The following is a 124969-nucleotide window of genomic DNA, read 5'->3' as shown; positions in this document are numbered from 1 at the left end:
CTCTTTGATTTGAAAATTATCCATAAATGAGCTCTCACCCACACACTTTATATATATATATATATATATATATATATATGTGTGTGTGTGTGTGTGTGTGTGTGTGTGTGTGTGTGTGTGTGTGTGTGTGTGCTTTTTTCTGTGAAATGCTGAATTTTTATGTATATACTAATTTTGTATTATATTTTCTGTGAAATGTTGAATTAGTATCATATTTGTTTATGTGAATTCATGTTTTTTTATTATATTGATACATTATAAGTAATTAAATATATATGTATATACAGTTATATATATGTAATTATCTATATTCTACAATATAATCTGAATTTTTATTTTTCTGTGAAAGCATGCATAGTTAATTTTGTTGATTTTCTTTGTCCTTTAGAGCCCGAAAGCATGTTAATTTTGTTGATTAATTTTGTTAATATTTGCATACTAATTAGTTTTTGAATTTTTATTTGTTTATCTAAATTTTTCTATAAAAGCCCCAAAAGTGTTTTTCCAAAAATGTTCTTCAACTCTTTCAATTCTCTTATATCTTCCAACATTAGATTTATACACTGTGAAACACAAGGAATCCAAAATAAATGTTTTTTTTATCCATCAATAATTTACCCGCTTTGGAGGCATTATCAGTAACAACCTGAACCACATTCTTCTCTCCAACTTCTTCAACAATATCATTCAATAATGCAAAAAACAAATTTGCATCTTTTACTTCATCAGATACATCAACCGATTTCAAAAACATTGTAGATAAAGGGCAATTAACCAAAAAATTAATGAGTATGCCCTTTTGTATATGTTCAACCATCTGACATTATGCTACATCCATATTTGGACCAATGTGCTTTGTATTGGACCAAGAACTCCTTCATTTTCTCCATTTATTTCCTCAAAAGTGGTTCTCACAACTCATGATATGACGAAGGCTTCACCCCTGATTCAAATTGGCCTATAGCTTCTATCATACTATCAAATGAAGACAACTTTGTTGTATTAAAAGGTATTTCAGCATCATAAAACCACCTAATAATGTACTCACACATTGTTTCCTTTTCTTCTTTTTTAAAGCGATTCTCTAACATAGTTTGTTTGTTTGTTTGCTTGCTTTCTTTTCTTTGGATCACTTCGAAAGTACTGATCCATATGCCCTTTTGCCTGTAGTGGTATCAAGCCGAATGTACTACTCGACTGCCCCTCCATCTGCGAAACTGTAACAGGTCCACCAGAATCAGAAGTTGAGAATATGTATTAAGATCTTTCATATATATTAATTGTCTCTTTCTTATTTCTTCCATCTTTCTTCTTCTTTGATTCATCCATGTACTTAGAAAGTACTTCGATTTCTGCATTTGTTTTATCACAAGCCTTCATATTGCTTTCAATCCCAAGTAGATGTTGTTTTATTCTGTATATGCCTCCTTTACAAGTTGATCCACATTTACCGCACATCACAGAATTCAAATCTTTTTTATCTTGATAGTAGGCCCAATTCAATGTTGGATCTTTAGATTTTCGCTTCAATTATCCTTCTAATTCTCAAAATGTCGTACTTGGAGTGAACCCGCTAGCACTTGCAAAAGAAGCTTCTTCCATTATTGTTCTAAATAATCTAAAAACAAACATATAAAATTGTTAAATTAAAAAGAGTAAGCAACAAATAACATAAGCTCATATTTTAATAATATATGATGAAATACAATAATAGTATAATATATATATATATATATATATATGTTGCAGTACATAATACACTGAAATACATATATATTCAATTACCCAAAATGTATCAGTATAATCAACAAAATATGAATTCAGCCTTTCACAGAAACACACAGTGACACATATATATAAATATATAATATATTACATAATAAGTAATGTCCGATTAGACCCAGATCCGGATCCAATATCAACACCTCAAAGCCAGATCCAGAATTGGCCGAGTCTGAACCAGATCTGACTCATTGACACTCCTAATATTAATGTCAACCAAGGTTGTCAAACTAGGAAGCGGAAGCGAGAAATGATATGGGAAGCGAAAGCAAGAAGCGAGGCATTTTAAAATTTATAGGAAGCGGGAAGCAAAGTATCAATTTGAAAGTGAAATATAAATAAAAAATGAAGCAATATGGTAACTGAATAGGAATCGAACAAGAAGCAAATAAAACCTAAAATAAAATTGATTATTCTTATATTTCATGATTTTTCAGTAAAAGAGTTAAATTTTTGTTAAAATCTAACAATGATGGTTACCAATTTAGAGAAAGTACATGGGAAGTGAGTGAAAGCGTGAGAGGAAATACATGAAAAACATGAAAAGAAACATGATAAAAGCATATAGGAAACATATACCATGTGTGTTGGAAGCATAGAAGAAGCGTGGGGGAATCGAGATTCCCATGAAGTTTTGGAAGCAAGTATCGTGCTTTCAAAGCGAGTTTTTGGGAAGCACACTTCCCACCTACCTAAGAAGCTTCCGGTAACTCTGATGACAACAGTGTTCAATTGGTTGAAATGGTGAAAGCAAAGTCATTTTTTAAAATATGCAATTACTTTTATAGGTGGCTTGGGTCTTTCATTTGGCGACAAAAGAAAAGTTCCACAAATTTTCAAAAAGTAACAAAGGGTATTTGATCATTTTATTTTAATGTATGAAAGCGACTATTTTGGCCTTATAAGGTAACTTCACATTTTTGAACTTTGTCACCGCATCTGAGTGTGCTTTACTCATTTTAATCAGTTGAACACTGCCAAATTATGTATATATATATACCCCTCAAACCCATCTTTTTGGAAATTATGGTGTCATATACTTCATATTCATGTCAGACCTATACACCATACCCATACCTGCATGACATAGGCTAGAAGCAGCTTTACAAACTGATAGATCCAACCATTTTTTAAACTATAGGCTAAGAAAATAATTGATCATCCAAAGCATGATAAATTTTGAAGTGAGTAGATTTAAGCTTGAATTAGTCTTATGTATAGATGACAAGAATTGCCTTCTCCAGAAATTATATATTTAATTAATAGCCATGTAGCGGGAGTGTACACTTAGCATACTTGTTTTGAGGAGGAATCTGATTTTGTGTCAAAAACACAATGTGTATCAGCAACCGCATCCTCAATGTAAACAAATGCCTTGGAAGATGCAGCGGGGAACAGTGACAATAACTTCTTATCATTTAGCATACGATCATATTTTGCGTCATCATGGTCATCTTGCCAGTTGGAAAACGATGGTGTGATTGGTTGTACATCCTCAAGTGGAGAAAAAACTTCCATGCCATCCTTAAAATTATAATCAGCATGTGCCAAATGTAGCCCTCCACCTGCCCAAAGATGATTCCGAACTGGAGTCTCTTCCACTGTTGAAGGAATTGATGCTGTGAGATCACTGATAACAGATATCTACATTCCAGAAAATATTGATACAGAAAGATAAAGCCCATCTCCCTAGTAAACTACAACCACTCACTAAATAGTATGAATTCATAGGCCAATATTCAGGGAAAAAAATTAAGCTTATTGCATATTGAATATTCTTAACAAGCCATAAAGTGACAACAATACTAAGAACATTAACTAGAGACAAACATTCGTCCAGAAAGATAAGGGATAAAGCATCTCCTGAGGTAGAAGTGCATTTTCCTTTTTGTTTCCTTCAATAGAAAGACCATAAAACACAAGATGACAAACCTTTTAACTATTGCATAGCGTAAATAGACTGAGGTAGAAGTGCATTTTCACATGTCCAAAGAAAGCAAAATACAAAATGAAACCAATAGACTATAAAAAAGATGAGGCTGACTTAAACCACTTCTCTAGTCATCCAAGTTGGACCAAATTTTTTACTTCTAGGAGTTGCACACTTGCAACCAACAACCTGAGAAAATCAACAGCACAAGTTGGTTTTGCAAGCCTTTAAACATTCCAAGGGTTACACCATCAAGGGATATTTTCAGATAAAGGATAGGCCGGGAGAAATGATACAAGTGGTGAACTTATCATGCAACAGGCTGAGGTCACCATCTGTCATATACTCATTATGCAGGAACATACCTTTGGAAACCACATGGATAAACCATAAAAAGCAGCTTCCTCAGTGCAGGGCAAAAGTGATGTAAGATACAACATTCATCGGGAAACCATTACTACAACAACATACCTGCATAGGAATGAATTATCATCTTGCAGCATGATGGCGAGATATAGAAAACGCTAGCAGGAGATTTGATACCGCATGAGGTATGGATATGCATGTCCATGGACAACTTTAACATGGCCATGAAAACTTTAAATATCATATCAATATGGAATGGGATGTTTCAGTGCATCATTTGGATTTACATGAAACTCAGTTGCTTATATTATCTTGTGAAATAATATTTATGCGTGTGTGTGCTTTTATAAATCTCTATATTTAATATGTAAGTATGTGATCTGTTTTTTTGAGTGTATGTGTTCCTGACACTTAGATGCTTTATTCGACCACTTTGTGGTTATAAATGCCAAATCATGTCTTTATGTATGACTTCATTTTCATGTTCTTTCATTTTGAGGGTTGCATACTATTAAATTATCTTTTGTGTAAAGCTCTTTGTAGTCTCATTTGATAATATATATTATTATAAGAGTTTTTCCATGTGTGAGCACCTTAGAAGATTTTGATATGCTCTCGTTATACATGACATATTCATGTTCTTACCTTGGTTAGATTTGTAATATTGTATCTTGCCACACATTAAATCTATAGGATCATATTACTCTTTGGATATTATAATGTTTGTTTGTTATGCTTGTTTTGTTCCCTTAGCCCGTTAGTGGCTCTTGTGGTTGTGCCCTTTTGTGGCTTGTATTGCTTCTTAGGAGAATTTTTATTGCACTTGAATGGCTTGTGCCTTATGATTGTGATAATTCTTGGACTCATGGCTCCTTAGTGAACGTTATCGTACGTATTTTTACATCGTGTTACCTCACATGAGATTTTAGTATTATGCTTTTTTGCATACTTGGTATTAATAAAATTTGTGATTTTTGAGAGCCTTCCTTGTGTATGCCCTTTGTCGGTTCACTTTTGTACTTGTCCATTTTGTATCTATTGGTGGACATTCATGTTGAAGACTCTCATTGATGGACATTTTATCTTGTCATATGATTGCATTTATTGCATGTTTTTACTAAACTTATTTGAGGATTCAAACTCTTGTTATTTCACTTTATTTGAATTTTTTTTGTCAAATTAGTTCTTGTTCCTTGGAATGTGTCTTTCAAGGATTTCTTATTTGCCTCTTTATTTGGCTTAGTCCATCACTCTTCTATTCAATACATTCATTATTATTTGTTTGGCCTTTTCGAGGTAAGTTAGGTGTGCACCTCGGTGTTGTGAAGGCAAAGTTAGTTGTTGGGTGAGTTATGTGTGCACCTCTATTTTTTGTCAGTGTATATTGTCAAGTTTGAGTGTCGTATTGGCACTTGTTTTGGTTCTAACTGACAGTTGATTGACTTCTGGTTCTATGAGTGAGTTTCATCACTCAATTGCTTTTTTATGCACCTCGGTGTTGTGGAGCCAAAGTTAGTTGTTGAGGTGAGTTATATGTAGACCTCTATCTTTTTGTCGGTATAGAATCTATAGATTGCCAAATTTATGAATGTTGTATTGGCACTTGTTTTGGATCTGACTGACAGATGATTGGCCTATGGTTCTATTAGTGAGTTGTATCACTCAATTGCTTATTTGGCCTTTGTTGTTTATTGGATGCTCGTATTGATCTTTGTTAGTGATGGCTCAATTGTTATTTGCTTGTGAACATATTTGTCCTTATGAATTAAATCTCATATTATTGTAAAATGTATTGCTTTTATTTAAATATTGTTTTCAAATCTTCTTGCTTTTTAACATCAATTTGTCTTCATTACAATATTTTTGCCTATCTTGCTTTCTCCACACTTCTCTCTTATTTGGGTGATTTTTTTGTTGGATAAGACATTTTCGTTTATCGGTTTTACAACCATGGTTGTGGGGAGTTATATACACCCGTTGTAACTGATGTTATTGATTGCAGTTTTACAATCATTTGTGAGGTGAGGGATGTGCACCTCTTGTGGTTGTAGCTGGTATTTATTGTTAGTTTAGATAGCTAGTATTGTTGATGCATGGTCACTGGTATGGTTATTGTTGACATCTGTGTTTGATCTCTTGTCCTATGCGTTGATAGACTTGAACTTTGAGGATATTGAGTTGGAGGTGAAAGAGGTGGTTGCTTGTGGTGAGCAAATTGGTGTTGAGATTCAAAAATATCATTCATTTTGTTATGACTTTGTATGTGGGATTTTTAAAATCTCTTTATGAACTTTCTAATCTTTTTTGTTGTCCGTTTTTTCCTGTGTGGAAAATGTTTATTCATTGAAAATTTTTCATGCATTATTATGTGCACTAAATATGCTTTAATTGCATATTGGATATATATGTTGAGGATATTTAGATTTGCTCCATGTTGGTTGTCTTGCATGTTTTATTTGAATTCCTTGTTTATTGTGAACTCCTTTAAGTTCTTACATTTGATATACATGTTGTGTTTTGCTTAGTATAATTAATGAGTGGTATCTTATTTGAAATGTTTACCCAAGCCTTCGAAACATTATTGCAAAATTGTTTATATCTTATTGATATTTTATGTCTAATATGTGCTTTTTTAAGCATTTTGTTAATGAAAACATTTTATATTTTTTGCTTGTGACTCTTAGTGACTTGTGTATCTTCATTGTGAAAGTGTTCTTGGTCCATAAGTGACCACTTTGTTTTGTATCTCATTATAGCCTTTAAGGCACTCTCTTGAGTTTTTAATATGTGCTTGTTTTTTGAATTTAAATGATCAAAATTCTATTATGTTCAGAATTTATAAAAAATATGATGTTTTTATGGTTATGATTGTCTAAACAAGAAATTCTTAAAAATTGACTATTAATGAAGGTACAAAACTAATGAGTAGAAATCAGTTTTTTCTTCAAAAAATTCCATTTTTTTGTAGATCAAATGTTACAGATGTGATCTACATGGTTTGTTTAGTAGGAAACTTGTTTTGAATCATGTCATTATGACAAGCAATTAGGTTTTTAAAGGAGTCCAAAAATCTATGGCCTACAATGTGCAAAAATTTCATAACTCAAAAGATTACATTTTTACATCAAAAAAGCATGATCCAAGGCTTGATCCTTAGCAAACAAACCATGTTGAACACATCTATGTGATTAGATTGAGTCGATACAACTTGCACCTATGATTTATAGCTCATTAGTTCCATACCTTCATTAGTAGTCAATATTTACCTTATATATATAATTTATTTATTTGTGTATATTTTTGTCTTACGTATATAACTATATATTTACATCTATATGTATATATAATAATAATATACTTTTTTGGTCTTGTAATAAGTAATGCCCTCTAGGGGTACTTTGGTTTTTTCATCTTGTAATAGGTTTTGTTCTTTAGGAACAGATTTTTGTTATCTATTTTATTTTTTATTGTTTTGGCCCTTTCACTAAAGACCAAGGGCACTATGGACTTTTGTTCATAGAGTCGTTGTAAGCTCACAACGACTCTATGGGAGCTCTCTTGGCCTCATTTGTTGTATGTAAGTGACTTCTTGTCCCCTCCTTTTGTTAATGCTTTTCCTAAGCATTCTACATCAACAAAAGATTAATATTTTATGTTTTTTGTGTTCTTTTGCATGTGTTCACTAGTGTCTCTTGTAATCTTATGTATTTTTCATTCATTGGATTGTGTGTTGTCACTTTGAGGACTTGTGTTTGTACATATTTAGGTTCTTTGTAGTCATTGTATGCACTTTGCTCTTGTATTGTGCCTTAGTACTTTTGTATTATCCCTTAGCGGATTTATATTTGTGTTTGTGGACATTGTACTTTTGTTTTCCACTTATTTAATTACAGTCTGCGGGGCTAATGGGCAACTTTTAGGTCCTTCAGCCGATTGTGGTCAAGATAAAAAGCAATAAATGTGCAGTCTAACCACCGTTTACGAGAACTGACATCCATGGAAAATAACATGGTTGAAACTTCAAACCCTTCCTATGTTGAACTTTTTAGAAAGTTTCATTCTAGCCCATCATATCAATCTAAAACACTGGTGGAGTTAACTAATGGCTTTAGATGACTAACAGTTTATGAAAAGATATCCAACCAATCACACCAACATGCAATAGGAATATCAACTATTATAAGAACTATAATCCCTACTTCAATATCAACCCATTCGTACATTCATGATTTACATACTTCCATGAAAATAGATTTTCACTGAACACACTTTCATAAACCTGCAGTTGGTTGGTTGTCCCTATATCACTACTAACAAGTAATGTGGCATTTGCTATTTCTAGGCTTCAAATCTAAGAGGTTCCATTTAGATGTGTCATTTGCTGCATGATAGACGTGAGATTTTATTGCTATACAAGAAGGATAAATTTTGTGCTCAACTTCAATGCAAGGTCTTAGGATTCTTCGAGTTCCATCAGTTATCTTGGAGTTTCTTATTGGCATCACCAGCCCCAAAGAAATGTTCCTTTGACACTTGACCAAGTTCAGCATAACTTTTTCCAATACATTCTCTATCCACATGTCTTCCTTATGCATTCATATTTCCAAGCGGACCAAATTAATAGATTCAAGGGTGTCACATGGTGGCAAATAAATCATTTCTTTCTTCGGTAATTTCCTTTTTGTTTCATTTTGTACTTGCTGCCCATGTCATAGCAATATTCCACTCAATTTGCATGCAACATTCTGCATGTTCCCTTGCGACTTACAGTGTACAGTTGCGCTTAGAGTCTATTTTGCTTTTGTTGAGTCTGATGTAAGCTGCCCAGTTCAGGTGAATCAATACCCCGAAGGAGCAGCCCGTATACTTGAACTGTAATAGCATGCGGGCAAAATTGTAAATGAAGTAAATGCGTTGAACTTTCTTTTGTTCACCCTCATTGTGATTGCAATTTCTCTCCCTCTCTTGCACTCTGATTATAAGCTTCCGTGATCGGTAAGCGAGCTGATTAGTAGGCTTACGGTGGTGAGGAAGGACCGTCGCGCCGCGCTGGCCTATTGAAGAAAATAGGTCCGTGACACCGCATATGCTGTTGTTAATGAAAAGATATGATTTTAATAGCTGCATGTTGTTTCCTATGGCCCTAACCATGCAACCTAGCCTAACACTTATGGCATTATCGATTTGTTATAGAAGTTGCTAAGTCATGGTTATTTCATTCCTGGTCTACAACTACCAACATCTAAAATGATCAAGTAGGGACAGATAACAAATGCCAATTGCATTCTTGCTCCTCCTTATATCAATTGGATTGGAATCCATTTATTTTCAGGATATGAACCTAAATACATTGAATTGGGGCAGTGAACTGGCATTCTACACATATATAAATTGCTGATTCTCTTTTTTCTTCGTACAGTTTTGACTCATCTTCTGGTTATGTCGTGTTAAAACAATGATAAAATCAATCCCACCAAAACATGAAATACGAACTTGTTTTTAACATAGTGAACTTATAGCAAGGACAAACTCAGACAATTCATTTCCTCATCATCGTCTTCCAAGAAAATACGTCACTCAATCCACGAAGAACAACCCAAAAAGGTTCACATACATTCAGCACCACAAATCTCCCTTTGAAGAAAATGGTGCACGGAGTCAACCTTCTTTCCTTCACTCCTAATACCAGAAGGCAATCAAACATCCATTCACAAATCTCAACCAGCACTTCAACAATCCAAAAATCTCCGCAAGTTACCAATGCCGCAATCGATCATTCAGCATATAACCTGAACTTTTAGCGAACAAATTAATCGACAGTGTCGTCTCATCCATCCATCCATCTCCTCCTCGCAAAAAAATCAGATCATCCAAACCGGAATTCCAACCTAAACAACAAGACCGCTTACCGCGACACGAGGACAGTATTCCATCCTGCGAATCCAGCTCGATTTTCATAATCATTTCAATGTAGATAAAACTCATCGAGTTCTACACAATCAATAACCAAGATAATCAAATAAAGAAACCACATAAAACAACATGGAAATCGATCGACTAAAGTTCATCCGGAATTCGAAAACAAACAAGAGGATCGCAACCAAATCGCCGTGCTGCGACGCAGAAACACTATATCGGGAAATTCCGGCACCGAAGTACCGAAGAAAACACACACGTACTGGTGCGGCTCCACTTGACAGGGTCGAAGCTCTTCACAGTATCGCCCGCGGATGCGTCCCCTAGGGTTTGCCCTCCCGCCACCAAAGCGCCTCCTCGCCCTATTTCAAAAAATGGTTCCCCTCCTTTCCCTTTTTTTTACCTGAAAAGCCACCATCTTTTACTTTATTTACCTGAGAGGGATTGGGAGGGTAGGAGGTAAATAATGAGGTGTATGGTTGCCCTCGGAAATGAGTTCGAGCGGGTGGAGCGTGCACATCGGTGATGTGTTTGAGCACCCCCTGCGCGCTTGGGCTTGGGCGTGGGCGGGCAGATCGTCGTCCAGCACGACTGTAACCTGCTAGAACCAGGACTGTGTAAATCGTAGCTTGCCGATGGACGGTAAGGAACACTGGGGAACCGGACGACTCTGCAGGCTTGGGGGCCCAAATAACGGCTACTCTCACAGTGAAAAAACGAGCCTTCCTTTTGCCAATGTGGTTGTTGTTGTCTACCCAAGGGTGCAGATCAGGTCATGCTGAACATGAGTGTTTTTTCTCGTGCTGACATCGTGGCCATCTGTTTGCATTTTGGATGAATGCCACGTGGTTTTGTTGACTTTTGAACTTTTTAAAATGCAAATCGGATGGCCACGATGTCAGCATCAGAAAAAACGCTCACGTTCAGCATGACCTGATCCGCTTCCCTACCCAATGGGTTTGAACTATTTGGATAAGATGGGGGCCTAGACAGTTTGACGGGCAGTTTAGGTTCAAATCTCATGGGTGTCACTATCGCATGAGCCAAAGCTTGGTGACTTACTGAGGTGAGAGGTAAGCCCACGGTAGGGATGGCAGTGGACTTGGGAGAAATGGGGCCCTGCCCCACCTAGTCTCGTTTGAATCGGGGGTGGAGGTTAAAATCAAAACCCATGTGGGGATGGAGGCGAGGATGAACTTAAGCTTTTTCCTACCCCACTCCGTCCCTATTCCGATCCCTGCCTTACCCAACACCGCCCTGTCCCGTTCTCAATCCTTCTTTAGGGATGGCAATGAACTGAGGAAAAACGGGGCACCGCCTCACCCCATCTGGACGGGGAATGGAGGACATGAAACATGAATGAAGGTTAAAATCAAAACCTGTGCGAGAATAGAGGCAAGGATGGAAGGCAGGATTTTATGATGGTGGGTAAAGCCTTAGTCCCCTGCCCCCACCCAAGTCCACTGTCATCCCTAACACACCTAGATTTATGGCGACATGGACATCGATAGTAAGTACGGCAGGCTGAGTCTATGCAGCTAAGTCTCTAAGTCTCTGCACCTGAGGCGATTTATCCCAGTAAAAAAAAAAAATTGGTGGTGTTGTCTTTTTACCAAAAAAAAATTGTGAATAAGATTTCTAAGAAAAACCCAACAATTTTTTACCATCAAATGACACATGCCATTAAACAATGAAATGCATTTAAAAAATAATAATCAATTGTTTTAATCCCTCTCTTTTTTATAAGATAACCTAGGGGGGTTTCCCCGAATTCTAATGATCAATAAATAATAAAATTACAATCGATCACCCTATAACGTCTAGCCAATCCAACGGCTTATCTTTTCAGCACAAAGAATCAGATTTATGACGCATGAAAAGCCTATACCCCAAGTTCAGACAGGGCACCTTACAGCATATCTCCTCTATCTCAAAAGAAGAAACCCAAAACTTTGAAGAAAGAGAACATTTACATCCTTAGTAGCTCTAATCGAATGACACCATTTTCTGTTATTGGAAACAATCAAGACTCTTTTTATCATCTCTGTTGCATCAACAATCTTCTTTAATAAGCCTTGCATCATCTTTTCTTTTAAATCCTCCAATAAACAAACTTCTCTATTATAAGCTGCAAAGGAAACCAGACCAAAAGATCTTAAAGAATGAGATGCAAATCCAAATACAACCTGGTTTTGGTTACCATGAAAAGAGGTTCGTGATCATCCATCAGGTGTTTTCTGCTAGTGATCATCTCCTCCCTGTCTGTTTCCATGACTTCATCAAGTTCAACTTCAGCTATTCAAAACCTTCAAGTAATCCAATGGAACACATTTGCCAGTCTTGTTTCTATCAAACTTGATAGAAACACTTTACTATGGAGATCACAGATAGAATTTGTGATGCTAAGCCAAGATCTCCTAAAATTTGTCGATGGGTCCAGTCCTCTCACAGTTAAGTTCATTGAAGGGTCATCCATCATCTATACTCAGTTTTTGTCATGGCGACGTTCTGATCAGCTTGCCTTAAGCTCGATCAAGGCAACCATTACGGAATCTGTCCTTGGACAGATCATAAGTGTTCAGTCTGCAAGAAAGAAATGGACCACTTCAGAAAAATCTTTTGCCTCTCAATCTTCGTTGTGTATTATTCAACTGAATGACCAACTTCGGGACGTTAAGAAAGGAGGCGATGATATGTCCACCTACCTAACCAAAGTCAATTTCCTCGCTGATTCTCTGGCCGCTGTGAATGCACCCATTTCTGATGAAGATTTAGTTTAATACGCCATCAATGGACTCTCATCTGAGTATGATAATTCTATCACCACCGTCATTGTTCAAAGAAATTTGCCTACCTTCTTCGACCTATATGACATGTTGTTAACCCAAGAAAGGCGTCTTTAGTTAATTTGATCCAAGTCCTCCAATAATAAATCAAATCCAGTTGCCTTAACGTAGAGGAAGAGGTTACTACAATGATAAAAAAAATGCTCGGGGGTCAAACAAGTTGGGGATAAAGCGGAAACAAACTGACGAATCGAGTCTTCCCCACAAATGTGAATCGATGGAAACAATGCGACGATGACAGTGAAAGAAATAAAAAACCAACCAACAACGAAAACAAAATAGCACACAACGATTTACGTGGTTCCCTCTCGACTGAGGTACGTCCACGGCGACCGATAGGTCAGCACCTTCCACTATCTTCTTACAAAGATTACAAGGTGGCCAAAAGGCATAAGCCTTACAAACACACAAGGTGTAACAAACAAACTATACCTCACTGAAAAACAAGGAACAAATGATCTGAAGAACCAACTTGACGAAACTGTCCTGAAAAAAGTGTAGCAGCACTTCTTACCCTTGCTCTCTTCACACCCTTTTGGTGCCCTCAAAGTGTTTCTTGCACTCTCTCTCTAATGTTCTGCGTGCACCAGACGACGCTCTATTTTTTCGCTCATCCATCCCTTAAGTAGAGGATGAGACCCGCAATAAATGCGAAAAGTCTAAACGTCTTGCACAACTTACGAAGCGTCAGGAGCACCAATTGTTATTCCAGCAATACTCGCAAATCACCATGCTGTGATGCCACAAATCGCTATCCAACGATGACCACAAATCGCTGTCCAGTGATACTCCAAATCGATGTCCTGCTGACAGCACAAATCGCTATCCCGCGATAAACAAATCACTATCTAGTGATACCACAAATCGCTATCTCCAGCGACAACCACAAATCGCTATTCCAGCGATAACCACAAATCGCTATCTCCAGCGATAACCACAAATCGTTATTTCAGCGATAACCACAAATCACTATCTCCAGCAATAACCACAAATCGCTATTCCAGCAAATACGAAGTCGACTTACGCAACTCCAAACCCAAACCACAAATCGCTTATCCACAAACTCTAAACAGCTGAATCGTCATTCAGTTGAGAAGGACTTCTAAAAATCGCTGTCCAGCGAATACGAAATTGTCCTCAACAAGATTGGGCAATGTGCTTGAAAGAGACTGCAGCGAATAGGGGTTGGAGTGCGGCGAAGCTAAATAAGGAGAGAAACCCAACAAAACAATCAAGAAAGCAATCAAAATCACTAGAAAAATCGAATGTCTGGAGGTAGTGTAACCTGTCAATATTGTGGTTGGCACAATCACACTGCGCGACAATTCTTTGATATTGCTAAAGCCTTATCAGCAATGTTTTATCCCAAGCTGATCAAACTTGGTACCCTGATTCAGGTGCAACACATCATGTTACTGCTGATGATCAGGACATAATTTAAAGTTTTGATTACACTGGACCTCATTTGGTGGTGGTGGAGAATGGAGCTCAACTACCTATACCAAACATCAGTACACATCTCTAACCTTCCTCAAATCATAAATTTGTTCTTCGTGATGTTTTGCACATTCTAAGCATTGCAGACAATCTTACATCAGTTGGTTGATTTACAAAGGATAACAATTGCTCCTTTACCTTTACTAAATCAGGTTTTGTGGTTAAGGATCTTCAGACAAAAAATTTCATCATTGGCCGAGTCTTATCGGGTTGTACTCTTTCTCTATAAATTGTTGCAATAAGGAGCCAAACTCAACACTCGAGGTTGATTTAAACAAGTCGCCAATAGCTTTCTCAACCAAGTTTATTTCAATAAATGATTGGCAGAAAAGGTTGGGGCATCCTCATCAAAAAGTGCTGAGTTACTTACATAAAAATAAATTTATTAAGGTGTCTGTATAGAAAGATCTATCCTTGTGTTCTAGTTGTTTATTGGGAAAAACTCATAGACTGACTTTTAATAAGTGATCATTTGAAACTTTTGCACTGCTTGATATAGTTCATGCATATTTATGGGGACCATCCCTAGTTTCCTCTCAAGATGGTTATCAATATTATTTATTACTCGTTGATGATTTCTTGAGATTTTCATGGATATTTTTTCTATGTCAAAAATTTGATGCATTGGATGTAATACCTTGGATTTCCAAAACGATACTAAGTAAAAAATTCATGGATTTTTTTTCTTTGAAACAAAACTTAAAAATGTTTTTAGCAGTAGAAATGAACGATGATAAGTCATCGATTTTAGAAAACGTTGGGCAAGTCATAGGTATGTGGTCAAGTATTCATTAACCACCAAAGTGTTTCATTTATAAAAATGAGTTGTTTACTACAAACACCACTGCTTTAGAAAAACAGTATTTCATGAAACCAGATTTTGTAAAGGAAGCAGTACAACACTATCAGGCGAAACCCTTGAACTCGATGCCACCTTACTCAACATATCGCATCACAAGTTCAATACATATATTCTTCATTAAACGGGGTCAGAACCATTGCTGGGTTGGTAAGAAAACATTCAAATCAAATAAAGTATAAACTCATGAAAATACATAGACCACTTAAGGTCACAATTTGCAAAAATGATGCTCAAGTCTCCACGCTTTGTGTATATTGCGAAAGCCTCATCAATGCCACAATTTGAACATTTCGCTCAAGTCTCAAAGACTTGGCATATATCATGTGAGCACCTTAAAGGTCTCAATTAGAACATCGAACTCAAGTCTCTATGGCTTGGCACATTCATAGCCCATGAATTCAAGCGAGAGCTCCTCGAACTTAGCATAGTCATGCAGATATAATATGGGTCTTTGCTCTATCGGTCCAGTAATATATTGATCTCAACATCTTTTAAAAGATTATGCAAGACTTTGTCAAAACAACGCGCATTCATTTATACATTCATACATCGTTGGACCTAGAACTAATGTATTGTTTCGATATTAGCCATTCACCCTTGGTACACGAGAGAAGCTTGAACTTCGACATTAATACGACATTTTGAGGGTTTATTAATTTATGTATTTTATATACACCAAAGACCGGATGACCCTGTCCATGATAGGGTGGTAGAACTCATACCGGGATAATCCTAACAGGTTGTTTCGGATGCATCCTCTACTGCAGTAGTGGGGTTCAATCATCATATCTTAAGGATAACCCGACCTCCAAACCTCTTGATTGACAGAAGGTCCCTTGAACTCTATCAGTTCATGATAAATACATGTCACTTGTGATTGTATCATCATTGTCTGCCATGGTGAGCAATAGTCATGAAGGAGTTCGGCGGCATAATCGTTCTTTATAGGACATTCGAACGTCACTCAGGCAACCAGTGCATTATGCAATAAAGGAACATGTACCCCAACCTCATTCAGTATTCTGAAGCATGATCTAATTGTGTGGTCCAGGGACTATCATTATATTTTATTCATATGCATGCATGACTCTGCTCTCAGCATCTATGGCCTTCACGAGTACTTCACCTCTTTCGGGTGGACAACGAAGTCCAGCACTCTGACCCTTATGAGTCTAGTTGTACAATAGTATTTCACATGAGTATGCATGTACTACAATCACATCAGATCGACTGCTCGATGTATGTAACTGCAACGAGCACTTAAGTCTAGTCAAGGCACAACAACTACTATAGTGCACCAACCCTTACGAGTAAAGTACCACTACAAGAAAATACGTTGTTAGCGACAGACGTTAGCGACGGATTGGCGAGCGACAAATATTCATCGCTATAATTACTGAATCTTATGAAAATAGCGACGGAAGATAGTCTGTCACCTAGTCCGTCGCTAATTAGCGACGGATGTTGCGACAGACTGTTTTGTCAGTACGATCGCACCATTTACCGACGACGTTAGCGACGGAACCTAGTCCGTCGCTAAATAGCGACGGATGTGGCGACAGAATATAATCCGTCGCTATTTTCGCGAATTTGATTTTACGTTGGCTTAGCGACGGAATGAATCCGTCGCTAACTTTCGAATAACCCTAATCCCAGGCAGCTTTTCCTTTTCTTCTTTCGCTGCTCCTACCGTTCGCCGCTCCCGCCGTTCGTCGTTCGTCGGTCCCGCTCCCGCCGTTTGCCGCCCGGAGAAAGGTAACGCCCTCCCGTTTCCGGCAGGGGGTTAACCCCGTTTTCACGTAGGGGGTTAACCCCCTGCCGTTTCCGGCAGGGGGTTAACCCCCGTTTTCACGCAGGGGGTTAACCCCCTGTCGTTTCCGGCAGGGGGTTAACCCCCTCCCGGTTCATGCAGGGGGTTAACCCCTTGCCAGAAAACGCAAGGGATTAACCCCCTGCGTCCCCTGCCGTTTCCGGCAGGGGGTTAACCCCCTTCCGGAAAACAGAGGGGGTTAACCCCCGCGTTTTCCGGCAGAGGGTTAACCCCCGCGTTTTTCGGAAGGGGGTTAACCCCCTGCGTTTCTTGCAGAGGGCTAACCCCCTGCGTTTTTCGGCAGGGGACCCTTGCCCCTTGCCTTTCCGGTAGGGGGTCAACCCTGGCAGGGGGTCGACCCCGGCAGGGGGTTAACCACCTACCATAACAGGCTGGGGGTCGACCTGCTGCCCGAACAGGGGGTCAGTTAACTCCCTACGTTCCGTAAGGGGGTTAACCCCCTATGTTTCGTAAGGGGGTCGACCCCCTGTCGGAACAGCAGGGGAGTCGACCCCTTGCCAGAACAATTTTTTTTCTGTGGTGACTTCATTTTAAAACAGTGTTTTTTTGTGCAGATTTTTCAACGGAACTCGCTTGTGCCCCGCCACCCGTGGTAAGTAAGTGACAAAAACAATGCAAATCGGGTAAATACCCGTGGTGAATAAGTGATGCAAGCGCATCACATGTTATTTAATTTATTGAATGTAACACTTTATTGTTCACACACTCACTTAGTTGTTGATATCTAGGACTGCTTTGTTGGAGTTCGGAGATCATGCTGAGCATGATTTTAATGTATGAATATGGAAGTGTTCTTATTTTTGGAGTACGGAGTCCATGCTAGGCATGGTAGTAGTTAGTGGGATATTGAAGTGTGTTTGCTGCAGGTACATGTTTGAGATTTGTTTGATATGAATTATTTCAATGTATTGCAATGTTTGAGATTTGTCTGCCTTAGAGCACATATGAGCATGATAGAATCACATATAAAGTTTTTTTGACTGCATTAGAACACATATGAGCATGCTTGAATCACATATTCAGTTTTTTGCCTGCCTAAGAACACATATGAGCATGTTATAATCACATATTCAGTTTTTTGACTGCCTTAGAGCACATATGAGTATGTTATAATAACATATAGAGTTTTTTTATTGCATTAGAGCACATATGAGCATGTTATAATCACATATAAAGTTTTTTTGCCTGCCTAAGAACACATATGAGCATGATAGAATCACATATAAAGTTTTTTTGACTGCATTAGAACACATATGAGCATGCTATAATCACATATTCAGTTTTTTGACTGCCTAAGAACACATATGAGCATATTATAATCACATATTCAGTTTTTTGACTGCCTTAGCCCACATATGAGCATGCTATAATAACATATAGAGTTTTTTTACTGCCTTAGAACACATATGAACATGCTATATATCATTTATGATAGAATCACATATAAAATTTTTTGCTTTGCCTGCCTTAGAGCACATATGAGCATGCTATATTCACATATTCAATTTTTTTACTGCCTTAGCACACATACGAGCATGATCGAATCACATATATAGTTTTTTGCCTGCCTTAAAGCACATCTGAGCATGGTAGAATCACATATAGAGTTTTTCTAGATGCCTTAGAACACATATGAACATGCTATAATCACATATTCAATTTTTTGACTGCCTTAGCACACATATGAGCATGATAGAATCATATATATATATATATATATATATATATATATATATATATATATATATAAAACTTTTTGTCTGTCTTAGAGCACATATGAGCATGATAGAATCACATATAGAGTTTTTTTATTGCCTTAGATCACACATGAGCACATGATAGAATCACATATAGTGTGTAATTTATTTCATTATATTTTGTTTATCAATACTGACTGTTCTTTTCTTGTGTAGGTTGCTAGCGATAATCAGCGTAGTGGAGCTGAAGGGACAGATAAAGACAATGAACAAGAAGACGCACAAAATCTTGGCGATGATTAGAGGACTGTGTTGAAGAAGTTCTATTTTTTTTATTTTTCCTAATTGTAATTGTTGAATTGTAAATAATTAAACTTCTTAATTTTAAGGTGGAACGATTAATTGTTGTAGATTCTTGTTATATAAATTTTTTTGTGTGGTTTGTTTTTTATTTACAGGAAATATAAATTGTACAGGAAATAAAAATTGTACAGTTCTCGGTATTTAATTTTCAAATAAATTTTTTTTATTTTTTTTCGTGTTTGCGACGGATTAGCGACGAAACCATCCGTCGCTATTCATATTAATCTAGCGACGGCATAGCGACGGAAGTAAATCCGTCGCCAAGCCGTGGTCGCCGTTTAGTACCGGCAGATTGGCGATGGAATATAGCGCTCGTTATTCCGTCGCAATTAGCGACGGACCTGGCGACGGAATAATTCCGTCGCCAGTTAGCGTCGAAATATTCGCGACGTAAGCATACTGTCGCCTCGTTGTCACTAATTCGTCGCTAACCATGTTAGCGACGGAATGTGGTCGTCGCTAATCTACTGCTTTGTTGTAGTGTACCCTTACAGGTGAAGAAGGTGAAACTAGCCATTTTGGCAGTGTTCCGACAACAGGTGCATTATCGTGCCATTCAAATAAGTTTAGACAAGTATTTTGTCAAATATTTCGGCAACACTTCTTCTGCTTAACTGAGGAAGCGTGATGACTTTTTCTACTTATAGAAAGTACTTGTCAGAAATGGGGCAACACCTCTTCTCTTTAACAGAGTACGTGTAACGCTCTTTGTAAGCTTGGTTGAGCTTCTTTCAAAAATTTTGGCAGTACTTCCTCACTTTTACGGAGAAAGTGTGCGTTCTTTTAAGCTCAGTGAGCATTTTTTTATAAATTTTGGCAGCACTTCCTCTCTTTGATGGAGAAAATGCTACGCTTAACTCGGGGATACATGTGCACCATTGTGTATACTTTGCATCTATTATGGTTCGTTGGAACCTTAGGCCTTAGATAGGCCATGCTCAAGTGACTTAGATTTTTAAGAAAAAATAGTTTTGTGCAAGAGCAAAGCCTTTATAATAGGGACTTCTTTCATCAATCAGAATCTTGATCGAGAAGCGGCATATAGAATCACATTGACGATATGAGTTGATCTTCATTTGAACTCTCATTTATGCGCAGGTATATGTAATATAAGCATGAGCTTGTGCGATATAGTGTGGCAGCGTAAATGAAAATATATGTAATATTCAGTGTGAAAAACTAAACTAAATAACTTGCAGAAAGAAAATACATATATATTTGCAGAAAGCAGAAACCTTAGTATTGTTCGTTGTGACGACAATCTTAAAAGTATAAGCAAATATATATATATATATATATATATATATATATATATATATATATATATATATGCAAAAAGCAAGAGCCTTGGCATCGTTCAACACAACGACAATCTTAAAAGCATAATTAAATACATATATACATGAAAAGCAAGAGCATTTATCGAAAAATATCCAATGATAGTCGTAAGAGAATGCACATGAACACCGAAGTGTCCTAGAGGGCGTAAACCAAGGACTAGGGTCAGATACTATTTTTAGAAATATATACAATCTATATCACACCACAACAATTAGCAATCATTTGATAGAGAGAGAGATTGGCGAACAAACTTACTCTTCAATAGGTGAAAATGACTTCAGTTGTGCTTTAGCCCACTTTAAACCTAGTTATGGTTAAACTGGGTTTGAACCTTTTTTAGATAGGCTAAAATAGGTCAGATGAGTTTGACCTAGTTGAGAAAAAGGAAGAGCATGTCAAGCTGCTAAGACCAAGTGGTATTGACCCAACTACGTTTGGTCCAAGTCAACTGGGTCAGGCAGGTCTGAACTTAACTTAAGTAGGCTAGGTTTAGGTTAGGTGGGTCAGACCTAGGCTAGGACCAAAGGAGGTTGTCTTGATCAAACTTAACTAGACCCAGTTGAACTCAAGCTTGGTCAGACAGACTTAGGTTAGGTTAGAACCAGGTCAAGTGGGCTCAAGTAGGCTAGTCTAGGTAGGAGAGGTTCTAGAGAAAGAAAGAGGTAGAAAGAGAAAAGGGGGGTCAAATTTTCTAAAAGGAGAGCAAGACTTTTCTTTATAGGCAAAGGGTGGAGGTTTTTTAAGGATAAGTCTTATCTTTTTAAGGATAAGTCTTATCCTTTTAAGGATAAGTCTTATCCTTTTAAGGATAAGGCTTGTCCTTTTTACCCTTTTACTCATCTCTTTCAGGGTAAGGACAAGTGGTTCCTTTTGTGTGGGGCCCACTCGGATATTTTTATGAGATATTTTTTGAGTTTCACAAGATATTTTTTGAGATATTTTTATGTATGGCCTGCCAACATTTTTTGTGAGACCCACAACTTTTTCGGGATTTCGTCATTTTTTTCTCGAAAATTTCTGAGTATGACATTTTCTTCGTCTATACGAAATTAAGAAAGTTGACTCGTTGAAATCTTTTAATTTTACTCAAGAAGGAAGTTATGACTCCCTGACTGATTGAGCATATATTTGCGTTGATACAAATGTCATAAATATAATCAATTCATTGAAATCTATTCGTTTCGTATTTCGGTATCATATGCTATTTTTACATAAAATACCTCATGAATTTATTCAAAAATTTTGTTAAAAAATTATGGGTTTTACATTGGATGTTTTCAAAAGTTTTAGACCCTTATAGAAAAACAATTGAGATTTTTCATAAAAACTTTTCAAAGTGATGGTGGAGGTGAATTTGTTGGCAGCCAATTTTCCAATCTTTTGAAGTAATAGGAAATTTTTCATAGATTGCCATGCCTGCATACACCCCAAAAAATAGGCTTGTAGAGCGGATGCATAGAGAAGTAATTGAAACAAGTGTGACTATGGTGATATTAGCTTCAATGTCATCGATTTTCTGGGTTGATGCCTTTAGAGTCGCAGTTCACTTAATAAATAGAATGTTGTCTATTGTGCTAAAATTCAAATCTCCTTATGACATACTTTTTCACAAAATTCCAGATAATTCTCAACTTCACACTTTTGGTTGCACCTGTTATCCCTTTTTTGTTCATTATCGAGATCACAAACTTCAACTAAAAGCTAACACTTGTGTTTTCTTTGGATATGGATTACAACACAAAGGGTTTCTTTGTTATGATCTACTTTGCAAGAAATTTTTTATTTCTCATCATGTCTCATTTGACAAGAACTCCTTCTTGTTAAAAGGAAAAGGAGTTCCTATGGCAACTGAAGATGTTTCCTTATGGATACAACAAATTCAACCAAGTTTGAACTCTACACGAGAAGATGAACATAAAAAAGGAAATAGTTATCGTAACCATGTTCACAATATCTTACTTCCCTCACACCCAGCTAAATTTGGACCATCTCAGGACCCTATTATAGCACATTAACCTCAACCCTTCCCTCCTCCAACCTATGTCAATCCTACCCAAACTGAAAATGCTCAACCCCTTCCAGATCCATTGAGAACTCATCATATGATCACTCGATCCATGGATGGAACCTTGAAACCCATATTATTTCTTTCCAAATATAGTTTTCTTGTAGCCTTGATTCACAAATTAGTTATAGAGAGTGAATCATCTACATTCAATCAAGCTAAGAAAAATCCAAAGTGGTGCTCTGCTATGGAAGTTGAATTTCGGGTACTTCTCAAAAATAAAACTTGGGTTTTGGTCCCACCATCTAATAATCAAAATATAGTTGGGTGTAAATGGGTTTATAGGATAAAAAAACAATTGATAAATCTAAGAAACTTCATCTCTCTGCCTACTCTATTGCAGACTAGACTGGTTGCCCTAATGACAGACAATCTATCGGGGGTTATGTAATTTTTCTTAGAAATAATTTAGTTTCATGGATCTCGCAAATGCAACGTATTGTGGCTTGCTCATGTATTGAGTCCGAATATAAGGCCTTAGCTGGCGCAACATCAGAAATTATTTGGCTCATGTCATTACTTCAAGAACTTGGCTTGTCAAATCTGTCTTCACCTACTATGTGGTGTGACAACATGAGAGGAACCTATTTGGTTGTTAATCCTATATTTCATGCTCGCATGAAACACATTGAAATCGACTTTCCTTTCGTGCATGAATTTGTTCATCAAAAAATCCTAGTCATCCAATTTATATCCACAAGTGATCAGGTGCACGATATTTTCACAAAACCTTTGAGCTCAAACATATTCAGTCAACTCAGATCCAAGCTTCAAGTTTAGGATGGAACACTCAGCTTGCAAGGAGATCTTAAGTAAATGGATCTACTCCATGTGTCCAAGATCCAGTCAACCTAAATCAAATGGTCTTAGATAATCATCAACAAGATAAGTGTAAATTGTTATAACAATGACAGTTACCCTCATACGAGGGATAAAGATAAACCTCAAATGTAACCAATGATAATCATGTATTTATGGTGCTCAATGAAGAATGGTCAGCTATGATACATTATTATGTGATTGACCTTACCACAATGGATGTAGGTTTGAGTAAAACTGAACCACGTAAATATATTGGCCTTCTGTGTATTGTTTCTTTTCTTCCATTCTGATATCTTTTGGATAGTTCCCTAAAGGCTTATTTGATGCACTGTCCCCCACCCAAAATTGGACGGCATGGCTTGTTGGGATGGTGTATGAAACAATCATTGCACGTGGCAGAAGCATGAAACACGTGTCCACCGCGTCCATGGAACGACATTTCATTGTTCTACCCCCACCTCACCTCCCTCCTTGTCATGAAAAGAATAGGGACAGGAGGAACAAAATGTTAAAAAAAATTGTGTAATTCACTCTCCGTCGTTTCTCTTTGGCTGCCACTCTCCCCTAACCTTGAATCTCCCCTCTTGCTCTCGCTGCCTCTCGACCCCAGAACTCCACCTTTGTCAAGCGATGACCACCATCCCTCTGGCAAGTGGTGACTATTGTCCCTCTAGAGAGCCTCAACCACCATGCCTCTAGCGTCCTTTCAGGTGAACAAGCAAGCCCTCTCTGAACCTTGACCACCATCCCTCCGACATATTTGGTTGTGTATTTGTTTGTACACATTTTATATTGTTTTGGTATTTAGACCCAATTTGAAATCCATATTCAGAGTAGAATCATGATTTTTTATAAACATTCATAATTGGATACAATATGATATCAATTATAACATTGGGATAGCAAAAAAATGGTTGTGTATTTGTTTTTATATAAGATTTATATTGTTTTGGTATTTGGATCCAATTAAAGATCTATATTCAAGGCAAAAATCCATGATTTTCGAAAAACATTCATAATTGGATTCAATATGATACCAATTATAACAATGGGATATCAAAAAAATGGTATTCATGCAAGTTTTATTATGTTTCTACATGTTTTATATTGTTGTGAAATTTGGATCCAATACAAGATCGATATCGGAGGTTAAAATCCATAATAAATATGTTGAAATATGAATATTGGTGGGTGAATCGGGTTGTACATCCAAAATAAAGTTATTCAATCTATTATCAATGTGTGTTCAAGTTGTCCACAGAGTATGAATCAAACAACAAACATAAGTACATAACCTCATTAGACACTAAACAAACGTTGGACTTCATATAGTTGTTACATAAGATATAATGTGTGTTATGTCCATTTTTATTCGTTCATTTTGTCCAATCCTGGACAAGGCATCAAACAAGCCCTAATGACTAGGGTGTCTCCTCCTGCCAAACATATGACATATATGTTTCTACACACTTTGAAATACATGGCAAGAGAAAAACAAATGGTTGTGGCCTCTTTGCAACAAAGAAGACGTCTATTAGGAAAGGAGATCCCAAAAGACTGTAATTTGTTCTGCACTAAAAGTCCTTCATAGCATGCTAAATAGACCACCCAACATGATCTAGGAAGCACTCCTTTAGCCTAAACCAGCTTAAACCAAGGTTGTTGAGCTGCATCATAATCTATTAGATTGGTATGAGTCCATATCCAAATCTGACTTAAGATTTTACCCATCAAGTCCAACATGATTAATATTAAAATCCAAATGGATCCACACTTCACATCCGCCATTATACTTATTTGGATTTATCCATGTCAAACTGAGACCTATACAAAATATATTATTAGGTCCAAATATATGTCCTGATATTATCTAGATTCAACATAAATTGTGGATCAAATCTGGATCTATATCCTATATTCGGGAAATTTACTTATCTAAATCCATCATAAAACCTAAACCAAACCTAGATCCATATCCCATATTCGAGAATTTTACTTATTAAGATCCAACATTAGATTCATTCAATAAGAGAACCCAATAATGAATTATTCAAATATTTATACGCATCAACCATAATTGAGCTCATATCATATTATGATATTTGAGTAAAAAACTATTCCAAACCGGATACCAATACTTGATCCAAGTTGAGTTATTTTCTCAACATCCAAATAACCTCAAAATATTCACAGAGTGACTCATTCAGTTATAATAATAGTTCAAGCAGGTTCAATGATGTTTCCTGGATCTAAATCTTATTAACTGGATGTTTCCTGGATCCAAAACTTATAACTAAATATATTTTGATCCATTCAAGTTCAATAAGATTCAATAGCATTGTCTGGATCCAAACTAATACAAGTGGATCCAAACTAATACAATTGGATCTAAACTCATTCTACTGAATCTATCCATGTTCATACAAGTTGAATTAAATCCAAAATATTTTACTGGATCAAACCAAGGTTTATGTAACCTTACTAGATCCAAACATTTGATCTAATATTTATCAAGTCCAATCTTGATCCAAACATTAGATTTAATAGATCCTAGTCCAATTAAACTTAATCCATTATAAAAAATTGATCAATACTAAGTCATACCAGATTCATATCCATATATAATAGGATCCAAATATGAAAAAAAATATAGCATATAAAAAATACTATGCAATTACATACAATATTTCAAGATCCAAAAAATACATGCATGCTAAAAAATTCATCTCTTATATCAGGGTAGCGATCCAAAGCAAATCATAACTGGGTCTAAAAATAATTTACTAGATTCAACCAAGTTTATAGAAAACTACTTGTATCAACTTAATCAAATCAAAACCCAAACTTGTTTGGATAAAACTCTGGAAGGTACTCCTCAAACCAGAAACACTTTTCTGCAAAATCAGAAAACTCAAAAAGTAGTTCAGAGCAAAAAATAATAATTCTAAACTCCAAAATATAATTTTCAAAACTTTATGAGTTCAAAACTTTATGGCTCGATTGAGCATGTGTATAAGGTCTACAACAAGTCGTTAAGCTGGAGAAGCGCCCTCGAAGGCCACATAAGAGTTCATGGTGGCACCGCCTCTGAGTGGTTTGCCACTAGTAGTTCCCTTGAAACCACCAACGGTAGAATCATCAACCCCACCACATCAACTAGGACAACACGACCACCGATGATTTAGCTGATGCAGATTCAAAGCTCAAGAAGAAGGCCACCACTGCTTGTGTTCTCTACAAGAAGTAGTTCCCATCCATGAAATCAATGTTTGGTTACATGAGGTGCCACCCTGATTGGGACTCAAGGGAAATTCAGCCACCCGAGAAGCTCCAGAGCTCCCATGTATTGTAGAAAATTCGAGCTAGGATCGCCTTGTGGCTGAGTCAAAGTCTCCAGCCCGGTTCTCGGGATGATAATCTTTACTTTTTTAATGCAATTGTAGAGCTTTGGCAGCTCCGCCAATCTCAGCCAGCTCTTACTTCGACAACGATCAAGACAGAGAAAGGGGTTCTGCTCTGCCCTTTTCTTTTGTTGTTTTTGTTTTCTTTCTGCCGCCTCACACCTACAACGTGAACCATCAGACACGATCGTTCGATGGACAAGCTCTTTCGATGCTGGGCTCCCTTCGACAGTCTCTTTTCGACTGTCACGTCATTACGCTGCAGCCGATTCTCTCATGCAGCACCATCAACCAAGCACGAGGGTTCCTGGGTTTTCTAGTGAGGGAAGCTCACATCCGTCGGGCACCATCGCTTAAACGAGAACCGAGCTCTGATACCATTGTTGGAATTCAGATCGGCCCGTGTGCAGTGAGGGTGAGTATTAGTTCAATAGTGGAGAAAGGGAGTGTATATTTGATTAAAGACCTGCTTAGGGGGGTCCTTCTACGTCCATGTTTGCAGTGCGCAGGAGCTAAGAATTTATAATCCTGTCCTAGGTAGCCATTATTCCAACCTTGAATGGGGTTTTTAAACTCATTCATAGAGTTTTAACTCACACATTATGTGAATAATGAGCCCACCATCATGCAGCTCATCAGATTCCGGTGTGAGACCCTATGGCCACACTGGATCTATTATCATATAGTATCTAAGTAGGGGTGGCAAAACCCGACACGACCCGCCAACCCGCCTCTTAGGCGGGTTCGGGTTGGGCTTAAGCCAACCCGTTTAATAAACGGGTTGACCCACGTAACTCGTTTATTAAACGGGTCGGGTTCGGGTTGGGGGTATGCCAACCCGCCAACCTGGCTGACCCGTTTAATAAACGGGTTAGGCGGGTGGGTCAACCCGCCAACCCGTCTGCCAACTTGCCAACCCGACCTGCCAACCCGTCCTGTCAACCCGCCAACCCGACCCGCGAACCTGAGAACCAGTTTACCCGACCCAACACATTTATTAAATGGGTTGGCGGGTCATCTCGGGTTACCCGTTTATTAAACGGGTCGGGTTCGTGTTTGCCACAGCCGACCCATTTAATAAACGGGTCGGGTTCGTGTTGAGGTATGCTGATCCGCCAACCCGTCGGGTCGACCCGCCAACCCGTCAGGTCGACCCAACACGATTGCCACCCCTATATCTAAGTGTTTATATATATATATATATATATATATATATATATATATATATATATATATATATATATATATATATATATATATATTTAAACTAAGGGTTGTTATGTGTTGGATCTCACTTTGCACGTATTGAGGAGCAAGATAGGTTCATCCGCCTAATGCTCCACATATGAGCAACCAAGCCTATCACTTGTGATTTGTGTGGCAAGATTTCTTACTCGGGCCTTAGTGAGACTAAAATATTTTATAGTTCATCGTGAATCATGCATATATTCATATGATGATTGAATGACTGGAGATTAAGAGCAAATCAGGTGATCTGTCAAGTCACTTTAAGAAAGTGATTTGGCATCTTCACCATCCATTGCTTCATCCGGCGAGGACCACATGGTCATGTGTACATTGTGGACGGTGAGGATGCCAAATCACATTTTATAAAAGTGATTTAGAAGTGATCTGCTCTACCGAGATTCTGCATCATCTAGCGTCATTTGTCTACATTCAAATTTTATAAATAAAAATGCAGCTCTATAAGTAGATGCAGTAGTTGGAGATGAGGATAGGTGAACCATCACAAATGTGGCCTGAAGAGAAAGTGCTGACCCCTTCATCTCAGGTTAACTCCCTGACCCCACCTGGGGTTTACTTCACATGGGGGCAGGCCTTAAGTGACCCAGTTCTCAACCACGCTTCGTTATATATATATATATATATATATATATATGTGTGTGTTAAATGGGTTTTTCTGCTCTTTCAGTGTTTTTCCTGCCGTTCCATTGGGAAGGGTGATTTAGGAGGAATCCACAACTAGATCATGCATTTTTTATGAAAAAATTTGATATTTAGAGCTTCAAAATTTTACAAAGATTTTGGACCGTTGATTTTTGAACGTTATAAAATCAAGTACATAGATCACATGTATGGTCAGAATTTAAAAATAAAACTAAAAATTGAAGAGTCATCACAAATCATATTGCACCTGATATTTTCACAACCACGGTGGTTTCTCTACTCTTAAAATTTTAGAGGCGGCCCACAAAGGCAAGGTGGTAGTGGGGCCCACCCAGGGTTTTCCTCCCTTCGGCTAGAGTTCCTCATCATAAAAAAAAGGCATGGTTAATTTTAGTTAAATTTATCCACAATTTGCTGTATTTGAACATGTATCACCAAATGTTTGCTTATAAGGTCTCACAATTGACAACCATGAGGCACTAAAAGGTGAGCCCATAATTCATAATTAATGAAAATTAATAGAGAATATAAAATAATGAATAAGTGGAAAGGCTATAACTTTCTTGAGCTTAATGCTATGTAAGATTATACTAATAATGGTTTCATGGAAAACTCATGCAGTGAATGTTTAATAATTCTAATTGATGTATTCACATACTTGTCCAGTGCTTTTTTTTTAATAGGCAAGTTCGGGTTAGGCAGACCCATAACAAATGGGGTTTGAACTCACAACGTCCCACCACAATGAGACGTGCACTGAGAGCTCCTACCAACCACACGGAGCCCCTTTGGTGTCTAGTGCCTTTTTGTCCCCCGCATAGGGATGGCAGTGGGGCGGGGGACAAGGTCTCCACCCCCGCCCCGCCTCAAGATTTTATCCTCCACCCTCACCTCCATCCCCGGCAGGGATGGATTTTATCCTCCACCCCCGCCTTCATCCTCGTTTCATGTCCTCCATCCCCGGTACAAACGGGGATGAGGCGGGGCGGGGAAAAGTGGTCGGGGCGGGGATGAGGATGAGGCGGGGTGGGGAAAAGTGCACGTCCATCCCCGGACAGGGATGGATTTTAACCTTCATCCTCGCCTGCATCCCCGTTTCATACCCTTCATCCCCGGTCCAAACGGGGCGAGGCGGGGCCCCGCTTTCCCCCGGTCCACTGCCATCCCTACCCTCGCATATCACACCGACAATGAAGACATTTTTTATGCAGCCGCTGCTGATGGCCACCCATCTCAATATTTGTTGGGATGAAAACCACACGCACGAAAATGCCAAGATGAAAGGCTGACAATGCAGCACCGCTGCATATGATGTGAACAGTATATGTATTCACAAAGTTTTGTTTGTTTTGTTTTAAGGGCCTGTTTGAAATTTAGGAACTGGGATAGGAGTTAATGCATTTGGCAAAAAGTTGGTCAAACTACCACTTGGTAGCTGTTTGAATACTGGTAGATGGTTAGGGTGGGGTTTGGTTAGGACCAAGGTAAAACCAAACTTTGAACCAAAATTTTGGATATGGTATTGAGTCCGAACCCAAGTCTAATCGGGTTTATTATAAAAAAAAAAATATACCCAAACCCGATAAGAATTACATGAACCAAACCCGGATTATACTCAATGAAATGATATTTTTTTATTCCTTTTTACATTGAAAAATTATGGGTCTTAATCAGAACTCGGGTCGGGTACAAGTCTGGTATAAAATTTCACAAACTATACTCAGGTCCATGTATTATAATTTGAACCTTCAAGTTTGAACCCAGGTTTTAATCGGGTATTCTTATTTATCACCCTACCTGGGGCCTATAAGATTTGGTTCGGGTGGGTCCAATAAACCAGGCCCATTGGCACCTAACTGGGATGGAAGTTAATGCATTTGAGATTGAAAGTGGCATTGTATTTACAATAAAGCATAGAGTTGACAGCTACCACCTCTAGCAGGTGGCAAATCCAGGATTTGGCACCTGCAATGCCACTTCCCATAGTTTCCAAACAGGTCCAAGTACTTCTCAATGCCAGCCATTTAATTAAGCTTGCCCATCAAACCAAATAAAAAAAAAAAAAAACAATCTTTTAATTGGCAAGTGGCGTGGCAAAATCACAACCATTGAATTTTGTATGGGGGTGATATACTGTGGGCGTTCCGTACGGAAAAGATATTAAAAAAAAATTCTTGTGAAACATGAACTTCACAATTTTTTATATTAGTTTTTTTGGAAATGATAAGAGGGACCATAACCTACCTATGCTTGGAGAGTGCCCACTGGCCATAGTAACAAATACCGCGAGATTTCTGAAAATCTCGTAATAATATCGCGAGAAATTTCCTGAAAGTTTAAAACCGCAATTTCTCGTGAGATTTTCAAAATATCCAAGAATTATGAAAAAACATAAATATTGTGATTTAAAGGTAATATTTACATTTTAAACAGTTATTTATCATGAAAAAATCATGTATTTTTTATTTTTAAAGAATTTTTATTAACATTTTTCTTATAAAAAATAATTTTTATGTTTTTTAATTTATTTTTTTATTGCAGAGATTTTGCCAAAAATTGCAGAGATTTTTGAAAAATTTTCAATCAAGTTTTTCAAAAACTAGATTTTAAAGAAAAAAACGTTTGTTACTATGCCACTGGCTCACGCCCAAGCCCTTAGTTTGGCAATCCCATTGCTTATAAAAACGTTTTTTTATAAGCAAGCTTTGGGTTAGGCAGACCCCTACCTACTGGGTTTTGAACTTGCAACGTCCCACCACAAGGAGACGTGCACTGACAGCTCCTACCAAAGACGCTGAGCCCCCTTTGGTGTATAGTGCCTTTTCGTCCGCCACAAATCCCACCGACGAATGCACGAAGACATTTTTTTATGCAGCCGCTGCTGATGGCCGTCCATCTCAACATTTATTGAGATGAAAACCACACTCACGAAAATGCCAAGATGAAAGGCTGACAATGGGTGCTGCATCATGCAGCACCGCTGCATATAATGTGAACAGTATATGTACTCACAAAGTCTTTTTTCTTTCTTTTAAGAGCCTGTTTGAAATTTAGGAACTGGGATAGGAGTTAATGCATTTGGCAAAAACCTGTGGCTGTTTGAATACTGGTAGATGGGTTAGGGTGGGGTTTGGTTTGGACCCAGGTAAAACCAGTCTTGGACCAGAATTTTGGGTATGGTATAGAGTCCAAAACCCGATAAGAATTACATGAACCATACTTGATAAAACCACATTTTTTTAATCATTTTTACATTGAAAATTTGTGGGTCTTAATCGGAACTAGGGTCGGATATGGGTTTAGTATAAAATTTCATAAACTATACCCAGATCCTTGTATTAATCAGACTTTTGAGTACAAATTCGGGTCTTAATCAGGTAGGATATTCTTATTTATCACTAGGGCTAGGGGTGGCTATCGTGTCGGGTTGGCGAGTCGACCCGACGGGTTGGCGGGTCAGCATACCTCAACCCGAACCCGACCCGTTTATTAAACAGGTCGGTTGTGGCAAACACGAACCCGACTCGTTTAATAAACGGGTAACTCGACACGACCCGCCAACCCATTTAATAAATGGGTTGGGTCGGGTAAACGGGTTCTTAGGTTCGCGGGTCAGGTTGGCAGGTGGTCGGGTTGGGTTGGCGGGTCGGGTTGGCAGATGGGTTGGCGGGTTGACCCAGCTGCCTAACCCGTTTATTAAATGGGTCAGCCGGGTTGGCGGGTTGGCATACCCCCAACCCGAACCCGACCTGTTTAATAAACGGGTTACGCGGGTCGACCCGTTTATTACACGGGTTGGCTTAAGCCCAACCCGAACCCGCCTAAGAGTCGGGTTGGCGGGTCGTGTCAGGTTTTGCCACCCCTAACTAGGGCCTATAGAATTTGGTTCGGGTCAAGTCCAGATAAACCAAGCCCGTTGACACCCTAACTGGGATGGAAGTTAATGCATTTGAGATGGGAAGTGGCATTGTATTTACAATAAAGCATAAAATAAACAGTTGCCACACCTAGCAGGTGGCAAATCCAGGATTTGCCAGCTGCCACTTCCCATAGTTTCCAAACAGGTGCTAAAGTTCAGCCGGGCTTGTCCATCAAACCAAATAAAAACAAAACAAAAAAAAAACTCTTTTAGTTGACAAGTGCTACCATTCAATTTTGTATGGGGTGATATACTGTGGGCGTTCTATAGGGAAAAGATATTAAAAATAAAAAGATCTTGTGGAACATGAACTTCACAATTTTTTATATTAGTTTTTTGTTTGTAATTCTCAAATTTCCCTGTTGTTGTTGAAAGGAACAAGAACTTAAATGATATTTATTGTATATTTTTTTCCAATGGGAGCAACTGAAGTGTGGTTGGCGCCCACATAAAATTTTAGAATTAAGCATAGCACATGCCAATAGATCTTTACTTAAAAAAGAAAATTAGCCATAAACCTAATTACTCTTCAACCCCAAGTAGCGGTAAGAATGGCAGTGAACGAGGTGGAGGTGGAGGTGGAGGTGGAGGTGGGGGACAAAGACTCCACCCGCGCCCTGTCTCAAAATTCTGCCCTCCATCCTTGCACAAGTTTTAATTTTAACCTCCATCCCCGCTTTCATTCTTGTTTCATGTCTTCCATCTTCGGTCCAAACAGAGCGAGACGGGTAGGGACCCCATTTCTCCCTTGTCCACAGTCATTCCTAAAGGTATTTTTGTTATTTTACTAATGGAGATAGAGGGTGAGACGGGTCGGGGCGAAGAAAAACATAAGTCCATCCTCGTCTCCATTCCTGCACAGGTTTGGATTTTAACCTTTATCCCTGCGTCCATTCTCGGTGTAAAAGGGCAAGGCGGAGCGGGGCCCGTTTTTTCCCTAGTCCACTGCATGCCATCTCTAATTAGTGGTGTCAATGAGTTGGGTTTAGTTCAGACCCAGGTGAAACCAGACCTGGCACTGATTTTAGAGAATGGTATTGGGTCCAAACCCGGGTCTAATCGAACCTATCATAAGAGAAACCATGGTGACCATATTTGAATATATAGAAAGGTGACATTTTCATTTGATATGACTTTTGTCTAAATCATGAAAGAAGAGAGTTCCATTGGGACCAAGTTGAACCTAGTGGTGCATCCCATATCCAATTTGATAATGAATACGGGCATATGACACATTCAAAATTTAGGGGGCCTTTATTTCATCCTAAAAGGCTAGAAGAGGTCCCTTTTTTTCACATGCAAGAGGTATATATTTTTTTGTGAAAATGGGACTCCCATACGGGTTGAAAAGATTGCTCTTTGGAGAAATATGTTTTTTTTATGACAAAGAAAGCTGGGATTTGGCAGACCCTTACCAGTTATATAACCATACCATTTGGGGTTCGAACTTGCAACCTCCCAACACAAGGAGACGTGCACTAACTGCTCTTTGGAGAAATGTTGATGCCTGATAGGGCCAACATATTGAAAGTGAAAGGCCCCACTTATTCCCCATCCCCCCGCCCGCGGCGATGCACTTTTCCACATAGAGCGTGTTTTACACCAAACCCTCTCTTGCATCTGTGCACCCAGCACACACATCGTTAAAGGGTCAAGAGTAAGGGTGTCAACAGGCCTGGTTCCCTATGGGGTTGTTTGATGGCTTGTCCAAGATTGGGCGAAATGAACAAACAGAACCAAACACAACATTGGCTATGTTGGTTCGGTTCTTTTTGCTCCAAGTTCAACAAATGTCGGTTGTTTGATGGGGAAAGAATGAAGAAGAAGAAGAAACCCCAATCAAGAAGAAAAAACCTTAATCAATAAGAGAACTCTAATCAATAAAATCAAACAAAAACCTAATATATGAAAATCAAACAAAAACCTCTTGATGCAATGCTACGGTGGACTCGGTACACACCGATCCACAATCCAAGATCCAAACATATTCAAACACACGCGGAAGCTGAAATGATGCAGAGTCCAAACAGAATTCTGAAAAACTGATTTTCGGGATTTGTGAACTCTGTTTTGACAGAGGAGATCCAAATGAAAGTTGTGTGCGATTCGCACAACTTTCCAACGAATCCAAAAATATCAGATTCAGAGCTGGAATGACCGCTCCACAGACTCGACACCAGGACTGTTAAACAAGTCTAACACAGATTATCAAAATTCAGGGGATAGACTGTTTGAAAGGAATTTTGACCCTTCAAACATTAGAGTTTGGATAAACTCACAACTGACAAAATGAATGTCAGATCAAGACCTTTCCAGAACACTAAAGATCGCAATTTTTGGAATTTTCTATAATCTTATACGAATTTTTGAATTTTAGAATGGTATGAGTTATTGTTTCAGAAAATAAAATTCAAAGATTCGACAGTAACAACAAAGATCAATATTTTTGAAGCAACTAAGCAACGATTCAATCAAAACAAAAAACATGAAAGTTGTAGGTCTAGATTATAAATTTCCACAGAATAAAAAAAATCAAAATTTCATTCAGGAAATCTCCAGATAATCAGAAAATACTGAACACTATTAAGTTGGTTCTGAACCAAACTGGTGACAGTGGATGACTACCAGTCTGAGACTTTGACAGACAGATTCAGGGGTTTAAATGAAAGAATCTCAGAAACCTTTCAACTATAAAGTTGTAGGAAATTGTTTTAGATTTCCAGGAAGCTAAAGAACACGAAAATCCGCTAAGTATTGAGTATGATACGGATGTTTTATCAGAGACTTCTCTGTTATCTCGTAACAACGTTTTGGTCTTTTTGGTAGGGACCGAGTTCATTCACACACAACAATAATCTGAAAGAACTTAATACCAAAGAAGACAAATTTTAACATAAAACTCCTCTAAGCATGTATTTGCAACTCTTTAATGATTCAATACAACTTAGCAACGATAAAACATGAACAATCGCAAGCAAAAGTGAATCAAAGTAGTAAAGGACAAGAAAGAAGAACCAATGTTGATATCTGAGCTGAAATCGATAATGGCCGTCGTTGGGAAGCAACTGACGTCATAAGATGAACCACGGACAGTAGAGATGGATTATCAACCACCAGAAACAAGTTTGGTACAACCACAACGATTGTAACCTCTCACAAGGTGATACACGATTTCACCTTCTCCAAGCAACCTTCCACCAAACATCCACACTCAAAAGCTTTTCTCAAGCACCAACAATACCAAAAACTTGATTTTTATCACTCTAGAACTAGCCACACTACCAATTTCGAAATTGAACAAGACCCCTCACACCTTGGTCTACCTCCCTAGTTAAGGGCTTAGGTTGCTTGGGAGGAGCCACAATAAAGAGACCTTTGCCTTCCCAAGCTTTGCACAAAAAATGAGTGTGCAAACCTAGATTTTGTCAAATGCTAATAACTCCACCAGCAGTCCATTTTTTACTTTGGGCTGGTCAACATGAATTTAAATGAGGTTCAAGATGGACCATACTAAAGTGGTGCCACGTAGGACCCCCCTCATGAAGACGGATCAAGATCCGGATCCAAATAGGCTGCGAATTGGATCATGCACCAACACCAAGAGAGAAGCGAATTTGTGAAAAAATAAAAACTACCCTTGGACCCCATACACCCTCTAGTACCACAAAAAGATCCTACAGGGTACCAGAACTATCCGGATTCGTAGAATCTGGCTCCTAAAAGAAATAAAAAAAAAATTCCATAAATTAACTATTGCTGACACAAAGTCCAAAATATGATTCCTCAACAGAATCGAGACAATAAAAGGAGCACGACAAACATCGGCTAATTGAGAGATCCATAAGGACCAGAGAGGCTCTGCAAGCATGTGGATCGCCTTGGGTAGCGATGTCTGGAATGGGTCTGGATATTTGGATTTGGATCCAAATATGCTTCTGTCTCTGGATGCTCTGCATCAGCTCTAATCTAAGAAAACCCTTACATATGGAAACCAAAAAATGCCTTAAAAAATTGATTCAAACCGAAATAAAGGAAGAAGAAAGAAGAAGAAGAAGAAAGAAGAAAGAAGAAAAGAGGAAAAAAAAAAGAAGAACCTCGCCGGCACCTCATCTCCGATGACCTCTCGTCGCCTTGATGACGGCCTCGCATTGCCTCAACGATGGCCTTGCATTGCCTCGATGGCTGCCTCATCCCCATTGTCAATGACCCTGACATTGATGCCCCCCTCACTGCATAGGAGAGAGAGAGAGAGAGAGAGTTGGGGGACCCCTACCCTAACTTTTTTCTTTTTAATATGTTCTCTGTGTCATGTTCTTTTTGCAACAGAGGGAGGGGTGTTACAAAAACAACACCTTTTTATGGATGTGGTAGATGTTATTTTTACTGTCTACCGCATCCAACGTTTGTTAAAATCATCGTCCCTCACATTCATTTCGTCCTATTTCGGGCATGGAACAGTGATTCAAATATACCCTATAGGATATGGGTATGATGATAAATAAGAAGACCCAATTAAGACCCAAGTTCAGTCCCGAAGGTCTAAATAATACATGGACCCATGTATAGTTTGTGAAATTTTATATCAGACCCGGACTCGACCCAACCCTTGTTCTAATTATGACCCACAAATTTTCAATAAAAAAATGATAAAAAAAATGATTTTACCGGGTATGGTCCGAGTTTGTTTCATGTAGTTCTTATTGGGTATAGTTTTTCTTATAGTGAACTTGATTAGACCCCGGTCTAGACCCAATACCATACCCAAAAATCTAGTTCAGGTCTGGTTCAACCTAGGTTAGAACCAAACCTGACCAACTAGGGGTGTCAATGGGCCTGTGTACCCGGATCAAACCCTATAGGGTCCGAGTATTGTGACAAATAAGAAAACACAATTATGATTCGAGTTCGAACCCGAAGGTCCGATTAATACATGAACCCGAATGATAAAAAAATATTATTTTACTAGTTATGGATCATGATGTTCTCATTGGGTTCGGGTATGATTTTTCTTACTTTAGACCTGATTAAATCAAAGTCAGGATACCATACTCGAAAATCTGGTCCCCAAACTAAACCTAACCCATTGACACTCTTGTCAAAGGGTGAGTTGTTTTCCCTTTCGTCAAAGTCTATATATCACAAAGACACAACAAAGAAGACATGGTTGGATATGTGGTCTTCATAAGAATTTTCATTAGCAATAGTGTATAAGAGGACAAGACACGAGAGTGACTGACGTATCCCTGTGACATAGCTCAAAGTACATCGAAACTATTTATAGTATATTTCTAAACTAGCACGGTTCCAAAAAAAGCACTAATCAATAACCAAGTAATTAAGCCTCGCACGGGGCAGGCTCATTAAGTGACCCAGTTCTCAACGAGGGTTCCTCATTGTTTAAGAAATAATAATTAAGTAAGCCCCTTGTTTCACTCTCGTGATAAAAAAATGTGTATTTCATGAGAAAGGGCACACATTTTTAACAAGTCATTTCTTTTGTTCATTCTGAAATTTGTTTGTTGCAATTTCTCTTTTTCTATAATTTTTTTTTGTTCTTAAAAAAATCCAAAAAGAAGATGGGGATCTATGCTTGATTGATTTCAATTCAATTAGAGCATCAAATCAATCCATCTAATAGATTAGATTTTAATTTTTGCAATTTTTGCAATTTAATTCTTGTTTCTTTGTGGTTTTTCTAGAATTAGATTAGTTAAATAGATAGATCTGATTCCTCGAATTTAGAATTGATCATTCTTTGATCTAATGCAATAGACCAAAGTGTAAAATTCTAGAATTCTTGAATTTCATTTTTTCTCAGTTTTTGTTTTTAGTATATCTAGAGATTTTGGAATTCAAATCATGATCCATAAATTGAATCTAATTCGTGCTTGATTCTAGTTTCTCTCTATAAAAAATTCAGCATGATCGAAGTCCTATTGATGGGCTATTATGAGCTTTTTCTGGCTATATATTCTAGCATCTCTGTTTTTTGCAAGTTTCATTTCTTGTAAATTTTTTAGTTTTTGTTTTTAAGTTATTTGGAGCTTGTAGAATCCAAATCCATTTCCGTAAAATGGATTGTACTCATGAATGAATTTAATTTTTGCTGTGAAATTTTCATTCATTTTCATTCTGTTTTGCTAGATTAAATGAGTTAAACTCTAGAAGCTTTCAGAACTTTTGACAACAATTTCTAGAGTTTGGAAGTTGTTGTTCATTTGTTAATAAATCAAGTTCTACTTTGAAAAGTTCTTTCATATGAAAGTAGGGATGGTAGTGGACCGGGCCCGGAGCGGGGGACAAGGTTTCCACCCCTGCTCCGTCTCAAAATCCTACCCTCCAACTCTGCATGGGTTTTGATTTTAACCTTCATCCCCGCCTTCATCCTCATTTCATGTCCTCTATCCCCGGTGCGAATGGGGTTTGTCGCGACAGGGATCAAGTACAAGAATGGGGATGGGGATGGGGCAGAGTGGGAGAAAGCGTAAGTTCATCCCTGCCTTCATCTATGTTTCATGTTTTTCATCCCTGGTTCAAATAGAGCGAGGCAGGGTGGGGCCCCATTTCCCCACCATCCACTGCTATCCGTATATGAAAGGACACATGAATAGATTTGCATATGAAAAGAGTTTCGCTAGTGGAAAATTTTGAGGCTCACTTGTGCAAGCATGGCACCATTATAGTATGATTTTGGACAATGTTGTTGGTACCGATGCCTATCGGCCGATATGTATTAGAAGAAAATCAATATGCATCACCCTTGAATCAGATAATTTTTAATAAATGTAAAAAATACTGAAATTATTATTTTTAATTTTTTTAAATATTACTTTAATGATTTTACATGTGTCATGTTCTGATTGACATATAATGTTCTTTATTATTTTTTGGCCAATACATAATGATTCACTTGAGTATTGTTATTGGTGGATACAGATGAATCGTTGGCCAAACGATTCTTGGGTTGATACCGATACTGACAACATTGATTTTGGATGTTTGTTTCACCCATCGTAGGAAAGGAGAAAAATGGATGTCAGCTCAATAATTTTCATGAAAATTGTGTATATATGTTAAACTAAATCCATTTATATTTTGTAAATCATAAGCAACGGTATTGACTTGTCAATGGATAGAACCAGGTGGATCCGAACTCAAATCCGATTTTGAAGTATTGTTACTAGGTTCGGATCTGATTTCAACTAAATCTACCACATGAAAAAACATACTTGGGTCTTATAAAAATTACATAAACCTAAACCTGGTTCTTAGCTAATAAAATCATACTTTTTATCTTTGAAAAATTATAATTTTGATATAAAATTTCATAAACCATGCACTGCTCTGCATTTTAATATGACCTCACAAGCTTGACCTAGATAGTTACTCAGATCCCTTCCTTTGTTACCAAACCCTAACCCTATTAGATAGCCCCAGAACCAAGTCATAGTCAGTCCAGGTGATCTTGTCAAATCCAAATCTGAATCCAAAATATAAATAATAGACTCAAATCTTAATCTGGATTTGAATAAGATCCTAAGATGTAAAGGTTGAATCCAAATCCCAAATGCATGTGATAATACTAACTCGAAAAAAACAAAACAAAAATAAGCTATTTACTTTTAAAAAATGAAATAGAGCCAATTCGAGATTAGATGAAGCCAACCCGAATTGAAAAGTAATCTGATTGAAAAGATCTGAATTGGATCCCAATGTACATTCGGGTTTTACTTAAAAGCTCTATATCGGAAAAAAAACATGTCAGACTTAGATTCGATATGTGACCATATTCGATCCATTTGCAGCCCCTATTTGACACCTTTATTTTAAACTGTGATGATTATATGATCATTTTGTAGTTACATTATTTTATATTTATGCGAAAAAGCAGTCTTCAAGATCAAAGACCTAATCGCACTGGCTATGCCTGTCATACTTATGATCACTGACCTGACAACATAAAACTCTCTGGGCTTACCTCTTGTCTCCAGGCAGTCGCCACAAGTAGGGATGGCAGTGGGGCGGGGCGGGGCGGGGCGGGGGACAAGGTCTCCACCCCCGCCCCGCCTCAAGATTTTATCCTCCACCCCGGACGGGATGAATTTTATCCTCCACCCCTGCCTTCATCCCCGTTTCATGTCCTCCATCCCCAGTTCAAACAGGGATGAGGCGGGGATATTGCGGAGAAAAGTGGTTGAGGCGGGGACGGGGCGGGGCGGGGAAAAGTGCACGTCCATCCCTGCCTCCACCCCCGAACGGGGATGGATTTTAACCTTCGTCCCCACCTCCATCCCCGTTTCATACCCTTCATCCCCCGTCCAAATGGGCCGAGGCAGGGTGCGGCCCCGCTTTCCCCCGGTCCACTGCCATCCCTAGCCACAAGAGGTGACACTCATGGGATTTGAATTAGACTGCCTGCCAAGCGGCTTAGGTCTCATGTTATTGTGTCAAACTCTTTTGAGGTTCTAAAAGAGTGCAATATGGGTTTCTCATGAGGTCACTTATCTCAATACCGCTGACGCTTAACTTTAGAGATCTAATGAGATTATTATTGATGAGTGTTTTTTTGGCAGCTCTTAGAGGTCTTTATCAAAATCTTATAATGTTTTATAATGTTGTTTCAAATAAAATAATAAAAAAGGGTGACTCATTGATTAACTAAGGGGCGTCTTCCCCCCCCCCCCGGATTGACACACAGTATATAAATAAAATATTAAATAAATATAAATAAATATTAACAGGGGACTGGGGACCAAAAACAGAACGTCTTGAAATTAACTTGTGACCTTTAAAATGACTAAATCACCCTTCATTAATTCCTAACATGCATCTTTTTATACCCGTAGAGCGTTTTCATTAAGCATCTTACCTTATAATGTGCTGTATAAGAATGTGTAGGAGGCTCCATAGCATAAGTTTTGGGCAGCTTAACTATGCTGTGAAGTGCATCAAGGGCGATGAATAGGCTGGACATTGGTGTGCATGTAAACGGTTTTGGATATCCGAATGGATCCAAATCTTTTTAGTTGGATTCAGTAACAAAAGTCGTATCCTATTAGTAATTGGATCTGATTTCAACTTAAAGTATTATAACTGAATCTGAATATAAATCTGAACGAAGTCTTAATCTGGCATGTATTAAAATATGAAAGCATGCAAATCGAGCACTCAACCCATACCAAACACTATAGGGCCAGGGCCTGAAGATTAAAAAAAGGAGGTTCAATTAAAATTCGGGTTGAACCCAAAAGGTCTGATTAAAGTATGGTGTGGGGGTATGGTTTGTGAAATTTCATATTAGACCCATGCCCAACATGAACTCTGATCAAGATTTGCAATTTTTCAATTTTAAAAAGATAAAAATTACTATTTTTATCAGATTTGGTCCCAGTTTGGTTCATGCAATCCTTATATATATATATATATATATATATATATATATATATATATATATATATATATATATATATATATATATATATATATATATATATATATATATATATATTATGGTGGGTTGGATTGGGCCTGAATCCAGACTCGATACAACATCTCAAATCAAACCTGGGTTTGAAGTTTTCCTAACAATGGGCACGACCCAAGGTGCGAAGGGTTGTGAGCTCACCCAAGATTAAGGGTGTCAATGGGTTTGGCTCGGACAGGTAAAACCAGATTTGGGCTGGATTTTTGGGTATGGTATCAGGTCTGAACCCAGGTTTAATCGGGTCTACTATAAGAGAAACTATACCCGGACCTGATAAGAACTACATAAACCAGACCTGGGCCATCCCCGATAAAATAATATTTTTTATCATTTTCACATTGAAAAATTACTGGTCTTAATTGAAACTCGGGTCAGGCCGGGTCTGGTATGAAATTTAACAAACTATACTCGGATTCATGTATTTAACCGGGTCTTATTATCTATCACCATACCCGAACCTATAGGGTTTAGTCCAGGTCGGGTCCGGGTAAAACCAACCCGTTGACATCCCTAATTGTGAGCTCACTTAAGATTAATGGGCACGAACCCACTGAATCAGTACTCTTTGGTTCCCTTAAACTGGACAGAAAGAGTAGTTCGGTAATTGGCCTTTGGGAGCGCGGGGAGTCCCCGTGTTTGGCTCGCAATAATAATAAAAAAACTCGCGAGAACGTGTTCGGGTAAAGAGTTGATAAGGCAGCGAATGGGAGGAAGGATGGGTGCGCAAGGAACGCATTCCTACGAGTTGGTAAGTCCGACTCCGGAACACCCTTTTGTTCTCTTAATCAGCAATCTAATCTCCTCTCGGAACTTAGAGACTCGTCCTTTCATAGATTTCAGGGTAATGATTTCTCTCCTTATTCTTCTTTTGTTGGTTTCTCTCGGTTTTGTTTGTGATTGGGATTTCAGGTTTTTATTGTGTTTGTTGGTTTTTCTCGGTTTTGTTTGTGATCGGGATTTTAGATTTGTTTTGGTTTTTATTGGGTGTCTGTTGGTTTTTCTCGTTTTTGTTTGTGATTGGGATTTCAGGTTTTTATTGGGTGTTTGTTGGTTTTTCTCGTTTTTGTTTGTGATTGGGATTTCAGGTTTGTATTGGTTTGATTTGGGTGTTTGTTGGGTTTTTTTCGTGGTGTCGGTGATTTGGGTGTGATTGTTTTTTTTTTTTTGTTTTTAGATGCTCATTTTGGGTTGTTTCTTCTTTGTTGTTTGTTTGGTGGGTATCAGATCGATTAGAGTATTGTTTGCGGGGGAAACAGGAAAATATGAATATGGGTTATGTACAGAGCAGCGGATGGGTTATAGATTTCAGCCTGGTGGATGAAGTTCAGCCTGGTAAATATCTTTGGCCTCCTCAGGTTGTGAGTGATCATTCCGGTTCTAGGTACTGCTTTTCTCTCCATATGTTTTTTCTTGTTTTCATGTGGTTTTTGTTTGTCCATTTCTTGTTGCTTGTATGATTTGGTGTTCTGTGATTGATTGGTCATGTTTGTGTTGTGTTTTTGTTTTGAGATGTTTTGAGATCTGAGTGATGTTTGTGGTAGTTTTTTTTATTTTCATTGGTTTCTGGTGTTTGATTTGGTTTTGTAGGCCTTTTGCATGAAAGATGAATTTTGAAATGTGAATTGATTGGAGTTGGAGAGATGTATGAGTCGGATTAGGGTCATACTTTAGATGGTTGTTTAATTCTTTGTTTCGTTAGTTTTTCATCGATATAATAATGTCACAAATCTGTGTATCAGGATTTTCGATGAATTCAAAATTTTCAAATATTGTGTTTTTTTTTAAATATTGGAATTTTTTTGGGAAATGTAAATCGTTGAAATTATAAAAAGATTGAGGAAATTTGAAATTTGGAAATGAGAATTTTTCTGTGTAAACATTGTGCCAATGTCCGGATATTCTAAAGATATGTGATATTTTGAAAATACCATAACATTATCGGGGTTACATCAGTTTCTGAAAGGATCGTGAGTTTATCATGATATTTTGGAAATATTTCTGATTTGTGACGTAACTTTATAGTTTGAATATGCAATGCATCATTCTGCTTTCATTTTAGTTTTTCTGTTTCGGCTTTTTGATTTTCTCTTACATAACCATCGTTTCATTGAAGGCTTGAGAGTTGGTCACCTGAAATTGACTCTCTTTGGAGCTTGAACTACCTATAAAATAACAGAGCCTGTGGATCTTATCACTGCTTGATCCCTTAGATGTTTTGAACAATAGATACGAGCAATCACTCGTATGATTCTTAGTCCTGTTTTTTTTTTTCTTTTCCTGCAGAAATGGATAAACCACAATTAGCGCTGTCAGGCTTTGAAGTAGATCTTTATCTCTGAAACTTACTAAGATCTCTCTGTTGTGTCACGTCAACAATGCATTTTGGCTCGTGGTGCATCAGGTCCACCTGATTAGGGATGCACAATGAAGTGAGCCGTCTCGAGCTCGGCTCGAAGCTCGTCCCTGCTTTAAATGAGCTGAGCTTGTGCATGGTTCAGAGGCTCGGCCGAGCAAACGAGCCGAGCTTGATCGGCCTACTAAACTCGATAAAGCTCGGTAGGCTCTGATAAACGTGTATATATATAATATGTGTGCAAATAATTTCAAAAGGTCATTGTTACCCTAACGGGTAGGGCGCTAGACTTTTCCTCATATGTTGGGTTCAATTCCCATCTTTTGCCTTTTTTCACTGTACGTTTATCTAGAGAACTTTTACTATGTATATATTTTTTATAGTCACAATAGTCAGAAGACATGCTCTGGCTTAGAGGTGGGTCACTTGGTTATCCTTGAAAAGGTTGGGGATCGAATCCCACATTCACAGATTTTTTTTTAAAAGAACATTTTTTGAAATACCATACAAGCTCGGCTCCGAGCTCTAGCCGAGCTTGGACAAAGCCATTTTGAACCGAGCCGAGCTTGAACAGCCCTGGCTTGGCTCAAACTTGGCTCGTGTTTATCCCTACACCTGATACCATCAGATTGATTCTAATCTAACAGTTTCAATATCAGTTTACTCTCTCTCTCTCTCTCTCTCTCATGCATATGTGCATTTTCACATGCACATATTTGGAAACCATGCCTGAACCATGGGGAGTGTTTTGTTAGGTATAGACACATCCTGGATTATGTGTAGGTCAAAAATGAAAACTTTTTCCTTTTCTGGATTTAGTTTGTCTTAATCTCATTCATTTACTCACATGCACACACACACGTGACACACACACAAATGTGTTTAAGATAATGTGCTTGTTGGTGCAATAATCAGGCGAAGTTACATGATGTCTTTTGCTTGCAGTGGCATAGGTATGGATAGTTCCTGCAAGGAAGTTCATTGTAGTGAAAAAGCTTCTTCAAAGAAAAGGTATGAAACACCATCTGTCACAAGGGGAAAATTGTGTGTATGTGTGTGTTCACGTCCGCTCGCACTCTCTTTGTGGCAGTTAAGACTTGGATGGTTGAAGTGTGTGTATGTTCTCTCTTCATGGTACTTAAGAAAATGGATAGTTAGCGACCAAAAGAATTGGATTTCATGTCTTGTTGAGGAAAAAAAGATAAAAAGAAAGCAGAACACACACACACACTTGCATGAACTTGATGCCATGGTTTTCAGAGTTTCCTGCATTACACCTTCCTGATTTCACAGCGTGCAACTGTACCCATATAGGTTCACAGGTTGTGAGATTTGTGTGTAGGAAATACTATTTCTTCTCTAACTATTAGCCATAATTACAGGGTTCATGAGGAGTTAAACAATGGGCCTCGATCTAAAGCATGTCGTGAGAAATCACGGAGGGACAGGCTTAATGATCGGTTCTCTCTCTCTCTCTCTGATTTCCTGTCTCAATTTATCATGCATCCCAACTAAATGAAGGCCTATATTTTCAGGTTCTTAGAGTTGTGCTCTGTACTAGATCCAGGGGGTACCCCAAAGGGTGACAAAGTTGCAATTCTGAGTGATGCTGCTCATGCTGTAAATCAGCTACGATCAGAGGCACAGAAGCTCCAGGATGCAAATGCTGCACTCCACGAAACAATAAAAAGCCTCAAGGTAAATGGCCTACCTTTTGTATACTGCTGGTATGTTTGGTTCAGTCTACAATATCATGTACTTTATGATCATGGTCAAAGAAAGAGATTTTCCTTCCATAAGCTCACTTACGGGAGATCTTCTGCATGACGTACTTGTTTTCTGTATCTGCATGGCATTTCTTGGTAGCTTGTCGATGTAAATTTGGTATGAGTTCTTCTTTTAGCTTGATTGACACACATTTGCCAGTTATTTTCAAATGGTTGCAGTAATTATAAGATTGCCAAAATTCTAAGATTTACATTGGTGAATGACAAAAACTATCAATGTAAGAAATAATATGATTTATTAAATAAGCTGTTGCGGATGAACTATTATTCTTATGAGGTCACTCTGAGATGAAAGTTGTGCCCAATACTCAAGTACCAAATTTAATTGGAAGTCAAGATTCCTACTATGATTTTCATTAGAAAGTCATTAGTTGCCATCTGATAGTACATCAAATGATGAGAATGGCATGTCTTTTAAAGCTGGTGATGAACCTATTAAAAGAAATTCCCATGTATCTTGAGCTTCACTGACGGTATTGTCATGGTGCAGCTTTTTAGAAGAATTTGCCAAGTTTTTGGATTCATGTGAAGCTGAATATGGAACATCCGAATATATATATCTATGTTTTCTTTTTTTTTGTCTTACAAATGCTTGTTGCAGGAGAGGCTAAAATAACTGGATAATGCACACACACACACACACACACACACACACACACACACACACACACACACACACACACACATTTCTGTTACATGCTCAACCACGTGCTCTCTCTCTCTCTCTCCCCCCAACTTTATGTGGTTATACTGCCGAGTTAATGCTGGGGACTCCACAGGCTGAGAAGATGGAGCTGAGAGATGAGAAGGTGAGGCTGAAGGCGGAAAAGGAGCGGATAGACCAAGCAATCAAAAGCACAAGCATGCCATCTGCTTTCATTCCACACCCTGCTGCTGCATTCCATGCACCTGCATTTGCGGGCAACGCGAAGGCCATTCCCTATCCTAGCTACTCTCCAGTGGCTATGTGGCAATGGATTCCTCCGGCAGTTTTGGATACCTCCCAGGATCATGTCCTCAGGCCTCCTGTTGCTTAGGTTTTGTTCTTCTGCATTTCTGCCATCCTTTGGTCTTCCAGAAATATCTGCTGATGGATGTTTGATAGCAGTCCTGTAATCTTATTAGAATGAAATGTCAAGCCCAACCTTAAGCTTATGTTGGGTCTTGAATCTCTTGATATCTTTCTGGACTAATAAGTTGCATCCAAAAGGGGGGGGATCAAGAAGTGCTTTATGTAGTAAAAGATAGAAGTGGGATTTTACGTGTAAATAAAAACTGTGTTGCCATGGTGTTTTCATGTTCAGAAAACGCTTTAGAACTTCAAAGGCTTTTAGGGTATTTTTTGGATAACTATGAATATCTGGATTTGCAATGCTATGTGATCCTTGGATTTTCTCAAGATTGTGCACTTTATAAAGGTTAGTGAAACATGAAAAGAGTACATTTTGTGATTGCTATTGCCCGCTGTGACTGTTCTTGCCTCGAATCTTGTCAAAGTTGGTTCCAAGATTGACCTTGTGACCAATAATCACGGCTTCCTCACCAGTGACCAAAGCAAGCATGCCCATAGAGTGGATCTCTTGTTTTATGATATGAACGATTGGGATATCATTGTCCAATAAGGTTAGTTTATTCTCAAATTTAAAAATATCGAAGCCCTCACATGGTTCTTTTCTGATTGCAAGATTGACAGTTGGCCACCTTTATGCTTCAGTGAAACAGGTCAGTTTAAAATGGTTTGTTGGGTATCAAAGTCCATATCAAATCAAAACAGCCCCAATGGGGTTTGGCTTAGTGGGATGGGGCCTAGGCTGCCAGTTAGGTGGTGTACCTTCAAATTTCATGAACGCAAACCCTTGCGCAAACCGAAGCATGGCGATTCCCTGGGGGCAATGGGTAAGCTCATGGAGTTTTATGCTGCTAGGACAGTGACCATAAATATGGCAGGCAGAGCGAGCGCCGCTAGGTCTCTGTTCTTGGGGCCGGTTTCTCAGTGTGTATCAAAAAAATCTGAAATCAAAACATGAACATGGACTGATGAACACTTATGTTCTAGAAATCCTTATCTTTGATACACATGATCATATCTCAGTATCCAAACCAAACGGTTTAGTCAGATTTGTTAGCCAAAGTTGGATCCAATTAATATTTGGATCTGGGCTCAGTATCAGTTTTTCATTCAAGTCCCAGTAAAGTCCAAATCTGAATACATGTAAATGTTGGATTTTAATCAAGTCGGATCCGGATTCAATTTTAGCTGATCTCCATTGAACTCCGAATGTGAATATGCTAGATCCAAGTAGGTCGAACTCCGTAATGCCTAAATCAGATCCATTTATATCCCTAAAACCATTGCAAGGTCAATTGTGCTAAACCATAATCGACAGGAATTAGTTAGGTTTGTTTGATTTCTCGGATCTCCTGCCCAACTCCAAATCTAGGGAATTTCAACCCTATGTTACCCAGTAGCACTGATATTTAGAAAATATCGTGATATTTTCAAAGGCAGATATACGGACTAAAAAATGCGCCTCTTTTGAAAATATCATCTTATCGCAAAATTCACAAGATGGAAAAAATTGTTGGGATGTTTCTTAGTTTATTTACACAATTATTTATTCTTTTTATATCATTTTTATATGCTTATGTTTGCTAATAGTTTTTAAAATTCTCCTAAAAAAATTAAAATATCGCAAATTTTCTATGGCTGAGATTTTTTCGAGGATGAGAGATATGTGGATATGCGATCTTTCTTGGATTTGCCACAAATATCAGTAGTGTTTTTTAAAATATCATGAATTTATTGCAATATTTCCAAAGGCAGAAACGTTTTAGAAGAAAATGAGATATTTTAAAAGTATCCCCTACTTTTAAAATCTGCTATCTTGATATTAATGAAAATACCATTTTTTTTTATATTTTTTACGTTCATAGTTTCTTTACAAATTCATATTTTTATATAATATATATGTGAATATTTTATTGCATTTTTTTAAAAATGAAAAATTTTCAAGAATTTTCTCTACAAGGCTTGCTCGAGTGATATTTGTGACATTCTTCATTGATTTTAGCATTGAAAATTTATGAAATTTTGCAATACCATTATGCCTTGATAACTTTGTAGGTAGACTCGTTAAAATATCAACAGCAAAAAAAGACACCCGCGAGTCATGTTTGATGCGATGGTTTGTGGATGAACGTTGGAAGAAGGTATGATCTAACAAGCAGGGATTTTAATAATTAAATATAAAGTGAGTGAAGTTTACATCAATGTCTGGGTGGTGTAGTTGGTTATCACGCTAGTCTCACACACTAGAGGTCCCCGGTTCGAACCCGGGCTCAGACACATACACGGTCTAAAATTTTTCCTAATTTTTAACTCACAACAAGTAGGCGCCAACAGTTTGCCGCTATTTCCAACGGGTCAGGTATCCAACCCATTAAGATGTACCTAAACCCGCCCAAATGACCAAGCATCGGATTTAGATTTTTCCAGGTCACGAAAATTAAATCTCAAACCCAGATCAGTATAATTTTAGAAATTTACTTTTATTTGAAATACATATTATAGTTGGGTCTGGTGAGGTACCCAGCAAACATGAGTTGGGTTGAGTCGGGTACCTGGCAAAATTCATAACCCACACCTAGCCTGCATATTGGTTGGGTCAGGTTCGATTCACCACGAATATTATTCGGATCAGCACCTTTTATGCCCATACTTGGGAATTTTGAGCTTATACAAGTTGAGCCAAGCTGAATATCTATTGTTCATAATCGGCTTGCCCAGCCTATTTTATGAGTTTGAACGAGCTCTTTGCAAGCTGAACATGAGCCGAGCCATGAGCGGCTCAGCTTGTTTCCCAGCCCTAGTTGCTGGGTGTAAATCGATCAGATTTGGTTGAACCTTTGATCTAGATCAGGTCTTTTTGGGTATGGATATCAAAATGAACCTCAAATATGTAGGCATGGACCTTCTGATATTCATATTCAGATGGGATCAGTATCGTCTGTTAGAAATGTACTGATCCAGATTAAATCCAATCCATTTATAGTTTAATACATAAAATATTTGTTTCCAACCATTTTTACCAGATACAGTACCAGCATATGAAATTCTGATCCGGATTTAACTCCTCACATCCGGATCTCATCCGAGTCCAGAATTACTCTTTAAATCAGTAGGATCCAAACCGTAAGCCATTCGTTTACTTCCGAGGCACAAGTCTACGGAACAAAGTTTTAAACAAAAGGAAAATTTTCAAATACCAACCAAACTTTTGGCTCTGATTCATATGTCCTCCAAACATGGTTTTAAAACCCGGTTTCCCATCACTCGGCTCTTCCTTAAGTGACTAATGACTCAGCCGAGTCAACTCAGTGAGTCGGCGGTTCATGTTAACTTCATATTTTATATAAAATACATAAATATAGGTATATATTATCTATATTTTATCAATATATTATATATAAAATACATTATATGATATTTTTTATAATATATATATATATATATATATATGATTCACCCATGACTTGGCCGAGTTTTGAAATAACCGAGTTACACCTGTTTTTTGACCCGGTGACGGCTAAGTCACTCGGTCAACTCGACGAGTTTTTAAACTATGCCACCATACTTTTGGAGGTTTACAATTAAGCACCAAAGGTTTTTCACTGTTAATCAAATGCCCCCGTTTCTAAACTGCCTGCTAACAAGGGCTTGTTAGCAGGCAGTTTAGGAACGGGGGCATTTGATTAACAGTGAGAAACCTTTCCCACCAAGGTGGCATCCCATGTGGTAAGCTGGGTCGTGTGCCCTGAAGGGCAAGGTTCGAATCCCTCTTACACATGGGGCTTAAGAGTTATCTGATAGGGGTCTGCCTTACGGTTAGGGGTGGCAAAACCTGACACAACCCACCAACCCGACCCGCCAACCCACCTCTTAGGCGGGTTCGGGTTGGGCAAAAACGAACCTGTTTAATAAACGGGTCGATCTGCCTAACCCGCTGTTACCCGGTCCACTGCCATCCCTACTAACCGGTGGAATGAGCTGGAAATAATAAATGCCGGCAATGAACCTCATAGATGTATTCAGCGTGATCCAAATTCGGGGTGGGCATGGCCTATCTTAGGCCCATTTGGAGCTTGGCCCATTAGGTTTTAAGCATGACAGGGCCCGAAAACAACCCGACACATTTACTAATAGGCTGGGTTTTGACCCGGTTCTTAATCGGTTTGGGTTTGAAAGGTAATCCACGACCTGGATCGGCCCAATGGGCCAATGTTTAGCCGGCCAATCCAACCCTCACAAATCAGTTTGTAAGTTCTTTTTTAAATTTAATTTAAACAAATTAATTCTAAAAGCAATAAATTAATGAAAAATCATGAAATTTAGATTTTCATATGCAATTAGTGCAGCCATTAGTTTTATTTTTATATTACTAAAATAATTGATTAGGGCTAACTAATGGGTCGGATGAATTTTGGGCTAACTAATGGGTCGGGACCTAAAACCCTGACCCAAACGCAACTCATGGTGGGTCAAATCGGCTTGGCCCGTTGGGCTGCCTTTCAGATTGGCCACTTCCAAACACAAGGGATTCTTTTTTTCGATCATGTGTTTTTGGAAAAAATAAAAGAATTTGCAAGCCTCATGAAATTGTGTTATGTTGTAATTGAAACCAGCCAAGAGCCAATCCTCAATAACTAGATCATGTAGATCACACATCTATAAGATTGCCCCAAAGGGGTTTGGGGTAGTGGGATGGGACCTAGGCCTCTAGGCAGGTGGTCTATGTTCAAATTCTATGGGTGTCACTCCTTTGCAAGCCGAAGCATGATGACTCTTCGGGGATAAGGCCCATGCACTTTTACACTATCAGGATAGCGTCGGTAACTATGGCAGGTAGAGTCAGCGTAGCTAGGTCGCTAATCTTGGGGGTGGTTTCTCTGTGTAAATATAAAAAAAAACATATATAAGGATGACAGTGGACTGGGGCGGATACCGGGGACAAGATCTCCACTCCTGCCCGGTCTCAAAATTCTGCCCCCCCATCCTTGCCTTTATCTCCCCACGGGTTTTGATTTTAGCCTTCATCCCTGCTTCATGTCCTCCATCTTCAGTCCAAATGAGGCGAGGCAGGGCGGTGCCGAACCCCTTACTTTTAGAGAAAGAAGAGCTTACTGGGAAACGGCAACCCAAGGAAGGAGAGGGTGGTTTTAGCTTCCGGAATAAAAATTAAGAATATATATAAAGGAGTTGTATGGAATCTTATTAAATCATTAAAGGTATTTTAGTTATTTTACTAATAGAGATTAGGCGGAGAAAAGCATAAGTTCATCCTCGCCTACATCCCTTCACGGGTTTTGATTTTAACCTCCATCTTCGCCTCCATCCCCCTTTTATATCTTTCATTCTCGATCCGAATGGGGCGAAACGGGTTGGGCCTGTTTTCCCTAAGACCATTGCCATTCCTAGAATTTAACATTAGCTTCACGAAAAACATATATATATATAAGGTTGTTAAATGCGATGAGGCGAAGCGAGGCGTTGAGTCTGCGCTTCGCCTCTCACAACGTGAGACTCTCAAGTATCCGTGGTATATCTAAAATATCGTAAAAATATGTTGCATTTTTGTAGGGATGTAAATGGATTGAATTTAATGTGTATTCGACTGCATAAGTTCAGAACGACCTTTGTTTAATGATCATAATCAGATTTTTTTTTATATTTACCTTAAGCGCATCACTGCAATGCCTCGGTACCTTGAGTGTGCGCTTCGCCTATGAGTCTCACAACACTATATATATATATATATATATATATATATATATATATATATATATATAAAGGAAACACATTCGGACGTCATCGCACCCTGGCCAAAACTTACCTTTTTAAAAATATCACGATATTTTTTACATTTAGAACGGCTGAAAACTTTCCACAACTTTCACGATATTTTCACAATCTCGCGATATTCGTGACACTAACGACCGTTAGCACCAAAGAGGGAGTGAAAAAGGAAAAAAAAAAAAGAGGAAAAAAGTGAACTCAGAAAAAAGCAGGCCCCAGATCAACCCGGGATCGAACCGACGGGGAAGAAGCTAGAAAGCGGAAAAGAATCAAAATTCGAAGACAGGAAAATCAGAAAAAAAATTGCGTTATTCTGTTCGTCTTCTCCTTCTGTTCTCTGGTTTCGGTTCCGACGCTCACGTCTTCCTCACGGGGGATCGATCGATCGGATAGAGTTTCTGAGGGGGAAGAGCCAGAGAGATCGGGAATCAATCTAGGGTTAGGGTTTCTATCTGAGGATCGTTCGTTCGAGAGGAGGGGGGATGGATTGGGGCAACGTGACGTCGGAGGATCTGGTGGAGGCTCTGAAGGAGGTGGATTGGTCGTCGCCGCCCCGCCCGCTCGCCGAGTTCTTCTCGAGATTCACGCTCCCCAGATCCCACTCCAAGTGGAAGAGCCGCCTCAAATGCAACCTTTACTAGTACTCTCTCTCTCTCTCGTCTTGATTTCTGATATAGTTATCGAGATGGGTTCTATCTTGTTTTCCATATGCGTTGCGGAAATTTCGGATGCGTTTTTTGCAATTACTTGTTGATTTTTTTGTTTTGATCGGTTTCGTTGCCGTAATTCAAAGCGGCGTGAATTCGTAACGTTTTTGGGTTCTTAACCCGTCTTTGATTTACGATACCGTTATCGAGCTGAGTTGTATTTATCGTTTTCTGTATGTGTTACGGAAATTTTGGCTACATTGGTTTGATTCTGTATGTGTGCTCGTAATTCAAAGCGGCGTGAATTCGTAACGTTTTCTGTATGTGGTGATTTTTGTTGTTTTTTATCACTTTCGTATAACTGATTCAAAGCCGCCTGATTTCATAAGGTTTTGGTTGTTAATCCGTCTCGATTTCTCTTGCTGTTATCGAGCTGAGGTGTATTATGTTTTTTGATACATATTACAGAAATTTCAACTGCATCAGCATGATTCTGTGCCGATCTTTCGTTTTCGATCAGTTTTATTCAAGGTTGCCAAACTTGGAAGTGGAAGCGGGGGAAACGATACAAGAAGCTGAAGCGAGAAGCAAGACTTTTTAAAATTTATAGGAAGCGAGGAATCGATTTGAAAGAGAAACGAGAACAGAACAGGAACGATATGATGATTGAATAGGAAGCAAAGAAAAACTAAAATAAAAATGACTGGGTTTTTATTTCTGTTGAAGCTTGACCTCTAATGCGTATTGGTGCAAACAAGGGGAAAGAGTGATGTGTATCTGCTGAAGATTGATAATTTGCCATTTTCGTTGTGTTTTTTGCTTCTCTAGATTTCATTTTCTGGGTTCACATGTGACGAGGGAACTGTGAATTTGCATTTTACTGTGGGAATTGTCTAATTAGGAAGTATGGAGTTGTAGCAGGGTAAATTCCTGTTATAAATTATTATGGATTTCTCTAAAATTGTGAATTCGCTCTATGCTTTTTGCTGTTAATTTTTATGTAGCGTGCATGTTAAGACATCCCATTTGCAACATTGCACCTTGTGTTTTTTTGTTCGGAGATTTATGATCTTCAAGCATTTTTTGTTAAACTGATGCATGTTTTATGTACGGCAATTCCTTTATTTATTGCTTTTTCTGGTTTCAAATACTTTCTGTGTTGTGATTTAGTCATGCATTGTGATTGGGTAGCTTCCAGGTTCTGATATTGTGTGCTTTTGCAGCTACAGGACTAACTACTTCATTATGATAACATTCATTCTTGGTAAGATGGTTAGAATATTTGATCAAACTTTGTAATTTATGTGATTTATGATATGGTATGAATTGCTACATACCCTTTTTTTTCTGTTTTCTGTTTGACTGTAGGGATGGGGTTTCTTAGAAAGCCGACTGCTCTTGTTGCTGCTATTTTTGCAGGCTTAGCTATTGCCTTCTTGAATGATAGGTAGTTTTTTGTTCTTCCATCTGTTTTGGCATTGCATCTTGGATGCGAACTGGCAGCTGTTGATCTGCCATTTCTTCTTCTTGTGCGTTGGTTTCAAGGGTTGATCCAGTCAATCCTTTTATGTTATATGAATCTTCCTTTTGTACACCTAATTCTTTTATCTGAACTCTTTTTCGACAATTTCTCTTGAGCAAACCTAATGGCATATGGTGTTTGCATTGCATAGGATCAGTATCTGGCAGGATATTCAAGCTATTGAAAGATATTTTTGTTTATTTGTTTCCAGTAGAGACTCCAGAATGAGTAATTTCTTTGACATCTTCAGATATCGAGTTATGAAGCCTATGATTTACATTTATTGTGCTAGTTAATTGTTAAAATATGAAGGATACTCTTAGGTCTGCTAGATTCATTTAGTTTTGTGGTTAAGAATTCATTTAGGCTGTTTACTTTGTGGTCATCACTGAAGCATTAAATTTACAGCTTTGCAGTTAGTTTCAGTGAAAAGATGATGAGAACTGTGAGAAAATTCTCTCCACATTTGGCTGCAAAGTTGAGGCCACCAATCAAGTAAGCATTCGGCATCTGCTTTTGTAGATGAATCTTTATTTTGTTCTTGTTCAGAAGTGGGTCGCTCTGATGCTCAAACAAGGTTATGTACATTTTTTGCTGCAGGCCTGTTATCCGTGGGCGTCCATCAGTGAAAAGAGAAATATATGTTTGTGGTCGTCCTCGTTGGATATTTGTCTTGACACTCTCAGCTGGTATTTAAAACTATTTAATGTGATTTGATTAGATAAAGGTTTAGTTCTTGGAGCAATTGCAAACTATAACTGCGTAATTAATTGTAATGTATTATTTCTTTTTGCAGCAAGTAGTATCCTATGGTTTGTTTCTTGTGGTATTCTCACTGTGCTCTGGGCTTTTCTTATAGGCCTTCTAGGTAAGACCTTTTCATCCTAGGTTGCTTGACTGAATTGGCCCTTTTTTGTACAGTAATCTCTTAACTCTTTACATTTCAACAGCTACTTTTCTTCACGCAAGCTTCAGAACGCCTAACTTGAAAGCTCGTTTGAGTACATTCCGTGAAGAATTTCGGTCTGTATGGCGTAATTACAGTGAGCTGTAACTTGAAAGTAAACACTGAGGGGTTTATATATCAAGGTGAGCCAATCCTTAAACTGTATTGTTTTCAAAAATTGGATGGTTAAAGGATTTGTTCTTACATTTACTCGGTGGTGTTCATTATGAGCTTCTGCTATTTGATTTGTGTACATGTTGTTTCATCCATGTGGCAGTGTTTCACACATTTTGGCTCTTTGAACGATACAACAACCCTTTCATCTTACACGAATCGTGGAAAATTGGAAATACATTGACTGTTTTTTAACGTCATAGCAAACATGCTGCGTTCAAACTCAAGAGTATAACTTTTAACGTCCCATAAGAATTTGATGAATTGGAATATGGGACTGGATCTGAATCGAAATGCAATCAAATTCTATCACGAAATACTAGATATGATGCAATACTCAATCAGATCCAACAAATTTTACCAAACTGACTATAAGGTTTCTGGGTGGTCTGATATCCAACCCAAAACCAGACCATTCACATTTCTATTTCCAGGTAACCTGGATGTCAGCTAAGCAGTGTTTGGTTTTAAGACAGATGATGCACCTAAATGGTCAAAATCTAAAGTAGTTGGCTTTACTTTGCGAGCTTCATACAGATTTTACAAACTACTACCTTTTAACATCTTCATGCTTGAGCAAGTGGTACACTTGGGATACCAAATAAATTATGATGACTAGCTTTGCATGCTATGCCAAGCTGATAAAGTTCTTTATTTTCTAACGAATTTATGCTCTAGTTTGTTTCAACTGAAAACATCCATTTGCAAATCTAAGACCCCTAATTACTGTACTCATATATTTTAGTGTCCTGGGAAACTCCTTGATGTATTTTGTCCTCCATCGAAATCATTTGCTTTATTATTACACTTTTTGACAACAGAGCTGGTCAGGTTGATAGTAGCAAGTTTGAGATACATTGTGATGATAGAATTAGAAAGGTAGATGTCACCAGCTTTTTTCAATCTTACATAGAGGTGTCTCTCTTGAAAGCTATGCACAAAAAAGGACATTGACAATTTGAAGCATGTCATGTGTCCTAAGCAGGGAATTTAAAAAAAAACTCAGTTCATTTCACATGAGAAAACCTGCAGAGAGGGGATTTTGAGGTGAGTTCACCAGTACGTTAGCAAAAAGTCACTAAATGGCTCAGCTTAAGTGAATGCAGCATATTGTATCCTATACATCTTGAAGTTCATTGATCTGTATTATCTTTTGATTGGTTTATTTTAAAAAAATTTATGCTAGTAATGTTGATTAAGGGAAAAATTTGAATTATTCATGTCTCTTTCAGTTGGCTATGGTTACATACTTAATGGAGACATCTCATTGCATGTTGGTGATTCAGGGGCTTTTCAAGTACTTTTAGTTAACCATCTAGTCAAGGGATGAACCATGACCTATATTTGATAACTGGTAGAGTTCACCTTTTCAGAATCATTCAATAGGTTTCATCACATAATGGATGTTGGATGGGCCAATTCTGTGTAAACATGAAATGATGGCAAACTCTACCAGTACAGAGAATCTAGAATAATTTTAATATTAGCTATCTGCCTCTTGCCTTCTGAATGCATGCCAAACATAAAATGTTCAATGCAGTAAAGGATTGGATAGAGTCTCTGTCACCTAGACATGGCAAAACTGGCCGCGTACCCATACCCACACCAGTACTCGTACCCAGATGGCGTAGGATAGAGTGGATTGGGGATTTTACTAGTCATGTCTAGCCAGCAAATTTGGAGCATTGCTGAGGCATGTTTGACGACATCCCTCAGTTTCTAGCATACTGTAAGGAGAAAAAGGTAGTGGAAAACTGGAAACTGCATACCAAGCCCGTGGCTGAACACCCTTGGCATGCAAGACAAAATCAGACATCAATATGTTAGTGCAATTGCATGGTCGTTCTTGATGAAATAAGGATTTGTTCTTGATGAAATAAGGATTAAAAATGGTGTCTTTAGTATGGAGAGAAGCTTAAAACAGCTTTTGGTGGTGTTCACAATAACATCTTGTTTTGTAGGGATTCGGAAGAGTCGAATTGTATCGAGTCTGATTGTTGCTCCAAATCATGGCAGGTAGGTTCTTCAATTTGATTATGGGGTTTTGAAGACCATCTCTGGCTTGTTGGGCTTTCTCCATTTCATGTTTTTTAATCAGTCATTCACTAGAAACAGTATTCTTGGGGGTCTCAGTCACCAAAATTTATAATATAACATAGCCTGCATTTGCTTTCTAAATCACTCTTTTCTGTTTTGGTTTTGTTAATGTTTTTATATTCATTTCATTTTATTCCTTTTGCAGATTCATTGGGTTATGACAGTAAGGCATACAGTAACGTACAGTGCTTGAGATGTGCTCAAAATGAACCGCTAAAGAAGGTGCCATGGTCATGTCGTAGTGGGACAATTTAAATTCATTTAACTAACAAGCAACACGATTCATCACGCTTGTATTTTTCTTAAAGTTGGCAATTATTAATGGAAGTAATTACTATTTTGATTTATGATGTGATCTATTCAATGCATCTTCGTTTTCAGTCGATGCCAGTAAGTACCTTCTCATAAATCTGTTAAAGTTGTTGAGGTATAGCTTGTGGTGCTGGGTTAATCACCATCAATTGTCTTAAAAACGGATGGAGTGGAGTGTTTTTTCTATTCAACAGTAGGGCACGTTTGGAAGTGGCAAGATGTAGGAAAAGTGATACAAAGTGGGAAAATCATACGATTTTTCTGACCTTTCCAAACAAGAGAAAATTTCTCTCTAAGAGAGTTTTTCAAAAAAGTATACTTTTTTATAGGAAACATTCTTCTAGGGGAGGTGAAGAAATGTTTTCTAAAAAAAAATGGTGAGGTCTACTCCCCCCCCCCAACATCACTCACCTCTTGGAAAACCGCTCTCATTATCATCCATCACCATCCACGGTTACCCACCTCTAAAAAAATGGTGCTGATAAAGCACCTCCTCTACCACCATCATCCATTTCACCACCACCACCAACCATCACCCACATCTCGTAAAACCGTGTCGGAGAAGCTCTGCCACCACCACCTTCATCTTCTCTCTCTCTTTTTAAGATTTTCCATTTTATTTTTCTCATGCTACCCAAGGTCCCAAACAATTGAAAATTTTTCATTTAAAAAAAAAAAACTTGGTATCAAAACTTTTCATAAGGCAATTTTTTTTTTCTGCGAGAGTTTTTCTTGCTTCCAAAGTTGCCGGAATGTGGTGTCTTATCTGGTCATTATGGTTCATCTGCAGTAATCATTGATTGCTATATGCTGCTTATATAGTGGCACCGTACAAAAGAACGATCGACGGTTAATCATGTCATGATAAGTACCCTAACTCTTGCTTTTCATACAAAAGATGATCAGTGCCCATTACTTTTCAGACACTCCAACCCTAACGGTTGTGTTACAATTTAAACTTATGTTAAATTTATTAGGTTTGTTTTTTGAGACGTGCAATGGTGGTTTATTTGTTCAAGTTGTAGATGAAGTGTCTTGTTGACAGTGTTGGTGCACTACTGTGAAAATCCATGTTTGCTGAGGGAAATGTGCTACTATGAAAATTTGTCCAGATTTTCCAAACCTTTTTTTTTCTTCTTTAAATCATCTGATTGTTTTATCTATTTGGCCTTGCTTTTTCCCTGGCAACCTGTGGATCTGTAATGCTCCTGTACCTACATAAGCCCTAGCATCTATCGTTTTTCTTTTATGATGTTGGCAGGAAACAGGTTTTGACAGTGCTCCCTTCACCAACCGAATCACTTGAAGCATTCATGATTTTTTTTTTTACTCGGAGAAACCGCCAGGGATGCATACCAGCCGATCTTGAACAGTGAGATTGCCTGGAGCTCGAGCAAAGCTCGTCGTATATAAAAAAAAATTTGAAGTTTTTTTTTTAATTTGTTGAAATAAAGTTTAGTTAAAAGTTTAGTAAGAAGGTAGATGTTGCACCCATTGAAAATAAGATGAGAGAGAATCGTTTACGGTGGTTTGGACATATTCGACGAAGGCCTAATGATGCTCCAGTTAGAAGGATGGAGAAACGGGAAAATATATTAGTTAAAAGAGGTCGGGGTAGGCCTAGGAAGACATGGATGGAGGTGATAAGAAAGGATATGAATGCTTTGAACCTCACCGAGGACATGGCATTGGATAGAAATGAATGGAGGAGAAGGATTCATGTGGAAGACCCATAATGATTTTCTTTGTTGGTTCATATCGCCGACCCCAATTGTTTTGGGATGAAGGCGTAGTTGTTGTTGTTTTGAAATAAAGTTTAGTGGTGGGATTTGAATCCAAGTCACTTTGAAAATAGATCAAATACTTACCCATCAAGACAACACCAATTTTTGTCCTGTGGTGAAGAAAAATAATATACATATATAAAATTCAACTTTTTATATAACTATGTGAATCCAGCTTAATTGGGTTTATCGAGCTGGACTACTTGTTCAAGCTATGCTCGCTTACATGTACCAAGCCTAAACCTTTGTTCAGGCTCGGCTCATTTATTTTTCAAACGAGCTCGAGCCAAGCTTAAATGGGTCGTGCATGAGTTGAGCCCAAGCTAGCTCGGCTCGTTGTGTATCCATAGAAACTGCCTCAGGCGCAGAGACCTGGCCATGCTGGCTTAGCCTGCCCTACTTATGGTTGCTGTCCTGTCAGCATAGAACTCCGAGGGAGTCGCCAAGCTTCGGCTTACACAGCAGGGTGACGCTTCATGGGATTTGAACCTAGGCTGCCTGTCAAACGGCCTAGGCTTCATCCTACTACGCCAAACCCCTTTGGTCTAGCATCCATGATTTTTTGTCATATGGACACAACAAAAATTGTAATTTCCTGTTGCGGAAATGTTGAAAGGCACCTAAAGATTTGGCGATAATAAAACACACCCAAGTTTTTAATATTGATCGAGACGCACCTAAATTTAGGTTTTGTTAAAAACAAAAACACATTTCTCCAAATTTAGCTTGGATTTTCGTTAAACTAAGTTGAGTTGATAAAATGAAGTTACTGATCTACCCTCAAAATAACCTTTTTTAAAAGAGATTTTTGAGAATCATACCTCTAGCGATAATAAAAAACACACCTAAATTTTCATAATTACAGTGCATTTAATGACAACTTTGACAGAAGTAAACCATGGGCTTTATTAATTAACTATGAAAAAGTTTAGATGTGTTTTTAAAAATGTTAAAAACTCATGATGAAACTCTTTATTTTTTGCTCAAGTCTCCAAGCCTTGTACCCCTCACATATTCTCTTTCTCTTTTCTTATGCCGGTTGTTTTCTATTATTGCCCAAAGATTAGGCCCCTTCTTATTAAGAGCAGCCAATAATGAGACATCACACATTGTAAGTTGGAATACATATGTAAAATAGGATTTTTCAAAAGCAATCTATGTGTCTCGGACCCAGCCTTCAAAATGGGGCAGTGGCAGTGTGAAGCTCTACAGAGTGAAAAATGCATCGAGTATAGGAACGTATGCGTTTGTTTGATCGGTGATGTTCGGTGAAAGCACAACATGCGATAAGCAACGATATCGTCGTTAGTGCATCGTTGTGTGGTGACACAAACATTGAACATTATTTGATTAAGCAGTGTCAGCAGATCAAAGGATGTTGCTTTTGTAGATTTGGTTAAGGACCTCTTAGCTTGCAAGAGTTTCTCATGCATAGCGGTTGGACGCACGACATGTATGTTAGAGCTAATTTCCCCAGGGATCACATTAGGTGATTCCAACCGAGTATGGTGACTCGGGATTAAGAGAGTGAATGCCTAGGCACCGACGAATGAATCTGGGTGGTGCTCTTTGCTATGGTGTTTAATCATCAACTGGTTTTCGGATAGGGGGTTGCGAGGTCATGTTCTTTCAATGACAAGATTTTGTTGTAGCGTGTGTATAAAATTGCAATACGCTCCATGTCATGCAAGACTAAGTCAAGTTTGTGTCAATTTTGAAAGTGATAGCTGGTATGGGACGACTATGCACTAAGTGGCATGAACTAGATGAAATTCGCATTTGAAAATGTGCTTGATCAGTTTACGCTAGGCAGCTGCACACGAGGTGGTATACAAGGCCAATGAAATGATTCAACACATGGAAAAGTATTGGTGCGCGGGCTGGTCAGATTGGACAGTCTGGCACGTCGTGGGTTTGCAAAAAAATTTATGTCCGTGACAAATTGGCATCAGAGTAGAAAGATTCACGGAGACTTTGTTGTTCATTGTGTGCAACAATAAAGAGGACAGTGATGGTTTATCTTAGTTACACAATTTTGCGCAGAAGTGTGGTTGACCGAGCACAGAAGCAAGATGTTGGCAGGTAGGTATGGGTCATCTTGTCAATGATAAGCAGAAGTGTACGGTTGATGTTCAGTTTGCTAAGAAAACGTAAATAAGCCAAAGATTCCTACCAGTTATGTGTTAGGCTCGCTGATGGAGTGTAACGTTTACCTCGTACATGCAGAGAATGCACGTTGGATTCAGTTGAATAGATTTGTACCTTTGAGTATGGGAAACTCAACTAAACTTTTAGATTCTCTCTCAAGATTGTGAGTTAACGGAATGCCCATTTTGAGCATAATGCTCATTATTTTGGTTTATTGAGTTGGCAGTTCCTCTATAGATTGTGTGTGCAGAAAAAGTTGTTGTTCGTGGCTCATCGGTTTGGTTTCTGGAGGAATGTTTTGCTTGCTCTGGATGAGAGTTGCAGCATGTTGGCTCCGAATGAGAGTTGCAACGTTGGGTTGTGTTGCCCCTTGTCTAGACGAGTGCTCAAGAAGACTCTTTGAAGGACAGTTTTGGGTGTTACGCAAGTAGGTGTCCCCCACTTGAGGACTAGTTTGGATTGTTGAAAGAGTGCAAGTTAGTGTTTAAGAGAGTTGATATCCCTGCGACACACATTGGTGGTCATCTTTCTCTGTGAGGACCACGAAGGACTTGGAATTGCCCTTGCTTAGGTTGGAAGGCACCCCCAGCCATGAGTTTTAAGATGACAAGTTTGTCGTGCAGGTGAGGATGACCTGCTTGTGTATGAGACTGCACTGGGGTCCCATAAGCAAATGATACTCGATATTGATAGAGCGAAGGGCCATTGTCTAAGTGATCGAAGGCACGTTAAGGAATGTGACTTGACATGTTAAAGGTTGTGACGATGGTTTATGGAAACTAGAACAAGTTGAGTAGGGTAAAGAAAAGAAGTAAACTAAAGATGAGTCCAAAGGAAAACTAATATATCAGTTAAAACTCTGTTCTTACCTGCACCGGCATTGTCGAGGACGACAATGGTTTGAGTGAGAGAGAATGTCCCAGACCAAGCCTTCAGAATGGGGTAGTGGCAGTGCAGAGCTCTATGGAGTGAAAAATGCATCGAGTGTAGGAACGTGTGGTATGCATTGGCTTGATCGGTAACATGCGGTGATAGCACGACACACGATAAGCAACGATATCGTTATTAGTGCATTGTTGTGTGGCGGTACAGATGTAGTGCGTTGTTTAATTAAGCAGTGTCAGCGGATTAGAGGATGTTGCATTTGGAGATTTGGTTAAGGACCTCTCGGCTTACAAGAGTTTCTCACGCATAGCGGTTGGACGCACGGAGATGCATATGGGTTAGGGCTAATTCCTCCAGAAATCACATCAGGTGATTTCAACTGAGTATGGTGACTCACAGCTAGGAGAGTGAATGCCTAGGCGCCGACGAATGAGTCGGGGTGGTGCTCTTCGCTATCGTGTTCAATCATCAACTAGTCTTTAGATTGGGGGTCGTGAGGTCTTGTTTCTTCAACGTATGAAATTGCAATACGCTTCATGTCATGCAAGGCTAAAGCAAGTTTGTGCTCATTTTGAAAGTGATAGCTGGTATAGGATGACTATGCATTAAGTGGCATGGGCTAGATGGAGTTCACATTTAAAAATGTGCTTGATCAACTTTCGCTAGGCAGTTGCGTATGAAGTGGTGTGCAGGGCCAATGAAATGATTTATTACATAAAAAAGTGTTGGTGCGCGACCTTTGACCATTAATTTGTTCAGATTGGACAGCCTGACGCATCGTGGGTTTGCAAAAAAATTTACGCTCAGAACACTATGGATGCCATCAACTGAAACTGGCCCATATAGGATGATAGAGATTGTGAAAGCTACGTAGCATGCGTATGCTTCATTAAAGAAGGCTTGGTGAGATTCGTGTAATATAGCTGCTTGGTATATCGATTCATGATGATGAAAATCTATAAAATTACTTTCTTCTGGTGTTTTTTTTATTGTGTAAAAAAAAAAGAAAAAGAAAATGCAAGCATCAAAATATTTTGAGTCAGAGGGGAGACCTAATGGTTCTATATTCAAGAAAAGAACAATACATGTGAAATAAAGACTAGTCTGCTGCCACGTTTGGTTCCTGGTGCTGAAGGTGCATTCCAAAGAGCAAGGGATGCAAATGGGGTCATATCCAGGATGGAGGTTTTGCAATTTTTGGCTGTTTCTTATCAGATCTGAATCTCTATGTATTTACTTGTTTCAGATCTGAACAATTTGCATCCCTACACAGAACAGAAGGCTTTGTTTGGTTCCTAAATTGCATGAAACAAGGAGCCCAGTGAGCCGCGCCTGCGTGCGCCGGCCTTCAACTTGTGAAACCACACATAGATGTGCTTGTAAATCAGTCCGCGGAGTGAGATCTTAGAAAGATTTCGTCAAGCGAACTCAACACAAGTGTTGTAGGTGCGAAAACCATGACCTTGCCTACCAACACAAGGCACGAACAAGTGTTGCAACCATGCAACATGTGTCACAGCAGTGGACATCACTTCACATTGAAACTTGTAACATGAGATATTCTACTGCTGTAAGGAAATACAAAGTGTTCCAGCCAGTGGCGGAGCCAGAAGTTTTTCGTTGGGTGGGCAGACTTCGGGTGGTGATGATCGACCTCTATCGGTGGCGCAATGGCTTGAAGCCTCCGTGGTGGTGAAGATCATAGATCGAGATCGAAAGCCTGTTTCGGTAGTTAAGCCACCTCCTTCTCGGTGGTGATTCAGCAGCAACCCGAAGGTCTTCCAATTGAGGTGCCTCCTCAGCTCCCTCTCGGAGGGAACGGTCCTTGCCACAGCATGAGGTGGAGCAACTCCCTCGGCTGGCTCCATCCCATGTCCACCGTCTCCTACGTCTGGGTGCCATAGGGTACTCTGTATCGCAGGGAGGCTTGATCTCCACTCCTGCACCACCTTGTTCTGATCTTCTTCGACAAGCATTCACAAGGAAAGAATGCAACCACCAAATCGTGTGGAATGAAGAAGAAGACCCGAGTCGTATCATATTTTGACTCGGTTTCTAATTCTGGGGTAGGCGACCGCCCACCACTAGCTCCGCCACTGGTTCCAGCTAACACAAACTGGTCTGAACCATATTACCCAAGAACCTCCTTTCACAAGTGTAGTGAAAAAGGAAGGGAGGGATAAATCGATGCCACAAGAGGCTGAATCTTGGATGGTGGCAGCAAGGCCACTCTGCCAAAAATCAAGAGAAAGGCATTGTTGAGTGCCTGGTTTTTATAGATGAAACTCTGAACCAAAATAAGATTTCAATCCCACCAACCAAAAGTGACACTACAGGGACACACCATTTTGGTCATGTCCCCAGTGACGACAAGGACTCGTTCGGCCATTATTTTAATTTTTCTAAATGATATTTCTTACTTTGTGATATTTACACTAAGAAACCACCTCCTTGATCAGAGACCTAGCCACACTGACTCTGCCTGCAGTACTTACGGTCATGTCTTGGAAACATAAAACTCCTTTGGCTTATATCTTGCCCCGAGGGCGTCACCACACTTCAGATTGCGTAAGGGGTGACACCCATGGGATTTGAACCTAGACCACCTGCCTAGCAACCTAGGTCCCATCCCACTCCGCCAAACCCCTTTGGAGCTCATGATATTTCTTACTTTGTAACAATTTTTCACTAAAAATACATTTATGAATATTAAAATTCAAAAAACAATTTTTATTAAAAATTTAAAAACTGTGTCAAACTCCGCATAGTGCCTCATGTGTCCTCGTATCTTTGTGACATGGATCAAAACAGTGGTGTGATCGATAACTCGAGTCTCAATTGCACTCCTAGGTTCACTGAAAAATTTAAATTTTAATGTATCGCCCAAATGGGACACTTGGCAAAATGAAGGTTATAAGGGCCGGCTAAGTCTTGTGTATGGAGTTCTTTGGCTGAGGAATGTTGAGCTAGAACCAAGCCAGAGGTCAATCTTTTCCCGGCATCATGATGAAAAACAAGTAAAAAGTAGGTAAATAGAAAATGATGGTGGTGATGGTGAAGAGTGGATAGGTGGTGAGTTGAGCCCTTGCAATGCACATCCCATACGCCCCAAATTTGTTTCACTGCAGGTGGTAACTGGACTGAACTTGCCATTCTTCTCTAAAAGACCAGCTGGGTAGGTGACAAGAGTAATGGGGAGCGGCTGCCTAAGGTCTTATTTTCAGCCCTAGCAAGAGTGGTCTTCAGTTGAGATGAGTAAGATCAAGAGTTTTTACCTACACAGAGTGGAGCCATGATGCCTCTGGTCTTAATGCCACGGTCCAGGATCTGAATCCTTTGCCAGAAGATGTGGAACCCGAAATGAACCCCTTTACAGACCAAGAGCCCAGTGAAGGTGATCCACCTATACGTTAATCTAGTTGGTCAACAAAAGGACAAAGGAGGCGGAGATTTAGCCCTTCACCTCCCTAGCTGGTTATGGACCTAGCTTGATTCGATGGGTCTATGCATTAGACCTACCACCAAATCCAGATCCAATTTCATATTTTGTGAGACTATATATAATGTTTTGACAGAGAGTTGGTTAAAAGATTGAGAAAAGCTATTATGCTGCTTTCTTTATCATTTTGCTTGAATTTTAATTCAATAGTTTGTAGTTTCTTATAGTTTTGGTATCGATCTGCAGGGTTCAAGGGCGATCCTCCTGTTCACTGCATCAACTGTACCATGAAACAAACATGTGCAGAAAATATGGGGTGACATCCATTTCTCAACAGCATTAACTGAATAAACTGCTAACAAAAATCCTTCCACACCATTATGTTGCTTGGACCAGTTCCAAGCCTTTGCAATTGCTGATCCTTGCCGGCAGAAAGCGCAGAGAGCACAGAGCATTGCTGAGGACCTGAGGCAGATCCTAACAAGCATTACATTACATGCTGCATACGTGAAGCTGCCTGAAAGAGAAGTTTCTTATTCGGTGAAAATTTCCAGCAAGGCAACTTCTTCCTCAGAATCAGTCACCTGCCTTTGATGGCAATGGAGCCCAATGAACAAGAGAATGGATTCTACTCGTTGCAGACTTTGAATCAGATAATAATACATGAATTACATTTAGGTCAAGCAAAAAACAAAAAGAAAAAGCGTCAATAGTACAAAGGTTCAACAAAACTTAAAAAGTAGGAACAATGTCAAAGGCCTTGAACAGTTGAATCACAAACACTTATCATTTCATGAATTCTGTCGCCCCTTGGAAACACTCTACCGGATCAGGCAGTTTCGTAAGAAATCTCAAAATTTTTTACCTCGCATGAGAGAGGTTCTGAGAACACCATACCTTCATGTACCAAAGCTACGGTCTCCAGCATCTCCAAGCCCAGGAACAATAAACCTGAAACAGATCATTTTGCATAAGCGCAAGCAGAAAAGCAAAAAAATCGAATGCAAGCACATGCGGAGGTAAGGGGAAAAATCAGATAGTACCCTTGATCATTCACATCAGGATCAATTATTCCTGTGTACACATGAAGCCTGAAAACCAAAAATCTCAATCCGTTGTGTCTGCTTTGATGTACCTTGAAGCATATTTACAACCAGACTTGATATACTTACCCAGGGAATTTTTCACTAAGCATCTGGAGAGCAGGAGGAGCAGCCACAGCTGAAACCTGCAGCAGAATGATCCATAGTAGCTTGAATTGATGCTTAAATTCATAAAGCCATCTCAAGAATGATATGGATATTTTTTTTGCAATACCATGATGATAATTGTGTCATTTTTAAAAGATTCATTCACTAGGTTTCAGAATTTCCCCAAAATGTTGGCCTTTCACTTTTCTCGTCGTCTCGTATTTTCAAAACAGCTGCCACAGTTGCTCTTTAATAATTGTGTGAACTATCAAAAGTGACCCACCTCCGACAGTCCAAAGATGAAAGTGATTACGATATGTGAGAGAGAAAAGGTTGTAGTTAAGATAGAAACTATACATAAAAACATAAGGTCCAATGCTGCATTTGGCATAATACATAGCCAAGAAGGGTAACTGTACTCTGCATGTAGTTTATAAACCTCAGGTTGCACCAGGATTTGATTCATATTGATATATGATGGATAGCAGCATGTACATATTCTATGTTCAATATCAAGTATTTATATTCAATTAGTAATTTTCAGATTTAACCAATTCATGAAATTAAAATTGTGCAATAGTACTGGAACTCACCACTTTGATTTTTTTATGATCAACACCACATTCCTTCACCAGATTGATAGCTGCAACAATTGTGCCACCTGAAATGGAGTTTTTGAATGACAAGAAAGAGTACCGAAATTAACATCTTGAATAATTACCATGAGAAGGGCAATAAATCAACAAAACAAATTATCTGACTCACTGATTACAAAAGTAAGTTCTCACAAGATCAACTCAGTTGATTAGGTCCCAGTCCTTTATTGAAATGTTCTTTCAGCCTTCATTATTTTGGTTTGCTCCTATTTGCAGAAGCCTTAGTATTATAACAGCAAAAGAGCAATTTCATATAGCAGCCAGATATTTGGGTCTGGCACTGAATCTTCTCTCTAGTGATGGACACACCCACTACCTCTATCAAATGGGTTCACCTAATGAGTCACTGGTTGTTTACTGTCTGTAGCTACCAATAATCTATGGAAAAAAAACTGACACTTGACAAAATTGTCCTCATTCAACCAGTAACCATCTAGCAAATCCATATATTGCTATTCACCTTCCAGATTCTCAGGGGAACATCCATGCTACTGGAAGGTGCACGTCATCCATGGGGTTGAAGGATGGACCCATCTTGCCAAATGAACCAATTTCTGATATTGAAATATAGGCATGGCCAGATACTAATCATATAAGCATATGATTAGGCTCTTTCTGATGGAAAAAAAAAACTCAGATACTTGACAAAATTGTCCTCATTCAACCAGTAACCATCTAGCAGATCCATATATTGCTATTCACCTTCCAGATTCTCAGGGGGCCATCCTGTTAAAATGTAAAATGTAAAATGTAAAATATATAATATATATAATAATAATATAATAAAATAATAAAATAATATTTTTTAATTTCTTTTTCTTTCTTTATTTTTTTTATTTTTATCTAGTTCATTTTGAAATAGAATTAGAATCTAGTCAAGTTTCAATTAGAACTTGACTAGACTTACTCCAACGGCTATAATTAGAGCCGTTGGACTAGGTCCAACGACTCTAAAGGAGAGCTCTCCTCTACTCCTTTTCTTGTATAAATAGGGGTGATCCCTTCCATTGTAAATTAATGTTTCTCAAGCATTTCTTGTGAGAAATAAAAGATTATTATTTTTGTTGTGTTATTCCATTTATACCCTTTTGTGGGTTATGTTTGTAGTGTCTCCAATAGACACTCTATGTGAGTTTTTGTACTTTTGTGGAAGACCATCATTTCATTACATGGTATCAAAGCTGATTGGGGAAGGCCATAGAGAAGGAGGACTCTATGATATGGATTTTTTGAAATTGCCCAAGAATAATTTATGTTATAATGTTCATAAACTAAAATTGGATTTATGGCAAAAAAAAACTTGCCTATCCTCATATGTCTAAAATCCAACATTTTTCAACAACAACAAACAACAACAACAACTACGCCTTCATCCCAAAACAATTGGGGTCAGCGATATGAACCAAAAAAGAAATTCATTTTGGGTCTTCCACATGAATCCTTTTCCTCCAATCATTTCTATCCAACGCCATGTCCTCGGTGAGGTTCAAAGCATTCATATCCTTTCCTATCATCTCCATCCACGTCTTCCTAGGCCTACCCCGACCTCTTTTAACTAATATATTTTCCCATTTCTCCAACCTTCTAACTGGAGCATCATTAGGCCTTCGCCGAATATGTCCAAACCACCGTAAACGATTCTCTCGCATCTTATTTTCAATGGGTGCAACACCTACCTTCTTACGTATCTCTTCGTTCTGAATCTTATCTTTTATTGTATTTCCACACATCCATCTAAGCATCCGCATCTCAGCTACACTCATTTTTTGAATATGATGTCTCTTGGCAGCCCAACATTCCGTACCATATAGTAAAGCGGGTCTAATAGTCGTCCTATAAAACTTTCCCTTCAACCGCAATGGCATTCTACGATCGCACAGCACTCCAGTAGCACTTTTCCATTTCATCCACCCAACCTTTATCCTATGATTTACATCTCCATCAATTTCTCCATACTTTTGAATGATGGATCCCAAATATTTGAAATAATAATTCACCGGTATATCTTGCTCACCAAGCTTCACTACACTCCCATCACTACTTCGTTGCTTACTAAACCGACATTCCATATATTCAGTCTTACTCTTACTCAACTTAAAACCTCTAGCTTCCAATGTCTGTCTCCATAATTCTAACTTAGCATTAACTCCAGCTCTAGACTCATCAATCAAAACAATATCATCAGCAAACAACATACACCACGGTACATTTTCTTGAATTGATCTCGTAAGCTCATCCATCACTATCGCAAATAGGAAAGGGCTTAAAGCAGATCCTTGATGTAACCCAACCGTTATCGGAAAATTGGTTGTCACACCTCCACAAGTGCGGACATTGGTTACTACTCCTTCATACATATCTTTAATTATACTAATGTACTTGAGAGAAACACCTTTCTTCATCATTGTCCACCAGAGAACGTCCCTAGGTACTCTATCGTATGCCTTCTCTAAATCAATAAAATCCAACATTTTTCAAGTTTAAAAAAAATTTGTTATTGCAAAATGAAAAGATTACCATTTCATGATAGAATTTTTGTTCCTTCTAAACCACTTGAGCTAATACATTCAGATGTTTGGGGTCCTGCATCGGTCATTTCAAAAGGTGCATATGCGTATTATATAATTTTTTTTTGATGACTTTTCTAGGCATACTTGGATTTACTTCTTTAAGCATAAATCTGAGGTCTTTTCACACTTTCAAATATTTTATAAAATGGCTAAAAATAAATTTCAAAATTATATTTCAATTTTTCGCATTAATTAGGGGGAGAATTTATGTCCAAAGAATTCAAAGACTATCTCAATTTACATGGCATCACATATCAAAGATCGTGTCCACACACACCACAACAAAATTGCTTGGCCGAACGTAAACATTAACATATTATGGAAATCATTAGGACTTTATTAATAGCAAATCAAGTTTCAAAATGTTTTTGGCCAGTAGCTACCCTAACTGCTACCTATCTCATTAATCAAATGTCATCTTCTTTTTTGAAAAATATAACTCCAATTGAAAAACTTGCTAACTTATCTCCTGATTACTCTAGATTAAGGGTCTTTGGATGCAAATATTTTGTTTTCACCAACAAGAATGATAACTCTCATCCTGTGTGATTCTTTATCCCTTAGGTTACTAAGATAATAAAAAAGGCTAAAGGTGTTTTGATTTTCAAAATGAAAAATTATATGTATTAAGAAATGTATCATTCTTAAAAAAAGAAAGTTTCTTTGAATTTGAAAAGCCCCAGGAAGTCACTAAATATTCTTTTTTAATAGATTTGACTTAAAATCTAATTAATATGATCATGAATACGATTTAGACAATGATCAAAGTAGTATTAATTTTGAACATAATGTTGATAATGAAGAGCAAACTCATAAGGACATTAGTCTACAATAATCAAGACGTAAAGAATTGAATCTTCCATGTGCATTAGAAAAATACTCCAAAGTACAAAGCAGAAGGTCATCCAGAATTTTTAGACCTGAAAAATTTGTGTCGTACGAATCTTTTTCACCCACGTATAGGGCAGTTATTCATTAATACAATCATATGTAGAACCGTTAGCCTATTCCCAAGCCAAAAACCATATAGAGTGGGTAGAAGCCATGAAGGCAAAATTGAAAGCATTAGAAAAAACTAATACTTGGACTATTCAAGTTATTCCTCTAGGTTGTCGATGGATTTACAAAGTTAAAACCAAGAGTAATGGAACTCCTGAAAGGTATAAAGTCAGATTAGTGGCCAAAGGATATACCCAAGAGTATAGCACCGATTACGAAGAAACTTTTGTTTCAGTTGCCCGAATGACTACTCTTAGAACATTAATAGCTTCAACCTTCATTAGAAAATGACCCACATTTCAAATAGATGTCAAAAATGTTTTTCTCAATGAAAATCTAGTTGAAGAAGTTTATATGAAAGCCCCACCTGGTATTTGTATACCTAAAGGTAAAACTCTTATTTAGAAAAAACTTTTTACGGTCTTAAACAGACACCAAAAGCCTAGTACGACAGGTTTAGTCATGTTATGCTTGATATTGATTTTCGATTTTGTTTGAGTGACACTGCTTTGTTTATTAAGAATTCTGATGCAGGAATTATTGTTTTTCTCTATGTGACTGACATGATTATCACCGGAGGCGACAAACAAGGAGCTGAAAACATTAAAAAGCTTCTTAAAACTCATTTTAAAATAACTAATTTAGGTTTATTGAGATATTTCTTAAGAATTGAAGTTGTTTATTTCCCTCGTGAGTATTTGATACCTCAATCTAAATTTGTTTTTGATATTGTTTTCAGGTCTGAAATTACAGATGATAAGAAAGTGGACATTCTAGAAGTTGTCAACGTTAAAATGAGAATTGATGATGGAGAACCTCTTAATGATCTTACTCCTTATAGACAGCTTATCAGAGCACTTTACTATCTTTTCATTACTAGACCAGACATAGCACACGTTGTACACACAATTAGCTAATTTCAGCATACTCTCACTTCGGTTCAAATGGAAGCAGTTTTGCATATTATTAGATACATAAAGTCCTTTATTTCATGAGGCCTCTTCTTGTCTGCTTCATCTTCATTAGATGCTGACTGGGGAGGTGATCCCAATAATAAACACTCAACCACTGGTTTTTGTGTTTTCTTAGGTGAATCCTTAATTTCGTAGAGGTGCAAAAAGCAACAAAATATATCTCTCTCGTCCACCGAAACTGAATATCGAGTCATGACGAGCACAACAATGAAAGTAGTTTGGCTTAGACGTCTGCTAGCTGACATGCGAGTTGAAGCAACACAAGCTTTACGAATGTGCTATGACAACAAGAGTGTAATCTATATTGCAAGCAATCGAACATTTCATGAACGCACCAAACATATTGAGATGGACTGTCACTATGTCAGAGAGAAATATCTACATGAAACCATTGATCTGTCATATGTTATATCAAAATATCAATCAGCGGACTTCTTCACCAAACCTCTCGCTGCTCCTAGATTTCACTTCCTTTTAAGCAAACTTTCGCTCATTTTACTGTAAGTTTGAGGGAGAATGTTAAAATGTAATATATATAATAATAAAATAATAATATAATATTTTTTATTTCTTTCTTTATTTTTATTTTTATCTAGTTCATTTTGAACTAGAATTAGAATCTAGTCAAGTTTCAATTATAACCTCTCCAAGAGCTCTCCTATGCTCCTTTTCTTGTATAAATAGGGGTGATCCCCTCCATTGTAAATTAATGCCTCTTAAGCATTTCTTGTGAGAAATAAATTATTATTTTTATTGTGTTCTTCCATTTATACCCTTTTGTGAGTTATGTTTGTAGTGTCTCCAATAGACACCCTTTGTGAGTTTTCGTGCTTTTGTGGAAGTCCACCATTTCATTACACATTCATGCTACCAGAAGGTGCACGTCATCCATGGGGCTGAAGGATGGACCATCTTGCTAAATGAACCAATTTCTTATATTGAAATATAGGCATGGCCACTAAACTCATGGTGATATTGACCATGAAAGCTTTTAATGCCATGACAATACCTCTTATTTGACCGTTTTCACAGTAAGAAATACCTTTACTAGGGAATCCATCTGGGAGTTCAAAAAGGTCACAAACTATCAGCAACTTGGTGATAGGAAATAATTCAAATAAAAAGAAAGACGAGGACAACGCTGTTGGAGCAAATCCAGCACCACTGTTCATATAAATACGTCAGCAATGAAACATCTGAATTAGAGTACAAAATTTCAGTTACAATAGGACAAGCAGGGAAAACAAAAACAAAAGGAGACTGGCAAGCAATGAGTTCAATGTTTAGTAGTAGTTCATCTGGAATGAAGACCAGGAGGTACTCTCAAGGGAAATTATGTCACATTTTCACCAAGTTTTTTTTCCAATAACACAGCCTTTTCACCTATTCCTGACAGTGGTAACATAACCTAAAGAATATCTTCTTTCTGCTCACAGGATATTATCTTCTGATTTGGTAGTAAAGCATATGAATTGTGTGTTTCTTCCTCGATGAATTCTTTGGCTCAAACTACTCTACCGGACCTGCATGGTCAATACTTTCCAACTTTGGAAATGTCAAAATCATAACCAGATGGAACGTACTATACTCAGGGTGGAACAACTTTGATGTTATCAACGGGGGGAAATTCATATTATCACCCCATATAGATCTTAAGAACAGGAGAGCAGAAGGATAAACCCCATTTCTTTGCCTTTTATTTCATACTTTGTGCATCTTCCAAGAGATATTTTGTCTTTTCTACTAGGTTACTTTTTGTCCCTTTTCATCCTATGGAAGCATAGGTCCCCTGCCCCGGTCTTTCCCATATTCTGCCTCTCTCGATGCTTGGTTCAAAGTGCCATGGTTTTTTATATAAAATCTACAGAATAATCTCAAACTAGAGGAGAACTCAATAAATTGCATGCATTGATAGAATCTACTTCTTGGTAGCTTAGTAAAACCAAATGTACTTTTTAAAAGTCAACACAATCCTCTCGAGAATCCATATTGAGTATAAACACTTGAGTTGCTTTGTTTTGGGCTTTCTTTGTTCTTTTTGATAGGCAATGTAATAACCTCAATTTTTGACAACTAATTATTTAAGCTTATTGGAAAATAACGGGTGTTTTTCTAAATTTGGGCCTCGGATCCGTTACCAGGATCCATAAAGGAATGCGTAAATAACCCACAATGGGGTGTTAAATTATACTTATAATAGTAATTTGTAATTAAAACAAATAATTAATAGTATTTATAAAAATAAAATAAAAATAAATAAAGTTTAGTATAGAGGGTCGGACCCACAATTGGATCCACGGATCCAACTGAGGATCCGTCACTCGTAGGCGAAACCGGGTCCATTATTAAAATGGACCCAGCGTCGCGGGTCACGGGCTCGGACCCGGACCCGATTTCGCTTATTAACGGGGGGGGGGGCGTGAAACAGAAGCCCGATTCTTGTTTTCAAGAATGGGGAAACAGAAGGGAGAGGGGGGTTACGCAGGGCGTAACCAAACCCGCGTTCCGCCGATGAAGGGGGGAGTGGAGAGAGGGTTTTGCCCTCTCCACTCAGTCCCTCTCTTTCTTTCACTCGATCTCTCTCTCCCTCGTTTCTCTCTTTCCCCATCTATCTCGTCTCTCCCTCTCGTTTCCGTGCGCTCCGGAAAAGAGGTGGTCGCCGGCGAACTTCGACAATCAGCAGCCACCACAGGCCACGGCAAGCGCCCTCTGTCACAGCAACAGCGTGGAGCAACACCAGCTGCTTGGCCTTCGCGTCTCCAGCCTCTGATCGCCGGAAAACCAGCGAAACAGGTACGGTGCTCCTCTCGATTCTAGGTGAGGGATCGAACATGGGTTCGATCCCGTGTAATCTTTTGAGGTGAGGGTCCATGGGGACCTTTTGCATGGCCGATTGTTGTTTCCATTGTGAAAGGGGGGTCGGCTGAGGTAAGGGATGGCCCCAGCCGTGTAGGTCCCGAGTATTCTTTTTGGGATTACCTCAGATTTGGGGATTTTCCTGCCTAACCCTACCTTGCAAAATCCCTAACTCAAAACGATTTGGGGTTTTATTGATTGGGAATCGTGGTATATGCTTATGATAAAAAAAAAAAAGAGTGAAGGGCAAAGTGACTGATATTCGCCCTTTTGAAGTTCTCTTGTCGTATCCCTACTGAGTATTTTGATCTTTGATGTTTAGCAAGAGCATGTGTTTCCTGACAAATACAGTCAAACTGAAATTTTTGATTTCAAGTCTGTTTCTATAACCGCATGAAATTTTCTGTACTTCAGTTGGAAATCTTGATTTCTGATTCCCATTTACTTTTACTGCTTTTATTTGGGGGTAGTGTAATTTTGGAATAATTGTATGACCTTGGATCGGGATTGGATTCGTGTTAGGGATGCACGTCAAGAACGTAGATATATATTACTTGTTTTCTTCTTGTGGCCTGTCTGGAATCCACTGTTATACCGTGACATGCTGACTATGCACACGGTTTCATTAAGTGACACATGCTTGCTCTTGTGTGCAGCTTAAACCCGTAACTGTAGGATACAGTATGGGATTCTTGAATCATAACTTGAGTTGCCAGTTATATCTAATAGTGTTCAATATAACCTGCTTAAGAAGATAGGACGTGAAATCTGAAAACCAATACATGACTTTCAAATGAGGTTTGTTTTTGTTGTTTCCGTTTTTGGGCATTGTATTCTTGAATAGGAGTCCAGGTAGTCATTTAAATTGTTGTGTAACAGGAGGTGTGTGATTTTATGTTGACTGATATGAATCAGTCCTGAAACTGGTCCGGATTTAATGGATTTTTGTGTATGATCAAAATACTGATCTGAACAAAGGAAAATATGATAAATGCCATTTCCTTAACTGTCCATGTTGGTGGACAAATGACAGGTCGATTGAATCCTTGTTCATATATAGTATGGCTCATATGGAAGATTAGCTTAGCACTTAAATTTTTCAGAATGTGTAAGTGTAAATTTCATATAAAAGAATCATTTCGATGTAAGAAGGAATCCGATTGTTATTTAAAACTGCATATGTGAGGGTTGTTTCATGTTGAACTGAAATTGATAATCCTATCATGACACTGCATCTGTTTGGGCTTGTTTTCCTTTCACTTATGATTTGACTAAGGTATATTCATTTGGTTATCATATGAATAGCCGATGGGGTTATATGCTTTCTAATATGAAGTTCAATATAAAGTGACATTGAGAGTATTACTAGCTGGACTGAATTGACTAAACTTCTAGCTAGGAGGTTGGCGGGTCTGGGATTGGTAAGCCCGACTAACTTCCCTAGCATATGGCAAAGCTTACACTTTTGCCTAGTAATTATGTAAATGTTGTTTTGCTTTCCATCATACTGGTTGTGAAATCTGGAAGGTGAGTATGATTTGGTTATTGATAATTCTTCTTGGGCATGAATGCTTGATTTATTATGTGAAGTGGTACATGAACACTCACACACTTAAAGAAACCATGGATTTGGTTAATACCCATATGTGATGTAGGTAACACACACATATTGAAAATGCATATGAATGAATTATGACATGCATAGGTTTGGGTTTATGATTGCATAAGTGTACAGGCTTTTGGCACTTTGGCTTAGTGTTACAAATAAAACACTACTTTTGTTTTGTGATGTGATGCCTCGATGAACTAAATGGACCATCACCGGTCTGGAGAGCCGTGGGTTTGGTTTTCTTTCACATATGTTTTTAACTGCATCACTTGAACCACATAAGATGGTTTGGCACTTTACTACACTGTTCTAGTGGTTTATACGAGCTGGAGTCTCGTAAGGGTTTCCGCAAGGGAGGATGCGGGTTTTTACTTTACTTTTGCATATGGTGTTGCAAACTTAAAGAAATTAACTTTAATAAAAATATAATGAATAAGAACAGTGTAATATACATTCTGGGATATCTCATCTGGAGTATGAGAATCTTGGATATCCGGTCTTGGGGAGACTGTGAGGATACAAAAACTCCGTGTGCGTGAATTTGGTCCCCAGAACCCGATATTGAGGTTCTTTCTCCTGGCCACGGTTTTAGGGAGAGTCCGCCACTTTACCCGTGAGTGGTGTGTTAGTCACAGTTGTGAGTTTATGGTACCAAGGAAGTGGCACTTGTGGGCGTGGGGTGTCCCTTGTGTCCCCGACATTTGATGTGGAGGTCTAATGTTCCGATGGATGGTGTTGTTTCCTGATATCGGTCGAGGGCTAAGTTAGAACCAGTAATAAAATACAAATTGTGTGTTAAGCTACCCTGGGAACCTACTTGACTTCGGGGTTTGTACCTGTTTGGTGTATCCGCGGGCAACTGTAATTAAAAAAAGGAACTTAAGGATGTGTGCATCTAATAGGGCATGCATATGGAAAGATGAAACTTAAATGAAAGATAACAAAAAAGGAAATCATGCATTGCACATAATCATGCATTTTTCTGTTATGCATTAAATCATGCATGTTTGAATCATTCTTGATATCATGACATGATTTGGTGGTAGCATATGATTTACTTCTTGAAATCATACTGCAAAGTTTGGCTATTTAGTTCCTGATATATGGTACTGTTTTACTATTCTTGACTGGTGAGCATATGCAATTGTTGGTAGTCATGGATATTTGAATGTTGTAAATTTTATATCGGCACTCACTCAAATCACTGCATGGAATCTTATCCATGTTCTTTGTCTCACCTGGTTTCTTTAGAAGTAGCTGTGCTCAGAATTTCGGTTCTGACACCCTACTTTGTTGGTTTTTCACAGGACATGGTGAACAGTGAGGCTAGACTGGCTACTGGGGATGAATGAGAGTCATACTTGCGCTTGTCAGTTTCAGCAGGGGACAGAGTGACTCTTTCTTTTGTTTTAGTTCTTCTTGCTTCTTTCTAGTCGTCGCTTTATTTTCATTTGAACAAAACCTTGTCTTTGAAATTTTCTCTTACTCATAAATAAAGGAATTAGTTTGGTTTTTATGGATGATGATTGCAACTTCGTTTGTGGTGGTTGGGCTATCCAATGGAAAGTGGAACTGTGAGGACCCCAGATCTCTGGGAAGGTTTCCGCAACTCTTAAAAAAAAAAAAATATATTCCGCATTTTTAAAGGGTATGGATTGGGGTCGTTACAGGCAATCTAGGGCGCAACCCCGTGGTGTTGGAAATGGAGACCCCTCGATTGTGATAGTGCAACCTTGCCATCCAGCTACCTCAATGCAACCCTGATTAAGCTGTATTATTAATCATATGGATACTCCATTTTCACTCTCACACTCAATGAGGAACGAAGAAACTACCCCCAGAGTAAGAGGCCTGACCTCACTAAACTATGCCTGCCAAACCTACGGTTGCTTTTCTGAAGGCGTAAAACCGTAGCACACCTCTTGCTACCAGGGAGTCGCCTAGCTTCGGCTATTGTGCAAGGGGCTGACACCCATAGGATTTGAACCTAGACAGCCAGTCTAGCGAACTAGACCCATGCCATTATGCCAAGCCCTTTGGGGCTATGGGGCACTAATAGTTGCATTGACAACATTGCTATTAGCAACTCACTTAGGGAGAAAGCAGGCCTCAATCTTTATCTTTACTGTAGTAATCATATACCGCAATTTCAAGGCCAAGGGTTTCAAGATTCATCAGAGCCTTCTCAAATTAAACATTGGGTATTCATGCATTTCATGAATGCAACTGCTCTTCAACAATTAGAGACATTCACTTATATTTAGTAATACTACATGGCTCCATGTATCTGCATTGTCAAATTTATTGAAAATTGTGATTGGCTCTAGGGATGACCCTACACATTTAACCTATCAATATTATTGCATCATAAATTTCTGATACTGAACTAGCAGGAATCTCAGCATGCTTAGTTACATACTTTATTATCTGCAGACCATGTTGTCCTTGTTGAGAGTGATAATATAGCATTTGTCAGAGTCTGGCACATTTATTTTGATGATTAATTACAATATTTCATGGTAATGACCCCTTTGTATTCTCTGTTATCAGAAAATGTTTATTTTCAATATAAAGAAAAAAGAAAATAGAGGACATTTCTATGAAAAGGAAATAACTGTTTTACCTGTTGCAAGCATGGGATCTATGATCAAGACACGAGATTCCTCAGGAAACTTTTCAGGCAGCCTGCACATGAAACTCATCAAATGGGTTACACGGAGAACAATTTATACATAACTCAATGTCCAATTACATAATAGATCAGCAGTGTACAACATCAAATTGTTTTGGCATACTATCAGGAGGATGGTCATATTTCAGATTAAAACCAGCTTTCACTGGAAAAGTTATATCACTTGACAGTACACAGAATTTCATGGCCCAGACACACTTAGACAACATAACATGAAAAGGTATCATGTACAGAGAAAATTTAAAAGAAAAAAGAAAAACTTGGGACTATATCCATCAGACAAGATATATGTGGTAACCCTTGTTAACTAGTGATTAATGAAGCACAAAATGACTAAATATACAACATAATGTATGGAGAAGTGTGGAAGGGCAGGATCAGTCAACAGGAACTGAATCATTTTGTAGATATGCAGTTGTAATTCAGAGCCTGATCGACTCGAACTTGTAGGATATTTAAGGATGGCAAGTTTTCCACCCAGTTTTATTGGGCAATATCAATTAATCTATCTTAATCTTTTAGTAGATATTTAACTTTTAGAGATTTGGGAGGAGATGGTGATTCATGGCTTATATATGGGTAAACCTTTTAAGTAAACAAAAAGGAGAAACAGCAACACCATATCTGCCATGGTAAGAAACACACTTTGCCCATATTAAATGACCGGAAATGCATCAAATTTAAATAAAAGACAAGTTAAATTATTTCCAACAATTTTGCCAAAATGACCAACAAGCACCAGCAATAGAAAGTCCTTTAAATAATATTAGATGCAGTTATAGTTTCCAATATAGCAACAGCTAATATGGAAACTCATTTAGATGCAAACTTAACATGTAGAACACAAGTCTAGTGCGTAGCTCTATTGAGTGAAAAATGCATTGAATGTAGGAATGTGTGGTATGCGTTGACTTGATCGGTGATGTGCAGTAGTAGCATGGCATGCGATAGGCAATGGTATTATCTTTGGTGCGACGGTGTGGGGTGGCACAAACGTGGAGCATTGTTTGGTTAAACAATGTTAGCAGATCAGAAGATGTTTCTTTTGGGGATTTGGTTAAGGACCTCTCGAATTTGATGAGTTTTTCATGCGTAGCGTTTGGATGCACGGAGGTGCGTGTGGGTTAAGGCTAATTCCCCCAGGGATCACCTTAGGTGATTCCAACCGAGTATGGTTACTCGGGACTAGGCGAGTGAATGCCTAGGAGCCGGTGAATAAGTCTAGGTGGTGCTCTTCACAATGACATACAATCATCAACTGGTCTTTGGATTGGAGGCCACAATGCCTTGTCCCTTTTGTGGCGAAGTTATGCTTGAGCGTGCCCATGGAGTCGCGATACACTCCATGACATGCGAGGCTAAGACATTTGTGAGCTTGCTAGTCGGTATGGAATGGCTATGCATATAAGTGGCATGAACCAGATAGAATACGTATTTGAAGATGTGTTTGATCAACTTTTACTAGGCAGTTGTGCACGAGATGGTGCGCAAGGCCAATGAAATGATTCAGTACATGGAAAAGTGTTGGTGGCCGTTAGGCTTAATCTGATGCATCGCAGGTTTGCGAAAAATTATATGCCGTGACAAATTGGCATCAGAGCAGAAAGATTCACGAAGACTGTATTGTTTGTTGAGCAACACTAAAGAGAATAGTGATGGTTTGTCCAATTTATGTGAATTTGCGCAGTTGAAGTGTGGTTGACCGAGCGCAGAAGCAAGTTGCTGACAAGGTAGTATGGGTTATCTTGTCGATGGTAAGCAGAAGTATAAGATTGATATTCAGTTGGCTAAGAGAACATAGATAAGCCAAAGATTTCTACCAGTTGTGTCAGGCTCATAGGTGGAGTGTGGTGTTTGCCTTATGCATACAGAGAATGCACGTTGGATTCGACTGGATGGATTTGCACCTTTGAGATGAGAGACTCAATTGAGCTTATATGTTCTCTCTAGAGATTGTGGGTTAGCGGAGTGCCCATCTTGAGCAGAATGCTCGTTGTTTTGGTCCCTTGAGTTTGTCAGTTCCTCTATGGATTGTGTGTGCGGAAAAAGTCATTGTTCGTAGCTCATCGGTTTGGTTTCTGCGGGAACGTGTTTGTTGGCTTCGAAAGATAGTTGCAGCATGATGGCTTCGGATGTGAGTTGCAGCGTTGGGTAGTGAGTTCCCCTTGTGTGGATGAGTGACCAGGAAGACGCTTTGAAGAACCGCTTTGGGATGATACGCAAGTAGGCGTCCCCCCACTTGAGGACTAAGTTAGACCATTGAAAAATCGCAAATTGGTGCTATAAGGGAGTTGATATCCTTGCGGCATGTGTTGGTGGTCGCTCTTCTTTGCGAGGACCACGAAGGGCTTGGAATTTTCCTTGTTGGAGTCGGAAGGTGCCCCAACCATGAGCGTGAAGACGACAAGTTTGTCATGCAGGCAAGGATAACCCACTTGTGTATGAGACTACACTGGGGTCCCATGAGCGAAGAATGCTCGATGTTGATGGAGTGGAATATCGTTGTCTAAGTTATTTGAGGCGCGTTGAGGAATGAGACTTGACGTGCTAAAGGTTGCGGCGATGGCGAATGAAAAGCAGAACACGTTAAGTATGGTGAAGAAAAGTAGATCAAAGATAAGTATAAAGGGAAACTGGCATAAATAAAGGTCGTGTTCTTACCTGCATTGACATTGTTGAGGATGACAATCGTTTGGGTGGGGGAGAATGTCGCGGACCGAGCCTTCGAAATGTGGCATGTGCAGTGTGTAACTCTACTGAGTGGAAAATGCATCGAATGTAGGAACGTGCGGTATGCGTTGTCTTGATCGGTGGCGTCCGGTGGTAGCATGGCATGCGATAAGCAACGATATTGTCGTTGGTGTGACGATGTATGGCGGCACATACGTGGAACATTGTTTGGTTAAACAGTGTCAGCGGATCAGAGGATGTTGCCTTTGGGGATTTGGTTAAGGACCTCTCAACTTGGATGAATTTCCCACACGTAGCGCTTGGACGCATGGGGATGCATGTGAGTTAGGGCTAATCCCCTCAGGGATCACCTTAGGTGATTCCAACCAAGTATGGTGACTCAGGGTTAGGTGAGTAAATGCCTAGGAGCCGACGAATGAGTCTGGGTTCTGCTCTTTGCTATGATATACAATAATCAACTGGTCTTTGGATTATGGGTCGCAAGGCCTTGTCCCTTCTGCAGTGAGGTTATCCTTGGGCATGCCCATAAAGTCGCGATACACTCTATGGCACGTGAGGTATCTGTGTGCTTGCTAGTCATTATGGGATGACTATGCACATAAGTGGCATAAACCAGATAGAATACACATTTGGAGATGCAATCAACTTCCGCTAGGCAGCTGTACACAAGGTGGTGCGCAAGGCCAATGAAATGATTCAACACATGAAAAAGTGTTGGTGAGCGGCCTTTGGCCGTTAGATTGGGCAGTCTAGCGCATCGCGGGTTTGCAAAAAATTCTATGCCTGTGACACAACGTGTGCAATCATTTAATTCATGAGCCACTTCGATGAGGAAGACCTTTAAGGCACTTGCCTTACTATGCCTATATGAGAATACAACTATCAAAAGATGTAGGCAACAACCATTCTTGACTAAATAAAAGATGAAGCAATATGCAAGCAATTGGTGTGACACAAATCACGATGATTTATGATAAGTGGCAAAGAATTTATGGAAGTTTTAAACTATGTAGTTGTCTACTATGTAGTTGTTTGAGATGTCAACATACTGGCATTAGTTATGTAGCCACTTTTTATTTTCAATGAAAATTCACCCTAATTTTCATATATCTGTTAATATTGTGATTTTAATATATATATATATATATAAACCGAATTCGATCATTTTACTTTGTAATAGAGGTCAACCCATTAGGGGCTGACTGTACATTTTATTTATTTTTGTTTTTTGATGTCATCGATTGGGACAGCTCAAACTAGATGTTGGAGCTGCTCCCTGCCCAACAGTTAGTTGGGCTGCTCTCTATCTCTTTCTCTTGTTATAAATAGGGGTTCACCCTTGTATCTTTCTAATGCTTTCTCAAGCATTATGTAATACAAAAGCTATTATTTTTTACTCTATTGGGTTTTGTGTGGGTGTTGTGGATTGATCCATAAGTGGTTCTTTTGTGGATTGGTTATGTTCTTGTAAGCCCATAAGAGGCTCTTGTTTGCTTTTGTTCTTATTTCATTACATGGTAGCATAGCCTTAGTGCTCTTGGGTTGTGATTTATTTGGAAAGGCCAAGAGAAGGATCATGAGATTGGTGGAGCATCGGTTTGTAGGACTGTTGCATTGGGAAGTGCACCATCAAAGTTCTCTTCAACAAATTTTTTCTACCTTCTTTTTCTATCTCTCATTCACTCTTTCTCTCTCATTATTGCAAAAAATGAAGGATGAAAGAGAAGTAGCCATCTCGATTCCCGTAAGACTCGGTGATACTAACTATGTGATGTGGGCATCTATAGTAAAACATAAAATATGGAAAAAGGGTAAGTGGTTCTTTGTTTGATTGGTTGTGTAAGCCCATAAGAGGCTCTTGTTTGCTTTTGTTCTTATTTCATTACAATATCTGCTTGACTATGAATAATATGGTCCAAATCTACTCCACATGATCTTTGTGCACATGAGATGCCTCTAATATTACATGAACCAGATAAAACAGCTATAGCAATCCATACTTGTTCAAGTATACCACTGGTTCAAGTGTCTTCTCATCTCTATAGACTCCTGCAACGCATTAAATCAAGAACTATCTGATTAGAAACACCAGAACTTACAACCTGCATAACAAATCTGGAAAAAGAATTTGGTTGGGTATTGTGCATCATAAAATCAATACCCATTTGACTGCTCAACTAAAATGAGAGTGCCTCAGGGCAAATATGAACTTTTCAAAATGTAAACCATAAAAAGACAGGAACAAACATGCAGACATACAATGCATGTATATTTTCATACCTATATGATAAGTCTTTGTCGCAGGCAATATTGATGAGGCATATTCTGCAAGAACAAGCCCAGCCCTTAAAATGGGAATAACCTGCCAGGCTAAGATGATTACATATCATGAGGTTCACACATCACTGTCACACCAAAATAAGAAGTTTACATTCTTAAATTTGTTTTCTTTATTCCTAAAGTCTAAATTAGAAACATCATAGGAACTTTGTACTTTTCTTTTCTTCCGAAATAAAGAGTTTGGACATAAATTCTGTGCAAAACTGCAAACATTAATTTGAATGTATCCTAATAAAGATAATCAATTGACCAGAGAAAAGGAAAAAATGATAATCCAATTAAATGTGATCCTCTGTCAATCCTTTTCCTCTCACACAGTTGGCTCTTGACAAAAATAATACCAAAAAATTTCTTGTTAAATTTCTGATGGTATCTTTCTGGGACATTCTTTAAAAAACATAGTTGAAATATATCACATTTTTTGACAACTAACCAGTATTGGCTCTCTTGGATCAACAAATTCAACAGATGCAATCCCCAGTGGTGATTGAATTTCTCCAGTAACAGTTGGCTGCAGTCATTTGGATAAGAAAAACATTAAACCACTTAACTACATATCGATAACATCAGCTACAGTCAAACATTATACAAAATAAAATAAGCACAATAACAAATCCAATGCACAAAATCAACTTAAAGATACCAGATCAAGTTTCAGTCAACTAGGTAGTCAACAAAACAAGAGGATGAGAAGCAAATAAGCATAAAGAGCACCAAATTGGAGCTATAATCAAGAAATTTTTAGTCCAGATAAATTCAAGCCATGTGGAGAGAGTTTTGTGTCGAACTGGAAGGTATACCTTCTCTGTAATGAATATAGAGAGAGGTAACAGGCATGATAAACCATGAGGTTGGGATGCTCACACAATAACAATATCAGTAGCGCTTATAGTGATGCTTTACATTCACTTTGCAATATTTTCAAAAGGATTTCAATTAGAAAAGCAATAAAGCACACATGGACATGATTTGCATATGGTGTGAAAAACAAAGAGGGTAATATTTTTCAATTAAATTGTTTTCAGATTAGTGAGTTTTGCTATTTGAAGGTTTGGCTGCAGTGTATGTTCTGTTAAGATAAATTCCATTGGATCGAAAAGTGAGTAAACTCCTATCTAGAAGAAAGATGGTTTTTAATTCTAAATTATTCATCTAATTACCAAGTTTTATTGGCACAAACCAATAATAGTGATACCTGTTAAATATTGTATTATATATATGCATGTATATACATATTGTATATAGGTATATGATATATACCTATGTAAAATGCATCTAGGGATATAATGTATTTTTTCCTTTTTTTTGTATTCAAATCAGCTAGGTTGACTAGCCGTTAGGCTAGTCTAACGGCTAGTCAAGCTAGCATTAGGCTAGTCTAACAGCTAGTCCTCTTTGGCTCTATTGTATTTAAATGGGATCTCCCCATTTCATATGCATTCTTCTTGATGCATTTTTAAATTAATAAAATTATTAGTTTTTTTATTTGTGAGTGTTCTCTCTTGTATGCTCTTTGTAAGTGCTTTGTTGCACTAAAGTTCTTGCCCATGAGTGACATTTGAAGATTTTCTTCTTGGACATCATTTCATTACATGGTATCAGAGCATATAGGCTCTTGATCCTTGTGGTGGACCATTGTGGTGCTCTTGTAACAGTGATCGTGCATACCTTGGTTCTCATGCCGAGAGTGATCATGTGATCGTATTGCTCAGAAAAGCTCGGGTGTTTGTGGTGATTGCTAGTTCGTGCTCATCTTCCTTCATCCTTTTTCGCTATTCTTGTCACATTCTTTTCTCATGAACATGTATGACAAATAATCAATTTCCTCCCCTACAAACTCAACTCTTCCAATTATGTGGCGTGGTCCAACTCCATGAAACACCACATACATGTATATATATATATATATATATATATATATATATATATATATATATATATATATATATATATATATATATATATATATGTGTGTGTGTATATTTTAATACATACATTATATATATATATATATATATATATAAATTTTTTTTTTTTTATTTATAATGATGTAATACGAAAATACCCATTAGGGGTATTTTGATCATTTTAGTCCTTGTAATAGGTTGTGCCCATTAGGGGCACATTAGTACTTTTACTTTATTTTTTCTTTTTGTCCTTTTCTATTTTTATAGGGACTATTTGGTCAAATACCAAATAGATTAGGGTTCTTTTTGACTAGTCAATATAGTTGTTCCGACCAGAGTTACCAGAAGCTTCTTAGATAGGGGAAAAGCTTGCTTCCCAAAAACTTGCTTACGAAACTTGATGAGAACCTCGATTAACCCATGCTTCTCCTATGCTTTTCACACAATTCATCTATTATTCTTATGTCTTCTCTTACTCAATTTTTCATGTTTTTTATGTGTTTTCTCAAACTCTTCTCACTCACTTCTATGTGCTTTCTCTAAATTGGTAGTCATCATTTTTAGATTTTGTTAAAAATGTAATTCTTACACTAAAAAATCATGAAATTTAATATTAGTCACTTTTATTTTAGTTTTTATTTGTGTTTCATTTTGATTCTCATTCAATTCTTATATATATTTTTTTATTCCTCGCTTTCCGCTTCCTATATATTTTAAAATGCATCGCTTCTCGCTTCTACTTCACGTATCGTTTCTCGCTTCCGCTTCCTAGTCTGGCAACCTTAATTCCAACCGCTATATTTATAGTTGTTGAAACAGTCCAACAGCTTTATTGAGGTCCCCCACTCTCTTGTATGTGTATAAACAGGGTATTTTATCCTCTTTCATTTTCTAATGCTTCTCTTAAGCATTTATGCTTAATAAGATGAATATTTTTTATGTTTTGTGTTCTTCTCTTTAGTTCTTTAATGTCTTGAATGTACTTAGTGCTTGTATTATGCCTTTGTGCTCTTGTATTGACCTTTAGTTGGACTTATGTATGTGCATGGGCACTTTGTGTTTATGATCTTGTAAGCCCTTAGGCCCTCATTTTGTATTTTCGCATATTTCATTGCATGGTATCAAAGCCAAGAAATCCTTCTTGGTATTTTGCCTCTTTTGATATTGGGATACTTTTGTTCGATTTTGTGCTTCGTGATCGTTGTGTAGCTTGGATTCGAGGGAAATCTTGACCCAGTATGTATCTTATATCTTTAAGTGTTGTGTTATCTATCTCATGCATTATGCATGAGAAAACACTCATTTTCCTTATCTATGAAAAATTATTTGTTATTTTTATAAAAAAACCTAAAATCTTAAAATGCTTAAAAACATAATTTATCATTGGATTTATTTTTATTAAATATTTTATAAGGTTTATAATATTTGTTTGATCTTGTGAAATTATATGAGTATGCTTTTAGGAGATCTAGTTTGAAACTTAGCTTTTCAAAACTTACTTTATTTGATATGTAAATATACGATCTAGTATTCTCGAGCATGTATTTTTGGCATTTAGATGTTTTATTTAAACAATTCATGTTTATAAATGTCAAATCATGATCATATTTATTATTGAACTTTGTTTTGTTTCTTTTTGAAAATTTGTCATATATATTAAAATAATTTGAAATGGTGTTGTGTGTCTTTCACAAGTATGATCTTATGAAATTTTGCTTAACTTGTGTTTAATTTTTCTCTTTATTCTTGGTGTATTCTTATGTGAAACTTAAAGTAGCTTATAAAGTATTAAAAATTATGATCTCTTATGAATAAATAATTTTTATATTGATATTTGATCCTTGTGCACTTGTGGTTGCCTTACATGATAAATGAGATTGTTTATTCGTGCATAAAGTATTGAGCATGATTTCTTATGGTTCACTTTAATAAATACCTTTTGTGGTCCTTTTTTTGGACAACAATTATGTTATTGGGTGCTTCTCTTGTTGGTCATCTTGTGGTTCTTAGTCTTATGTTATTTTCTTAGTCTCATGTCTCTTTAATGAAAATTATCTTACATGTTTTACATGAGATTTAAATATTATGTTTTTATTGCATACTTAGTTTTTAATAAAATATTAAGATGAGAATTATGAGAAACTTTTTTGTGTTTGCCTGGATGTTATAAGTGTTTCCCTCATGATTCACTTTAGTACTTGTCCATTATTGATGGGTGTGCTTGTCCACTTAGATCTTTGGTGGAGATGTGTGTTCTTGATTAAAGACTCTTGATTCAATGCATACTTGTTATTTATAAAATATTATTTTTTATATGGTGGTTTCTTTGGTATATACTCTTAGTGCCTTAATCTATTACTTGCATGTGTTTAAAAGTGTTCCTATGCATATCTTATGTGATTCTTCATACCTTTTGTATAAGATATGTGGCTTTAAGTTATTAAAATTTTTGCATATACATTAGTTTTTTATCTCTTTGTGAGTATCCATGATTAGTTGTACTTGTGTATGCACTTGGTTTTCTATATGGTTCTTTGAGAATCTCTATATATATCTTGGCTCTCTTTAATGTTATATGCCATTGTTGTCTCATAATAGACTTGTAATCTAGACTGAGCTTATATTGACTATGCATATGATTGCATCAATCGACATCTTGTTGTGCATATGATTAAACTATATTCATTCTAAATTTTTATCTACCATTATTGGATTTGCTTTGAAACTTTGTTTTTTCAAATCGGTTCTAATATATGAACTCACTTATTTGGAAATTGATTTTTTTTAGTATTTATTGCCTTCTTATGGCATTTGTTTTGTCCATCACAGATTTTTTATATGATGCATATTTTGTTTTTGGCCTTGTTGCTTTTTTTGAACCAAAGTTGTTTGTTGGGTTGAGTTGTGTGCACCTCGGTTTTAACAGTTTAGATTGTTGGCTTATAGTGTGGCTCTAACTGACGTTTGTTTGATCTCTGGTTTTGTGGGTGTATTATATCACTCATTTGAATATTTGGTCATTTGTATTATAGATGCTTATAATTATGTTTATTTGTAATGGCGATCTATTTTTGAAACCATGGTGTTTCGAAAGGTTTTGAAATTTAATATTTCTGCCTTGATTTGTAAATCTTTTCCTTACCTTGATGACATGAGTTTTTTTCATTATAAGCTCTCTAACCTCGTGCATTTTCTCATATTGTACCTCTTATTTAAATGTCATTTTATGTAGACAAGAGATGTTTTTCAAATGTGGTGAGTTATGTGCACCCATTGGTTATTCACACTTTGGAGTGTTTGTTTTGCCCATATATGACATTGTGATTATGCTCTTGTTCTAGTAGTTGATACACTTGTTTAAGTGTCATTTTATGTAGACAAGAGATGTTAGTTATTCACACATTTTTTGTGTTTCTTAGCCTATTAGTGGCATTGTGATTATGCTCTTGTTCTAGTAGTTGATACACTTGTTTAAGTGTCATTTTATGTAGATAAGAGATGTTGGTTATTCATGCTTTTGTGCGTTTTTTAACCCATTAGTGACATTGTGATTATGCGCTTATTCTAGTAGCTTATACACTTTATTTTTTAGGTTTTGAGGTCTAGTGAGGTGATTGCTTGTGGTGGTCGAACTATTGTTGAGATTTGCAAATATCATTCCTTTTGTTGTGTGGAATTTTTAAAATCTCTTCATAAAATTTCTAAACTTTTTCTACTTGTATGAAAAAAGTTTATTGATAAAAAATTATGCATTTATGTGCATTTCATTAATAATATATATATATATATATTAAGATTGATGTCTGGTTTTTTGTGCCTAATCCCATTCTAGGTTATGTGAATGAATCCTCATGGGTTATGATTTGTGAGATTGCTCTCTTTTATTATTATGTGCATTAAATATGCTCTGATTGGATGTTAGATATATATGTGTTTCATATTAATTATCTTGTTCACATTGTTTTATGCATGAATTTAATTATCTCCTCTTCTTGATTGTTTTTTAATTGTTATATTTTATATGCATGTTGTCGGTGATGATTTGTTATTTCATTTGAAATGCTTTTCTAAAAATCCTTGGGATATTATTTATGCATAATTGTTTTTCTCTTCTTGATTATTTATGTCCTTCAGTGATCAAATTCTCTTATGATCAATATTTAATGTTGATTTTGGGTTTATGATTTGATTTCATAAAAAATTATCCTTGAGGTATGCTCGTCTTATCTTTCTTCATGATTATCTAACATTTCTCTTGTTCAAAAATATATTTGTTTTAAAAACTTTATAACTATTGGGTTAGGAAATTTTTTTTTTTTAGTTAGAACCTTTGTTTTGTTCAGGTTTTTAAAGATGTGATGAATTGAGAAAAGAATATCTTTGATGCATCATATCATAAAGATGGAGATAGTCGATGAAGGCGTTTATGGATGATCACCAATAAAGACATTCAAAGACAAGGGCAGATCCAGGGGGCAAAGAGGGGCTCGAGCCCCTCCTAAAGTTTTGATTTTTTTATTATTTTATAAAAAATTATATTGCCCCATTTTATATTTTATTTTATTATAAAATTTGGTTACTCCCCTTTAAGCAAAATCCTGGATATATTTTAATTTTATATTTTATTTTATTATAAAAGTTTTTGCCCCTTTTTAAGAAAGTTTTGAAAATTTTTATTATTTTATTATAAAAAATTATATTGCCCCCATTTATATTTTAGTTTTATATTTTATTTTTTGATAAAAAAAATTTGAACCCCTTTAAGCAAAATCCTGGATCCGCCACTGTTCAAAGACTTGTATTTGCAAAAAAAATTTATACGACATAAAGATGGAGACTTCCAATGAAGACACTTGAAGACTTTGATCCTTCACATTGATTCTTTTTGTATTTTCAAACTTTCGATATATCACACCGTAAGTTTGAGGATATGTATTTTCATACATATATATTTTTGGTTCATATTATATATATATATATATATGTATTTATATATATATTTTATTTATAATGATGTAATAAGCATATATCCATTAGGGGTATCTTGGTAATTTCAGTCCTTGTAATAGGTTGTGCCCATTAGGGGCACATTAGTACTTTTGCTTTATTCTTTTCTTTGTCTTTTTTTGTTTTTATAGGGAATATTTGGTCAAATACTGTAAAACCCGAAAATTTTGGTTACAAAATATTTTTATTTTATTTTTAGGCAAATTGGGCCTAGATCCAAATTTGCAGATCCAGGACCCATAAAGGGGTTTTCCGCATAAATTTACCTCGTAAATTTGATAGGTACGTATAAGTACAATAGTTTTTACTTAATTAAATACTTCAGAGAATAATTATTTAATAGGGGTGCGTAGATGGGTATGGGATCCATATACCGGATCTATATACATATATATAATTTTTAACATATATATATATATATATGTATAATCATAAATAAATAATATTTTAAATTTTTTTAAAAACTTATCCGAGGATCCACAGTTGGATCCATTCGGATCCAACTTGTGGATCCATATTGTTTGGACTCGGGTTACGGGTCTCGGGTCCGGACCCGAGCCCCCACCCTGTGTAGCGTGCTTTTTAAAGAAAGTAAGGGTAACCCGATAAGGGTTGCCCGATAGATTGTAGCAGAATAGAGAAAGGGGGCAGGGGGGAGGGGGTTACGCAGGGCGTAACCGACCCCTGCACCTCGGCAAAGAAGGCGGGCCTGGGGCCGATAAAAAGGGGGAAGTGGAGAGAGGGTTTTGCCCTCTCCACTCAGTATCTCTCTCTCCCTCTATCTCTCTCTCTCGGTGTGGGTTACGCCAGATTACTGGGGGGGGCTACCGACTGCCATTAAAGGCCACGGCAAGCAGCCTGTCACGGCAGCAGCAAGGAGCACCAGCCGCGGCCCTACCTTCGCGTCCCCAGCCTCCGATCGCCGGAAAACCATCGAAAAAAGGTACGGTGCTCCTTTCGATTCTAGGTGAGGGATCGAACATGGGTTCGATCCCGTGTAGTCGTTTGAGGTGAGGGTCCCTGGGGACCTTTTTGCATGCCTGATTATTGTTTCCTTTGTTGCTTCGTGGATTAGAATTTTGTTTTGGGGGTTTCCATCGACCCCAATCTGAAACCCTAACCTATGGTTTGGAGGTTTGGGGTTTCCTTTGTGAAAGAGGGACGACTGAGGTAGGGGATGGCCACAGCCGTGTAGGTTCCGATTTAGGAAAAAGGGGGAAAACCATGTTTTATGTCTGCTACCTAGAACCCTACTGGAAACTCGGTGGCCGGAAAATATAGATCCGGTAGATGGGAGGGGGTTCCTGCAATAAGAAGGTTTCGGTACCTAGTTCTTATTCATTTTTTTTCTTTGTCGAATTTGGGGGATATGCAAGAATACCCCAAATCTAACGATGTGGGTATTCTCGGTAGACTTGAAAGAAAACCCTAAACCCCAAATTTGGGGAAAATTTGGCAGCTATATTATCCGAGCATGAATTCTTGGTTTTGATCATAATATTATGATATTCTCTGATAAGAAATAAAGTTCTGGAATTCATTCAACATAGTTATGGGGGTTTTAGTTGAGGTAACGAGGATCGGTACGCATGTACATATCCCTGTTCATGCAATAGGTTAGGTGTATAAAATCAGCATGTAGTATTAGAAAGAATCACATAATTTGGCCGAATGAATAATTGTCATATGTATTTATCCAAGGTAATTAAGTCAGAACTCTTTACCTTTACACTACTATAATGCTTCGGGTGTATTGTAATTTTGTTGAGCAAGTGAAATCTTAAATGATGTTCCTGTTAGCTTTGAAAAAAAAAAAATATATGTCATAATCAGGCTTATGCCCAGTATGAGTCTCCTAATTATTCCATGATCGGTGTAGCTGAAAAGTAGCGATATCCTGTACGTAATGGTCAAAGAACTATGTAAATATATACATTCATTTAGGTCAGAGATTTATTAAGACTGTAAGAGGAAAAGTTTCTGAAATGAACTGCACATGGTATTGAGTAATCAAATGCATATTGTACTACATTTCTCTTGTATTCAAAACCCTGCTATGATGCATGTCTTACTGTTTCAAATGTATGAATGAACCGTACGCTTGAAAGATTAGTTGCCTAGTAAAATACTTGTATTTTGAAATAGTTTGACTGCTTAAATGTGTAAATTCTGGAATATGTGTGGGTACTGAGGAAAGGGTATATAACCATGCTTTTAAAAACTTTTTGTAATCGGTACGACATACTCTCTAAGAAATCAATGGGCTGTAATTCTCTAATTGCTTATGAGAAATTTAGACACATGCCTTGCCAAATGGACAAGATGGATTAGATACCGAGGTGGGTATTTGGAGCTGATAATTTATGCACATTGAAAGATAAATCTAAAGATAAATTTAAACTTAATGGTTGTGTGCTTACGGGTTTAAAGGTACCGGGGCATCGGTGGTTGTGCTGTAGAATTTGTAACATGAGAAATAGTTGATTTTTGTTAAAATGTATTGCTTTGGTACAAGTGTATACATGATAAGAATGTGAGCATGATTCAGTTATTGATAATTCTTCTTGAAATGGTACATGTACACTCATACACTTAAAGAAACCATGGATTTAGTCAATGCCCATATGTGATGTAGGTAACACTCACATAGGAGAAATGCATATGAATGAGTAATGACATGTGTATATATATATATATATATATATATATATATATTTGGGTTTATGATTTTCATAAGTGCACATGCGTTTGGCACTTTGGCCTAGTGTTATGAATGAAACACTAATTTGGTTTTATTATGTGATGCACCGATGGCCTAAATGGGACCATCACCGGCCTGGAGAGCCGTGGGTTTGGTTTTCTTTTATATATGTTTTTAAACGCATCACTTAAACCACATAAGATGGTTTGGCACATTACTGTAATGAAATAAGCGGAAGAAACCAAGAATGCTAAAGCATTCACTATGTCCCACACGGACAAGTGCAACAAGCACAAGAGAGAAAATCCACTAAGGGACATACAAAGGGCCTTATAAAAAGGCTACACACATGAAAAATAATATCACTATTATTGAAGAGGAGCTCTCAAGAGCAATGCAACATACATGGGGGGTTCCCCCTATTTATAAGAAGAGGAGACCAAAGGGGCTCCCAATAGAGTCGTTGGGAGCCCCCAACGGTCACATATGTGACCATTGGGGGGCCCAACGACTCCATTGTGGGGCCCCTTTTCGGTATCCAAAAAATACAAAAATAAAAATAAAAAGAAAAATAAAAAATAGTGAAATACGATAAACAAAATAAGTACCCCTATGGGGTACTTTGAGAAATGACCATAATACCCCTATCGGGTATTATGGTATTATTACATATGTTTTAACACCCCCCCTCAAACTTTACGGGGGAATGACCGAAAGTTTGCCAAGGAGGAACAAGAAGCGAGGAGCAGGCAGGACTTTGGTGAAGAAATCGGCAAGTTGATATTCTGAAGTGACATATGGCAGTGTTACTGTCCCACGAAGATATTCATCACATACATAATGGCAGTCCATTTCAATATGTTTCGTCCTCTCATGGAAAGTGTGGTTGCTGGCAATGTAGATAGCACTTTTGTTGTCGCAACAAAGCTTCGAAGCCCCGGTAATTTCGACTCCCATATCTTGAAGAAGACTTCGAAGCCACACCAACTCCATTGTAGTGGTTGCCATAGCCCTGTATTCTGCTTCAGTAGAAGACAATGAGACTTTCTGCTGTTTCTTGCACCTCCAAGCAATTAGCGAATCTCCTAGGAACACACAAAAGCCAGTAGTTGAGATTCGATCATTTGGGTTTCCTCCCCAATCAGCATCAGTATAAGCTAGTAAATCTAAGGAAGAAATTGAGGATAGGAATAGCCCTTTAGTCAAAGTATTCTTAATATATCGAATGATCCGGAGCACAGCACTCATATGCACAGATGTAGGAGCATGCTGAAATTGGCTTGCAGAGTGCACAGCATGAGCAATATCGGGCCTGGTGATAGTCAGATAGGTAAGGGAGCCTATGAGTTGCCTGTAGGGCGTAGGATCGTCCAGCAGAACTCCATCCTCCAGTCGTAGTTTAGCATTGATAACCTCGGAAGTCTCCACCTTTTTATCATCTGAAATCCCAGATTTGGAACATATGTCTGCAGCAAGCTTCATCTGTGACAGTATATACCCTCGAGGAGAGTATGCAACTTCTATACCAAGAAAGTACCTGAGAAAACCCAGATCAGACATATCAAAATTATGTTTTAACATATTTTTAACTTTAAGAATACCGCTTTCATCATTGCCAGTGATGATCATATCATCAACATAAAGCAGAAGGATGATGATACTATTACCTGCATTTTTAATAAAAAGAGCAGTGTCAGTATAACATGAGCGAAATCCCAATTGTAACATGATAGCACTAAATCTATTATACCAAGCCTTAGGGGCTTGTTTAAGACCATATAAGGCTTTTAATAACCGAAGGGTTTGACCTTGGTTAACACTGATTCCCGGCGGAGGGTCCATATATACTTCTTCATTCAACTGACCATTAAGAAAGGCATTTTTAACATCTAATTGGAATATAGGTCATTTCTTAGATGATGCTACCGCAATTAAAGTTCTAACGCTTGTCATGCGAGCCACGGGAGCAAAAGTCTCCTCATAATCGATGCCATATTTCTTGTGAGTATCCCTTAGTAACTAATCTAGCTTTATAGCGCTCTAGGGAACCATCACTTTTTGTTTTGACTTTGTAGACCCATCGACATCCTATAGCTTTCTTATTTGGAGGAAGGTGAACTATTTCCCAAGTTTGAGCTTTATTTAAAGCATCTAGTTCAACTTTCATTGCTTCAACCCAATGAGGTATACTTTTTGCTTGATTATAATGGGAGGGTTCATAGTAAGAATGCAAGGCTATTAGACAAGCTCTATATTTAGGTGAAAGAGTTTCATATGAGACAAACCTATTAGGTGGAATTGATTCTCTAGAAGAACGCCTAAGGGAGGTTTCTTCTAGGGGTTCATTAAGCCGCAAGAATTTTTCTAAAGCACTAATAGGTTGGGCTTCCTCACGCCGAGTGTATACTTGGAGATTGTCACCATTAGTTGGTGATACATCATCATCATGAGAATCATGAGTATTTTCTAAAATTTCCGGATGACTCAAAGAGTCATCATTTGAATCTTCTAAAAGATCATTGATAAACATATAATCAATTTCATTTGATTTTTCCAATATGTCAAATCCATTTTCATCTTCTAAAAAGGTTACATCTTTGGAGACAAATAACTTATTGTTTTTATGATCAAAGCATCTATAGCCTTTTTGATTTTCACCATATCCTAAAAATACACATTCTATTGCTTTAGGTGACAATTTATCTCTTTTATGTAAAAGAACAAAGCATTTACACCCAAAAATCCGAAGACGATTGTAGTCGGGTGTCATATTAAAAAGTTTTTCATAAGGAGAGATATTATTCAATTTTGAAGATGGCATCCTATTGATTAAATAGGTGGAGGTTAACACGGCTTCGGCCCAAAAATTTTTAGGAATATTTTTAGAAATGAGTAAGGATCTAGTGGTTTCCAAAATATGCCTATGTTTTCTTTCCGCTAGACAGTTTTGTTGAGGAGTTCTTGGGCAAGATTTTTGATGACAAATGCCATGTTGTTTTAGATATGCTTGAAAATCATTTGATAAGTACTCTCCACCCGAATCGGATCTAAGAATGGATATTTGACTTTGAAATTGATTTTGAATTTTTGCATGGAATTCTTTAAAGAACTTAAAAACTTCCGATTTAAAGTTAAGAAAATAAATCCATACATATCTAGTATAATCATCAATAAAAGTAACATAATATGAATAACCACCTTTAGATAGAACCGGAGATGGCCCCCAAACATCGGAATGCACCAATTCAAAAGGTCTTGTTGTCACAAAGGATCTAATAGGAAAAGGAGTAGACTTCATTTTGCCAAAAATGCAATCTTTGCAATTGATATCTTTTTCTTTACAAAACTTGTGTCCAAAAGGAAAAAGATACATTTTAGAGTAACTTGGATGTCCAAGCCTTTTATGCCAAGTTTCAATATTTTTGTCTTGGACATAAGTACAAAATGAGGTATTTGGAAGCATTAAATTATCCATAAAATAAAGGTCTCCCTTCCTATGGCCTTGCCCAATCCGCTTCCCGGACCGAAGATCCTGCACAAAGCACCCTTGGGATGAGAAAGATATTTCACATCCATGGTCGGCTATTTGAGAAACGGAAAAGAGGTTAAGATTTAATTTTGGAACTATTCTAACTTTTGGAACAAGGAAATTTTGAACATTTTTAGAATCAAGAGTTCCAACACCATTTATTTTGAGAAAAGTTCCATCGGCCGTAGAGACACAAGACATTTTTGAATTGGTGTGCACATTGGTTAATGCATTTTCATGAGGGGTCATGTGAAAAGAAGCTCCGGAATCTAAAATCCAAGAGTACGTACCGGGAGGTGATGATGAGGCAATGGCGGCACTGGAGGTGGAAGAAGTGACCTTTAAAATTTGTTGAAGAGCCAAGGAGATTTGTCCAAGAGTGTCTTTGAGATCCCCGTTCTTGCCGTCATCTTCTTTGGTGGTGGATTCTTCAACGGAAGCCACCTTTGGCTTGAATGCCCCATTTAGCTTTGGGCAAACGGGTTTAATATGTCCCGGCTCATAACAATGGTGACATATAATCATTTTTCTTCCACCACTCCCTTGCTTACCAAAATGAGGTGGTTTGTATGTTTTAACATGATTGCCGGGTTTAGATACGGCAAGAACTTCCTCTATGCTTTTACCCATGATATGCCTAGTCTCTTCTTGAGTAATCTCGGCAATAGCTTCTTCTAAGGGAGGAAACGTGGATCTATGGAGAAGTGAGGATCTCACTTGTTCAAATTCGGAACGAAGCCCAAATAAAAATTGAAACAATCTATCTTGTTCCATTTGTTTTTGTCTTAGAACCACATCCTCCATAGATACCCATTTAGGCTCTAAAAGAGCCAATTCATCCCACAAAGGATTTAGAGCACTATAGTAATCTTGTATGCTCATGTCACCTTGTTTTGTGGTTCTTACTTTTTCTTGCAAGAAATAAGCTCTTGCAAGATCCTTTTGGGTAAACATACCCTTCATAAAAAACCAAGCTTCATTTGCCCGGCGGAATTTTGCAATATTTGCACATACCTTAAGTTCGACATTATTCATAAACCATGCTAGGATTTTTGCATGGTTGCTCTCCCAATCTTCTATTTGATGATTATAATCTTCAATGGCCTTGAGACGAGCATCGCCTTCAAGTGCTTTCTCTTGATCTCCTTCCATCTTTGTGAGCTTAAGTTGGGGTTCCGGAACGGTTCCCATTACATAACCCCAAAGCTTCTTGCCTTTGAGATTATTCTCCATTGCGGATGCCCACATCATGTAATTTTTCCATTGAGTTTGAATGATAGATCGATCTTGACTTCCATTGCTACACAAGGAAGAAGTGAGAAAGAAAGGAAGTAGAGAGAGACAAGATTTTACCTTTAGAAGATCTTATGGCTCTGATACCATGTAATGAAATAAGCGGAAGAAACCAAGAATGCTAAAGCATTCACTATGTCCCACACGGACAAGTGCAACATGTTAAAATGTAAACTGCAATATATATATATATATATATATATTATTTAATATTATTATATTTTCTTTTATTATTTTCTTTTTCTATTTTTTTATTTTCTTTTTTAGCATCTAGTTCAATAGAAACTAGATATTTTGATCCAGTCAAGTTCCTGTTGGAACTTGACTGTGCAAGTAGCTGTTGGACTGTAGTCCAACAGCTATAATAAATGTTGTTGGACTATAGTCCAACAGCTATAATAATAAATGTTGTTGGACTGTAGTCCAACAGCTATATTAAGAGACGTTGGAATCCAACGTCTCTTTTTGGAGAGCTCAAAATGAGCTCTCCTCTCTCTCCCATTGTTTTGTATATATAGGGGTGAACCCCTTCAATGTATATAACCATGCTTCTTAAGCATTTTGTTCATGAATAAAGTATTATTTATTTTTCAAGTGTTCTTCCCTTTATACCCTTTCAAGGGTCATGCTTGTAGTGTCTCCAATAGACACTTGTTTGTGAGTTATTTGTGCATTTGTTGAAGACCACCATTTCATTACATGGTATCAGAGCTACGAAATCCTTAGATCTTAAAGTGCTTCCGCCTCGATTTCCGTGCCACATTTACAAAAGGTGTTTCATCACCTTGTTCTTGGCTCAAGAAGATTTGTTTGAAGAAAGGCGAACTTGTGCTACAAAAAAATTTGGTTTTGTATCCTCTCTTATTCCTTTGTCTACTCTTTTTCTTTTCTTTTTATTTTTCTCTTTCTCTCCTCCTATTTATTCCTCTCTTACCCTTGTAAAAGATGGATGACAATGATAAGATCACCATCATTCCTATGAAGCTAAATGATACTAACTATGTAATGTGGGCTTCGATTATGAAGCACCACATTTGGGGAAAAGGTTTATGGGGTATAGTGGATGGTTCCGATTTGGAACCTAAACTATCTCTTACCAAGAAAGAGGGTGATAAAGAGGTTCCTCTAACGGAAGAAGAGAAGAGTAAGGCGTTAGCCACTTATGAAAAGAAATGGAAAGAATGGAGGATAGGGCATGCAAAAATTATGTCATGGCTCATCAATAGCATAGACATTAAAAAATGCTCTAGTCTAGCTAAGTTTGAGCATGCCCTATCCTCCATTCTTTCCATTTCTTTTCATAAGTGGCTAACGCCTTACTCTTCTCTTCTTCCGTTAGAGGAACCTCTTTATCACCCTCTTTCTTGGTAAGAGATAGTTTAGGTTCCAAATCGGAACCATCCACTATACCCCATAAACCTTTTCCCCAAATGTGGTGCTTCATAATCGAAGCCCACATTACATAGTATCATTTAGCTTCATAGGAATGATGATCGATCTTGACTTCCATTGCTACACAAGGAAGATGTGAGAAAGAAAGGAAGTAGAGAGAGACAAGATTTTACCTTTAGAAGATCTTATGGCTCTGATACCATGTAATGAAATAAGCGGAAGAAACCAAGAATGCTAAAGCATTCACTATGTCCCACACGGACAAGTGCAACAAGCACAAGAGAGAAAATCCACTAAGGGACATACAAAGGGCCTTATAAAAAGGCTACACACATGAAAAATAATATCACTATTATTGAAGAGGAGCTCTCAAGAGCAATGCAACATACATGGGGGGTTCCCCCTATTTATAAGAAGAGGAGACCAAAGGGGCTCCCAATAGAGTCGTTGGGAGCCCCCAACGACTCCATTGTGGGGCCCCTTTTCGGTATCCAAAAAATACAAAAAGAAAAAGAAAAATAAAAATAAAAAATAGTGAAATACGAGAAACAAAATAAGTACCCCTATGGGGTACTTTGAGAAATGACCATAATACCCCTATCGGGTATTATGGTATTATTACATATGTTTTAACAATTACTACACTGTTCTAGTGGCTTATACGAGCTGGAGTCCCGATTGGGTCCCCGCAAGGGAGGATGCGGGTTTTCACTCTTCTTTTGCATATGGTGTTGCAAACTTAAAGAATGAACTTTAAATAAATGAATAAGAACAGTGTAATATACATTCTGGGATATCTCATCTGGAGTATGAGAATCTTAGATATCCGGTCTTGGGGAGACTGTGAGGATACAAAAACTCCGTGTGCGTTGTTGCCCCTGAATCCGATATTGAGGTTCTTCTCCTGGTCACGGTTTTAGGGAGAACCCGCCACTTTTCCCGAGAGTGGTGTGTTAGTCACAGATGTGAGTTTATGGTACCAAGAAAGTGACATTTGTGGACGTGGGGTGTCCCTTGTGTCCCCGACATTAGATGTGGAGGTCTAATGTTCCGATGGATGGTGCTGTTTCCTGATATCGGTCGAGGCTAAGTTGGAACCCAGTAATAAAATACAAATTGTGTGTTAAGCTACCCTGGGAACCTACTTGACCTCGGGGTTTGTACCCATTTGGTGTATCCGCGGGCCACAGTAATTATAAAGAGGAACTTAAGGATGTGTGCATCTAATAGGGCATGCATATGGAAAGATGGAACTTAAATGAAAGATAACAGAAGAAATCATGCATTGCACATAATCATGCATTTTTCTGTTATGCATTAGATCATGCATGTTGAATCATTCTTGATATCATGACATCATTTGGTGGTAGCATATGACTTACTTTGTGAAATCATGCTGAAAGGTTTGATTATTTAGTTATTGATATATGACATTGTTTATTGTTCTTGACTGGTGAGTATATGCAATTATTGGTAGTTATGGATATTTAAATGTTGCAAATTTTATATCTGCACTCACTCAAATCACTGCATGAAATCTTATCCATGTTCTTTCTCTCACCTGGTTTCTTTAGAAATAGCTGTGCTCAGAATTTCGGTTCTGACACCCTACTTTGTTGGTTTTTCACAGGATATGGTGAACAGGGAAGTTGGACATGCATCTGGGGATGGATGAGTTATACTTGAGCTTGTCGGCTTCAGTAGAGGACTTAGTGGCTCTATCTTTTGTCTTTTAGTTCTTTTAATTTCTGAAATTTGTTACTTTACTTTCAGTTGAAGAAAACCTTGTCTTTGAAATTTACTTACTCATTAATAAAAGAGTTTTAGTTGGTTGATATGGATGATAATTGCAACTTCGTTTGTGGTGGATGGGCTATCCAATGGAAAGTGGAACTGTGAGGACCCCAGATCTCTGGGAAGGTTTCCGCAACCAAAAAAAAAAAATATTCCGCATTTTTAAAGGGTCTGGATTGGGGTCGTTACAGGTTTGGTATCAGAGCCACCACAAAGACTTGCAATTTTATCATCTTTGGAGTATTAAATTTTTATTTTTGGCATATGAGTCCTGTCCTGAAGCATCGACAAGTGTGACTCGTCCTCCAGAGCAGTCTTCTTCACTGGTATGGTTATTTAATACTTTTACTTTAAGTATGTGAATTTTGTGTGATTGATTGAAATTATAGTTTAATATTCTATTGGTATGAATTTAATAAGTCTTGGTATGATTACGTGAACGCATATTCTTCGTGATCAACTCTAAGGGGGTAGGATAAGTAAGAGTCTAATTTGTAGAAAGGATGTACGTTGTAGATGTCGCATTATACCCGCAGAGGTGCTTCGTCCTCTACTGCTGCTCCCACGGACTGGCAGGAGCAAAGGGATTTTATGATGGAGGCCATTCACACTCTGACCGAGACCATGACGGCTCAAGCAACACAAACAGCGTAGGCACTGCAAGCGGCCCAGAACCTTCAGGCGGCACAGGCTGCACAAACGGCGCAAGCGGCACAGGCTGCCCAGGCAGCTGCGCAGGCAGCCGCACAAGCAGCAGCTCGGGATCCTCCTGTCAATATTGTTCCAAACGCGGGTGGAGTTTCTTTCGAAAAATTCCTGAAGTTGGATCCGCCTTCCTTTTCAGGAGAGGCAAACCCAGAGGCAGCGGAACACTGGGTTGAGGAGTTGGAACGGGTGTTCGACGTCTTGTCTGTTCCTGAGGACAGAAAGACATCTTTTGGCACGTACCGTCTGAAGGGCGATGTCAAGAAGTGGTGGGACACCCTGCGGAGAGTGAAGTTCGCCGATTGGGACGAAATCCCCTGAGAGACATTCAGGGAAGAGTTTCTGGACACGTATTTCCCCGCATACGCCGAGGAACAGATGCAACGAGAGTTCCTTGATCTAACTCGGGGAACCATGAGTCTGGTAGATTACACTACCAAGTTCCGGAACCTCGAGAGGTACTGTCCGAACCTCTTCAGAAATGAGAAGGCAAGAGCGTCGAAGTTCGTGCACGGACTAAAGGATGGATTACGAGCTCGCGTACTGTCAGGTCGGCCTCCTACCTTGGCCGATGCGATCGAGTCAGCCACGGTTCTGACCAAGGACTGGGAGAGGTCTAGGAATGTATCACAAAAGGGAGGCACAAATGGAGGTGATGCTTCGGGCGGAAAGAGGAAGGATCCACCTACAGGCGGAAAGACTCAGGGTGGCAAGAAGCCGCGGATCTATCATGGGCAACAGCAAGAAAAGGCCCCGCCAACATGTCGTAGGTGCGGCAAGAACCATCCACTAGGTTTTTGCCCGCTGTTCAAGGGGAATTGCTATCACTGTCAACAGTCAGGGCACATTGCTCCTTTTTGTCCGAACAAGCCAGCGGCTCAGGTAGGACAACAACCCCAGCAGCAACAACAGATACCTCAACCGCAACAGGGTCAGCGGAAGACTAATGGGAGAGTTTATGCTGTTACGACAGCTACTCAGGACGATCAGACTGATCTGGTTTAAGGTATCTTCTTAGTTGACAATCGTCAGTACTCATGCGATATTAAATTTTTTGATGCTACTCACATTTAGTACATTTTAATTTCGCGGACGAAATTCTTTTAAGGGGGTAGGGATTTAAACCCGAAAATTTTGGTTACAAAATATTTTTATTTTATTTTTAGGCAAATTGGGCCTAGATCCAAATTTGCAGATCCAGGACCCATAAAGGGGTTTTCCGCATAAATTTACCTCGTAAATTTGATAGGTACGTATAAGTACAATAGTTTTTACTTAATTAAATACTTCAGCGAATAATTATTTAATAGGGGTGCGTAGATGGGTATGGGATCCATATACCGGATCCATATACATATATATAATTTTTAACATATCTATATATATATATATGTATAATCATAAATAAATAATATTTTAAATTTTTTTAAAAACTTATCCGAGGATCCACAGTTGGATCCATTCGGATCCAACTTGTGGATCCATATTGTTTGGACTCGGGTTACGGGTCTCGGGTCCGGACCCGAGCCCCCACCCTGTGTAGCGTGCTTTTTAAAGAAAGTAAGGGCAACCCGATAAGGGTTGCCCGATAGATTGTAGCAGAATAGAGAAAGGGGGCAGGGGGAGGGGGTTACGCAGGGCGTAACCAACCCCTGCACCTCGGCAAAGAAGGCGGGCCTGGGGCCGATAAAAGGGGGGAAGTGGAGAGAGGGTTTTGCCCTCTCCACTCAGTATCTCTCTCCCTCTATCTCTCTCTCGGTGTGGGTTACGCCAGATTACTGGGGGGGGCTACCGACTGCCATTAAAGGCCACGGCAAGCAGCCTGTCACGGCAGCAGCAAGGAGCACCAGCCGCGGCCCTACCTTCGCGTCCCCAGCCTCCGATCGCCGGAAAACCATCGAAAAAAGGTACGGTGCTCCTTTCGATTCTAGGTGAGGGATCGAACATGGGTTCGATCCCGTGTAGTCGTTTGAGGTGAGGGTCCCTGGGGACCTTTTTGCATGCCTGATTATTGTTTCCTTTGTTGCTTCGTGGATTAGAATTTTGTTTTGAGGGTTTCCATCGACCCCAATCCGAAACCCTAACCTATGGTTTGGAGGTTTGGGGTTTCCTTTGTGAAAGAGGGACGACTGAGGTAGGGGATGGCCACAGCCGTGTAGGTTCCGATTTAGGAAAAAGGGGGAAAACCATGTTTTATGTCTGCTACCTAGAACCCTACTGGAAACTCGGTGGCCGGAAAATATAGATCCGGTAGATGGGAGGGGGTTCCTGCAATAAGAAGGTTTCGGTACCTAGTTCTTATTCATTTTTTTTCTTGGTCGAATTTGGGGGATATGCAAGAATACCCCAAATCTAACGATGTGGGTATTCTCGGTAGACTTGAAAGAAAACCCTAAACCCCAAATTTGGGGAAAATTTGGCAGCTATATTATCCGAGCATGAATTATTGGTTTTGATCATAATATTATGATATTCTCTGATAAGAAATAAAGTTCTGGAATTCATTCAACATAGTTATGGGGGTTTTAGTTGAGGTAACGAGGATCGGTACGCATGTACATATCCCTGTTCATGCAATAGGTTAGGTGTATAAAATCAGCATGTAGTATTAGAAAGAATCACATAATCTGGCCGAATGAATAATTGTCATATGTATTTATCCAAGGTAATTAAGTCAGAACTCTTTACCTTTACACTACTATAATGCTTCGGGTGTATTGTAATTTTGTTGAGCAAGTGAAATCTTAAATGATGTTCCTGTTAGCTTTGAAAAAAAAAAATATATGTCATAATCAGGCTTATGCCCAGTATGAGTCTCCTAATTATTCCATGATCGGTGCAGCTGAAAAGTAGCGATATCCTGTACGTAATGGTCAAAGAACTATGTAAATATATACATTCATTTAGGTCAGGGATTTATTAAGACTGTAAGAGGAAAAGTTTCTGAAATGAACTGCACATGGTATTGAGTAATCAAATGCATATTGTACTACATTTCTCTTGTATTCAAAACCCTGCTATGATGCATGTCTTACAGTTTCAAATGTATGAATGAACCGTACGCTTGAAAGATTAGTTGCCTAGTAAAATACTTGTATTCTGAAATAGTTTGTGACTGCTTAAATGTGTAAATTCTGGAATATGTGTGGGTTCTGAGGAAAGGGTATATAACCATGCTCTTAAAAACTTTTTGTAATCGGTACGACATACTCTCTAAGAAATCAATGGGCTGTAATTCTCTAATTGCTTATGAGAAATTTAGACACATGCCTTGCCAAATGGACAAGATGGATTAGATACCGAGGTGGGTATTTGGAGCTGATAATTTATGCACATTGAAAGATAAATCTAAAGATAAATTTAAACTTAATGGTTGTGTGCTTACGGGTTTAAAGGTACCGGGGCATCGGTGGTTGTGCTGTAGAATTTGTAACATGAGAAATAGTTGATTTTTGTTAAAATGTATTGCTTTGGTACAAGTGTATACATGATAAGAATGTGAGCATGATTCAGTTATTGATAATTCTTCTTGAAATGGTACATGTACACTCATACACTTAAAGAAACCATGGATTTAGTCAATGCCCATATGTGATGTAGGTAACACTCACATAGGAGAAATGCATATGAATGAGTAATGACATGTATATATATATATATATATATATATTTGGGTTTATGATTTTCATAAGTGCACATGCGTTTGGCACTTTGGCCTAGTGTTATGAATGAAACACTAATTTGGTTTTATTATGTGATGCACCGATGGCCTAAATGGGACCATCACCGGCCTGGAGAGCCGTGGGTTTGGTTTTCTTTTATATATGTTTTTAAACGCATCACTTAAACCACATAAGATGGTTTGGCACATTACTACACTGTTCTAGTGACTTATACGGGCTGGAGTCCCGATTGGGTCCCCGCAAGGGAGGATGCGGGTTTTCACTCTTCTTTTGCATATGGTGTTGCAAACTTAAAGAATGAACTTTAAATAAATGAATAAGAACAGTGTAATATACATTCTGGGATATCTCATTTGGAGTATGAGAATCTTAGATATCCGGTCTTGGGGAGACTGTGAGGATACAAAAACTCCGTGTGCGTTGTTGCCCCTGAATCCGATATTGAGGTTCTTCTCCTGGCCACGGTTTTAGGGAGAACCCGCCACTTTTCCCGAGAGTGGTGTGTTAGTCACAGATGTGAGTTTATGGTACCAAGAAAGTGACACTTGTGGGCGTGGGGTGTCCCTTGTGTCCCCGACATTAGATGTGGAGGTCTAATGTTCCGATGGATGGTGCTGTTTCCTGATATCGGTCGAGGCTAAGTTGGAACCCAGTAATAAAATACAAATTGTGTGTTAAGCTACCCTGGAAACCTACTTGACCTCGGGGTTTGTACCCATTTGGTGTATCCGCGAGCCACAGTAATTATAAAGAGGAACTTAAGGATGTGTGCATCTAATAGGGCATGCATATGGAAAGATGGAACTTAAATGAAAGATAACAGAAGAAATCATGCGTTGCACATAATCATGCATTTTTCTGTTATGCATTAGATCATGCATGTTGAATCATTCTTGATATCATGACATCATTTGGTGGTAGCATATGACTTACTTTGTGAAATCATGCTGAAAGGTTTGATTATTTAGTTATTGATATATGACACTGTTTACTGTTCTTGACTGGTGAGTATATGCAATTATTGGTAGTTATGGATATTTAAATGTTGCAAATTTTATATCTGCACTCACTCAAATCACTGCATGAAATCTTATCCATGTTCTTTCTCTCACCTGGTTTCTTTAGAAATAGTTGTGCTCAGAATTTCGGTTCTGACACCCTACTTTGTTGGTTTTTCACAGGATATAGTGAACAGGGAAGTTGGACATGCATCTGGGGATGGATGAGTTATACTTGGGCTTGTCGGCTTCAGTAGAGGACTTAGTGGCTCTATCTTTTGTCTTTTAGTTCTTTTAATTTCTGAAATTTGTTACTTTACTTTCAGTTGAAGAAAACCTTGTCTTTGAAATTTACTTACTCATTAATAAAAGAGTTTTAGTTGGTTGATATGGATGATAATTACAACTTCGTTTGTGGTGGATGGGCTATCCAATGGAAAGTGGAACTGTGAGGACCCCAGATCTCTGGGAAGGTTTCCGCAACCCAAAAAAAAAAAATATTCCGCATTTTTAAAGGGTCTGGATTGGGGTCGTTACAAATACTAAATAGAGTTGTTGGGTTCTTTTTTAACTAGTTAACATAGAGTTGACTAGTCAATATAGTTGTTCGAACAACTATATTTATAGTTGGAACATTCCGCCAGCTCTATTGAAGTCTCCCTCTCTCTTGTATGTGTATAAATTGGGGCTTTTATCCCCTTTCATTTTATAATGCTTCTCTTAAACATTCATGCTCAATAAGATGAATATTTTTTATGTTTTGTGTTCTTTATAGTTCTTTAATGTCTTGAATGCCCTTACTGCTTATGTTGTGTCTTTGTGCTCTTGTATTGTCCCTTAGTTGGACTTACGTATCTGGATGTGCACTTTGTGTTTATGATCTTGTGAGTCTTTAGAGGCCCTCGTATTGTATTTTCGCATATTTTATTAAAGGTTGATGGTTAAAAAAAACTCAACTAATTCTCACAAAAATAGAGAATGACAAGTATGTGCAACTACAAGGGGATGAAAAAGACAAGACCATTGTGAAATACGAGAAAAAATGGGAGCGGAGGATGGGTCATAACATTACGACATGACTTATCATTAGTGTGGAAGTCTCCAATGTTCAAATCTTGCAAAATTTGATTATGATAATCAAGTATGGAATTTCCTCAAAAGTATGTTCTCCCTAAGAGAGATCACTCACATATGCCACCTTCAAAATAAGGTGTGGACCATGCAACAAGGGGAGTTGACTATGAGAGAATACTATGGTATATTCTTCCAACTTTGGGATGAACTCTCGATGTTGGAGCCTAATTGGCATTGCTCTCTTGATATTGAACTCTACCAAAAGCAAATAAAGGCGGAGCAAATTTTCCAATTTGTAAGTTTTCTCCAAAATCAATGATCAGGAAACTGCAGAGAAGAAAGAGAATGAGGTTGCAACTAATCACGTTTTTCCATAATGAAAAAATCGTGATCTCTTCCTTTTAATACATGAAACAAAACCTAATACATGGCCTTTTACAAGTAACCCTAATAAGTTACAAGTATTTACAAGTATGTCCAATATATGCTGGACATGTTACACAAAAGTAGTTTGGATCCAGATCCAAACTTAAATACAAACACAAATGCCCGATATTTGTCCTGTCTAACAGTCCCCCTCAAGTTGTGCATGATTTTGGATCATGGACAACTTGCTCTTTAGGAACCAAAAATGACACTTTGTGAGTCCCTTAGTGAACAAATCAACCACTTGGTCTTCTGTTCTAACATAATAAGGCTCAATCTCTTTTTCCTCAATCTTCTGCCTGATAAAATGCTGATCAATCTCAATGTGGTTGGTCTTGCTGTGATGAATAGGATTAAGAGATATTTGAATAGCACTTTGGTTGTCACAAAAGAGAAAGCAACTAGCAATCGGCTTCTTTAACTTTGTTAACAAATGTCTAGTCCATGTTACTTCTACCGTAGCAGCAACCATCGCCCTGTATTCGGCTCCCATGCTAGATCTAGCCATTGCCTTCTGTTTTCTACTACTCCAGGAAACAAGATTGGCACTAATGAAAACCTTGTATCCTGAAACTGACTTTCGATCATCAAGATCTTCGGCCAAGTCTGTATTTGAATAAGCAATGATGTCATGACCAACACTTATGGATCTGCTTTTAGTGTACAAAAGTCCATTTCCAACAGTACTCTTCAAGTATCTCAATATCCTTTTTACTGCATCCATGTGTCTCGTTCTTGGCTTATGCATGAATTGAGAAACTTGATTGACTGAATATGTGATATCAGGCCTGGTAAATATAAGATGTTGAAGCATCCCTACTAAACTCCGATATTTGGTGGGATCATGATACAAGTCTCCGCCTTGCGTACTTAATTTCTGGTTAAGCACACTAGGAGTAGCAAGAGGTTTGCAGTCCCTCATTCCAACCTTTTCTAACAGATCCAGGGTGTATTTATGTTGGGTCAAAGTAAGCTTATTTTCTTGATTATCCACCTTCACTTCAAGAAAGTACCGAAGATTTCCAAGGTCCATCATTTTGAATCTTTGGCGCAAAAGATCTTTAGTCCCTTGAACATGGTTCTCACTACTTCCTGTAATAATTATACCATCGACATATATCAATAAGAAGGTAGTAAACTCCTTACCTCGATAAATAAAAAGAGAATGATCCAATTGTGATCGATAAAAAACATGTCCTTGAATTTTTAGGGAGAAACTCTCAAACGAAGATCAAGACACTTGTTTCAGGCCATAGAGTGCTCGATTTAATCTGCAGACATACTCATTTGAATCCCCTTCTGTATATCCTGGCGGTTGTTCCATGTATACTTCTTCCTTCAAATCCCCATGAAGAAAAGCATTCTTCACATCTAGCTGGCTTATTCTCCAACCATAATCTACAACCAATAAAAGAACAATGTGAATTGTGTCCATTTTCACGACTGGACTAAAAGTTTCATCATAATCCTGTCCAAATTCTTGGGTGAATCCCTTTGCTACGAGACGAGCTTTGTATCGCTCAACACTCTCATCCAGTTTGTATTTGATCTTGTAAACCCATCGCGACCCAACAACATTCTTATCTGAAGGTCGAGGAACAACTGTCCATGTTTAACATTGGTACAAAGCTTTCAACTCTTCATTCATGGCTTGAATCCATTTCTTGGAGTTAATAGCTTGATGAAAATGTCTAGGCTCGGTCTCTTTCTCAATCTAAGACAAAAATAACTGAAAATCCATGGTGAAATTCTCATAACTAACTCACCTTTCAATAGGATGTCGGGCACTTTCTGATCGTCTGATCGGGAGTGCCACTGTATTAGAAACTGGAGAAGTAGTGGTGTCATTGGGTGAATAAGACGTAAGAGCTTCTTGTTCAATATCATTCGGGGTCAAAAGGGACCTTTCTCTTCTCCTATAAACTTGCCCAACAAACTTATTAATCTCTAGAGGATTGTCTATTTCAAATTCCTGTATTCTACTGCTTCCATCTTGACAGGATATCCCTTGAGCACAAGAGAAAGAGCACTCATTGCTTGTTTCAAGAAAAAGCTCTGCACTAAGCCATGGATCATAGAAAAGAGCATTCATATTGGTTTGGGCAGAAACATATTCTCCATTTCCAAAATTATTTTTATCAAAAACTACATTTCTAGATATCTTGAATCGCCTGCTGTCAGGATCATAACATTTGTACCCTTTATGGTGATCTGCATATCCAACAAATATGCACTTTGATGCCTTAGCCTGAAACTTATTTCGCAGAGAAAAGTCAATATGAGCATAACACATGCAGCCAAAAAATTTAGTTCATCATAATTAGGATGCTTCCCAAATAAAACAAAATAAGGTGATTTATTTTCTAAAATCTTCATGGGCAGGCGATTAATAATGTAAACAGCAGAATGAAAAGCCTTTGTCCATAATCCTATGGGAACACGACTTCCGTGCATCATGCTCATAGCGCTCTCCACAATGTGACAGTGTTTCCGTTCTGCAACTCCATTCTATTGAGGTGTATGCGGGCAAGATACTCTACGGTTTATTCCACTATCTTGAAGGTAATTGATAAATTCCCTAGAGGAGTACTCTCCCCACCATCACATTGGAAATGTAAAATATTACAAGAAAAATGAGTTTTAATAAACGCATGAAAACAACGAAAAATAGAGAAGACTTCCGATTTATTCTTCATGAAGTATATCTAGGTGAAACAAGAGAAATTGTCGATAAAAATAACATAATATCTGCTACCAGAATTAGAGGAATCAGGGGTCGGTCCCTATACATAAGAACAAACGATTTTAAAAGGCCTTGAAGCTTTCTCATTTATTGAATGGAAAGGAAGAACATGACTCTTACACAGTTGACAACTGAAACATATTTCATCATCTGATATAGGAATTAAGCTAGATTCAGGAATAAGCCCATTAGATACCAGTCGTTCAACAAAGACTCGACCACAATGACCAAGACGAGAATGCCAAAAATAAGGCTTATTACATTTATTTGAAGATTGCAAACTAAACACACAAATACTCTTTGACGACATAGACTGAGGAGACTTCAAGGTAGGTCGGACACAAGTAGAAGGATCCTCCTGAAAGATATACATATTTTTTCGGCGTTACCCTCTAGCGAACGTCTTCTTCGTTTATAGATCCTTGACATAAACAAAAGACGGAGTAAATTCAACGGAAGAATTGGTATGATCAACAAGCTTAGAAACAAAAACTATATTTTTCTTAATATTTGGGGCATGCAGGACATTGAAAAGATGAAGTGGGGATTTAGACAAGGGAATAGAAACATTTTCAACGTGAGTGATGGGATAGTGTGACACATCTCCAGTGACAATGTTACTTTTTCCAAAATAAGAGGCTAAAGTAGAGAATTTACCCGCATTACCTGTGACATGAGTAGCTGCCCCTGAATCAATGTACCACACCCCTTTATCATCGTGCTTTAGATCAAGTTCAGACAACGTGGCCAAGAGAAGCTCTTTCACATCTCCACCAAACTTTGAAGAGTTCTCTTTTCGTCCTGACGAGCTCTCACCCTTTTGGAACTTTCCTTTGTTTTGTGGATTGTGCCAACAATTGGCTTTGACGTGACCTCGCTTGTTACAAGATAACATGTGGGTACATTTTTCACATTATAAATAGGTGTAACATTCAGAGTAGGAAGTAACCCACGCCCCCCTGGAATACCTCGTCCTCGTCCTCGTCCTCATCCTATGCCGCCTCCAAAGTTACTATCCCCACGTCCCTGACCAAAAGAAATCCCAGTAGCAAGAACCTATCCACCAGTCTCATGTGACATCCCCTTCAAAGTCATTTCATATTGAAGTAGTTTTGCTTGCAAGTCCTCAAATGACGGTAAGTCAGGTAGACATAGCAGTGAAGTCGAAAGGACATGAAATTCCGATCCCAAGCCATTCAAGGTTTGCCTGACTTTGTCTTTATCTATCACTTCATACCCTACAACGGCTAGTTGATCACTGATGCTCTTAACCTTGTTCAAGTACTCCATGACGGACATGGAGCCCTTAGTCACGGGTTGAAATTCACGCTGAAGAAAAGAAATTCTAGCCTCTGATATCTGAGAGTATGTCTTTACCAGCCTGTCCCACAATTCCTTTGTTGAACACTCGTCTGGAATTCCCATCAATACTTGAGAAATAGTAGAAATAATAAAAGCAACTGCAGCACGCTTCATCCAAATCTCGTATTAGGGATTTGGAATTTGTTGTATAAAATCAACCTCATTTTCATCCTTAGTTTCTTGTATGATAAATTCTGGAGGAGCTGAAATTGATCCATTTAGATGTCCAGAGAGACCTTGGCTTTTAATGAATGAAAGAATTTGTCTTTTCCGGATCAAAAAAATGGAATTGGTAAGCTTTTCAGAAATGAGTTGGCCAAGGAAATTGGATGAGAGAAATGAATGAGAAGAAGAATCCATGACTTAAATTTTTTTATTTTTTTTACGTGGGCAATCAGTATGTAAAATTGTCATAGACCAAGATGAAACAAATAAGACTTGTCTCCCACTTCTTCTTCTTTTAAGGAGAAAGCTCGAGTATTCAACGTGAATGTGAAAAGTTAGATCTGATACACAGATCTAATTTGATTGCATCAAGGAAGTGACAAATATGAATATTATTTTTTTTATATGAGATTGCACACAGCAGTAATGAATATGAAGAGTAACAGATGAAACCGAGACTGCAGACTGATTCTAACCAATAGTCAGATTTAATGCACAGATCTGGGAAATATCGTGAGGTGTCAGATCTGTCACACAGATCCAGTGAACAACGAGAATGAGTTTAACGCAAAACTGAAAAGGAATATCGTGAAACTGGTTTGAGTTTGTCGTGAAACTGATTTGGGTGAAAAGGAACTCGACCCAAATCAGTTTGACGCAAAACTGATACCAAAAATGTCGTGAAACTGATTTGAGAATAAAAGGGTTGTCGTGAAACTGATTTGATGCAAACCCAAATCAGTTTCAGGAAAAGAGGAAGATCTGAACCTGATTTGACGCAAACCAGATGACTGAAAAATACTACTCAGACGTCTGATCAGATATGTGTATCAGATCTGAATGGAAGGAATAATAAGAACGAGAATCTAGAGAGGAAGAAATAGATGGAAACAGAATATTAAAGATGAAGTGCAGAATGAAGAAAAAAAACGCAGAACAGTAGAAGACGAGAGAGGAGATAGAAAAGAGAATAAGATCTCTTAGAGACACACCTGCTAGAAAAACTTTCAGCCTTTGGATCAGACTTGCTCTAATACCATGTAGGTTTTCTCCAAAATCAATGATCAGGAAACTGCAGAGAAGAAAGAGAATGAGGCTGCAACTAATCACGTTTTTCCATAATGGAAAAATCGTGATCTCTTCCCTTTAATACATGAAACAAAACTTAATACATGGCCTTTTACAAGTAACCCTAATAAGTTACAAGTATTTACAAGTATGTCCAATATATGTTGGACATGTTACACAAAAGTAGTTTGGATCCGGATCCGGATCCAAACTTAAATACAAACACAAATGCCTGATATCTGCCATGTCTAACACAATTCACCAATGGTCTTCGACCTGAATTCAATCAAGTGAAGGTTGCATTGTTGCATAGAGAAAGCATTCCATCTATCGACGAGAAATTGGATGAGCTTACTATGGAGGAAAATACGTTGAAGAATTTTGGTCAACCTACGAGCGGAGGAAATTTTGTTTTAGTCATATCTAAATTGGGCACCTTCACTAAGACATACAACCCTCCCCACTTCAGCAAACAAGGCAATGAACATGAATGCAAAAAAAAACACATATCACCATAACAACAAACCAGGACATATTAAACCCTATTGTCCTAAACTAAAAAAGAAGAGAAGAAGGTTGAGAAGGTAGCCATGGTGGGATTATCTCAAGAATCCAAGATAGCCAATGATAATGAAGCTACATCTATCGAAAATATGTCACTTCAACTTGTGAAAGTTTTTTAACCTTTACTCAAGGGATCTTCTTTTACGGGGTGGTCATTTCCTATTTATCTCCTTTAGGTATACCTTTTTGGCTTTTAGATTCCGATGCATATTTTCATATGACCCCAAACATTGATTTTCTCTTCGAATGTCATAGTGATTCAAAAGCCTCTTATGTTTCAACCACCGATGGGACTTGTCTTAGTATTAAAGGGATAGAAAATTTTGAAAATGACCATGGTTTTGAGGTTCCTAATGTTAAATTCATTCCAAAATTAAACATAAACTTGTTTTTCGTTTCTCAAATTACCGACCATGATTATAAGGACACATTCTCATCACATGGTTGCTATGTGCATGATCGTCAGTCAAAGAAGTTGGTTGGGGAAGGCCATAGAGAAGGAGGCCTCTACGTCATGGATTCTCTTTATTTACCAAAGAATGCATTTTGTTGTAACGTCCAAATCCTTGATGTGAATTTGTGACACAAATATTTAGGACATCCTAGTGTGTCAAAGCTTCCTCATTTTTCAAATTTGGGCAAATTTTGTAATATTAAGGATTTACATTGAATTGACTGCATTCTTGGTAAAATGAAAAGTTTACCTTTTGAGTAAAGAACTTTTATATCTTCTATACCACTTGAATTGAGACATTTAGATGTTTGGGGTCCGACACCAATAGTATTTAAGGGTGGATATGCTTATTCTATCATTTTTTTGATGACTTTACAAGGTATACTTGGATTTACTTTTGTAGGCATAAATCGTATGTATTTAACATTTTCAAAATAATTCATAATCTTGTAAATAAGAGATTCAAAAACAACATTTTGTGTCTTTCACTCGGATTCAGGGGGAGAATTTCTATCAAATGAATTTAAAAATTATTTGAACTCAAATGGAATAACTCACCAAAGATCTTGTCCACACACGCCTCAACAAAATAGACTTGCGGAACAAAAACATAGACATACCATTGAGACCACAAGGACATTACTTATTATAACAATGTACCAAAAAAAATTTGGGTTAAAGCCGTGATAACCGTCGTTTATGTAATTAATAGAATGCCCTCAACTTCTCTAAAAATGTTTCACCTATTGCAAAGCTTTTCAAAATAACCCCATATTACAATAGGCTTAGAACCTTTGGTTGAAAATGTTTTGTTTTGTGTAACAAAGGTGATGGTTTCTTAGGCTATGTTGAAAATAAAAAAGAGTATAGATGTTTAGATCCCAAAAGTAATAAACTATATGTTTCTAGAAATGTAACTTTCATTAAAAAAGAACCTTATTGTGATTTGGAAAAGCCTAAAAAATGAAACTTAATATTCTTTTTTGTTTGATTTTCTGCCTAAAAATATTGATTATGATGTTTGTAATGAATGTATTAATGTTGATAACTCTATTGGTGTTGATAATGATGATAACTCCATTGGTGAGTGTCAATAATGACAAAGTTAATGTTGAAGAATCTCAAGAAAAGTGCTTGCAATACACTAAATGTGGTCTTGAGAAACCTCCATGTGCTTGAGAACAATATATAAACAATCAAACTAGGGAAGCTACCGATGATAGGCACTCAAATAGGATCACCAAACTACAAAAAAAAAATCTCTTATGAATCTTTATCACCTAAATACAAAGTCTCCTTTGCATTGTTTCACTCTTACATAGAACCAAACACCTACTACAAGGCTAAGGAATACCCAAAATAGATAGAGACCATGAAAACTAAATTAGATGCCTTAAAAAAGGTCAAAACTTGAGAAATCTAGGAATTGCTCACAGGAAGAAAACCTATAGGATGTAGGTGAGTGTACAAAGTAAAAAACAAGAGTAATGGAACCTTAGAGAGATACAAAGGTAGATTAGTGGCCAAAATGTACTCATAGAAATATATGGTAGACTACGAGGAAACCTTTGCATAAGTAGCACATATGACTACAATTAGAACCTTAATAACCATAGCATCAATTAAAAATTGACCTATTTACCAAATAAATGTTAAAAATGTGTTTCTAAATGGTGACTTAAATGAAGAGGTTTACATAGAGGTTCCACGAGGATTAAGTGTAAATAAAAGTAAGATTCTTTGGTTGTGTAAGGCATTGTATGGTTTAAAATAGACAACTAAAGTCTGGCATGATAGATTTAGTGGCTTAATGTTAAAGCTTGGGTTTAGATCATGCTTTACTAACTATGCTTTGTCAAGAATTCCAAATCATGTAACATTATTTTATTGTTATACGCAGATGATATGATTATCACTGGAGAAGATAAGAAGAGAGTAAATGATATTAAATTGGTTCTTTAGAAAAGTTTTGAAATGACTGATTTGGGTTTTTTGGTTATTTCTTAGGCATTGAGGTTATTTTTTCCCCACATGGATATTTTTATCTCAAACTAAGTTTGTAGTAGATATTATCACAAGGTTTGGGATTAGTGATGATAAAATTATAGACTCCAAAGATGATAAATGTCAAGATGAGGAGCGATGTGTTAAAAATAAAATTGTATTCAAATACCCGATAAGGGTATTTTTGTCTTTTATCATATAGTACAGTCCACTAAGGATTGAAATGTAATTTAGCATTGTAATAAATAAACTGCCATACAGTTCAAGCACAACAGTCAAAATATGACTGTTGGGCAGCAGTCCAACTAGACGTTGGACTGCCACCCAACAGTCATAATAATGACTGTTGGAAGGCAGTCCAAAGAGCCGGACTGCCTCCCATGTGTTGGAGTGAGGCTCTATAAATAGAGCCTCACTCCCTTGTTATTCTTCAATGCTTTAAGAAGCATTTGAGGGTTTTCTCTAGAGTTTTTTTCCCATCTTATAGGCTTGTATGCCTCTTGTGCTGTTTTGGTATTTTTATCTCTCTTGAGATTGTATTTGGTCCATTAGTGATCAAGTGAGTTTATTAAAGCCCTTTGTTGGCATTGTGTTTGTTTCACTATTGTTCCATTGTACCTTGTTTCATTACACGATGATGGACAACCATTGGAAAATCCGACTCCTTATCAACAGTTAGTTGGATCCCTTACATACTTGTCAATCACTAGACCCGATATTACACACGCATTTCATACAACAAGTCAATTTCATCATGCACCTACTTTTCTATATATGAGTGTGGTGTTGTGTATAGAGATATATATAAATAATTCCATCAATAAAGGGTTTTTCTTATCCTCTACCTTTCCTTTAAATTTAATTGCCTATACTGATCCAAATAATTGTTGCTCAATCACTGTTTTTTGTGTTTTTGTAGGTGATTCCTTAATTTTGTGAAAGTGCAAAAAGCAACAACACGTATCACTATCATCAACTGAAGAAGAGTGTCAAGCTATAACATCTACTACTTTGAAGCTTGTGTGATTGAGACAATTATTGGGGGACATGGAGTCCATTTGATGAAGTCATCTAAGTTGTGTTGTGACAACAAAAGTGCGATATGCATGTCAGGAAATTACACATTTCATGAGAACTAAACATATCAAAATTGGCTTATTACATTCGCAAAGAATTCTTGAAGAAGACTATATCTTTACCCTATGTGAATTCAAAGCATCAATTAGCAGATTTCTTCACCAAGACTCTTCCTTCTAGATTTAATCTTCTCCTTAGCAAACTTTCGATCAGTAAGTTTGAGGGGGAATGTTTATATATATATATATATATATATATATATATATATATATATATATATATATATATAATTTATTTATGTATGTATATTTATGAAGTATCCAGGGATATAATGCATTATTTTTATTTTTTTTCTTATTTTTTTGTATTCAAATCAGCTAGGCTGACTAGTCGTTAGGCTAGTCTCATGGCTAGTCAAGCTAGCCGGCTAGTCCTCTTTGGCTCTTTTGTATTTAAATGGGATCTCCCCATTCTATTTCTTATGCATTCTTCTTTATGTATTTTAAGAATAATAAAAAAAAATTGTGAGTGCTCTCTTATATGTTCTTTTTGAGTGCTTTGTGGCACTAAAGCTCTTGCCCATAAGTGGCATTTGAAGATTTTTTTTCTTGGACATCATTTCATTACAATACCATTAGCTACTTTTAAAAAGGTTTTTTTGCAAAACAGTCCTTGCCTTATGGCCAATTTGCAAAATTGTCCCTACCTTATGGGATTTTGCAAATCAGTCCCTCTTTTGCTTAATCCTTGCAAGGTCATTCCAAAGGTTAAAAGCTGTCCCCATCATCGGACAGCAGCCGCTATGGCTAGGATTGGATATGACATTTCATTCTGAAAATGTAACAGTGAGGTGGATATACATTTAGAGATTTATCCAGTATCAGCATTAGTATTTAAAGGTCACAAGTAATATACACAAGATTTAAATACCAGACTCATTACTACCATAAACAATAGAGAAAATTTTACTTCATTTCAAATGGAACATGAAATAAAGATTAGAAACACCTGTGCGACCTCTATTTGAGCCATTTGCACAGAATCTACAATGTAGTTTCATAAGAAATGATCATGACTTTCACCGCCTATAACACCCATAAATTGGAGTGGCTTAGACTTACCAACAAATCTCTTGAAGCTTCATAAATAAGTAGCCTTCCAAGCTCTGCCATTGCATTCCCTAAATTAAATAAACCAAATGAGCATGTCAATAGCAGAAAAAAATCTCATACAATGAACTAACATTCAAAACAACCTCAAAGGAGCTATATTAGACAAACATTTCCAACATATCCACCCTACACACACATATATTTAGGGTTTATATTCAATGTAGTCGATTGTAGGTACAATCTAGTTGGAATTTCACAATGCATGTTGTTTTGACTCAATCTAACCTCGTAGATGTGTTCAGCATGCTCAAATTAGTAGGGAACGACCCTCAGATCATGTTTTTTGAGTAAAAAAAATCAATGCATTTACAACTGTTGATTTTTGCATCACCGAAAAAACTTGTACACAGGTTGGATTTTGGTAGTTCTCACTAAAAACATGTAGAACACATCCATGGGGTCACTTGGACCAAAAAATATAAAAATTAAAAAAAAAATGAAAGTTGCTAAGTCGTTTTCACATCACATACAAACAATTTTAGCAACTATTAACCTATATGATATAGTTTTAAAATTAGTTTCAAAAAAAAATTATAAAATCAAGATTTAATTCACTTTAATGCATTGGTGAACTTTAACATATTTACACTAAGGGAAGGTTCAAACCTTAAAGGTACCATCCCTTATGCTTGTTATTTTGTTTTATGCCTTGAATGCCACTTTTTTCTTCATTATTTTGAAACTAGGGGAAAATGTTACAAAAATAGTTTTAAAATAATTTATAAAATCATATATAAGTTGTTGATTTTAGGTTAAATGTAATTTCTAAAATTTATTTGCAAACTCCCTTATATTTGGTCCATTTGCAGTTTATGACCATTGAGGGTCATAGTTGTCCAAGTCTTATGACTATAGACTTTATTATGGGTGTTGAGAATCAAACTTGTTCATCCTTGATTCCTATCCACAAGTAAGGAAAAGTGGTAATTTGACTCTAAATATGCAAGTACAATCCATGTGATGTCTCTTTATAAAGTGTCACTTAGAAATTTGATTTTAAAACTTGAGCATCAATTAATATATTGACATGTGTAGAATTTAAAAGAGAAGAGACACCAACCGTTGGCATGGGTAATATCCCATTACCATTCATATGGATGAAAGGATATGACATTCATCATGAATGGTTGTTTAACACCCATCCATAAAATGCAAAGGGGCGTTTCATATGAAACACACCCTTTGACATTACTATCCATGCGTATCTATATAAAGAAAACAGGGTAAACTATTCGCAAATGAGTTCTATTTTTCTACCTTTTTTTCTCTTATATCTCCCTAGTTTTTTACCTAATTTTAAAACTGTTTTTTGCATCGGATTGCTAAAAGTTTAATTTTTACCCTATAGTAAAGAGACTTTGCTTTTTAGTGGCTTGAGAAGTTGTTATAAACAAAGAATTATGGAAGTGTTATTGTTTATTATAACACTTCTAAAAGGTCGTGCTTAAGTGTAGCAAATAGGGATGACTCGTTGAATCCCTAAGGTAGACACCAAAACCCCTTGAACCATTATGGGGGATGTTTACTACCTTAAAATTGTGTTGAAATTTTAAAGAAAATAATAACCAAAACAAATATCAAATTAAAAATTGTTAGAAAAAATAATTTTCTTGATTCAATAATAAGCATATGAAGCACTCTCCAACAATGAATACTAGATCATAAAATTAGAACTATAGGAATTACACTTTCCAACAGGGGTTTTGGCTCAAGGCACAACACACATTTGCTTCTTTAAGGTAGTGAATGTTCCCCACAATGGTGCAAGGGGTTTTAACGTCTACCTTAGGGATTCAATGAGTTAACCCTGATTATTGCACTTACTTGGTCTTGCATGACCTTTTAAAAGTGTTATAATATGTTGAAACACTCTGATAATGTCTTGCATATAACTTCTCAAGCCACTAAAAGCAAAGTCCCTTTACTTCATATTAGAGGCTAAATTTTTAGCAATCCAATGCAAAAAATAGATTTAAAAATAGACAGAAAACTAGAGAGATATTAGAGAAAGAATGTAAAAAAAAAAAAATCTGCGAATAGTCTATTATAATGTCTTTATATAGACATGCATGAGTAGTAATGTCAAAGGGTGTATCTCATATCTCATATGAGACAAACATTTGCATTCTACGAATGGGTATTGACACACTTCATGATAAGTGTCATACCCTTTCATCCACATGAATGGTCAAAAGACATTACCCATGCCAATGATTGAGTGTCTCTTCTCTTTTCAATTTGACACATGTCAACATATTATTTGACTCTTAAGTTTTAAAGTCAAATTTCTAAGAGATAACTTGTGAAGAGGCATTACATGGATTGTACTTGCATCTTCAAAATCAAATTATCATTCTTTCCCTCATTGTGAAGATGTACCAAGGATGTAAAAGTTTGACTCTCAACACCTATGAAAAAGTTCATAATCATAAGACTTAGACAACTATGAGTCTATGACCCTAAATGATCATATACCACAAATGGACAAAATACAAGGGATTTTGTAAATAATTTTTAGAAATCACATTTAACCTCAAATCAACAACTCATATGATTTTATAAATTATTTTGAAACTAATTTTACAACATTTCCCCCTAATTTCAAAATAATAAAAAATTTGTCATTCAAGGCAATTTGTGAAATAACATGCATAAAGGAAGGTACCTTTAAGGTTTGAACCTTCCTTTAGTGTAAATATTTTAAAAATAACCAAGGTGCTAAAGTGAACTAAATCTTGAACTTCAAGACCTTATATGATGAACCCAATTATCACACATCTGTGTCACCGAGGTAGGTACGGGTAGGGAGAGTTTGGCACTGAACCACCATTGATACTGCATCCACGACTACGAGTGCTCTTATACGCAGCATGAAACACTGAATTGCAAAGAAGAAGAATCGGGAAGTAACGAAAAACACGATGGAAGAACTAGCAAAAACTCACTGAAAATCGGGCAAGGAGTTTGCTCATTACGAAGAATCGAAACCCAGTGCTTGATCAACGGATGTGGAGGAACAAACACCTGTAGAATTTTCACTCAAAGCCCAACCAAATCAAGCGACTCGAACAAATTGGCTTGGGAACAGAGATCGAATCGTGCATACCAGCATTCTACCGTCCGAGGTGGGTTTTTTCTCCGTTGCAGATGATGATCTCACAGAGAGAATCCCCCTCCTGCTGTTACGCCGCAACTGGGAAGGCTGGAACTGTGGAAAAAAAAAAACACGAAATTCTGACAAGAAATCGAAGAAAAGGGCGTTTCTCCGATTCCGGGTCGAAGCATCCTAGCATCGCCGGAGCTTATGATTTCCGGTGTACGGAAACCACTGAAGCTTATGTCGGTTACGCCGGCGTGAAGTAAAAGAGAAAGATAGGAGGAGGAGGAGAAACAAGAAGAATAGGGGGCTTCCCTTACCGCCGTGACGCGCGTCGTTGAGGGCGGGAAGCGGTGGAAAACGGCCGTCCGGAAGTGGATTCCGGCCGGGTGGTGGCCGGAAGCGTGGAGGCAACCCAGCATGTCGCCAGAAAATGGGGATTTCCGGGCAGTTGCCGGAGATAGCGCAACGGATAAGCACCTCAGCACGTATACAGTGAGGCGCGAGCTAAATGATGAGCTCAGGACGCGGAGGGGCCCGCAAGGTGCTAGCGTAATCGAATATGGCGTCCTTTGTGACAAAAAGGAGCGGATGTGTAGGCTAGGTTCTTGTGTAGACTCGGTGAGTCATCATCGAGGCCGTTGGTTTGTCAAAATCCGTGGTCAGTAGGGCAAGGCAAAGTAGACTACATAGTGACAAAAATTGAAAACGGTAAAACATCGGCAGGCAAAAACTCGCAAGAATTTTAAAACTTTTTGAAAATTTGGCATTTGATCGGCAAAATTTAGGCAATAAAAAATAAATTAAAAATACAAAAAATAATTTTTATATGAAAAAATAAATAAAAACCACATGGTTTTTCATGATAAATAGCCAATAAAAACATAAATATCATGTTTAAAATGTGATATTTATGATTTTAATAAAAAAAAAAACTCACCAAAATTTATTGTTTTTGACTTTTGGGTAATTTCTCTCTATATTTTTGTGAGATATTTATAAATCAAAAAATTATTGTACTGTATCGATAATTTGATGTGTTTCTCTAAAAACTTCATAATTTATGATATTCTTTTCATGTCCAAAATCGCAAATAGTCAATGTTGAAATGTCGTGCAGAATTGATAAACTTCATGCGATATATCGCTCTACCCCTTAGGTGTCGTATACACTTGTTTAAAATGAGGTTCACACATTTTT

General features: G+C 37.8%; 3 protein-coding genes and 1 non-coding gene across 5 annotated transcripts; 3 read left to right on the top strand and 1 right to left on the bottom strand.

The window, feature by feature from the left end:
* The first annotated feature begins 42729 nt into the window (after window positions 1–42729).
* LOC149828211 (transcription factor bHLH115-like) lies at window positions 42730–47606 on the top strand. The gene is made up of 6 exons (XM_090016784.1): window positions 42730–42871; window positions 43255–43411; window positions 45329–45394; window positions 45766–45843; window positions 45919–46081; window positions 46950–47606. Exons 2-6 carry the CDS (start codon window positions 43293–43295, stop codon window positions 47205–47207), a joined length of 684 nt encoding a protein of 227 aa, XP_089872910.1. The 5' UTR covers window positions 42730–42871; window positions 43255–43292; the 3' UTR covers window positions 47208–47606.
* A 1836-nt stretch (window positions 47607–49442) lies between these two features.
* TRNAV-CAC (transfer RNA valine (anticodon CAC)) lies at window positions 49443–49516 on the top strand. Its single transcript has one exon. It is a non-coding gene; the product is annotated as a tRNA-Val (tRNA).
* Window positions 49517–53254: 3738 nt separating this feature from the next.
* Window positions 53255–58756, top strand: LOC149828209 (PRA1 family protein A1-like). Of its 2 annotated transcripts, XR_016434005.1 has the most exons (9): window positions 53337–53663; window positions 54894–54934; window positions 55039–55117; window positions 55601–55687; window positions 55793–55881; window positions 55989–56060; window positions 56143–56281; window positions 58274–58328; window positions 58555–58756. XR_016434005.1 is itself a non-coding variant. In XM_090016783.1 (8 exons), exons 1-7 carry the CDS (start codon window positions 53506–53508, stop codon window positions 56244–56246), a joined length of 630 nt encoding a protein of 209 aa, XP_089872909.1. In that variant the 5' UTR covers window positions 53255–53505; the 3' UTR covers window positions 56247–56281; window positions 58555–58756. The 2 variants fall into 2 exon arrangements, 1 of the variants encoding a protein (XP_089872909.1); XM_090016783.1 differs by lacking the exon at window positions 58274–58328 and having other exon boundaries at window positions 53255–53663.
* Window positions 58757–67587: 8831 nt separating this feature from the next.
* UPP (uracil phosphoribosyltransferase) lies at window positions 67588–124249 on the bottom strand. The gene is made up of 12 exons (XM_090017449.1): window positions 124090–124249; window positions 123779–123880; window positions 123618–123696; window positions 120622–120680; window positions 85988–86065; window positions 85495–85576; window positions 85215–85263; window positions 80455–80516; window positions 68761–68828; window positions 68150–68205; window positions 68021–68068; window positions 67588–67928 (listed from the first exon to the last, which is right to left on the bottom strand). The coding sequence occupies exons 1-12, from the start codon at window positions 124189–124191 to the stop codon at window positions 67877–67879; spliced, it is 837 nt and encodes a 278-aa protein (XP_089873575.1). The 5' UTR covers window positions 124192–124249; the 3' UTR covers window positions 67588–67876.
* Between the last annotated feature and the right edge of the window lie 720 nt (window positions 124250–124969).

This window comes from Nuphar pumila, chromosome 9 (assembly GCF_984573655.1).
Source record: "Nuphar pumila chromosome 9, dmNupPumi1.hap1.1, whole genome shotgun sequence".
In the NCBI taxonomy this organism is placed as follows: Eukaryota; Viridiplantae; Streptophyta; class Magnoliopsida; order Nymphaeales; family Nymphaeaceae; genus Nuphar; species Nuphar pumila.
Note: the sequence above shows the minus strand (reverse complement) of the source record. Positions and strands in the feature narration are given on the sequence as shown.

Excerpts from the sequence above, each read along its gene's own strand:
- LOC149828211 (XM_090016784.1), top strand. The coding sequence starts at position 43,293 with ATGAATATGGGTTATGTACAGAGCAGCGGATGGGTTATAGATTTCAGC. Across the intron at positions 45,395-45,765 it reads AAAGCTTCTTCAAAGAAAAG|GGTTCATGAGGAGTTAAACA; the intron begins GTATGAAACACC and ends CCATAATTACAG. Across the intron at positions 45,844-45,918 it reads AGGGACAGGCTTAATGATCG|GTTCTTAGAGTTGTGCTCTG; the intron begins GTTCTCTCTCTC and ends CTATATTTTCAG.
- LOC149828209 (XM_090016783.1), top strand. The coding sequence starts at position 53,506 with ATGGATTGGGGCAACGTGACGTCGGAGGATCTGGTGGAGGCTCTGAAG. Across the intron at positions 53,664-54,893 it reads CTCAAATGCAACCTTTACTA|CTACAGGACTAACTACTTCA; the intron begins GTACTCTCTCTC and ends GTGCTTTTGCAG. Across the intron at positions 55,882-55,988 it reads TGTCTTGACACTCTCAGCTG|CAAGTAGTATCCTATGGTTT; the intron begins GTATTTAAAACT and ends TTCTTTTTGCAG.
- UPP (XM_090017449.1), bottom strand. The coding sequence starts at position 124,191 with ATGCTGGGTTGCCTCCACGCTTCCGGCCACCACCCGGCCGGAATCCAC. Across the intron at positions 68,206-68,760 it reads ATCATAAAAAAATCAAAGTG|GTTTCAGCTGTGGCTGCTCC; the intron begins GTGAGTTCCAGT and ends ATTCTGCTGCAG. Across the intron at positions 68,069-68,149 it reads CTTAGTGAAAAATTCCCTGG|GCTTCATGTGTACACAGGAA; the intron begins GTAAGTATATCA and ends TTTGGTTTTCAG.